Source organism: Meriones unguiculatus, chromosome 7, assembly GCF_030254825.1.
Source record: "Meriones unguiculatus strain TT.TT164.6M chromosome 7, Bangor_MerUng_6.1, whole genome shotgun sequence".
Lineage (NCBI taxonomy): Eukaryota > Metazoa > Chordata > Mammalia > Rodentia > Muridae > Meriones > Meriones unguiculatus.
The window spans coordinates 59,395,725-59,539,386 of record NC_083355.1 but is presented as its reverse complement, the minus strand read 5'-3'; the positions used below and the strand labels follow the sequence as shown (position 1 = coordinate 59,539,386).

At 45.5% G+C, this 143,662-nt stretch overlaps 1 protein-coding gene, 1 long non-coding RNA gene and 1 pseudogene across 2 annotated transcripts; 1 reads left to right on the top strand and 2 right to left on the bottom strand.

The window, feature by feature from the left end:
• Nucleotides 1–35,652: 35,652 nt before the first annotated feature.
• On the top strand, nucleotides 35,653–92,869 carry LOC132655419 (uncharacterized). Its single transcript, XR_009593225.1, has 3 exons — nucleotides 35,653–35,749; nucleotides 89,644–89,825; nucleotides 91,916–92,869. It is a non-coding gene; the product is annotated as an uncharacterized LOC132655419 (long non-coding RNA).
• On the bottom strand, nucleotides 37,057–37,322 carry LOC110552744 (DNA-directed RNA polymerases I, II, and III subunit RPABC4-like; annotated as a pseudogene).
• Nucleotides 92,870–121,437: 28,568 nt separating the features above from the next.
• Nucleotides 121,438–121,958, bottom strand: LOC110552746 (large ribosomal subunit protein uL15-like). Its single transcript, XM_060388437.1, has one exon. It carries the CDS (start codon nucleotides 121,942–121,944, stop codon nucleotides 121,468–121,470), a length of 477 nt encoding a protein of 158 aa, XP_060244420.1. The 5' UTR covers nucleotides 121,945–121,958; the 3' UTR covers nucleotides 121,438–121,467.
• Nucleotides 121,959–143,662: the final 21,704 nt, after the last annotated feature.

Genomic DNA, 143,662 nt, shown 5'->3' with positions numbered 1-143,662 from the left:
CTCAGGAAGCACAAATGGTCTTGTGCTCACCGTATTTGGGCGCTGGTTAGTTTCTGTCAATTTGCCACTAACTGGTAAGAAGTGGGACCCTTAGCTGAGAAATTGCCCCCAACAGACGGCCTGTAGGCATTTCCCTGATTAATGACTGATGTGGTCGTGTCACCCTAGGCATATGGTCCTCGCTGTATAAGAAAGCAAGCTGAACAGGATTCTTCTACGGCTACTTCTTCAACTTCCTTCCTGAGTTCCAGCCTTGGCACCCTCAGTGATGGACTGTACCCAGTAGTCTAAAATAGTCTTTCTAAGCCAGGTGTGGTAGCACACACCTTTAATCCCACCACTCAGGAAATGGAGGCAGGAGGATCTCTGAGTTCAAGGCCAGCCTAGCCTACAAGGTGTGTTCTGGGACATACAGAACTATAGAGAGAGACCCTGCCTCAAATAGAAAAGAAAATAAACCCTTTCTTCCCCAAGCTGCTTTTGTTTCTTGTTGTTATTGTTGCAACATTTTGCAGTCCTTGCTCACCTGGTCACTAGGTAGACCTGGCTGGATTAGAACTAGAGGTTAGGTTAGTCCTGCCTCTGCCTCCCGAGTGCTGGGATTAATGCCAGGCCATGCCAGGCCCCCAAGTCGCTTTTGGTCAGTGTTTTCTCACAGCAAACTAGAGCCCAACTTGAACAACCCATCTGCAGAGCTGCAGTAGTGCAGGATAGCCTCTGACTCAGGGGGCAGCCTACACTAATGTGATGCCTGAAAGCGAATAAATATCCCTACATGCTCCAAACTCATTCAGAGTTTCACACTGCAGAGAAACTGGAGATACCAGAGAAGCAATAGTCTCTTGGGCAGACTTATTACAAGAAATACGGTTTTCTCTGTTGTGCCTTCAAACATTCTTCACCAGAAGGTCGTGGCAATACTCTGGGGTTCCTTGCCACCAGAGACTGTTAGGGCCGTTGGCAGGGATTGGGGGTGAGTAGTGGGGCGGGGAAGAGGCTAGACAGTGCTGTCTATGCAGCCTCAAGAAAGGGCTCTTCTCCCATCCTGTGAGTATCTCAGGGGCAGAGCAGTTTCAAGCACGGAGCAGAAGCGAACACTTCCCTTGTTCCCTGTCATCTCTCCCCAGTGCAGCCTTCCCCTGAGAACAAGATAAGCCAGCCAAAAGAGTCAAAGAGCCAAAAAAAATATGTCCTAAACTTAATGTAAATATATATTTTTCTGCTTGTATCCAAATCATGTTCTCAATTATTTTAAAGATCTTGGATATGGCACTATTCTGAGATATCCCACAAGTCCATTTGTTATTTCTTGGAAAGGTCAGAACTGAGCAGCCATTTTTTCTTGGTCTCTACCTTTGGTTTTCCAAATGAATTGACTTAAACTCATTCTGAGGGGTTTTATGCTAACACATACCCTGTTGCTAAATACCTGACTGATTTCATTGTCTTCTCAGGCCATGAACCTCAACACCAAATTGACAGATGGGTGTCGGTTCTTTTTGAGTGCTCGTGGTCACATCCATCCCCTGGAGGAGTTTCTGAGTGTATGTCACCATTTCAAAGCCTCTGACTATTGATCCTGATATTACTCAATTTTCCAAAAGAGATCTTAATGATACCAGCATAAATTAGCAGGCACACTTAGCTGAAGATGCTGATTGCATTTTGACTGAAGATGCCTGTAGGCAATTCCACGTTATGTTGGAGGGAAGGAGGCTTCCAGTGGGGTAGGATGTTTCTTACATGTAACTACTTCTTTTTCTCAGTTATGAAATTATTCTCTTTCTCTCAGGACTGCCACCAAACGCATCTATCTCCTGATGGGATTTTTTCCTTCTTTTACCCTGTCTTTGGAGATAATCAGTACATAGCATGTAAACTTGCTTTGAAATCCAGCTCACTGGCTGCTGTCCTACTTCTTTTTCCTCACTGTAGAGACACCATGCTGCACACTCCAACACTCTTCTAGAAAGCATGGCTTATGGCAGAATTCCTTATATTTGTTTTTAAAATACTAACTATTTTTTTTTTTAAATAATAAGGGGTTCCTGTGAGTACAGGTGCCTGAGGAAGCCAGAGACGCCAGATCCCCCTGGATCTGGAATTCATGGCAGTGGTGATTCCCGGTGGGTGCTGAGAACCTAGCTCTGCAAAGGCAGTACTTGCTCTTCTGCCAAGCTCTCTCCTGCCCTGCACCTGCCATTTATAACAGTCTTCTATTTTGTACTTGCAGTGTGAGGGTTTTACAGTCAGGGACTTTCTCCAAAGTGACCCTTACAAACTCCTTTTGCCACCATCAAAATGGGTAGAAGTGAATCTGCTGCTTCTCCCCTCAGAGGGGGAAAATGAATGGTTCTGCTGGAGAAGTGTCACACACGTGGGCTGAGAGCTGGTGGAGGGCTATGTTGGATAGTTTATGTCAACTTGACACAGGCTGCAGTGCTCTGAAAGGAGAGAGCCTCCATTGAGGAAATGCCCTCATCTGCTCCAGCTATAGGGTGTTTTCTTAATTAGCGATTGCTGGGGAAAGGCCCAGGTTGTTGTGTGTGGTACCATCCCTGGGCTGGTGACCCTGGATTCTATAAGAAAGCAGACTGAGAAGCCATGAAGAGCAAGCCGGTTCAAGGCCAAGCACTCCTTCAAGGCCTCTGCATCAGCTCCTGCCCTGTGGGAGTTCTGCTCTGACGTCCTTTGATGATGAACAGAGATGTGGAAGTGTAAGCCAAATAAACCAAATAAACCCTTTGTTTCCCCAACTTGCCTTTTGGTCACGGTGTTTTGTTACAGCCATACAAACCCTGGCTAAGACAAGGGGGCAAGTCCACATTCCTAGGTAATTTAGAGTCTAGGTGTCAAAAGGAAACAAGGCAGATAGACAACTCTGTTCGCTGATGTTTCAGGAAAAGCCTCCAGTTCCCTCTTTTATTCCCTCAGGCGCTTAGCATAGCTTTATGCCCAGTGAATATGACAAAAGATGGTCACTTTGACCAGTGTCTTATCCATCTCCAATAATACTGACAATATTACACCTTTCAAAAAGTCAGAATGTGAAGCTCAATAATTCTTATGTTAAGTTATAAAATGTCCAACAAAGAAAATCAAAGGATTTTAACTCACTTTACTGTCATCTCAGTTTTATCCTACTCAACAACGTTATAGGACACCAAGTGGGAAGGATGGAGTCTTATGAGCATCTTCCAAAGTCCAACAATCATCTCTTCCCCCAGCCAGTGAATGTCCCTCCCCCTAAGGACCAACAAGAGCCATCGCCATTGCGCCACCACGTCTTTGCTTGCTTTCTTCAAAACATTTCTTAGTTAACTTATTTCAACTGATCATCTACCGTAAATTCATTCTCCTTCAATTTTTTTTCCTTTTCACCAGCTAAAAAGGCCTCTAGATTTAGAGGCATGAGGTGGGAGGTAGTTAATTTGTCTTACAAATGAGTCTTTGTCTGGAATTTCACCTGTCTCTGTGATTTAAAAAAAAAAAATGGTGAGACCTTAATCCTCATGGTATCAGATTTCCTACTGCTTCTGAGGTAAGGCAAGTTAAAGTGTATAAATGTAGGTTCATTGGAAGCAGCTCTTGGTTGCCATGCAAGGGGGTAAGAGAGAGAGAGAAAAAAAAAGTAATAGCAACAAAATGTCCAGGTTAAGTGGTCAAGAGGGGGAGGGGAAGCCCTTGCCCTGAAAAGTTCAGGATAGAGTGTGGAGTTTGTCAGGCATGTACTGCAGTAGATAGGGACTGAGGAATGCTGGGAGAACCTGGAGCTGCTTGTCCTGGGCCAGAAGCACGCCACAGAGAATGGCTATATTTCCAGCTTTGCTGAGGACAGCTGGGCGGGGGCTATCTGCAGCTCTGTTCATAGTCCAGGTTCACTCCTGCAACAGTTTCCTTTGCACAACGTGTATTTCAAGTGCTGATGTCACCACAAAGCTTTCATCCCATTGGCCTTGCAGCTAAGAGCACAAGGAAGAGGGAGAAGGGGAATTTGTCCGAGAGGACAAAGGACTGCCTCTGGATAGAGAGGAGACAGACACGGCACATGGGAAAATAGCAGTTTTTAAAGATAGGAAGGAAACCCTGTGTTAGGATGAGGCATTTAATTTTAATTGGGCATGTTAATTAGGTGAGTCAAAGGGGGCTTTTGATTGCTGGACTTTAATACTTTGCTAGCTGAGGTAGTCAGCCCCAGGAGGAGGAAGTGGCCAAATAGACCTTGCTGGCTAGCTTTAGGAATGTAATCCGATGGTTTTTAGCAAGGCAGAGGGGTTGGGAAAGAAGTGGGCTAGTGTCCAGTCAACTTTGTTCTTAAGAAGAAAATAGAAACAAGGCACTGGCAAAAAGGAAAGATTTCAAAATCTTCGTCTATTCCATCTCAAGATAGAAATCACGGGCGCGGAAACATCATCTAGGACATTCGTGAGCACAGACTCCTGAGCACTAGATGAAAATGGACGCTGTAAACCTCAAGATGCTAGACAAATCTCAAGCTCACCTGAGGCTTTTACCTCAGGCTGGAGAAACTTTAATCAGTTACGTCCAAGCCTAGAATTTCCAGCCCATCCTCCCACAGCCTTTCTGACATGTGCCTGATCCTACAAGTTAGGAGAGAGCAAAAGGTACCCAGGAAAGACAGGCCACGGAAAAAGCCAAAACAAACAAAATTAAAAACAAAACAAAATATCACCACTACCACCACCAAATAACAACAAAACAACAAAACCAAACCTAATAAACCAAACCAACCAAACGAAAACCCTTAAGATTTTCTTTGAGACAAAATCTTCTAGGTCTTCCGCCATCCTCAGAATTCTGATTCCCTGGGCACTCTCCAGATGCATGGTGTCTGGACTCTTTGGTAGTAGAGCACCTGATAAATAAACCATAACATGATGAATTAAATTGGTATCACAGCATCTATCACCGAGTAAGAAAGGATCTTCTAGTCTCGTGCTTAGAAGGTTTATATTTTAAGGCAAAATTTCAGCACAGTTTAGAATGTCTCTTTTTCCACAGAGTCAATATTCTGTTTTTGAAATATTGTACAAATAACACCCATGGACTGCTTAAGGTTGGTGAATAATTTGTCTTTTGGTGAAAAGTGTGCAAGTTCTCTTTAGAAGAACTCATTTATTTCTTAATATCCCCTAGGCAGAACCTCCCAAGATAAAGCTGGCTCTCTCCTGTCTCCGGTGTAGTTGACATCATATTTATAAAATAAATTATCTAAGCCAGAGGAACTGCACTGGGTGGTTTTAGAGGTTTGTGTCCTTCACATTCTAAAGACAAAAGCCGATTCAAGAATGTTTATTCCAGACTTCAGTCATTCATTCATGAGACATTCTTTGAAAGTGTGAGACTTTCAGGTCAATGTGTTAGGTCTTCACACAAAAGGATGCCAGTGGAGAAAGAGATGACTAGGAAATGACCCTTGCCACGAGGCTCTACAAGCCCATCAACCAGGCACTTACTAACTATACAGAGCAACCAGTAAGGACCGGACAGTTTCTAAACCTACTTTCACACAGAAATAATGTGAGAAATAGAGTGAAAATACAGACTCTTGGGTAGAAAATGTATCTCAGGGTCAGAACCTTTTTTTCTGGTACTCACAAGACCCTGAGCTTTGTCCTCAATATGATCAAAATAGCAGTAACAAAAGACCTCCATCTATTAGGACCCCATCCACTGAAATGAGAAGAACCGGAGAACGATTACTTTTATAAATAGCACAGGTAGTTCTGAGCTTCAGCAGGGTATGGGATTCACTGAGGCTTGAACCGTATTCTGGTAACCAGAAATCCCCTGTAGTCCTTCCCTTAACTGAGAAGAGCATTCTTCACACTCAGAGGCCAGATCTGGGTTGTTGAGAACCTTACTTCCACAACAGGAGAGCTGGCTGCAAAGAGAGGTCTGACTTGCACGAACTGAAGGGTGCAAGAAGGAAGTCAAAGGTTCTAGCTACTTGATACTATTAGCAAGTCAAAAATCGATGTCAGTGGTACACAAGCCTATTTCCAGAACTGACGGTGCCTGGGTTCAAAGCAGCAACCAGTCTTCTGCTTTTAGACTTTGGGCCTTTCAGAGGCACGAGGGCCCAGCTTCTGGGCTCTTACAGCAAAGCCTGGAAAGGTGATGTGTTCATGCTGATGCACAGCCACGGCTGCCTCAGCTGTTCTTGCATCCTGTGGTGTGATCTGGCATTGGGCTTCTGCCTCACTATCCCCCTTCTTCTTCTCAGCAGATAGAGTGTCTGTTGCCAGGCCTGATGACCTAGGTTCAAGCCCTGGGACCCAATTCCAGGAAAGTTGTCCTCTGACTTCCACGTGGGAATGGTGGCTCACATCCCTCCCCTACCCACAGACACTGTTACAGACATCTATTTAAAACTTTAAAGTAGATGTCTGCACTAGTTTTATTTGTTTACTCATTCAACAAATATTTTGTTTACTTCTTCTACGTGCAAAGCAGAGTGCTAAATATCGTGCTATTAAAGATGCCCCCGGCCCTGAGGATGCTTGTATTCATTTGAGGATTCAATTTTTCAAAAGCATATTGATTGAGCAGATTAAGGTTTCCTGTTTTCAAAATCACATTTTGTATATATACCTTTTAAATAAAGGGCTGTAGCGTTTTGTCTTCTTTTTTGAGACCAGCTGGGCTGTGATACAATACTCTCTTATCTTGGCCTCCCAGTACAGGGAGAACAGGTACGCACCATCGCTTAAATCATGGCTCTGCCATGAGCAGAAGCGTGACCTTGAGCCTCATTTTCCCAGCTCATAAATTAAGAGGAACGGCAAACACTGTAAGTAGGCGTGAGGGTAAATCAGAGCGGAAGTGAGGGGCTTGATGCGGTAGCTAGCCCAGCGTAAACACTCACCACATTCTCCCCTAACATCAGCCTCGGGCCACTGTGTGCATGGCCTGGATCTGTGAGAACCGAGCAGAAGAAATTAGAAGTCAATTTATGGGCACTGGTTTCCACGCCGCAAAGTGTCAACAGAGTCCTGTCACCAAGAAGGCATCATGTTTGCCTGGTCAGTCTCTGGAGACAGGGAGACTGGGTTTGCCTGCCAGTCAAAGCAAGATGATTAGGCCACAGGTAAAGTAGACCAGACCCTAAAAGAAGAAAGAGTCCTGTACACATATTTACTATCCCTGTAAAAAAAGATACGAACTACAAGACGGCAGAGGTGATCCGCTCGGGTGCCCGTGCATGGGGAGTTCCCTCACGTCTCCATCCCCCAAGACACACAGCTCTTACGGGTGCGTGCAGTCCGTCTGCATCAGGGCCCTCCACTTCCTACAAACCAACGTGTCAACTGCCTCAGTAATTGACACACTTACCAGAAAAAGGGCATAAAGTGTGGAGAATGTTTTATCAGTGTATCAACATGAAAACTAGATTCACCCCCAAAAGCTTTCTACTTTTTTTTTTTTGGGAGGGGAGGGTTAAAGTATTGAGAAGGAGAAGGGAGGGAAAGAGAGAGAATGAAGTGAGCCTCCTGGTGTAATTGTGTCTACCGGGGGAGGGAACAGGGAAGATGAAGAGCAGAATGTCTGCTTCTCTAGGCACAAAAGATTGCAAAACCAGGGTTTAAAAATAATACTAGAATTAAATTAGAAACATCAGACCCAAATTCTACAACGTAATGGTGTCAGCTGAGTCACAGCCAGAATTCATTTCCCGGTTCACCTCAGGTCTCACCATTCATCACTTAATGTTCCATCTACTGCTGAGTCATGCCCCGCCGCCATTCATCACCACACTTGCATTGTCTTATTCATGGGTAACACTGGGGAGAAAGGCTGTGGATGTAGCGCAGTTGACAGAGTGAGCGCCGAGATTGCAGACATGAGCCACCATGTGGGGTTTCCCATGATGCTGAGATGCAGCTCCTTTGGTAAAGTATCTGTCTGGGATCAGTCACTAGCATGGCATACACCAGATGTAATTGCACAGGCCTGTAATCCTGGCATGCAAGGAGTGGAGGCGAAAGGATCAAAGTATTGGGCTGGGAAGATGGCTCAGGAGGGAAAGCTTTACAAGTGTGAGGACCGGGGTTCAGATCCTGAGAATCCAGATAAAGCCAGGCAGACGTGAAGCCTGCCAATGGTCGCAGCACACAGGAGAGAGAAAGCAAGGTACACACACACACATACACACACGCGCGCGCTCCTGCATATGTACAAACATGCATATACATATTTGTATACACAAACAACTCAAGGTCATCCTTGACTACACATCGAGTTCAAGGCCAACCTGGGGACATGAGACCCTGTCTCAAGTGAAAAATAATAATCTCACTTGGTGAGTTTTAGTGGTAATGAGAACATATTCCCTGACGCTGGCTTTTCCATTTTCTTTTGTAATGAGGGCCCTGACTGCTTTCTGATTACACCAGTCAGAAAGAGACACACGGACATGGAATAAGAGCTGGTGGGACACGAAGCAAGTTCTCTCTTTGTTGAGGGCAAAGGCATCAGTTTTCTTACCCAAACCATGAATAGGAAGAGGAATCGCAGCCCACCTCCTGTCTTTGACTTGATAGACCAACCTCAAAGCACATGGCTTAACAAACTCTTTCTCTTCAACTCCCCCCTCCACAGATGCTTACAGATAAGAGTGCTGGCTAATATGGAGTCAGTAACCACAACATTGGTACAGAAGGGCTCTGGGCCACCAGCTCTGAAATCAAGTCCTGTCCCCATCACCCTCTGTCAGAGTAGTGTAGCTCTGCACAGGTGCCTTAGTCACACCAATCTTTGGTTGATGTGGTAGCAATAATTCTGATCCTGACTGATAGGCTCATGAGCCTTCAATAAGACAGTGAATCTAAAGATCGTGGCCAAGGGCTCACCCAATGCATATGGTGACAGTACAGTAAGGAACAATTATTCACTTTCTTTAAAACCTTAGGGTTATGACATTGACAATGCTGGTTATCTTTCAATACTCATTCTCTCTCTCTCTCTTTTTGATAATAGAAGCTATAATTTTAGCTGAGCATATGGCTACATGGGTTCAAGCTCCCTGGGACCTTCCCTGAAGCCATGTGTTTCTGTGTGATTAGGTTCTGAGCAATAGAAAAAAAGGAGAAGTGAAGATTGCCAGGTAGTGTACAGCGGGAAGGGGCATGGTCTAATTTGCAGACTGCTCATTCCAGGGCTGAAGCTTGAGCAGCCCCATTAAGCTATGTAGCAGAAGCCATGATGTGGCCAACATGTTGGCAACGTGCTCATGCTGACTTTGACTGACGACTTCCTGAGGACTTCTGGGTTATTTTACTTTGGATTCTTTTTCCCAACATGACACAAGCTAGAAACATCTTGGACAAAGGAAGGTAGGAAGAAATGCTGAGAAAAATGCTGAGCATTTCTCACCTGAGAAATGCTTCCAATCAGATTGGCTGTGAGGCAAGTCTGTGGGACACATTTTCTTGATTAATGATTAGAGAGAGAAGGCCCACCCCACCAGAAGCAGATGGTCCTGGGAGAGATAAGGAAAGTAGCTGGATGTGAGCCTGGAGAGTAACCCAGGAAGTGGCATTCCTTCATGCTCTCTTCTGCAGTTCCTGCCTCCAGGCTTCTGCTTGGGTTCTTTCCCCGACTTCCCTCAATGGTGGCCTGTGATCAGAAAGTGCAAGGCAAGGGCTAGAGAGATGGCTCAGTCGATAAAGGCTAGGCTCACAACCAAAAATATAAGAAAATGCAAGGCAATAAACCCTTACCTCCCCTGATGGCTTTGGGTCAGGGTACTTTGTCACAGCAACAGAAAGCAAACGAGGGCACAGGAAATAAACACTCACAGTTTCTAAGCCTATGCTATTTTTCATTTCCATCAGATAGAGCCAAAGCTAATCCTAACACACAGAAGAATAATTTTAGTCCACCATTCAGTACAGGGATCCCTTCTGTACAGACATCTTTCTTATTGTGTATCCAGCTTTTATTTAACTACCTCCCATTATGAAGCCTTCACTGCGTCATAGGAGGCCTAGTAGTATTTTTGAATTTTGTTTCTACATTATTTAGTTAAGGGTAACACATTGTTACGAAAAATAAAGAGTGAATAATAACACATTCTGAAGTAAGAAATCCCACAGTCCTTCCTACTCCACGGATGTCCTCGGAACTAAGCACGGTGTCTGTACAGTCCAGAGAATGATCTGCAGTAGCCATGTTCTCCAGTTTTGAGTGAGTGAGCTCATTTCAGTACATTGTAGGCAAAAGTTAAGAGTAAATAGCAAGCAGCCAATGTAGAGATGAGTCAGATACACAGGAAACCATCAAATCGGGCGCTCAGAACACCCAGCAGTGTTGGGAGAGGAAATAAAAGGCAACATCACCAAGTCAGGGGCTTATAAATGTGCAGCGGAAACAGCTGGAGAAACCTTCTGACATCATTGGACCAGACTGCGCACCTAGCAGAGCAGAGCACTTTGTCCAGGGACAAGCTTCCCGCTTCTCTTTACCACTGTAGGCATTGCTGTTAGGGGATAACCGATAGTAACCTGGCTTGGACATAGTTTAGCTTTTCTCAGGGACACAATGTTTTTACCCTGGCTCTCCTTCCCTCTCCCATCACAAAGCGAGAGGAGCCATCTCATCCCTGGATAAAAAGTCTGGGAGGATACTTGAGAAAAACATGCTGGCGTCTGAGACAGAACCCACCTCACATCCAGAGTCCATTCTCAATAAGCTTCAACAGCACATGACTGTATCCCACACAATGTACACTACATGTGGCCAACAGCATCATGTGTGCACGTCCAGCCCCTTTCACACATCCAAGGGGTGTGGCAGTGGTGGAGACACGAAGAGCAGATCAGATAAGGAGAAGCCACAGCACGGATTAGACGAAGGACACTCCAGAGTCAAAGGGATGACGTCAGCTCAGCAGGAGGATAAGGAGGAAAAAGAGGAAACCCAGTGTTAGGCAACTTTGTCTACAGCAGTTGGCTGAAGCTGCAGGCAGACGTTCAGAGTGTCTGGAAATCCTGGAGCTTCCAGGTGAGGAATACAGCCAGGAGGAACACCTGCCTTTAGAAGAAGTAAGAGAAAAACCAGCCAGAACGTGGGTCATGGGGAGACTCCCTTAAAATGAACTTGTTCAATTTACAGTAATAAAGTAAAAGCTCAAATGAGCAAGGGCAATTTCAAATGCAGGAAGCAGCTGAGAGATACTGAGGTGAATGATGATGGATCCATCTGTGCTCAGCTGCTCCCCCGAGTAGTGAGGGTGGGACATTGGGAGAGCTGAGGAGATCTGAGCAGCAAGGGAGCTGGGGGGAACAAATGTAAGCATGCCCACTTGGCTACTGATGCTAGGATCCCAGTGTAGATCCTCAGAGCTCAGGGCTTTACTTGTTATGTAAACATGACACAGGCCATACCATCACACAGCAGAGGAAGGAGAAGATTGAGAGGAAGGAGATCTGGACCTTTATTGCCTGGTCAGGGAAGTCATTTCTGCCCACCAAGCATCTGTTAGAGCGTGTCTGTTATAGTGTGAATCCGCAGCAGCCCCGAGAAGCCCAGCTGGAAAAGTGTGGTATTGGGAGATGGTAGGATTTTAAGCGGTGTGGCCTAGTGAGAGGTGGGAGGTGTTGGAAAAGCAGGCTGGCATCTTTTGTTCTTCCTTCACGTCCTGGCCATCAAGGGGAACAACACTCCCACCATATTGTTCTACCTCACCGCAGGCCCAAGACTGACTAACCAGGACTGGGAGGGGCATGAGAGGAGAAGAGGGAAGAAGAGTGGGGTTGGGAGGGGACAAGGGTGGAGGCTACAGCTGGGATACAAAGTGAATAAATTGCAAAAAAATAAAAAAAAGTTTTAGCAGCTAGAGGAGATGAAAAGATTTTTATAAACATTTATAAGACAGGGAAGACTTATGGAACTTTGGGCTGTAAGTATGTGTGTAATTGTCTTCTGTTGTCCTTCACCATGTCTGTGGAGATGGTTCTCTCCCTGAACTTGGAGCTTGCTGCTCCAAGGAGTCTACCTAGCCAACCCCAGAGATCCTCCGGACTCTACTATCCCACCTCCCGCCCCACACCCCAGTGCTGGGGTGATAGGCATGTTCCACCATGCCCAGCTGTTTTATGTTCCTGGGGGATCCAACCTCAGGCTCTCAACTAAGCCGTTCATCTCCCCTTTCCTCTTTAGCTTGCCTTCGTGGGGTGTTTGTTACCTTAACAACAGAGTAGCGCAGCTCTGCAGTCTGAAAGTAACAACAGAAGACATTAAGAATTAGAGAGGACTGTCTGCCTCCAGGTCAGGGTGGGAAAGCGGGAAGGGCAGAGAGGAGGAAGCCAGTAGAGATGTGGTGTGTTGGATTGTTGGATAGGGGCACAAAACCAGAAGGTTCTAGCTACCAAGGCCTAAACGAATCTTGAGTCTATCCCCTGAGTCAGTCCTTGGCCGCCTCAGCATTACCGTCTGACCTTGGGAAGCCTCCTGCCTCTCTGTCTCCAAACCTTAGCGACAAACATGCCTAGGGCCCTTCTCAACACATTTTCAAGCACACAGGTCAGCCTCAGGAATCGGCTGGGCAAACAAAGCTTTCCGAATGGGTCTGAGGCCTCCCTGCAAAGCACGACAACTGAGCTCAGACCTCAAAGTGGGCTCCCCAGCCTGTGGCCTCTGCTGATTTCCATGGCCACAGTGTGTGCTGTAACCAGTGTCAACAGCAGCACTTTTGTTTTACCGCTAAGGAAACTAACATGCAGAAAATACTCATGACTTATCCACAGCCATCTGCTGACACCTGATCGTGGGTCCACTGGCTCCTGGTGATGCTCATCCTTCTATACTGTGGGATGACATTTGATGCCATGTGTGCTTTTTAGGGAAGGTTTTAAGTGGATGATGCTTCCTGCAGACAGAGTGGACCATGAACTTGCCAGGGGAATGAGTATGCATGATGTGTATGTGTACATACATGTTTGTATGTTAGGGTGTGTGCTTATCACAGTGTACATGTGGAGGTCAGAGGACATCACTTGTGAGTCCTCTTCTCCCTTCTTTCATGCAGGGTCTCTTGTTTGCCACTTTGCCACACATTCCAGGCTCACCAGTTTGCGAGCTTCTGGAGACTCTCCTCCTCTGCCTCCCGTCTCACCATGAGAAGAATGGGGTCATAGGAAGCCATGGGGGTCACGTGTGTTACCAGGGATCCAAACTCAGGTCGTCCTGCCTGCACAACAAGGGCTTCACCCTCTAGGCCACCTCCCTGGCTCCACTTCACCAGCTACTCCAACTTCGGCTTCTATGAAGGTTTGCATTTTCAGTCCCAATTCTGTCTGTTAACGGCTTCAAAGTAATATCAAGAGTGAGAATGCCAAAGCCCAGCTCCCTCCCACGGGCGCTCTGCTTCTCTCTAGAGCAGAGATTTGACTTGTGACTCAAGAGCAAACTTATTGGGCACAGTGAGCTGGTGGTGTATGCCATGGCTAGGCCATTTCTTTCTCCATGCCTCTGCGACCCATGTGTTTCATTAGGAGTCTTGAAAGTACCATGGCATCAAGAAATGGTGGGATCACACCTTTTGTAGGGTCTAAACACACTATCGGTAGTTTGCTATACTCTCTCATTGAAACTTTACGGGAGTCTGGAAAACTAAGCATGCTTTGCAGCTTATTTTGAGGCTAATGAGTTTAGGCAAGGTTTTATAAATAGCATATCTGGGTTTCAACATTAAACCCATCTCTCTCTTAGGCCAGAGCACTCAGGACTGCTCCACGGAGTGTCCTGGCTGAGGAGCAGGATAGGAAAGTGGAAATAAATCAAGATAAATCCTCTATGAGCCCCATACACTGGCCTTTCTAGTAGATTCTTTTTTTAAAAAGAACAAATAGAGATGAGTGGGCAAATGGACAGGTGTTGGAAACCCTGTTTGGAATGCCCTACACATGACCAATAGTATTGGTGCATGTGAGAGCAGGCCTTAAACTTGGAAGCAATAGTCAGGAAGCAAGAGGAAAAGCCAGAGGCAGACACCACAGGCACCCAACAGCGAGGAGAGTCTGGTCCTTTTCCTGCCAACATCCAATTAACGTGTTACCTCCTTTTTTTTTTCCTACAGTTACTTAAATATTTTCAATATTTACTTCGGAGGTATGGAAGTAATGCAAAGGAAGGAATGCAAAGGTTTTGGTTTAAAACGAAAACACAATAAACTTGCTCTTTCATCTTCTTTTTGCCCCAAATCTTTTGGCTACTGAGGCTGGGGTAGTTCCCCTCCCCCACCGCCTGCAGGACTCCCAGGGCACACTTTCCTCTGCTTCTCCCTCACCAGGAGAGCACACTCCCAGGTCACTCCCAGCCCTGGGACCTGGAGGCACCTCTGAGCCACATTTGCATGCCATGTGTGTACGTGAGTCTCTGCTCATACTGTGATTTAAACACAAAGCGCCTACTATTTTCAGAGTGAGCAGCGGCCAGATCTTTCAGCCAAGTTGGTGGAGGCAGCTGTCCCTGCCCTAGCTGCCTGAAACATGAAGAAAGCGCTGAAGTCAAAACCTTCAAGCTCTCTGGAAACATGTGTTTCTGACACACCACTACAGTGACATCCCTCACAAATAGACTGCCTTTCTGATTGCCATAGTCTGTTGGAGGGGGCCATAGTGACAGGTCGTATCTTCCACAGCCAACGTTCCACTGTGATGGGGAGTGGGTTGGGATCTCGAGGGACCCAGAGCACATAGTGGATGCCAAGAGAATCAGCATGTGGATATGGCGGACACCATCTCAGGGGCCCAGCCTAGGCAACAACTGACTCCCAGACCAAGACCCAGGGGAGCCATGCTGTTCCCTCCCAACCCTGGCTGTAGAATGTGGACAAATTCATTGGGAAAGAAAATCTTCTGCTTTGCCCTAAAATTGTTTCAAAAGACAGAGAAAGTAGGGCTGTGGTAGATCATTGGCACAGCACGAAAAAGGGCCCGGGTTCAATCCCCAGGGACAGAAGAGAAATAAAAGAAGGAAGGAAGAAAGAAAGAAAAGTCATACAATCTCCTCAGAAATAGGTGTAGGCTGACTCATGAAATAATGGTCAGGGGAGTATCCTGACTGGTCCGTGCATAGGCTGACCTATTTTAGTGTTTTTCTCAGGTCTAGCTGACCTGTCCCACGTTTATCAGCAAGCCTGTATGCTTTCCCATAAGAGGGCGTGAAGCAGCACCTTAGTAAGTCCAAGGCAAGCTATGATGTGTCTGGAAAAACAAGCCGAGTTCCACCTCGAGCTACGTAAGTTTCTGCTACTCCATGGTGCTTTCTTTCTAACAGAAACCGGGGAGTTAATGTGACAAACAGAAACCCAGTCGGGGCCCGTGCCAACCAGCTGCCAGGAAAAGGGAAGGGAAGCCAAGGGTGGGGATGGGAGGCAGTACAGGGTTCATTTTAGGCTTCCACAAAGAGCTGGCCTTTCTGGGCCTTGCACACCCTCCGTGTCTCCCTTGGTGAACCCTGCAGCCCTGGCCTGGCACCACAGTTGTCTGATGACTGCCGGGCAGGTGGTCTCTCCCACTGACTGTCTCTTTAGTCCCAAAGAGCTGTGTTGACAAAAATACCCTCAAAATGCAGAAAGTTGTAAATGGGGATATGGGGAAATAATGGGAAGGCCTAACCGAAACCAAGAATATATGAAAAAGACATACGAAAACATACTATTTTGTAGCCTTTTTAGAACTGTAACGTAGGAAAAAGATTTTAAATGGAGTCACCCGGCGTTGGTAGATAATGCTCTTCCCATAAGCCATAGTTTTTAAGTGGGAATCCTAATAGCAGCTGTGGGGCACCTCCCTGTGAGTTGTTGGTCAGGGAGACCTCAAATACCCTCTAACTAATACAGGCGATTGCTAGTTCTTGACTGCCCGTTAGAATTCAACAGGAAGACCCCATCACCGAATGCACCATATTCTTTTACTATAAGACATAGAGAACTCAAGTAAAATTTAATTAGAAGGTCCTCTCTGCTTGTTAGCTTTCATGGCGCTAGAATGTTCTGTGAAGGCTGCAGAGAGAGAGAGAGAGAGAGAGAGAGAGAGAGGTGTCAACAATGTAGCTAACTGTGAAACCTTTGAACTACAATAAAGAGCTGCCAGGTAAAATGTGTGTCACTGCTGGTGCATCGGTGACCCAACCATCATGAGGGTAACCAACCACTCTATGCTTGGATTTAAGGCCTGCTTCACAGAAGGGAACTACTGTCTCAGACCATAAACTTAGTCAAGAACAGGCCAAGGGCACAAGAGGAGCTCCGGCTACTATTGTTTTTCTAGTGGACACGTTGCCAAACTACTTGCTACATATTACTTATACATCCATAGATTCCGGCTGCTCTCAGCCTTGGCTAGAGGAGTTTTTGGTGGGTGACATTTAAAGCAGGTTTTTATAAATGGTTAAAAGGGACCGAGAGTAAGTGACTGTTGAGTTTTCAACACTAGATGGCTCTGGGAAGTCATGAAGGAGAGAGTAGAAAGTATGGAAGAGCAGGGAGAGAGGCAGTGCGGTGAAAAGCTCCTTTAGACACGGCTCGGCCGTTGCACCCACGAGCAAGCCCGCATCTGTTACTACGTGCACACAACCTCCACCAGATTGGACTCCTCAGCATTTCACCATGCACACGAGGCCCCCCTCTCCCAGACCAACTCTTCGCAGTTAGAAGTTGTCGGTGGGGCTGATGCGGAGGGCGGAGGCGTAGAGCGGAATGTCACTTTCTTCAGTGGGAGAGCCGCTGTCAAGATGTCCGTGCCCCAGGGAACACCAGCCACCCGCGCTCAGGCCATAATTGAACTCATTGAGCCACGCATCCGAGAATAATGGGCATGGGAATAGTCAAAATACATCATACATAGGAAATCGGTAAAAAATTAAAAGAAAGTAAAGAATACTCCTAAGACGTCTGTGATTGCACTGTGTTTGCGATCTCTTCTTGAAGACAGGTCAGGTCCCACCTTCAAGGACACACGTGGAAATGAGCGTGAATGTCCGTGGAGAGTGTCCTTTGTGGTCCTCTTTGTCGCACAGGAGTGAAGTTCAGGGAGAGAAGAGCCGTCCCTATCTCCAGGGAAGGCAGAAGGAAGAGGCCTGAAGAGGAGCAGCAAGGTTCACACACCAGCAAGCGCTGCCGGTGGAAGAACTCGGACAGCTCCTGCCCTGCTCCCGGCAAGCCTCCTTCCTCGGCCTGCCACCCACGTATGCAGGCTCCACCATCCCTGATGCTGTGAACACCGCAGCCTAACCGCTCGTCTGCCTCTCAGAGAGGATTAAAATGTCCCCTCTGACCCGGCAGTGGGGCCAGCCGGATGATCCAATCAGTGGATTCTAAGAGGCGGTTTAGCATCTTGCCTCAGGTGATGCTGTGTGCCCTCGGAGTTTTAACCCAAGTAAATGTCAGCCCCCAAGCTTGGCAGATCTGGGGAAGCTGTGACCTGACTCTATAGAAGCAAGAATCGGCAGAAGCTGAGCCGGGGTGGGGGGCTTCGCGCGTGCGCTCAGGTCACCTTGGTGTGTTTCTGACCAGCCATGAGCACCCCGGCTCCTGAGGATGGTAGGTCACTGGAAGCCTCTTGAGATGCTAGGGGAAATCTGCTGCATGGCACGTTCACCCTGGCTGGCAGGCTGCTTTGCATGCCTATGGGGCAAGCAAGCTATTTTTGAACGGATTTCATAACTCTTTGTCGATGCTGCGGCTGCTGATTGCACACGTGTTTCCGGCTTGGCTCCCACGGTGAATGTTGACAGAAACAGCGTCTTCAGAGAATGTAGAAAAAGCGGGATCGAGAGATCAGGGACACAATTTCCATGTCTAGACTCCGTTCCCGCAGCGACATCTGCTCTAATCAGGGTCCCCGGGATTCAGCACCCAGTGCGGATCACCCTCTGAAGAGCAACGCCCTCTTGGAGAACTGGATTGTGAAACCCCGAGCAGCAGGGTGAGGGACTCTCCCCGCGCCGGTTTCAAGATTAAACCCCAGGTGGGGTTCTGAGTTTTGTGGTTGCAAAACAAAATAAGGGAAAAGTTTGTGAGCATCTTGCATCCATTTTTTTCTTTTGGGAAACCTTAAATTTCACACCCAATTCCAGCCCCTGGCCAGACTGCCTCTTGAACTCCCGGCTGGCAGGATGGACTTTAAAATCACAGTGCTGATTGCTCACTTACTGGTTCCAGTCTGCTTCCTTCACCTTTGCTTATCTGGCCCTCCTGTCAGCCTGGTGGCAAGTCCCACTCCACACCCCATTCATGCCTTTATTTGTTTATCATGACTCCTGCCTCAGGCTCTGTCAGAGCGCTGTTACTTGGATTAACTATTACTCAGTTCCCAGCCCCACCACCTTGGAACAGCTCTCCCCATCAATCTGCCTGAAACCTTTGATTATATCAGTCACACGTCCTTTCATCCAGATACAAAGATGTACGTAAGATCGTAAGATCGCTACAGTCCACCCTAGGGAACATTCCCCTTTCAAGCAAAAATCTGTCATTTTAACACCTGGAGCCCTCTACGGGTGGGTAGAAGCTGCCTTCACCAGCTTTCCTGTCGTCCAGGAGCACAAGGTTCCCTCTGTTTCCAGTTAGTCTCAGAGCTCCCTGTGGCCCACTTGCCCATTCTTTGAATGTATCTACCCTCCCTCCCTCACCTCACCGTGTGCCTTCCCCATCTTATTAATCTGGCTAAAAACATCTAGTCACAGCCTCACCACATCTGGGTGGTCCCCTGTGTTCAGATTTTCTCCACAAAACAAATTACCTTCGGGTTCATTCTCACTTAAAAATTTCAGAACACAGGCAGAAATAGCCAGGTTCTCTGTCAGAATGTAAACAAATGGCGTCTAGGCCAGTTCCTCAGAGTGCTGCTCCCGTCTGAATTCTTACGAGCATAACTTCTGTTCACATTCTGTTGGTGTTCTGGTCTTCTAAACTACCACCAGAATGTTCCACTACGTTCTGCTTAGCCTAGAGATTCCTTAGCCTGTCTGTTGAGAGCCGGAGAAAATGCATGCTTCCTCAGAGCCTGGATGAAAGGTGAAAGGACCCTAGTTCTGTGTCCTTGCCAAGAGCAGACTTGGCGAGGCCCAGTCTTGGGCTGGAGCCAGAGCCTCAGAAGGAGTTAAAGAGTTTGGCTTCCGAGAACTTGGCTTTTCCCCCAAAGAGACTGGAGTCATCAGTCCCAAGGCTGCTGTGTGATTGGTGTGAAATTCTCTTGAGATGTCCCTGTTCCCGTTGTGTAACGTTGCTTGATTAGCTTCCTGCCTACTTTATTCAGCTATATGATAGTTTCCACTGACTCTGTCCCAGTTCTCCCATGAAAATGGCATACAAGGTGCTGTATTCCTTAACAAGCTTGCTTGGCATAAGACAGCTTGTGCAAGACATGTTGAGCCCAAGTGTTTTATTTCCATTATCTCTGATAACTTAGACCTTCCTCCTCAGGACCCTGTCACTGAAGAATGACCTGCTGGTTTGGATCATGCATCTCCAAACTCTTCCATATTCCTTCCACACACTAGTTCCAAAGACCTAAAGCCACATGGCCAGGTTTATCACTGCAGCAACTCAACCGCTTGGTACCAGTTCTCTATGTTAGTTACTTATGTTATCCTTGTGTTCAATCCATGATGGAAACATGAAGGGAGAAAAGGTCTGCTTGGGCTCACAGTTTCAGAGAGTCTCATTCCATCAGGATGCAGAGGGCAGGAAAGCAGGAGATACTCTGTCTGCAGACAGAGAGGGCCATGGGAGGCCATGGCAGCAGCTTCTCACACTGTGACCAATCAGAAATCAGAGAGGTCAGACTGGAGCCAGAGGTATAACATGTCCTCACCCCTACTGACCCACTTCCACCAGGCAGGCCTCATGCTCCAATGGTTCTCCCCAAACAGTGCCCCCAACTGGAGAACAAATGTTTAGGCACTTGAGCCTATGGGGGACATTTCAAGGCATCTGAGTTTGTAAACACTTTCTTCTGTTGCATAGATAGTCTTTCAGTTGCATTGCTTCCTTGGCTGCATGGTAGCTTTTAAGTGTGGTATAATCCTATTTGTCAGAATTTATGAAAAAAAAAATCTTTGCTCAGACCAACATCATGAGAGAAGCATTCCTTTATGCTTGCTTTTAGTGCATTTATAGATTTGAGTCTTATATTTGACTTTTACCTTTTTTTTTTTTTTTTTTTTTTTTTTGAGGCAGAGTCTTATTGTAGCCCAGGGTGGCCTTGAAGTTATAATCCTTTCTTTTCACCACTCTTAGACTTATGGGTATACCTCACTCACACTTAAGTCTAAGCCACATTGGGTAGATTTATGTAACCACTAAGACAAAAAGGTCTCCTCTCCTCTCCTCTCCTCTCCTCTCCTCTCCTCTCCTCTCCTCTCCTCTCCTCTCCTCTCCTCTCCTCTCCTCTCCTCTCCTCTCCTCTCCTCTCTTCTCCTCTCCTCTTCTGTCTTTTTCCTCCTCTCTCTCTCCTTCCTCTCTCCCCCCTCTTTTTGCAGGACCCTCCCCTCCCCCTTTTAAAGACTGTCCTTTCTCCAGTGTATGCTCCTGGCACCTTGACTGGAAGCCAGTCAGCTGTAGGTGTGTGGGTCTGTGTCTGAGATCTTTATATTACCAGTTGATGGGTCTGCTTCACACAGTCCCATGCTGCTTGGGTTGCTTTTGCTTTGTATGCACAGACTAGGTTGAACTGAGAAACTCGTGTGCTCTTTGGATTTTCAATCTGGGGTACTCACTTCACTATCGGTGACACTCCTGTTCTACTTGTCTCTGACTGAAGTTCTCATTCCTCTCTGGATTCTCCCAGAACTTTTTGTCTACAGTACTCTTGACATTCATATTCAACCTTGTGGGTTGCTGCTGTTTTCCCTGCCTTTAATGCTTCCTGGACCCCCAGATAGAAGTTGAGGGTGGAGAGAATGGGTACTATTTAGAAGCATTATTAATGATGATAACCATTCAAGCAGACAGGAAAAAATGACTTGAGAGGAATATTAAGATAGTTTAAAGTGTGGGGTTGGCAGCTATTCAGTGTAAATGCCATGGGGGGGGGGGCTTTGAGCACTTCATGCTAATGATATTTGAGTGTTCTCTTAACGTGACTCTTTCTCGATGTGCTTTTCTTCTAAGGCTTGATTTATGATTTTTTTTTTTTAAATCATAATTTCTTTACAACAAAACCTACTCAAGGCTTACCCTTATCCGTTGACAGGAGAAGGGATGGAGCAGGAATTAACCAGACCAGGAAGTCAGGAAGGTTCTGGAAGGAGACACAGGGGAGAGCAGTGGCTGAACTTAACAGTGGTTGCTGTTTATCTGCTGTGCATCTGTAGGGTGGAGGCTCCTCTGCCCTTATCTGCATCATCCCCTCTATCTCCACCTCAGTATATGAGGGCTTTGCTTCTTGATGACTAAAGAATCCCAGAAGGGTTCCAACTCTCCATCTCCTGTTTGTAGAGTTCTTTGCCTTCTATCCTAGGAGGCCATGCCACTGAAGAGAGCCCAGATAAACACGACCTACCAGAAGCTCTTCTGTCTAAGCTATGGAACAGTGTTGAGGCAAGCGCTGGGGCCCTGGGTTGCTAATGACCTCAGCACAGGAAACTTCCATTTGATTCACTCTAAGACACTCTCAGTTGGGTTTTGGGGGTGAATTTGCACCTTTGGAGGTGCAAGTTATCTTGACGACTATGTGAGTGTGCTCATGGAGTGGGAGGTATGCACGCAAAGACATGCAGCAGAGGAGTGGATACTGGCCCTGTGGGTGCTGCCATCCCTCTGGGGCTGCTAGTCTTCACTCAGGCAATGCCCTGAAAGAGTCTGCTGTGTTTCCTCTGCTTTCTGTCACATGGCTCAGAGCTCCTATAGATAGGCCGATTTTACTAGCACGTGGAAGATTCCCTGAGGATAAAACGACTAGCGAGAAAAGAGTGATATTAAAAGTGAAGACAGAGGGGCAGGCTTATCTGAAGCACACTTTCCTTTCCTTAGACCGCTGCTCTGCACTCCATCTCTGCAGAAGCAATTGAGCTCTAGACCACAAGGGTGTTCTGAGAAGAGGCTGCACAACTTTATGTTCCCACGACTTCCTCCTGCATTTTCCTTCAGTGCTAGCAAACTCTTTCTGTGGCTCTGCACCCTAACACCTGTTTTGTCCACCTGGAAGGGCCCCTGGTCACCTGGTCAGCCTTGGATGATGGCTTGTCTCATCAGCATCATGACTTTCCGACTTTCCGACTTTCTGTTTCCTTCTCAGGAAAGCAGCCTGCTGCCTCCCAGGGCTGATGTGAAGATTAACCCTTTGTCAACATGAGCAGGGACTGGCAGGTCTGAGCCTCGGATGACACTCACTGAGTGTCTGTCGTTCCCTGGCTCCATCTTTCTGCCTACGCATTCCCATAACTACTATTTGTTTGTGATTCTCAGATTGACAAAACTGTCAGCTCTTGTTTGTGTCTGGCCATGAACTGCTGAGGATAGCATTTCGCTCTCTAACACTTGAGCTGGATCCAACACTTGAGCAGTACAAGGGAGATGATTTAAGGTTGGTGTCCAATGAGTGACTAAAGGCAGACAACACTGTGTGTGTGGACACAGAGTCTGGGTAAGTGGAGGGCTATTCCGGCAGTTGCCAAGGAAACTGATCTAAAATTAGAAATACAGTATCAATTAATTTGCAATTTTTACATATTGCTCCTGGTATCACTGGAAAAATGTCAGTAAATCTTTCATTTGGTAACTGTAATGTATTCTCTATGTAGAATTTGAGCACTCCATATAAAACAAAGGCCTTTTCTTTACTCCCTGACTCATCTCAGTTGAGACGTGGCACTCTTTTATTTACTGTGTTTATAACACAATAAGCACATCTCAGCCCTCTCAATTCTCAAGACCCAGAGCACTAGCAGGTCCAATGACCACGCCTTCTTCCCTTTCCTGTGTGCTCCTGCCCTGGAACCACTGCTTTTTTTCTTTTTGCTTTGAATTATTATTTTTTTATTTTTATCATTTATTACAATTTATTCCGTTTGTATCCCAGCTGTGGCCCCCTCCCTCATCTCCTCCTAATCCTACGCTCCTTCCCTCTTCTTACCCTATGCCCCTCCTCTAGTCCACTGATAGGGGAGGTCCTTCTCCCCTTCTGTTTGACCCTAGCCTATCAGGTCTCATCAGGACTGCTGCATTGTCTTCCTCTGTGGCCTGGCAAGGCTGTACTGCCCCCCCCCCCACACACACACCGTGTGTGTGTGGGGGGTGATCAGAGAGCCTGCCACTGAGTTCATGCCAGAGAAAGTTCCTGCTCTCCTAACTAGGGACCCCATTTGGAGACTGAGTCTATGGCCTACATCTAAGCTGGGGCTTTAGGTCTTCTCCATGCATGGTCCTTGGTTGGGGGCTCAGTTTTTATGGCTCTGTTGGTCTCCTTTAGGAGCTCCTGTCCCCTCCAGGTCTTTCTGTCTCCATCTTCTTCCACCTGTACTCTGCCCAAAGTTTGGCTGTGAGTCTCAGCATCTGCTTTGATACCTCGATAAGTAGAATCTTTCAGAGGTCATCTGTGGTAGGCTCCTATCCTGTTCCCTATCTTCTCCAGCTTCCGATGTCTATTGTGTTTATCCTTCTGAATGAGAATTGAGCATCTTTCCTAGGGTCTTCCTTGTTGTTTAGCTTATTTAGGAGTATAGATTTTAGTATGTTTATCCTATATTATATGGCTAATATCCACTTATGAGTGAGTGTATACCATGTGTGTCTTTCTGCTTCTGGGATATCTCACTTAAGATAAATAGTTCCCACCATTTGCCTGCAAATTTCATGATTTCGTTGTTTTTAATAGCCAAGTAGTATTCCATCGTAACCACTGCTTTTGAGTTTATCATTTCTTCAGCTCCTTTCCTTTGTAAACAGGTTTGGTCACATCTATATTATGCCTTTAAAATACACTGGCGAGCTTACTTACTTTGTTTTCTGTTAATAGAATCTCATGGGCCTGGAGAGATTGTTTAGCAGTGAAGAGCACCGGCTACTTTCGGAGGGTTGGGTTCAGCTCCCAGTGTCCATATGTGGCTCACAACCATCTATATCTCTGGTTCTGGAGGATCCAATATACTCTCCTGTCCTCTGTAGGCACTGCACACATTAGGTGCACATACATACATGCAGACAAAACACCTATGCACATAAAATATAGACAAAATAAATCTTAAAAGGGTAGACTATCATGCTGGGTATGATAGTCTTCTGGGGCTCCTTCGGTGACGGGAATTTCAACCGAGTCGTCATATGTTCGAAGCCTGTGCTGCCCCGCTGAGCCACACCCCGAGCCAAGGCTGGCTTCGCCGTTCTGCATTGTCCTACTACTGATTCATCCACTGACTAGCCGAAGTCATTCATTTTACCTACTGTGTTTTAGTTTCTATAGTGAATGTGCCCGAAGATGTATCCCATTCGTAGGCATTTCATTTGTGTCCAGTTCATGCTTTTATGAGAACCATTGATGTCATATTCTTACACGTGTCTGTTAATGATACCTGCAGAAGGAAACTCTTCATTGTCAGTGATAGGCCCTTTACAGAATTCAAGAAAATGCCCGAAAGTAAGCAAGTAAGCAAACAGCAGCAGCAGCAAAACCTTCCAGAAAAAGTAGGAATTAGAGCAATGAGTAGTTAGCAGAAAGTAAGCAAAAAGAAAACACAGAAAGGTCATCAGTGTCTTAGTTACTGTTCTATTGCTGTGAAGAGACACCATGACCGAGGAGACTTACATCTAATCAGGGGCCTGCTTGCAGTTTGACATGGTTAGACCCTGAGCATCATGGGAGGAGTGGATTGGCAGGCCGGGCTGTCGGGAACAGAAACTGAGGGCTTACATCTGATCAACAAGATGAAGTGGGTAGAGGGTGCAATGTGTGTGTGTGTGGCGGGGGGAGATGGACTGGGCTTTTGAAACTTCAAAACCCAAGCCCGCCTCCAGGGATACGCCTGTCCAACAGGCCACACCTTCTAATTCTTCATAAACTGTCCACCAGCTGGGAACCAGCCATGAGGACACAGGAGCCCATGGGGACCATTCTCTTCCAAACCACCGCCCTGAGGAAAGGTTCAGAACTGCTGGCCGGAGGAGGGACAAGTCTAGCGGGTAGTGAGTGCGCATGCAAACACTGCCAGTGGCCCTGCTCACCGGAGCTTGAGACAGGGAGAAGAGGATGGAGGCCGTGTAAATTAAAGCCAAAGAAAACTTCCTTTTCTGTTGCTATTATGTCCTCTCCCACCTCCACTAGACACGTGTTCAAGAAATAGGAAAGGAGAGGGGGCATGGCTGCATGGGTGGAGTGCCTGAGTCTGAGGAGCTAGGTGTGGTGTGTGCTCTATACCTGTAACTCAGCCCTGGGGATACCGAGACAGGCAAATGCCTGGGCCTTGCTGGCCAACTAGCCTAATCTACTTGATAAACTCCAGGCCAGCCAGACAGCATTTCAAAGACAGAGAAGTGGACACGTGCCCGTTGAGCAACACTCACGGTTGTCTTCTGACCTCCACGTGAGCATGCACTGCACATGCGTGTACACTTGCGTGCGCGCGCACACACACACACACACGCACACACACACACTCACACACACACACACTCACGGAGGCTTTCCTTTGTAACTTGCCTTGGTCATGGTGTTTCGTCACTGAGATGGAGCAGTAACTAAGGTACTGACTACCTCTCTCCTGTTCTTTTCTCCTCACTTCCTGCTAACTCCTTACCCATTGTATCGTTTCCACCCCTATTTGATGGCGATCGGTGGAATAAATTTTGAACCATTAGCCTACTCAGAGACAGGTTTTGACCTGACCCTGTGTATTGGTGAATGAATGAAGATCCTTGGAGCAAACACCACTGACATGAGCTCATTCGGCAGGGCCTTCTGAGGGGGTGCTATCTCCGACCTTTGCGTTAAAGAGATTCAAATGTGCAGTGCATATTCATATGTATGCCCGTGTGTGTAGATCATTGGCACGTAAAGACGTTGTGCTTCTCGTTGAAGAAACTCTAGAAACTACTTGATTTTGATTTGGTTTCATCCTTTGCATGTGCCTGGCCGGCCTCAGACAACATTTCGACTGTAAGAGTCATGATTTAAGTTAACAGAGTCAAATTTTCCATGAAGAGATTCTCCAATTCCATTTTCCTTTTTGGTAAACTAAGCGCTGTTTGAGGTGGTGTAAAGTGAGGAAGGTACCTCTTCACCCAGGCACCTGGTTCCGAGTCCTGTCAACGGAAGCCTGGTGTGTAGCAGCGGGGGGTGGGGTGGAGTGTGGACTGTTTCTACATATGCCACCTGACTGGATTGCAAACAATCTTCGCTCCTTTCTTCCTTCTGATGCTCTGTATTGCTGTGGAAATCTGAGCCAGACTGAGCACTTCAAAGCTCTGGGTTTGGCAACGACACAGGCAGGGTGGCCACCTTTTCTGTGTGACTTCTATGAAAGGGAACGAGATCACAGTGACATAAAGAGTGGCCAGTCCTAGTTAGCAGGTGCAAGTTAATGCTGGAATTTTATTATTCTCACGCAGTTATGAACCCAAAGGATCAACCTGATGTTTTTAGATTTCAAAGACAGATAAAAGTCTGAGCTCAAATTAAGAAAGGGTGTGTAATCACAAACATACCGCCCGGGGAAGCCACCTGCTGTCCCCTCTGCTGGGAGCAATTTCATTTTTACTTTTAAAACGTGACACCTGGCTGGGTGTTGTAGCACATGCCTATAATTCCAGTGCTTGAGAGGCTGAGGCAGGAGGATAGCAAGTGTGAGGCCAGCTTGTGCTACAATTTATCTGTTTTGAGGGCACAGTGGGATAGTTTGATAATGTATACAATGTGTAAGGATCAGACTAGAGTAACTAGCACCCTATAACCTTAGCTATTCATGTCTTTAGCTTGGGAACCCCAACTTTTTTCCCGTACTTCTTTATGAAATGCATAACAATTATACATAATGGAAGGTGAACCAGAGTCAGCTCACTGTGCTGTAGAACATAAAACTTCTCTCACGTAAGTTTTTGAAAGAATGCATTCACCAGGAAACTCCTATACTGCCTCACGTGAAAGAGCTTTGGCATCTCCATTTGTTGGCCTGGGGCTTGCTGAAGCGCTCAGGGCTCCTGGTGTGCAGCGTTGGATGAAGCTAACCCTGCTTAGGTAAAGAGGCTACAAGACGCAACACGAAGAACCTACCCACTGCCTCTTCTGTGCTGGCCCCCAAATCCTGTCCAGGACAGGGAGTTCACTGCAACCGAAAAACACAGGGTCCTTTGTTTACAGATTGATGGAGGCCAGAGAGATGTCCCCATGGGCAGAGGTGCTTACTGCTAAAGCCTGACCCACAACCCAGTCCTCAGCACCCACATAGTAGGAGAGAAGGGAAGGGATGCTCCACATGTAATTAAAAAACTAAAAATTCAGAATCTGGAGACAGCAGTGTGTTAAGGTTGGGCCTTTATTCTCGGATCCCCTGGGTGACTCACAGGTCATGTGCGTGCAGCTCTCTGGGCTCTGACCTCATAAAGAAGATTGGGCAAAAGGGGAAATCCCCTTGTTTTTCTCTGAGATGATGCAGCACGTACTCCGGCACCAGGCCGTTCCTTCTGAGAGGCCGGGGAACCCCCTCCATCAGGGGCTGGTGAGCTGGAGAGCCCTGGCCCCGGAGTAAACACGGGGGCCCTTCAATTCCTTTCATTTCCTTTGTCGCTCACAGCAGAACAATCTTTATCCGGAAGGGAGGGGTCTAATTCTAATTTTTCTCTTCATCCATCTTCCCCAGTTGAGAACTTACCTATTGTGACGCCACGCTGGTCGTTTGTCACCATAGTGCCTCTGTTTCTCGTTTGTAGACGGGCGTCTTTACTTCATGGGATTAAACAAATGATGCATGTTAAGTAGAATCCAGGCACGTTGTCAGCTCCCAGTGAACTGTGGCCATTATTGCTATTATTGTGGTAATCCCTTGCTTTCGGGAAAGTGTGTGTGAGAGAGAAAGGCCGTCTTTGTGTACCAACCCACTCAGGCCCAGGGTGACAACTCAGTGAAAGGACTGTGCTGCCCCAGTAGGCCTACCCTGACTCACTTTTCTCCAGCCTCCTCCAGCTTAACTCCTTTCAAATGTAGAACCTTTTGAATAATGATGAAAGTCTACACACTAAAAAAGCTACATGGCTGCCAGCAAGGTCACCCAAGGAGAGGCAGCCATGTCCTCTGGGCATGGAGAACTACACGCCTTGATTCAAACACGAGAGGCTTGTATTGCTGCCCTGAGCTGCGTCTGTGTGGCCACGGTCTGACAGCTCCTGTCCTAGCTAGGCCCTGGACATCTGTTTCACTCTTATCAGAGCCTTGCACAGATCATCACTGCGGTCGTGCTGTAGCTTGCTTCTTCCTGGAGAGTGTGGAGTCCCTGTCCATCCTTGTTTCCTTCTCTTTCCTCACAGAGGAAAGGGGGTGGGGTGGTCCCCTAGACAGAGCCCATGTAGAAACAGTGGTCATGGGTGATTTCTTTATTTGAAATTATTTCATTTTATTTTTTGAGGTAGGGTTACACTATGTAGCTCTGCAGACCAGGTTGGCCCCGAACTCATAGAGATCTGTCTGTTTCTCCTCTCAAGTGCTAGGATTAAAGTGAGTACTACCATTTCAGACTGGAACCGTTTAATGTCTGTACTTACTTTCTCAGAGCTGGAAGAGCGACTTAGACTGGGCAGGTTACCTTCTCTATGCCTCAAACTTTCACTGCATGTGACAGTGGAGCTCAGGCTCTACCCCTGGTACTCCACAGTTTGGGCATCCCTGCCTCCAAAGGCTTCAGGATTCAGTAGTCCTGTTCTCCAGGGAAGGATGCTCTGCTTCAGCCAGTGGAGTATGCTGCTGAAGTATCTGTACCACTGCTTGAGTTCTGGAGCAGACAACTCCAGAACTAGCTTCGGCACCAGGGTGAGACTAGCTTCCTGGCATTGCTGCTGTATTCTTTGTTTCACCACAACCACCATCACCACCATCATCATCATCTGTAGATAAGAAACTAAGGCTGTTTTAGCATGCTGTCCAAATGCATACAGCCGGCAAAGGGCAGAGGCAGCAATTTGGAAAATCAACTAATAAATACTGGACAATACCCAGAGATGGGAAAGGGAGCTCAGCAGGACCTACAACCCCTAGAGAGGCATAGGAGTGTAAAATCAAGTTCTTGAGAAGCCCCGTGAGGGAACAGCCGAGCCCCGTGCTCCACTGCTGTCTCCAGCAACCTTTGGGCATGATGGGGAACTCCCATCATCCCCCATGATGGCTAAAACTCCCCCAGCATGAGAGGGCTGCTTGACTCACGGGGTGGGAGGGCAGCCCAGGAGCTGATGGCGATGCCTAGGTGCTGCTGGCATGGCCACCACGAAATAAGGCGCATGGTGCTTTAAAAGCAGCCTGTGACATAATCCATTCCAACCCTACCCCACCCCACAGGTGGTGTCCCTGAGCTGCTGGTAGGTGGCGAGTGGGCTGGCCTAGTGCACTGACCGGGTCATCTCAGGTGGACGGCTCCTGTACTAAGGTGCCTGGGTGTACTTCCCCGATCGTTGTGATGAAATATCTGGCAGAAACAACAATGGCAAGAAAGGGTTTCTTTTGGCCCTCAGTCTGGAGGTAAAGTACCTCTAGCAGGAGCCTGGAGGCTGCAGGACCCAGAGGCTGTGTAGCACCTGCTGTCAAAGGGCAGAGGAAGAGATGGGGGGTGGTACTCAGACTGTTCCTTCAGCCACTCCAGCCCACGGCGCTGTGTGTTGCCTAGACTGAGGGTGGGTCCTGACCACTCAGTTATGCTTTTTTGGAATTACAGTCGTAGAAACACCCAAAGGAATGTTGCCATGGTGACTGTAAATCTCACCAAGTTGACAGCGAAGAGTAACCATCATAATTCCAAGGCCTTTCACCAACTCCTGTTCCATCATGGCTGGGGTGGAGCCTGGCATGGGACAGGACTATCAGGGGGGCCTTGTGACAGGTGTCTGTCCTTGGCAACCCTGATGATGGTGATGATCCTCTCTGTTAGACCCATTATAATATCAGGGAACTTGTTCACAGTTGGTAATTTATCGTTTCTTTGTGCAGTCTCTTGATTGGTGCCTAGGTCTGCTAATGTTGGTTTTGCTCACCATCTCCACTGTGCCTCTAACAGTACGCATGCAATAGATTTAAAAATCATTCAATGAGTCAGGTAGCAAACACAAGTCAGTGGAAGTTTAGGCGTCAAGAATGTGTATCAGAAGTCATTTGGGGCTGTCTTCTCTGGCTCTGCGGATGAAATGTGTGGCAGATTCCACGACTGTCAGCACTCCAGAGGAAAACCCAGAAAAATGCTGTCTTTTGCAAATACAACCTTTGATCCTCTTCACTTCCTAGAAGTGCAGTATTGGAGTAATAAATATGCCCTTTTGCTCTGGCCCTGAATTTTTCAATGACCATTTTCCCCATTTAAGGCCAAAGGTCATCAGGGAAAATCCAAAGTCAGGAAAACAGATCTTAAAGCTTGACAAGGAGATCTAAGGTCAAGGCAAAAATGTTTAGGACTTTGTGAGCAGAAAGGTCCGTAAGTCTGGGGGGATTTGGAAGTCCAGGTTGGTGAACAATACTCCGTGATAAACTGTCTTGACTCCTAGCCTCAAACATGTTTCCCTGGATTAAGACTGTGAGTCTTGAGAAAATCTGGAATAGAACCTTTCCCTCCCCCTCACACCAAACGTTATTTTAAAAGCACATAAAATGTGTGCATGTTAGTGGTTCACTGCGTGATGCTTCTCTATCCTTGTTTTCTTTCTGAAAGTGTGTTTGGACAGGGTCTCACGCATTCTAGGCTAGCCCCTAAGTCCTTATGCAGACAGCCCTGAAACTTCTGATCCTCTGTCTCCATGCCCTGAGTGTGGTGCCAGGAGGGAACGTAGGACCCCAGGCCTGCCAGGCAAGCACTCCTACTATGCCAACCCCAGCAATACATGGCATTTCAATATATGTAGACAGTGTGTTATGTCAACATGTCTGTTTCATTCAGCATCTCTGTAGATTTTAAAGACACAACAACACATAATTGTTATCTGCAGAGCTTCTCAGTTATCCATTGCAGCTTCCTCTCTGTCAGCCAACTTCTCTGCATGGTTCCTTCCTACTGCTTTCCCCACACTCTGGTAGGCAACCCCTTTCTACTCTCAACTTCTAGGTCCTGCAATGTGAATGATCAGGGCTTTCTGTATAAAGCTTGTTTATCTTAACATAATTATATCCAGTTCCATTCATGTTACACAAATAGCAGAATTTCTGGTTTTTTGTTTTTGGTTTTTTTTTCTGGCTTAATAATATTCCAGCGTGCTCGTGTGTGTGTGTGTGTGTGTGTGTGTGTGTGTGAATGCCACTGTGCACATGCCCTCAGAGGCCCAGGGAGGGCTTCGGATCCTTTGGAGCTGGAGTTACAGGTGGCTGTGGGCTGCCTCACACGTGTGCTGGGGTTTGAACTCTGGTTCTTTCTCACAGCAGCAAGTGCTCTCAGGTGCTGAAAACACTGGCCTTCCTCTGCCTCCCCCTCCCTAGCTGTGTGAGTCTGTTCACTTTCCCTGCGGCTCCCCTTGTCTTGTCTCTAGACGGGGATGCTCACAGCCTATGCCGTGTGCCGGCTTCTGTGAAGGGTGACCCAGCCCACCCACGTCTTTCAGGAACTAGCAGCTGTGCTTGAGACTCGCCTACCAGCCAGGGTCTCAGCGAATCCTCATTCCGCCACAGCCCCATGCAGGCCAGGTATTTCACTTCCACGGTTGGTGTCATTTTTATGGGGATCATTTGGCCATCATGAAAATGAGTAAGTTAATCTGTATGAAACATCCGGGGTGACACCTGCACTCAGGAAGTATTGGCTGCAATTAGCGTGATGGCTGAGACAACCCGGCTGGAGTGTGGCTCACAACAGCCATGAAATAATATTTTCATTCTACTGGAAGCACAGCCTGGAGACGGAAGGTTAAGGAGGGGTTCTGCCCGGTTCAGCTCAACAGATTTCACGGTGTCTCTGCGTGGCGAAGCGTCGTCTGCTCCCACAGGTGTGGCCATGGAGGAGTCTTTGCTCAGTCATCGTACCTCGGCTTCCGGAACACACACCAACAACATTGTTCCACTGTCACACACAGCTCTTGTAAATGCAGCCAGGCAGAGAAGCGGCCACAGCCCCCACCCCCTGAGTGAGGTGACTGACAGCTTGCTGGAACCGGGGCTTCCCTTTCGCCCTGGGCTCTGGCTGTGAGACAAAGCACATGAAAAATAATTTCCTTAAGGAAGCTGTCCTGGTAGACAAAGCCTCTTTGTCTGCAGGTAAAAGATGCTGCCGAGGCCCGAGATTGTGTGGTCTGGAATCTGAACAGCTGGGCTGTCTTTCTGGCTTCTAGGGCCTGCTGGGACATTGCTCCTTCTTCGCGTCTCCGGTGTGCCCTTCCCTGAAACCTTGTCCTGCTGGCTTTCACATCTGCTGTTGAACCTTGGCTTTCACTGGAGACAAAGTGCAGGATGGGAGGTGGGTGAGAAGCCAAGGCCACTGCAGGTGAGATTCCAGAGCACGGGGGCAGCAGAGCTGCCTCCTAGGGTCCCCGAAGTCACACTAATGTCTACCCCTGTGCGCCTCTTCTCACAAAACGAAGGTGACATTAACTGACTTTGGTGAATATCCCGAGACTAATTAAATCTTTGGGAAAGAGTTAAGGAAATTTAGGTGATGGCTTTGTTGACAAAGCTACTCTGCTTATCAGACCCCCAGAGCTTCAAGGCCCAAGGGCTGGGGAATCATGGAGAGAGCAGGTGGGAGGGCTGCATAATTCTTCTCCAATAGTTTACCCTTCCCCAGCTGCCCCAAGGCTTCTCCAAAGACCTGGGAGGTTTTCACAAGTGTCTGGTCCTTGAGCAGGTCTGAGAAAGTCACACTTTAGTCCCGAAAAATTTATCCTTCTCCTGGGAATTTTCCATTTACTCTTACCCTCTAACATCCCTTAAATCATCCCCTGGCTTGACTTAATTCTCCTTTGGTTTTAAACAAAAGGGAGCCGGCCATTGTACTGTTGGAACAGCTGTCACCCAGGGAGCCCGTCCCCACCCCTCTCTGTGTGTTTCCTCTGGAAACTAAGTCTCCTGAGAGCCCCCACCCCCATCCTGTGCACCCTGTGCGCCCAGGCTGGCCTGGTGACACTGCAACCCACAAGCCGTGCTCTTTCCTAGTTCTACCATTTCTACACAGTGCCATGTCTCCTCAGAGGGTTTCAAGTGACTGCTTCATTCTTATCTCTCATGCCTCACGTGATAAGCTAATTTAGCAGGAAAACTCACCACGCCCAACCCAAAGCCAAAGATCAGGACTGTGGGATAAAGCCATCTCAGCCAAACTCGGGTTTTTTGCAGGTAAAGATTCTAGTCAGCCACCAGAGGGTGCCCACAGAATTCTCTGAAAATGACCAAAACATGAAGAATTACAGGAGAAAAAATTGCCACTTTGTATGAGACCAGAACAAATAGAGTTTGCCTACCCCTGACTGGCAAATGCTGAAGAAGGTATGAGAAAGCAGTAGAGGACTGTGGGACTGGAGCGGGTGTGGTAGAAGTTATCTGAATTTGAGCTGAACAAGTTGCTTCTGGATTTTAAATTGGCAATTGAAATAGCATTTTGTGTACTGGCCCAGGAAGCGCTTTCATTTCTAAGCAAACTCTCTACCCTACCCACCCCCCATCTGTGTGTACAAAGGAAATGCAAATACATGTAAATATTAGTCTAAACCAAAGGCTTCCTGGAAGGTAAGGCAGCCAGTACTGCTGCATCATAAAAAAAGAAAAAAGTGAACTGTGAGGGTAATGATAGATTTTTTTTTCTTTTTCTTTTTTTTTTTTTTTTTTTTGAGCCACAGGTCTTGCCCTAGGGTGAGATTTCAGAAGTAAGAAATGCAGGGAGTGTGGATCTTCTAATAAGAGGTTTGGTTTCAGCTGAGTCAGGCATCAAAGCAGGGAGCAGCCCCTCCCCTCTTGAGCAGGGCCTGGTGGTAGGCTGAGCCTCACATCTCTAGCTCCCTAGCTCCAGGGTCTGGCATGATGATCTAAGTGCCTGCGAAGCTGAAGGAGTCCTGAGAGCTGGAGGAGGTGGGACTCCCTGGCCCTGCTGGGAGCATTTGCCAGGGTCAGATGACAGTGGGGCTGGAGTGGGCTGGGGTGGAAGGGTAGTTTTCTCATGGGAAGTTCTGTTTCTGGCTTCTGGGTGTCACAGTCTGTGCAAACAGCAAGCCAGGCTCTGCCACAATCCTCACTAAGTCAATTAAAAGAGCCAAATTAATAGTGAAAAGCAGCAAGAGGATACTTATTCAAAGAGGACGGATTGGGAAGAGAGACAGAGAGTCCTAGTGACTTCCCAAAGTTCACCTTTGGGGGTTCCGGTATGATTAAATAGAAAGCAAGAGCTCTGCATAACCAAACAGTCTCCAAGGGTGGCTCCTCCCCATTGCCTCAGCTGCGAGCCTCTTCTGGAGGTCAGTTTCTCAGACAGTCATCTGACATGCACATTTTTCTTCTGGAAACAAGGTCTTTCTCTGGGTGCCCTCGAATTCAGCCATTTCCTCTCCCAGTACAGGAGATTCCTGGAGACACTGGGGTTTCTTCGGGTCCATTCTTTCAACAGTCTGACAAAGAGGGAAGTAGAGGTATGTCTTTTAGTAAAAGTATTCATTCCTGCCGGACAGTCAGTGACACCATGTTGTGTTAAGTTTGTGTCACCACTACAAGACAACTGAGATAAACAACATCAGATCTTATTTATTTATTTATGCCTTTTGGCCCACGGTTTCGGAGATCTCACTTCCCGACCAGGAGGCTCTGTTGTCTCTGGGCTTGAGGGGACACTGGCATTAAGGTGAGTGGAGCAAAGCCACTCACCTCAGTGTGGTGTGACTTTTCTTGAGGAGATCTAGAGAAACACTATATTTGCCCCAGATAGGGTGCTGACAGACCAGAAAAGGAGCCCGTCCAAGCCTGGGCTGGCGAAGCAGTGCTTTTCTCCGGGTTACTTACAGGAGTGTGGGCCACTTAACTTGTAAATCTACCACCTGGAAATCCCAGGCACACAGGCAGCTGTGCCCCCAGTGAGACTTGTATCTCCTGCATATGCTAACTCCCGTCCCCAACATCCCGACTCTCAATAGCCCATTAAGTCATGGTCCTGTCAATGGATTAGCCCATTGATGAGGTCTGAACCTTCACAGTCCACTCACCTTCCAAGGGCTTCACCCCCGAACGCAAGAGCTTTGGGTAAACAGTTCAGATCCAGATTGTAACACATGCTCCTTTTGGGTTTCCTCTACCTGAAACCTTTGCTCTTAATGTCGGAGGCTACAGAACAGAAGTGTGAATGTATTTACTCTGTCCTCACGAGGCTCACTTGTCCTGTTTGAACATTCCGTTCATTCACATGTTTCTGCTCATTCAGAATTCTTGAGTACCAGGCTCTGGCTACTACTTTGGCATTCTCAGTCAACGTCCCCAGCCTCTCAGCCATTTTTTCCACAGTAAACTGAAGAAGCAAATGTTGGAGGAAGTGAGTCCTTACTAGTACCCATCAGCACCTTCAGTTCTCTGGGAATCCAGCCAGTATGGGGTGAGGCAGAGGAACTGGGTGCTGGACAACTCACTGGGCTGCCAATTTCTGAGTAAGTGAAGGCACTCTGTGTATATGTCTCTCTGTCTGTCAGCCTCTGCCTGTTTGTCTGTCTGACTGTGTCTCTGTGTCTGTTTCTGTCTGTCTCCTCTGTCTCTGCCTGTGTGGAAGGGGCCATGCAAGCTTAACAGTTGGCATCAGTAATGTCCTGCTCTGACATGGGCTCTGTCACTCACACAGTGCTTTGGCAGCTCCTATTGTCTCTGTAGGACTGTGGAACTGTAGTTTGGAGACACATTGTCTCCCTTAGGTTTCTGTACTTCCAGTCCACAGCAGAAGGAACTGTGATGTACATGATCACTGCGTGTTCTCCTTTTGATATTTCTCCCTTGAAGTCACTTTCATGAAAGAGGAGAGTTTTAGGAGTTGACTTGCTTCTCCCACTCATGTCCATGGCTACGTCTGTCCATCTGACTAGCCCTGTACTGATCACCTTTCCTCAGACAGATTGGGAATGGTTTCCTGGCCTGGAACCGCTTCATTAGCAAATCTCCCCCTGATGAAGTCCTGATGATTCTTAGGTCCTGTCTGAGCCCATCAGGATCCCCTATACTTTGAGAGTCATTTGAGAGTATAGAATGTGTGTACTTCAGTATGTCCACAGCACTGTCTAGTCAGAGGTCAGACTCAAAATTTTTTTGCTCTCAAGAGGTTGCAAGGCAGTGAGAGAAGCAGACGAGTGACCAGGCAGTAGCAGGGAGGCAAGCTTTGGGCCTCTGTTGGAATCCCCTAGCCCACTGCTGTGGAAGAAGGGAGAAGCAGGACTCACCTCCGAGTGCTGGCTCAGAGATGGGCATCTTGTGATTGGCAGAAGTCAGGTTCTCTTCTGGGGAAAAAACTTTCCCATGACTGAGTTGCTTAATAATGAGTAGGCAATGTGCACAAGGCTTAGAGACTTAGGGCTGAAGCTACCTTGGTGAGCCATGAGCAGCCACAAGTGTACTGAGCAAGAAAATCAGCCAGGAGAGAGATGAGAGGGCCGACGTGAGGGCACGTGGGTGGAGGGTGATTTCTTTTCTTTTCTATTTACTTATTTATTTATTCATTCATTCATTTATTTATTTTTGGTTTGGGAAAAAATTTTTAATCTTCATTGTGCATGAGAATACAAGAACAATAAATTAAAAGTCATGTGTTGAAACAAAATTTCCTTTATACAAAGCATTAAAATACAGTCACATTTCTAAAATGAAATCATAGGTATACCGTTGTATTCATTAAGCTAAATCAAAAGCTACACAATAAGGAGACACATCAAAGGGGCATATGTACAAACAAAGACACTCCTCAATTCCCGTTTCATCGCTCATCAAAACCCACCAATCTTTTAGTCCTTCTCTTGTACGTTATTCTGTATCCACATTCTCTGCATCTGATTGGATCCCTGCATTTTACTTCATTTTCAGTGTGACACTCTCCACAAATACCTATCACTGGCTGCTGTTTGGGGGTTGAATGTCTTTCTGGGTGTCCACTGTTAGTGCCTCCACAACTCGAAGATTCCCTCCTCCGGTCCTCGTGACTTCTAAAACTGTGTTCCACCTCACAACGCAGGAAACTTTCATTGTTTACCTATGTCCGGTGAGGCTGGAGTTCTTTAATATAAACTTCTCTCTAGGCTTCTTTCTTCTCTTTTTTAGTGTTTTTGTTTTGTTTAACAATAGGATGTTCCTGGATTATTCCTCCCCCCGCCCCCGCCCTGAGACAGGGTTTCTCTGTGTAGCCCTGGCTGTTCTAGAACTCACTCTGTAGCCCACGTTGTCCTCGAACGGGCAGGGATCCACCTGCCTCTGCCTCCTGAGTGCTGGGATTAAAGGTGTGAGCCACCATTGCCCTGCTGGATATTATCTGATTTTAATTTATATAAAATGATGTGTCAGTCTTGTAGGGCTGTCACAAGCAGTGACTTAATGCAGTGAAAGTGTATCCTCTCATAGTGCTAGAGGTTAGACATCTGTTTGGTGAGGGCTTCTGTTTTGTTTTGGTAAAGTTGATATAATCTAGAGTCATCGAGGGAGAGAACCTCAGCTGAGGAACTGTGTGCATCAGACTGGTCTGTGGGGCGTTTTCTTGATTGATGATCAGTGTGGAAGGGCCAGCCCTCCATGGGAAGTGCCGTGTCTGGGATGCCTAAGAGAGTAAACTGAGCAAGCCAGCAAAGCGAGCCAGCGAGCAGCCTTCCTCCGTGGCCTCTGCTTCAGTTTTTGTGTTCAGGTCCCACCTGGAGCTTGTGCCCAGGCTTCTCCTGGTGATAGACTACAAGTTGTATGATGAAATAAACCCTTTCCTCCCCAAGGTGGTTTTGATCAGTGTTTTACCACAGCAATAGAAAGCAAACTAATAGAGAAATTGGTACTAGGATTGTGGGACATTGCTATGACAGACCTGACTGTGTTGATTTGGGGGGAATTGTGGAAGTGTTTGGAACTTGGACTGGTAAGGCCATTGAGTGCTCAGAGATTAATTACATGTTCTGTGGGAGCTTGGAAGATAGGAAAGCTGAGAGAGCTGCAGACAGTGGGTGGAAATTTGAGAGTTTCTTAAAGACTAATGGGGCTAAATTTGAGTGATATTTTGAATCAACAATAGGTGCTTTCTGTTCCATCAAGGGCTGAAGAATGAGCTGTGATTAACAAGAGACCAGAACTACTGAGGTAAAACCTTGCCTCTAATGGGGGAGTTCCTAGCTATTGAGGGCTGAAAAATCAGCTGTGATTATGAAGAAATCAGTTTACCAGAAGCCAGAGGCCCCAAACCAGACCAATGACTCTTTGCAATGAACATTTACAGGTGAAGTTGTTTGGACAAAAGGGCATACTGTATTACACATGGCGACACACTGCAGCTTCCATGGTGAGGTTTTTGTTTTGTTTTGTTTTGTTTCATTTTGAGGGGGAGGTTGCAAGGACAGAGGGTGGAGGAGAAGAAGAAAAGGAGAAGAAGAAAAGGAAGAGGAAGATGAGAAGGAGAAAGAAGATAAGAAGGAGGAGGAAGATAAGAAAGAGGAAGAGGAGGAAGATAAAAAGGAGGAGAAGGAGGAGACCAGTATCTTTGAGTGAAATTGTCTAGAAATATTTCCTCAGGATCATTAAACAGAGCAGTGATCTAGAGGGAGCCAGGACTGCATCTCAAGCTGGTAGTTGAACTAGATAATGTGTAAGATTCTTCTACATCTTACTGACTTTTGTGGCAATCAAATTGAAGGGGTTATGAAGAGCAGCTGAGGCTTGGCGTTGTGAGAGGCAAGGAGAGGCCATTGAGAAGGTGCAGCCTCAGTTGCGGTGAGGACCCCAGTATATGGAGTTGCTAGGACTGTGGGAAGACTGCAAGGACAGGCAGGTGTGGAGGGGGCCTGGCCTGAAGCCTAGGAGACAGCCTATAGGTGCTGTGCTGGCAGAGCTGGAGAAGTCCAAATGCCCAAGCCCGGGGGAGGCCAGACATTGCGCACTGATTTATTGTACTGTTGAACTGTGGTCTTGCTTTGCTTTGATTGTGACTGTGCGTTGGTTCTTCTATTTTGTAGAAGCTCACAGTTAAGAGACTTTTAAAAAGTTTTTTTTTTTTTATTACTACTACAATTTATTCACTTTGTATCCTGGCAGTAGCCCCCTCCCTCATCTCCTCCCACTTCCACTCTTCCTCCTTCCCTCTTCCCCCACTATGTCCCTCCTTTAGTCCACTGATAGGGGAGGTCCTCCTCCCCTTCTATCTATTAGGTCTATTAGGTCTCATCAGGACTGTCTGGATCCTCCTTCTCTGAGGCCTAGTTAGGCACCTTGCCAGGGGGAGGTGATCAAAGAGCCAGCTACTGAGTCCATGTCAGAGATAGTCCCTGCTCCTCTTACTAGGACACCTACATGGAGACTGAACTGCCCATGGGCTACATCTGAGCAGGGGGTCTAGGTCCTCTCCATGCTTGGTTGATTCATCAGTCTCTGCAGGCTCCCTGAGCCCAGTCCCCTCTAGGCCTTTCTTTCTTTCTTTCTTTCTTTCTTTCTTTCTTTCTTTCTTTCTTTCTTTCTTTCTTTCTTTCTTTCTTCCTTCCTTCCTTTCTATCTTTCCTTCCTTCCTTCCTTCCTTCCTTCCTCCCTCCCTCCCTCCCTCCCTCCCTCCCTCCCTCCCTCCCTCCCTCCCTCCCTCCCTCCCTCTCTCTCTCTCTCTCTCTCTCTCTTTCTTTCTTTCTTTCTTTCTTTCTTTCTTTCTTTCTTTCTTTCTTTCTTTCTTTCTTTCCTGCTTTCTTTCTTACTTGCTTTCTTGCTTTCTTGCTTTCTTGCTTGCTTTCTATTTATTTATTATGTATACAGTGTTCAACTGCATGTACACCTGCATGCCAGAAGAGGGCACCAGACCTCACTATAGATGCTGTGAGCCTCCATGTGGGTGCTGGGACTCGAACTCAGGGCCCCTAGAAGAGCAGATGGTGATCTAACTTCTGAGCCATCTCTCCAGCCCCCTCCAGGTCTTTCTATCTCCCTCTTCTTCCATAAGATTCCTTGCACTCTGCCCAAAGTTTGGCTATGAATCTCAGTATCTCCTTTGATACTCTAGTGGGTAGAGTCTTTCAGAGGCCCCCTGTGGAAGGCCCTTGTCCTGTTCCCTGTCTTCTCCTACTGATGTCTACCTTGTTTGCCCTTTGATTTTTAGAGAGATGTTGGAGTTTTATAGAGACCTAACTTTCTAGAGTGTTGATAATTTTAAAGACTGGGGGACTTTTAAAGTTATACAAATATTAACAGGACATCTTGGAGACAAGAAAGGAAAAAAATATTTATGGTTTAATAGACATGTCTCTGCGTTAAGTTGACAGGGGTCAGCTGTGCTGGTTACATTTTGCCAAGTTTGACACGAGCTAGAGGCATCTAAGAAGGACTTCACCTTCACCTGAGAAAATGCCTCGCTCAGAGTTGCCTGGAGGCAAGCTCGCGGGATGTTTTCCTGAGCAGTGTGGAAGCGCCCAGCCCACATGAGTGGACCCTGGGCAGGCGTCCTGGGGTGGACAGGAGGGCAGACTGGAATGCCTGTCAGCAGTCCTCTCTCAGGCCTTTTACGCCTCAAGGTTCCTGCCTTGACTTCCCACCTCGACTTCCCCCGATGATGGACTGAGTTTGGGTGTCATAGGACGAAATAATTTAGTCAAAGTTTATCACAACAATAGAAAGCAAACTAGGACAGAAGTTTAATCTTTAGGTATCCGGAAAGTTGATGCCTTCTGAGGGAGAAATCATTCCAGGTGGATCACTGCGCATGGTATCCTTTGAATTCCGAACATGTTACTTCAATCTCTGCCTTCGTCTTCACCTGGCTTTGTCTCCAGGAGTCTCTGAATTATTTATTTATTTATGACTCTTGAAGATACTTTCAGTTGGGTGCAGAGCCAACTTAATCCTGGATAATCTTGTCAAGAAATCCTTACATGTAATTATGTAGGGTTGCATTTTGGTGTTTGAGGTTATTGTAGCTTTGGTGGGGAGCATAGCTGAGCCCATTACAAATGCTATGTGTTTCCTGATAGACTATTCAAATGGCAGTTTGATTGTGAGCTGCAAGAAACTTGCAGGCTTGGTGACATTGTGACATGGTGTTATCATCTTCCAGGTTCATGCTTAAGAGCCATGAATCAGGTTACAAAAAAACTCAGTTACACTTACATTCACACACACACACGACATATATACCATACACATACACACACACCATACACACACCACACACACGCACCATACAAACACACACCACACACATATCACACACACACCACACCACACCACACCATACACACACACACACACACACTCACACTCTCCTCATGTGGGCTGCTAGTTGGCCACACCTGGGGAGGAGTGTCTCTCAAGTGAGTCTTTGATTGCAGTAAGTTAATAAAACGGCTATTTGTTTAAATTCTAGAGTTGTTCCAGAGTCTCTCAAGCAGGGTGGTGGGTGACGTCGCTTAGAGGCCGCTGAGGTTCCTGAGCAGGTGCTCTAGCCTTCGCAGGGACTTTTATGCCCTTGTAGAAACAGCTCCGCACCACGTCACCCCCATCTTTAAGCTGATGTAAAGAAATCTCGTGATAACCCGCCAGTGGAGGAGGCCAATGCCCTCCTGGCTCGTTGCACAAGCCATTTTCTTTGCTTGGTGTGTTACTGTTTGCCTGCTCATTTTTCTAAGCTCAGGTTGAAGCTTCCCAGTTTCTTTTACCCTGACCCAAAAGATGTCCCCTTTTGCCAAATCCCACAGTACCTTTAAACAAAGAAGTTTATTTCTATGCAATGAGATTTCTTATTTTTCTGCCTCTTACCTTGAATTCTGGTTTTTCCTTTTTTCAATCCTCAGATCCTCACCCAGATTAAGAATATATTAAAAGTTCAATAAATATTTACTCATCAATAATCATCATGGGAATATCAAAACTTCCATGAGCTGTGAATAGCTTAGAATGTCTCTTATTAAAAATTAGTAACAAATACTAGTGAAAATGTGAATAAAGGCAGCTTTTATGCACTATGTTGGTTTTATGCATTGTTGGTGGGAATGCAAATTAGCACAACTACTATGAAAAATAAAAGAGAAGATGACAAAAAAAGAAGATGAAGACATACATGCGCAAGCTAAAAGGCTGTTCTTAGAGTAGAATAGTTAACCAGAGTCTAGGAGGGGGTTGAGGAAGACGAATTGTTGAGAGGATGCGGATACGTGCAGTTGCATAGAAGAAATAACTAATGTTCTCTAGCACAATAAGGTCACTGTGGTCAACAACAATTAAGTAAGTATCTCACAGGAGCTAGACTGAAAGGTTTTGGCTATTCCTAACATAGGGAGACAGTGTCAGAGACGATGGAGATGGTAATTGCCCAAGTCTAGTCTTCAGACCCTGTATCCATGCGGAAAAAGGTCACACTGTGACCTACAAGTATGAACAGTGAGTATCAGTTATAATAGAACATAATTAAAGGTGATTATGGAGCTGAATCTGTGGCCCAGTGGCTCAGCATGATGCCTTAGGGCCAATCTCCAGAAACTACACCCCAGCTGGACAATGGGGTTGCAGCAAATATTCTCAAATGCATGTGCATGGTTCCTCAAGGTGTCTAACAAAAGAAACCATTCAGGAGAGAGAATGGGAGCGGCAAACAGGTAGATCAGTCATTTTATCCATGTGTGGCGGTTTGATAAAAATGACCCCACAGGTCCATAAGGAGGCAAAGTTAAGAGGTATTGTCTTGTTGAAGTAGGTGTGCCTTTGTCGGAGGAAGTGTGTAACTGGTGGGTGGGCTTTGAGGTCCCAGAAGCTCAAGCCATCACAGGAAGACCTGCTGCCTGCAGCTCAAGATGTAGCACTCTCAGCTCCTCTCCACACCATGTCTGCCTGCACACCACTGTGCTTCTGCCAGGACGATAATGGACTACACCTCTGGAGCCCCAATTAAATATTTTTATTTGTAAGAGTTGCTGTGGTCATGGTGTCTCTTCACAGCAATAGAAACGTTAGCTAAGACATCACACATTGCTACTAGTACATAATACATTTTTTTCCCCTTCCCCTAAGGACCCTTTCTCTTCCAAAGAGTCATGTACCTTTGGAGCAACTCAGCCTTCTCAGCCTTGAGTAGCCTGATTGATCTAAGACAATCAGTGATTTCTTGCCAGTGATTGGTTCTTCAATGGACATGTCAATCAATTGTGGTCCATAAGACAGAAAAACCTCTGAGAAATGTCTTCTTGTTCTTAAGGAGAATGGGAAGAGACACTTTCTCTGCTTCTTCAGAGTCCCGTGAGGTCTGGAGAAAACACCTGAAAAAGTCTGTGCCATCTTGCCCTAGCTAGACACAGGATGATAATGGTAAGAGCCCGAATCTGCAGTGACTCAGCCTGTCTGCCTTCTGCTCCTGATAGAGGCTGTGGTTGGGCCAAACACTTCATTTCCTTGTTGCTGAAGGCTGTTCAGTATGGGCACTGGAACTTGAAACTGAAGGCAATCTAAGAGCAAGGCCTGAGACCAGCATCTTCTTGGCTTAACTGAAAGGTCACATCTCTTGTGAGTCTGGCCGTGCGTGCACTGGGATTTGGGAACATGAACCGTAGTCTGCTCCTTGTGTGCTTGAGCTGGCTTCATTGAGTTGGCTATACCCCCCTCAGACGGCAGAAAGCAGAGCTCTTTTTTCAGACAATTAGGTAAAGCCTGGTTGTGAACTGTCTAAAGGAAAAGATACAAAGCCACTAGGGCCTACCCAGAAAAACTCACTTCAGCAGAACCTCTGACCCAAAAGAAAATTTGGGAGACATAGAAGGCTTTGTTGTTGTTGTTGTTTTTACAAGACACAGTTTCTCTGTGTATCCTTGGCTTCCCTGGACTCACTTTGTAGATCAGGCTGGCCTCAAACTCACAGAGATCCACCTGCCTCTGCCCCCCCCAAGTGCTAGAATTACAGGTGTCCCCATGCATGGTGGAAGGTTTTTGTTTTTAATTGAATTAAGTGTTTGAGACTTGAAACGATGTGTGTCTGCTGCACGGATAAAGCAGCAGAGAGGGAAACTGAGAAGTGGGCCATCCATGCCCACATGTTCTATGAGTGGAAAAATCTGAATCCAAAAGAACTGCATCTCTTCTGACCATTTGCGGATTTGTCCCTTCCACCGTTCTCTATACAATGCAAACAGCTATTCTGCTATGCTCTTTATGTGTCTGTTATCTATGTGTAGGATGCCCACATGTACCTCGCCAAACATTCTAGATGGACAGGTGGATGCTTAGACAAATAAAAAGCATGAAACCATAAAGACATGAAAAGAGATTATGAATGCTTTTATTTTTTTAATTTAATTTTAGTTTTCAAAAGCTATTTTTCATTTCATTCATGTGCATGCTTGGGTGTCTGTGTGTCTGCCATGAATGTGTGGGTGCCCTTAGGGGACAGATGAGGGTATTGAGTCCCCTGGCATCAGAGTTACAGGCAATTGTGGAATTTTTGGTCCTCCGGGAAAGCAGTGAGTTCTCTTAACTGCCGAGCTGTCTCTGAAGCCCATGAAAGCTTTTTAAACTAATTTATGGCTGAAAAAGATTCAAAGCACAACACAAATCACAGCAGTCATTAAATAAGAGATTAAAAATTTAGCTACATTAAAAAAAAATCCCTCTCCTCATGCAAAAATGACCATAAGCCAAGTCAAGAGTCAATACTACAGAGAGAAGCAGCTGAGGCTCATTGTTACATAATCAGTGAGGAAAAGGCCCAAATCCAGGATATTATATCCTGATTGGCAATTTGGCAGTATAACTATCAGGACTACGAATAGCACACTCTGGTTCAGGAACCTGATTTGTAGGCATTATGGATAAGATCTATCTGATATGTTGATGTCAGTTCTACTAAATTATTTGTACACGTCTGTAGGTAGAAACCGCTTCGGTGTGAAGTGAATCGTTACGGCGTTGTTGGAACCACCATCAATAGGGAGAATGGCTGTGCAGAGGGTGTCTGCTGAAGTAATGGCTTACCGTCCATCGAAAAAGACTGTTTTCTCGTGTGGAATGATCTCTAAATTAGTGAGTGGTGACAGCCCAGAGACAAAGCCGAATGGCAAATGCCGTTTGTGTAAATAAAAGACTGTGGGTGGTACTTCTATACAAACTCACTTAAATATTTCTTCAAAGAAAAGTAAAACATTGGTGCTGATGCTCTGGGTGTGGATGAAGGGTCATGGCCGAAGCCGCAGCGAGCAGGAAGGTCCCGTGGATACAATTATGCGCCTGTTGAATTAGGATTATGGGAATGTGTTATCTGTCCAAATGCCTATATTACCCTTTAAAAATATTTTGAAAGAGAGTGCAAGAAATAAACCTGAGAAGTGAAATTCCATCAGGCACAGTGGTGCCTGCCAGAGATGCAGGACCCTGGGAATCCTGAGTTCCAGGCAAGCTGGCGACAGTGAGACTCCACCTTAAAACAAGACAGGAGCTAAGAGAAGAGAAAGAACTGTGAATTTGATTCTGTAAAGCCAGTGTGCCCATTCATCAAGACCAGGCTCAAACACCCCTACCTGCATCTACCAGTCTGTCCCCGCAGGGTGGGCTGAGGCCTGACTTGTCAGCAACCAGCCCCTGCAGCCATCCCTCCCGATCTAAGGTCAGGCCTGTCCACTAGAGATTTGCCTGTGTGCTTCCATCTTCCTTATGTTCTGGGAGATCTGGGGCAGGGCATAGAGGTGAGGCAGCCTAGATTCCCGGCTGGGCAAGCTCATGGGTGCACATGATTCCTTGAAGGGGGGGAGAGAAAGTGGTGGGGACACTTAATTTTGGAAAATATGGCAGCAACAGAAAGAAATTCCTCTGTTTGTGCAGGAGGTCTGCACCTATAAGATACCCTAACGGGCAGGACGAGCCGTTAACAAATCCTGGAAGGCAGGGCCGTCGCCCGCCTACCACATGTGCACTGAACTTGGCTCTCTCCAGAGCTTTGTGGTTGGTGCCCAGGACAGGAGGAGAGCTGGTGACTTGTCACATTCTGTCCCCATGTCTGACATGAAAAGGACAGGAAACGGAAAGCGTGGGACCGAAAAATCAATTGCGTTCTTCAGCTTTCACCATCCCTTCCGGGAGCTGTGGAAGTACATCGAGTGCTTTCATTGTCCAGGTTATTAATAACAAAGAGCCAACGCATTTCAACTCCTAAAGAGCCCTTCATCTCAAAGGAGCCGGTGTAATTCACTAATTCAGTTACCTGAGCTACATTTGGTAATTATTTGAGGATCGCTTCACCCAGAGGTGAATTTCGACGAGGGCTGTGACACAGCCCATAGTCACTTCATTCTCCAGTCAGTGCCAAAGCGGAATGCATAGCTAATCGGAATGTCCTCCTGGAGGATTTTCTCAGCGAAAACTTCAGGGAGATGGATACTGAAAGAATGTAATTAACTGCCTGAAATTAATATCTCCAACCTTACTCGAGGTCTCCTGACCTCTTTACTAGTGTCAGGGTAGAGAGGTAGCTTGTTTCAGAGAGGGCCTCTCTAGGGGCTCAGAGACTCGGGACCTGTGGGCACTTTACTGCTGTTTCATTTCCATCTGCATACCGTGTGCCATTCTTCTAATTGTGTGTGTGTGTGCGACTACAAATGGCACTGTATAATTATTTCCAGACATTCACTTCCAAAACCTGAAAACACAATTGAATTTGCAGGTTGTGCTTGTGGCCTTGCTGAACTCTCTCACTGGTTTGAGAAATATTTTTGAGAATTCCTAGAGATTTTCTCCTTAAACCATTACAGTGTCTACAGGTAGAGACAGTTTTGTTTCTCCCTAACTTATCTGGGTACCGTTTACTTCATTTTCTTGCTGTATTCACCTGGCCGGCTCACATTTTTCTCCCTAGGACCCTGCATTTAAAGGAATGAAGTTCTCAGCACGCTACCATCAGCAAAATGCTAGAATGTTGCTTGCAAAGATTCTTTTTTTTAATTTGGTTTTTGGCTTTGTTTTTCATTTTTTTTGGTAGATTTTTTTTTTTCATTTAAGTTTTCTCTTTAAACTGTATTTATATGTTTTTATATGCCTGTGTGAATTTGTGCACACCACATGCATTCAAGAGACTACGGAGACCAGTGGAGGCTGTTGTGTCCCCTTGAACTGGAGTTATATGTGGTCAGGAGCTGGGAACCAAAATAAGTTCCCTGTAAGAGCAGCAAGTGTTCCTTACCGCCAAGACTCCCTCCAGTGCCAGCTGTAGCCGTTCTTCATCTCAGGGAAAGTTGTTTCTATTCAATTTCTGAGTCTTTTTAGAAATCATGAATGACTGTTTAGTTGAATATCTGGAACTCGTACTAGTGCCCAGATCAGTACTCAGAAGCTCAGAGAGGGTAGGCAGGCCGGCCCACCGGACGAGTCATGGTTGGTAGAGCAGCTTTCTGGGCATTTTGAAAGGACCGGTCTTTATATGGGATGTAAGCGGGATGGTTCTTTGCCCTCTAGAGCAGCCCTGCCAGCAAAGAAGAGGAGAGTCAATAGTGGCAGGGAGCTGAGCGCCTGCCAAAACATGGTGCCCACACTCATAGTGAGCGCGTGTCTGGACTGCAAGTGGCCTCTCTGTTCTCCTAGCCACACAATGAACTGCTCAGTGCCTAAGTGTGTGTTTTCCTCAATAGTTTTTCCTACTCAGAGAGACTGAAAAGTCCTTCGTTAGACTCATGTCTTTAATTTTATTTTAGGAGACAGGTATACATAAGAAAAAACTTGTCTTGTTATCTGTTCAAGGTGCTTGAAATGGGTAGTGTTTTCTTCAGGCGTAGTTTGGAGTCTCTTGAGGTCATAGTCCTGCTCTGGAAGGGAGGCGGCAGGTGACAAGGTGTAGGTCAGCTATGTCTGGGGCTGTGACCAAAAGCATGGAGTTATGCTTTGGGGCATGTTGGTCCCTGCAGGATCCTTGCTTGTTTCTATAGGAGACATCACTGCCTGAGGTGTCCTTTCCTGTCTGATTGGCCATTGTGATTGGCCAATTAGACAGGTTCCCCATAGATTACTACTGCCTGGGATTCTTGGAAGAGGAAACTGGAAGTGGGTTAAAGTGATCCAGAAGCAGCTACACTTCTTCCAAGCTTTTTGTAAACACCGGCACCATCATCTTTTCCAGGCCTTGTTTGATTTTTCAGTACGGTGGGTTTAGACTCTATGTGCTCTGTGGACAATTGGTATTCTGAGATAGTGTTTTCTGCTCCTGTCACCTCACTGGGTCCTCACTTGGAATGTGGGTCACAAATGTTGCCTGTCATTTGATGAAGGCTTTATTGAAGTCACCCACCTGCATTCTCCTCCCAGGAAGAAAAGAAACTAACAGCCAGATTCTAGAAGGTTCTCCTCACGTAGGTCTTTAAGCTAAAGGCCTATAGGTGTGTCACCGTACCAGCTTGTTCTTGCCTGCTGAGCAAGATGGATGGTTGCTCATAGAAAAGGCTAAGACAAAACCAAAATAACAGTAAGAACAAAGAACATTTTCCAAAAAGCAGAAATCGCATCTGCATTGCTCATTGTCTTCTTATGGGTTCACTTACTAACTGATTCTGTCAACCAAGAACACTGGGTGCCTGCTATGCCCAAGTCACTACATGGAAAAAAACTGGATTTACATGCGTGTACATTCAGTAGTTTTTACCTAATAGTCACAAGGATGTTGGGCCACAGGAATGGCCAATAAATGGCTATTTATGGAGCCAGAATAGTCTAAGATCATTGGTAGTCTGAGCCTGAGAAGTTTCAACTCCACACTGTTATTAAAGTTCTAATCAGATGTGGCCTTGTGGCATGTTTAATGTGGGTGGGGCTCCCCCACCCTGGGAACTTCAGTTAGCAGACTATAGGTAAGCAAGACAGTCCAGGTTTATGTGACAGGATTGTCAACCTGTTGATCACAGTACCCTACCTGCTCGCCAGCACAGGATTCAGTCTGGCCTACCGTGAAACCTCACATGCTTTTTGACAGTGGTAGATAAAAGTCAAACTGCCCTTTGTGAGTCATGTGATCAGATTTCATTTGCTGGGAAGGGGTGGGCACGTCTTTATTCATCGGACCCCTGGATGTGCATATTAGCACCCCACAATCATACTTGTGGTTTCGTAAGGCAACAAGTCTCTACCTTTTGTTGTTACTGCTGCTTAAACTATTAGTGCAAATCATACAAAACTGCTGCTTTTGTAGACTGAAAGCCAGACATTCATGTATTCTAACCTATGTGTGACCTTTGGCTGCCTATAGTGGAAAGAAGCCTTACTGATACCATTGTATCATCATCTTCAGCTTGGATAACAAGATGAAGCAAGAAGACAGTGTAGGATTGTCCAAGTGTAAGGAGCAGGAGCTCAAACCTGGTGCCTTCAGGGCCCCTATCCTTTTATTTTCATGTTAATATTTTTTATTATCATTTATTACAATTTATTCACTTTGTATTCCAGCTGTAGCCCCCTCCCTCATCCCCTCCTAATCCTGCCCTCCCTCCCTCTTCTCCCCCTATGCTTTCCCTAGTCCACTGATAGCAGAGGTCCTCCTCCCCTTCTATTTGACCCTAGCTTATCAGGTCTCATCAGGACTGCTGCATTGTCCTCCTCTGTGGACTGGTAAGGCTGCATTCCCCCAGGGGGAGGTGATCAGAGAGCCTGTCACTGAATTCATGGTAGAAACAGCCCCTGTTCCCCTTACTAGGGAACCCACTTGGAGACTGAGTCTATGGGCTACATCTGAGCAGGGGTTTTAGTTCCTCTCCATGCATGGTCCTTGGTTGGGGTATCAGTCTCTGCAGGGTCCACAGGGTTCAGTCTTTTTTGGTTCTGTTGTTCTCCTTGTAGAGTTCCTGTCCCCACCCCCCAGGTATTTTTTATCTCCCCCTTATTTCATAGGATTCCCTGCACTTTGCCCAAATTTTGGCTTGAGTCTCAGCTTCTGCTTCAATATCTCGATCATTAGAGTCTTTCAGAGGCCTTCTGTGGTAGGCTTCTGTCCTGTTCCTTGTCTTCTCCTGCTTCCAATATCTATCATGTTTGTCCTTCTGAATGAGGACTGAGCATGTTCACTAGGGTCTTTCTTATTGTTTAGCTTATTCAAGAGTATAGATTTTACTATGTTTATCCTCTATTATATGGCTAATATCTACTTATGAGTGAGTATACACCATGTGTCTTTCTGCTTCTGGGTTACCTCACTCAAGATGATCTTTTCTAGTTCCATCCATTTGCCTGCAAATTTCATGATTTCCTTATTTTTAATTGCTGAGTAAGTATTCCATTGTATAAAATGTACCATAATTTCTGTATCCATTCCTACATTGAGGGACATCTAGGTTGTTTCCAGATTCTGGCTATTATGGAAAGAGCTGCTATGAACATGGTTGAGCAAATGTCCTTGTTATACAGTTGAACATATTTTAGATATTTGCCTAGGAGAGGTATAGCTGCATCCTGAGGAAGCACTATTCCTAATGTTCTGAGAAAGCTCCAGATTGATTTCCAAAGTGGTTGTACAAGTTTACATTTCCACCAGCAATGGAGAAGGGTTCCCCTTTCTCCACATCCTCTCCAGCATATTTTGTCACTTGAGTTTTTGATCTTAGCCATTCTGATGGGTGTAAGGTGAAATCTCAGGGTTGTTTTGATTTGCATCTTCCTGATGACTAAGGACGTTGAACATTTTTTTAAGTGTTTTTTTGCCATTTGATATTCCTTTATTGAGAATTCTCTGTTTAGCTCTGTACCTTGTTTTTAAATTGGATTACTTGGTTTGTTGGTATTTAACTTCTTACGTTCTTTATATATTCTAGATATTAGCCCTCTGTCAGACATAGGAGTGGTGAAGATTCTTTTCCAATCTGTAGGCTGTCGTTTTGTTCCGATGACAGCGTTCTTTGCTTTACAGAAGCTTTTCAGTTTCATGAGTTTCCACTTAGTGATTGTGCTGTTGGTGTTCTGTTCAAGAAGTTGTCTCCTGTGCCAATGAGTTCCAGGCTCTTCTCCACTTTTTCTTGTAACAGATGTAGTGTGTCTGGTTTTCTATTGAGGTCTTTGATCCACTTAGACTTTAGTTTTGTGCAGGGTGATAAATATGGATTTATTTGCATTTTTCTGCATGTAGCTATCCAGTTAGCTGAAGATGCTATCTTTTTTCCATTGTATTGTTTTGGTTTCTTTGTCAAAAATCAAGTATCCATAGGTGTGTGGGTTTATTTCTGGGTCTTCTATTCGAGTCCATTGATCCACCATTTTGTTTCTATGCCAGTACCATGCAGTTTTTATTACTGTTGCTCTAAAGTACAGCTTGAGATCAGGGATGGAGAAACCTCCAGAAGATCTGTTATTGTACAGGATTGTTTTAGCAATTCTGGGTTTTTTGTTTTTCTATATGAAGCTGAGAATTGTTCTTTTAAGTTCTGTAAAGAATTGTGTTGGTATTTTGATGGGAATTGCTTGAATCTGTAGATTGCTTTTGGTAGGATGGCCATTTTCACTATGTTAATCCTACCGATCCATGAGCATGGGAGATCTTTCCATCTTCTGATATCTTTTCAATTTCTTTCTTCAGAGACTTGAAGTTTTTTTTATACAGGTCTTTCACATGCTTGGTTAGAGTCACACTAAGGTGCTTTATGTTATTTGTGACTATTGTAAAAGGTGTTGTTTCCCTAATTTCTTTCTCAGCTAGTTTGTCTTTTGTATGCAGGAGAGCTACTGATTTTTTTGAATTAATTTTGTATCCAGCCACTTTGCTGAAGGTGTTTATCAGTTGAAGGAATTCTCTGGTAGAATTTTTGGGGTCACACATGTATACTATTGTATCATCTGTGAATACTTCTTCCTTTCCAATGTGAATTCCCTTGATCTCCTTTAGTTGTTTTACTGCTTTAGCAAGGACTTCAAGAACTATCTTGAAGAGATACAGAGAGAGTGGGCAGCCTTGCCCTGTCTCTGATTTTAGTGGGATTGATTTAAGTTTCTCTCCATTTAGTTTGATGTTGGCTATAGGTTGCTGTATATTGCCTTTACAATGTTTAGGTATGTGCCTTGTATCCCTGATCTCTCCAAGACTTTAAACATGAATGGGTGTTGGATTTTGTCAAATGCTTTTTTGGCATCTAAGAAGATGTTCATGTGGATTTTTTTTCCTTCTGTTTGTTTATATGGTGGATCACATTGTTGGATTTTCGTATATTTGAACCACCCCTGTGTGCCTGGGATGAAGCCTTCTTGGTCATAGTGGATGATATCTTTTATGTGTTCTTGGATTTGTTTTGTGAGTATTTTATTGAATTTTTTACATCAATGTTCATAAAAGAGATAGGTCTGAAATTCTCTTTTTTTGTTGGGTCTTTGTGTGGTTTAGGTATCAAGGTTACTGTGGCCTCACAGAATGAGTTTGGTAATGTTCTGTTTCTGTTTTGTGGAATAGTTTGAAAAGTATTGGCATCAGCTCTTCTTTGAAGGTCTGGTAGAATTCTGCACTGAAACCATCTGGCCCTGGGCATCTTTTGGCAGGGAGACTTTTGATGATTGCTTCTATTTCCTTGGGAATATAGGACGGTTTAGTCTATTTACCTGATCTTGGTTTAGCTTTGGTAAATGGCTATCAAGAAAATTGTCCATTTCATTTGGCTTTTCAAATTTTGTGGCATATAGGCTTTTGAAGTAAAACCTAATGATTCTTTTAATTTCTTCAGTATCTGTCGTTATGTTCCCCTTTTTGTTTCTGATTTTGTTGATTTGGTTAGTTTCTCTCTGTCTTTTAGTTAGTTTGGCTAAGGGTTTATATATCTTGTTGATTTTCTCAAAGAACCTGCTCTTGGTTTCATTGATTCTTTGAATTGTTTTATTTGTTTCTAATGTTTTGATTTCAGCCCCGTGTTTGATTATTTCCCACTGTCTACTCCTCTTGGGCATGAGGGCCCCTATTATTCATACCCAGGACTAGTCTCCCACACAGAGTTAGGCTAGCTGACCTTTTTTTTTTTTTTTTTAATGGTAAGACTGTCTTGATGAAGATAGCTGATTTAGACCCCTGTGTAAGATGCTTATTTCCTCCTGGTATGGCAGGTGTTTTATAGATTGGCACTTAGTAGGGTCCTGCTAGAGAAGATTCTTGGGCTTGCTGCTCAGTTGACAACTCTTCCCATTTGGGGGGATGTTAAAGGAAGTCACATGTGTACCATGTGATCTTGACCCCATTCTTCTATCAGTCATAGCCAGATGCTGCAGGTCACTTGCTTGAGCCAAGCTGATGTCTTTAAAGAAAAAACAAAACGAGAAAGAGAAATGAAAAACCTAGGAGATTCTGACAGTTGAGCATCAGTAGCCGCCGGCTGTAGCTGAAGGTGTGGCTCAGTGCTGGAGCCCTTACCCATGGTATGTACGACTCTGGGTTGCATCTCAGGCACCGTGTGTTGGGAGTTGGGTGTATCAACCCACAAACTCTTGCTTCCATGTTTTTAGAATTGCTGTTGTCCCTGTGCTTTTGAGGTGTACATGTTCAGCTCTGCCTCTATGAGATTACCAATATTTGTTGAGGCAATTTCCTCTTGTTATAAGCTAACTAGAGCTGGTTTCAAAAAAGTACTAGGTGATTAAAATTATGGGAAAGGCAGCATGTCTGTGACACAGGATTCTGTTTATAATCTCAACTACCTGCTAGCTTATAGAGAGCATTGCCTGCAATGTCCTGTCCCAATAAAATCTGGAAAGATTGCTGGCTCTGCTAGGGGAAGCCCCAATATAAAATGGAAATAATGAAGTGTAGAATGAGTCCCCTCTCACTGAAGACCTTATGCTGGAGGCAGCTAATGGGAGGTCCGAGGTGAACCTGAGCAGTGGCAAGTTGCAGCCTGGGGTGCCAACAGAGGGAAGGAAAACAGGAATGTACCCCCCCATCCTTGATTCAGGGGAGAGAAAACAACACAGCAAAACAGATCAGAGCAGTGGTGCGAGGAGCATTGGGCAAAGCCTTCCAGTCTTGATGCTTTAATCATTATTTCAAAAGCTGCATAATTATTACCTGCACATTTACCCTGGATCTCTATGGCTCTGAAGGGGTTAATCTTATTTTAAAGGCTATCCAAATGTTTCTAAGCTAATCCTCACACCCCTTTGTTCTTTCCATTTAAAAAGAAAAGTGCTGGCAGTAACAGCATCTGAGAGGTATAGCCAAGAGAATCACCCACAAGTGCTATCTGAGTAGAAAAAAAATTAAACCTGGCGTTCAGATGTCCATGCTCATAATCCTATATATTTCACACCTCTTCTTAGACAGACTCTTTAAAATCTAATGATTAAGGTACACAGTTCCTTTTTAAAATTGGATCGCTGGACATCCATCAAGCATCAACTGCAAGATTTCCAACATAATATCATATGGCCAGTATTTTTATTGTTCTGAGTTTCAGGGCTAATCGAAGTTTAAACTCTTTATTTTAGAAAACCATGAACAGTGGCTAATTAGCACATCTCATTCTGGGCGCATTTGCCAACCAATTTCAGAGACTCATTTGCCTGTTAAGAGATTTTATTGAACACCAGCACCACAGTCTCTTCTTTTTTTCTAGTAAACAGCTCATGCTTATTATCTTATTACAGGAATGCCACTGGTTAAATCAGACTTTGAATATAAATAGCCATATTACTGCCATCAGGCATCAATGTTTATTTAGTGGCTGTGAGTCATGCATACCTCTTTGATCGGGTTTGGAATGAGCCATTGCAGTTTTTGTTCAAAAAGGTTATTTGCAAAGGCTACAGAAGTATCAGTTAGATTAAACATGAAATTAATCAGCGTGGAATTTTATCAGCCATTTCTGCCACTGAACACCAGGTGTCAAGAGCAAATGGGGGCCAGGCATAATGAAGCTGGGGACAGCTTAGTAAGGGGTCAGAAAGGACTCCAAGAGCTCTGCTGTGGTTTGGCTGAGAGACAATGTCTCCGGTGGGCTCGTAGACTTGCACACTTGTCCTCCCAGTGAGTAGTGCTGTTTGGGGAGGTTATGGAGCCTTCGGGAGAAAGAGCCTTGTTGGAGGAGGTATATCACCGAGGGCAGGTTTGAGGATTTATAACCCTAGACCTCCTCCTATTCTGTGCGCTTCCTGTGTGTGAATGAAATGTGATCAGCCAGCTTCTAGTTCCATGTCATGCCTGCCCTGCCAGGATGGACTCTGTCCCTCTGGAACTATAAGCCCAAATAAACACATTTTCCCCTTTTGTCTGGGTATTCCATCACTAAAAACAGAAAAAGTAACTAAGGTAATGTCTGCCGTGCTGGTGGAAGAAAGATGGAGGGAAGGATAGAGGAAGGGAAGAAGGGATGGAAGAAGAAGGAACAAAGGAAGTTCTACTGAAAGCCTGGTGAGTCTTCCGAGTGCTTGGCTATTTCACCTACTGTGTCCCACGGTACATGTAGCAATCGCATGTCTCATTGTGATAAAAATAGCTGACAAAAGCAACTTAAGGAAGGAATAGTTTCTATCGCCTCATGATTTGAGGGACCATCATCCTCTCTGCATGGCGAGGAGCCTGGCCACATCATATCTGAAGTCAGGAGGCAGAGGAAGATCAGTGCTACTGCTCAGCTGGCTTTCCTCCCTCAGTGTTCAGTCTAAGATCCCAGTCCATGGCATGTCACCCACGTGGAGGGTGGCTTTCTCCCTCCTGAGTTAAGTCTCCCTGGAGAGATCTGCAAAGACACTCACAGAGGTAATTACTTATAGGTAGTTCTAAGCTCAGTCAAGCCAGCTTTGAGGATTAACCTTCAACAGTAGAGTACCTGAAGTGGGAGTTAGGGAACCTAAGAAGCTAAGCAAAGAGATCCTTAGAAAAAAACTTAGTGCCTCCTCGCATCGTGGAAGCAGATGTGTGTGACACACAATGGACCTGTAGGAAAACAGGGAGAGTGTACCTTCCCCCAACAGTGTGCGTGTGTGTGCGTGTGTGCGTGTGTGTGTGTGTGTGTGCGTGGTATGCACATGTGTTCTTCAGTTCTCCCCCTTCTTTTTGAGGCAGGGTCTCTCACTGAATCTGGAACTCACTGACTCAGCCAGGCAGGCTGGCCACTGGGCTCGAGGGATCCTCCATTACTCTGCCCCTGCCCCTAGCACTGGGGCAAAGCTGTGTCACCATGACTTACATGGCTGCTGGGGAAATGAATTCAAGTCCTTATGTTTGATCTATCAGCTCAGCTTCCTAACTAAGCTTTTTTCCCTTTTTTTTTTAAAAGATTAAAACTATCCTAGAGAGAGAGAGAGCCAGCTGAAGCTGTGGTAGTGGTAAGATGTGGATAAGATGTCACCCTTTATCTGGAGGGCTTGTTTAAACTGCGGCCATTCATTCATCCAGCAGCACAGGGCTGAGGCCGGTACCCTGTGTTTAGTGCTATGGTGATTATCATCATAAATTCCTGCTGACCTCGTTCTTAACCAAGCCTTCCTTACTGGTCAGCAGTCCTGACACATCTCACAGGGGTGTCCCTTGTCCTCAAAGCTTATGTCTGATATTCTGCTCTGTCTTCACACTTCTGTCTCCAATTCCTTTTACTCTGCATGGGTACCCTGACTTTCTCTGCCAGGAAAACGAATACATTCATCTTCTCCTGCTGCCAACTAGAGAGAGGAAATAGCTTTTCTCTTACATCTGGTATCTCCCACTTGTCGTGATCGGGACCCATTTCTTCCCGGAGTTCTTCCACCTGGTTCTTTCAGTTTGCTCTTGTCAACGAGCTTGCTCTTTCTGTATTTAGAATAAAAAACTTCCCTGCAGTTCTGTTCCTTGCCGGTGATGAGTTCTTGAATGAATTGTCTATTTGGCCCTCACCTCCCTTGGTTTCCTGAAGAATGGCATAGATATGCATGCAGGTGGATAATTTGGGAGTGATCAGGAGCAACTCCAGGGCGGGGTACCAGGCAGGACAGGTAGAGAAGGAAATAACAAGATGTAATGGTGGCATCCCCCAGTTCCCAGGGGCAGATGGCTGTGAGGGCTGTCCTGAGTTGAGGCAAAGAGGACAGGCATTTCTAGCTTTACACTAACCTGTCACTGGCTACACAAAGCTGGTGTACAAACATGGGGAAGGCAGGACCAGTACAGAGTAATTCCTATAGAGGGATCAACCGTGAGACACAGACAGACACTGACCAGGCAGATAAGGAATGAGAGCTGAGACCTTACCAGCTTAGCACACACTGCCGACGCGTCAACCTTTTGGATACAAAAGGTTGTCTTGTCTCTCTTCTGCTCAATTTGCACTCAGTGTGGAGTGGGGATTTCCATTAGGATATGGCACAAGAGTGAATGAAAAAGCATGCTGTGGTGGCAAACTCCAGAGCTCGAGAGAGCTGAGGCAGGAGGATTGTGAGCTTGAGACCAGCCTGGGTTACATATCATGACCATGTCTCAACAACACACACAAGTGTGAGTGGAAGCAATTCAAATGTACTGTTCTTCACCTTCCATTCCTCTACTCCATCCTTACGATTTTCTCGCTCTAAGGGAAGACTGGCCAGCCATGTCCTCCTCCCGTCTCTTTTGTGTTTCCTTCAGGGTGTTTGTCTTTGTACCTTTCTGGGGATGCTTGCGTGTAGGACAAATCCTGAGCGAAGCTCTGTCTTTGTGTGTCCTCAGGTGCTGAGCGGAGCCTGTCTGTGTCTTCAGGTGTGATGTGGTTGCTGTGCTGGCCACAGTCCTCTTTGCTCACCACCCTTCCTCTTCTGTCCCCTGGGCTTGTCCTTACCATTTAACTTCCTAGTTCTCCAACTCTGACCTTGGCTTTGCTTCCTAGAGGGCCCAGGGGAAAAGACCACCTTTCCTCAAATCCTCTGCTTCTGAGATATATCAATGCCAGTGTCTGGAGCAGTGGTTCTCAACCTATGGGTCACAGTCCCTTTGGGGTCCAACAACTCGTTCACAGGAGACACATATCAGACATGCTGCATATCAGATATTTACATTAAGGTTCACAACAGTAGCAAAATTAGTTATGTAGTAGCAACAAAAATAATTTTATGGTTGGGGTCTCCACAACGTGAGAAACTGTATTGAAGGGTCACAGCGTTAGGAAGAACCTCTAGTCTAGAGACTTCTAGGCACTGAAGAAGGAAGTGGATCCCCTGGAGGCAGAGGTACAGGTGGTTGTGAGCCACCTGTCAGAGGTGCCTGCCGGCGACCCGGTTCAGGTCCCAGAAGAGCAGCAGGCAGGCAGCCTCAACCACTGAGCAGTCCTTCAGCACCGTTTCTGTCAGTGATTGTAATGTCACCACCACCCATTTCCTCAGTGATCCCATCACTGCCAATGCCAGCCCCGTCGCTGCCATTGATCACGGCCTGCCCCACAAGCCTCCCTACACCCCTGCTTGCCCTCCTACCAACTGTTTTCCACTGGTAGCACGACACACAGTGACAGCTTAGTGAGTAGTACTGGGAGAGTAATGGATAAGTTTATCACACGGTTGTAACTGGACTGTGCTACAAAACATTGAAACGCTAAATAAAAAAAATTGTCCTGCTGTAGTGGTTACTCAATACCTTCTTTTCTTTTCTTTTCTTTTCTTTTCTTTTCTTTTCTTTTCTTTTCTTTTCTTTTCTTTTCTTTTCTTTTCTCTTTTCTTTTCTTTTCCTTTTCTCTTCTCTTCTCCTCTCTTTTCTTTTCTTTTCTCTTCTTTTGTTTCTCTATTTCTAAAATCTAACCAGGTTCTTAGGAGTTTTAAATGTGGAGGACAGGTACAACATGGGCAGTGCCCGGAGCACAGAGAGCATGAAGCCTTGTGTAGTTATCGAATGGGCTTTTCCTGGATGCTTTTCCCATTCCTTCCCCCAACCTCCTGAGAGATCCAATCATTCTAAAACATTCCACTCAAAACTGAGTAAATTCTAGGCAGGTGTGGTAGCACCCACCTGTGGTCTCAGCGCTCAGCAGAATTCTAAATTTGAGGACAGCATAAGCTATTTTCCAAAACCATGTTGATACTATACAGATATATTTCATATATATATATATATATATATATATATGCAGCATTTTAAATGGAATATGTATCTTTATATATTGTAGATAGAAAGATACATATTTGAGAGAGAAAGAGTGAACTTAAATTCTCTTTTCTACAGCTAACATTCCCAGCAATACAATATAACAGAAAGAATATAGCTCGGTGATAGAGTTCTAACATGCTTGAGAGGTTGAGGCAGGAGAATTGTGAGTCTGAGGCCAACCTAGGCTGCACAAACATCGAAGAATCAATCAACTAAGATCTCTGCCTCTGATCTGTGAGGGGAACTCGGTGGTAAATCCCCCTCCCCCAGTCTCTCCCTTGGGGTTTCATTTGTCATGTGTTTATTTTCAGCCTTTCTGGCAGTCTTATAGGCAAAGCCCTGGGTTTGATCCCCTAGTGCTGAAAAAACATGTAATAGAAATTCAAACTGCCATCAAATATCTGTCAGAGCTATTAATGTCTCTGCAACATATTTTTATGGATAAAAAAGAATAGCTTAAACCTCATGACTTAAAACTAATATCCAATTAGAAAAGTGAAGTACAAAAATAATTTCAAGTTTCTTTAAGCTTTTAATTACAAGTTACAAACTTATTTTATGAATAAATATTTGATTACAGTTTAATTGACCAGATGAACAGGCCAAGTCTCTTCAAACAGTTTTAACATTTATATCTTAATTTATAAAATTATTTCAGACATTTTAGATTGCATTTTAAAATTGAATATATATTATATTTTAATATTTATCAACATGTATTAATTGTACAGAACAGTGGCTTTTATTGTGACATTTTTTATTTTTATTTTTTTAAATTTAATCACTTTACAGCCTGATTCCAGCTCCCTCCCTCCTCTCCTCCCAGATTCACCTCACAAACTCCCTCCTCCCATCCCTCCCTCTCTTTCTCAGGGAAAGAGAGGCCCCCAAGGGCTATCACCCCACCCTGGTATCTCAAGTTGCAGCAGAACTAAGGGAACCCTCTCCCACACAAGGCAGCCCTGCTCGGGAGAGGATCCACAGGCTGCAGACTCAGAGACAGCCCCTGCTCCCATGTTCTGGGGCCCACGGAACATGCAGCTCTTTAGCAGGTGGTTCAGTCTCCATGAGCCCCATGAGCCCAGGTTAGTTGACTCTGAGTCTTCTTGTGTTGTCCTTGACCCCTCTGGCTCTCTTTATCCTTCCACCCACTTTTCCACAGAACTCTCTGAGCTTCACCTATTCTTTGTCTATGGGACTCTGCGTCTCTTCATCCATGGAGCCTCTCGACTTTCTATGTGAATGCTCAAGTCCTCACATGTGTGTGACAAGCACTTTAGCAACTCACTCATCTCCTGAGCCCCCAGATTCTTATTTTTATTCAATGAGCTACTCTGAACATGTCTCCGAGGGAGGTGCTAGGTTGGTTTATTTGATACAGGAAGACCCACCTTGATACCTTGGGCTGGTATCTTGAACTGAAAGAAGCAGAGAAAAGCCCAGTGGCTAGCCGCATTCCTCACTGCCTGCTTCCTGACTGTAGAGCCACTGGCCAGCCGCCTCCTTGCCCTCCCTGCCAATGAAGGTTTGTACCTTCTCACTGTGAGCCAAAATAAATTTGCTTTGTTAAGTGTATTTTCATAGCACTTCGAACAATTCTCTCAACTTAAAATCTAAATCTAAAATAACCATTGTGCACTTCCAATTAAAATCAAATGTCAAACCTATAAAATCCCCTAAGCTCTCTTAAATATTCCCCAAACATAAAGAATGAAATATATACTGATTATTCCTGAATGTGAAACGTCATGTCATGAGGAGCCTGGTTGGACTGGACTGGCTCTGTGTTTGGCTGTAGGCAGTTCAGAGGTGGCGGTCAGCTTTTGTTATCTCAGGTCAGCTGGGGTTCTGGCCAGGGGTTTTAGCAGAGCATTGTGGTAAGGTCTGGAATCTGGGTGACCTTTGCATGCACTGGAAAGCTGTGCACCCTGCCAGAACTCACGGTGGGGACAAGGGACATCTTGCTCATACCCTGTCATCGGGAATACTTCACTTGCATTTTTCTGATGACTAAGGAGGTTGAATATTTTTTTAGGTGCTTCTCAGCCATTCGATATTCCTCTGTTGAGAATTCCTTTGTTTAGCTCTGTACCCATTATTTGGTTTGTTGGTATTTGGTTTCTTGAGTTCTTTATATATATTCTGGATATTAGCCCTTTGGACAAAATGTAGGGTTGGTGAAGATCATTTCCCAGTCTGTAAACCGCTGTTTTGTTCTCTTTCTTTCTTTCTTTCCTTCTTCCTTCCTTCCTTCCTTCCTTCCTTCCTTCCTTCCTTCCTTCCTTTCTTTCTTTCTTTCTTTCTTTCTTTCGTCCTTTCTTACAATTTATTCACTTTGTATCCTGGCTGTAGCCCCCTCCCCCATCTCCCAGCTCCATCTCCCCTCCCTCTTCTCCCTCTATATCCCTCCCCCAGTCCACTGATAGGGGAGGTTCTCCTCCCCTACTATCAGACCTCATCAGGACTTCCTCTGTGGCCTGACAAGGCTGGCCCTCCAGGGGGAGGTGATCAAAGAGCCAGCCACTGTGTCAATGTCAGAGATAGCCCCTGCTACCCTTACTAGGAAATCTACTTGGAGACTGAGCTGCCTATGGGCTACATCTGAGCAGGGGGATCTAGGTCCTCTCCATGCCTGGTCCCTGGTTGGAGTATCATCAGTCTCTGCTGGCCCCTCTGGGCCCTTTTTTTTTTTTTTTTTTTTTGGCTCTGTTGGTTTCCTTGTAGAGCTCCTGTCCCCTCAGATCTTTCTATCTTTGTCTTCTTTCATAAGATTCTCTGCACTCTGCCTAAACTTTGGCTATGAGTCTCCACATCTGCTTCAATACCCAGCTGGGCAGAGTCTTTTAGTAGCTCTCTGTGGTAGGCTTCTGTCCTGATCCCTGTTTTCTTCTGCTTCTGATGTCTATCCCATTCGTCCTTCTAAATGAGGATTAAGCATCTTCCCTAGTTCCCTCCTTGTTGTTTAGCTTCTCTAGGACTATAGATTTTAGTATGTTTATCCCTAACCAGAGAATTCTCAATAGAGGAATATAGGATGGCAGAGAAACACTTAAAAAAAATACTCAATGTCTTTAGTCATCAAAACAACCCTGAGATTTCACCTTAAATCCATCAGAATGGCTAAGATTGAAAACTCAAGTGACAACATATACTGGAGAGGATGTGGAGAAAGGGGAACCCTCTCCATTGCTGATGGAATGTAAACTTATACAATGACTTTGGAAATCAATCTGGTGCTTTCTCAGACAATTAGGAATAGTGCTACCTCAAGATGCAGCTATACCACTCCTAGGCATATATCCAAAAGATGCTCAACTGTACAACAGGGACATTTGCTCAACCATGTTCATAGCAGCTCTTTCCGTAATAGCCAGAAGCTGGAAACAACTGAGATGTCCCTCAACGGAGGAATGGATACAGAAACTGTGGTACATTTACACAATGGAATACTACTCAGCAATTAAAAACAAGGAAATCATGAAATTTGCAGGCAAATGGATGGAACTAGAAAAGATTATCTTGGGTGAGGTAACCCAGAAGCAGAAAGACACACATGGTATGTACTCACTTATAAATGTTTTGTTCTATTAACAGTGTACTTTTTCTTAGATAAACTTTTCAATTTCATAAAATTGTTGATTTTAGAGCCTGAGCTGTTGGTGTTTTGTTCAGGAGGTTGTTTGTTGGGTCTTTGTGTGGTTTAAGTATCAGGATGACTGTGGGCTCATGGAAGGAGTTTGGAAATGTTCCTTCTGTTTCTGTTTGGTGGAATAGTTTGAGGAATATTGGGATTAGCTTTTCTTTGAAAGTCTGGTAGAATTCTGTGCTGAAACTATCTGGACCTGGTTTTTTTTTTTGTTTGTTTGTTTTGTTTTGTTTGGATGGGCAACTTTTAATAACTGCTTCTATTTCCTTAGGGGTTATAGGACTATTTAACTTGTTTACTTGATCTTGACTTAACCTTTGGTAAGTGGAATCTATCCAGAAAATTGTCATTTCATTTAGGTTATCCAATTTTGTGGAATACAGGCTTTTGAAGTAAGACCTAATGATTCTTTGGATTTCCTCAGTGTCTGTTATGACCCCTTTTCATTTCTGATTTTGTTGATTTGGTTACTGTTTCTCTGCCTTTTAATTAGTTTGGCTAAAAGTTTGTCTGTCTTGTTGATCTTCTCAAAGAAACTGCTTTTGGTTTTGTTAACTCTTTCAATTGTTCTCTTTGTTTCTAATATATTGATTTCAGCCCTGAGTTTGATTATTTCCTGTCATCTACTCCTCTGGGGTATGTTTGCTTCCTTTTTTCCCAGAGCCTTCAGGTGAGTTGTTATGTTGCTAGTATGAGCTCTCTCCAATTTCCTTATGAAGGCACTTAGTGCTATGAACTTTCCTCTTAGCATTGCTTTAATTGTGTCCCACAAGTTTGGGTATGTTGTGTCTTCATTTTCATTGAATTTTAGGTAGTCTTTAATTTCTTTCTTTATTTCATCCATGAACAACTAGTTATTGAGTAGGGAGTTATTCAATTTCCATGAGTGTGTGATTTTGTTGTTTCTATTGTTGTTAAAATCCAACTTTAATCCATGGTGATCTGCTAAGACAAAATAATTAATTCAATTTTCTTATCTTTGTTGAGCTTGCTTTGTGACTGACTATATGATTGATTTTGGAGATGGTTCCATGAGGTGCTTAAAAGGAGGTATATTCTTTTGTGTTTGGGTGAAAAGTTCTTTTGAGATCTATTAGGTCCATTTGGTTCATGACCTCTTAGGTTAATAAACAATAAACCTCGCAGGTTTATTATTTCTCAGTTTAGTTTCTATCTCGATGCTCTGTCCACTGGTGAGAGAGGGATGTTGAAGTATCCCAGTATTAATGTGTGGGGATTGATGTGTGTTTTAAGCTTTAATAATGTTTCTTTTACAAATGTGGGTATCCTTATATTTGGGGCATATATGTTCAGAATTGAACATTGAACATTCAGAATTGTCCTTTTGGTAGATTTTTTCCTTTGATGAGAATGAAGTGACCTTTTCCATCTTTTTTGATTAATTTTGGTTGAAAGTCTATTTTATAAATATTAGGATGACTACTCCAGCTTGTTTCTTGGGTTTGTTTGCTTGGGAAACCTTTTTCCAACCCTCTGTAAAGGGCTGGAAATCTATATTAGTTGCTGGGATGTGTTTCTTGTATGCAGCACACTGTTGGGTCCTGTTTATGTATATATTCTATTATTCTGTGTCTTTTAATTGGAGAGTTGAGTCCACTGATGTTGAGAGATCTTAATGACCAATTATTGTTAGTTTCTTTTATTTTGATGTTGGTGGTTGTTTTATTTTGGTTTTGTTGTAGTGCATTTATTTATTTCATGTGTTTTCTTGTGTGTAGTTAACCTTCTTGGGTTGGAGTTTCCGTCCTAGCATCTTCTAAGGGCTGTGTTTGTAAATAGATACTGTTTTTGTCATGGAACATCTTGTTTTCTCTATCTATGGTGATTGAAAGTTTTGCTGGGTAGAGTAGTCTGGGCTGGCATCTGTGTTCTCTTAGTGTCTGCATGACATCTGTTCAGGCCCTTCTGGCTTTCAGAGTCTCTCTGAATGAGAAGTCATGTGTGATTTTGATCTGTCTGCCTTTATATGTTACTTGTCCTTCTTTCTTTGCTGCTTTTCATATTTTTTCTTTGCTATACATTTAGTGTTTTGATTATTATGTGGAGGGAGGAATTTCTTTTTCTGGTTTAATCTATTTGTTGTATGTTCAAAGGCATTTCTTTCTTTAGGTTGGGAAACTTTCTTCTATTTTGTTGAAAATATTTTCTGTTTTTTAGAGCTGAGATTCTCCTTTTTCTTCTATTCTCATGTTTCATCTTTTCATCATGTTGTTGATGTTTTAAATGTTTTGTGTCAGGAATTTTTTGATTTAATATTTTCTTTGACAGATGTATTAATTTCTTCAATTGTATCTTTTGCACCCGAGATTCTCTCCTCCATCTCTTGTATTCTGCTGGTGATGATTACATCTGTAGCTCCTGTTCTCTTCCCCAAGTTTTCCATTGCCAAGTTTTTCTTGATTTGGGTTTTCTTTATTGAATCTATTTCCATTTTAAGGTCTTGAACAATTTTATTCATTTCCTTCACCAGTTTGATTGTATTTTCCTGTATGTCTTTGAAGGCTTCTATTTGTTTGATTGTATTTCCTGCATTTCTTTTTTTAAAAAACATTTTTATTTATTACTATTTATTCACTTTGTATCCCAGCTGTAGCCCCTTCCCTCATCCCCTCTCAATCCCACCCTCCCTCCTTCTTCTCTTCCCATCCTCTCCAAGTCCACTGATAGGGGAGGTCCTCTTCCCCTTTCATCTGATCCTAGCCTATCAGGTCTCATCAGGACTGGCTGCATTGTCTTCCTCTGTGGCCTGGTAAGGCTGTTCCCCCCCACACACCCCAGGGTGAGGTGATCAAAGAGCCAGCCACTGACTTCATGTCAGAGACAGCCCCTGTTCCCCTTACTAGGGAACCCATTTGGAGACTGGGCTGCCAAGAGTTACATCTGTTCAGGGGTTCTAGCTTATCTCCATGAATGGTCCCTGGTTGGAGTATCAGTCTCAGAAAAGGCCCCTGTGCGCCCTGCATTTCTTTGAGGGGTTAATTTGTTCCCATTTTAAAGTCCTCTAACATCTTCATAAGCACAAATTTAAGGTCATTTTCCTGTGTTTCAGCCGAATTAGGATATCCAGTGTTTGTTGTAGGTTCTGGTGGAGCCATATTGCCAGATTGTGTTCTTTTTTTTTTAATTTATAAGATTTTTTTATTTTTAATTTTTTTATTTATTGCAATTTATTCACTTTGTTACAAGGGAGGAGGGAAGACGTGGAAGGACTAGGATATGAGTGGAATTGAGGTGTAGGATGTAACTTCAAAAGAATCAATAAGAAATTAAACAACAACAAAAGCCCAGTAAGACAAGACAAAACAAAAGCTCAGAGCAAAGGAGAAAGTACACAAAAAGCATGGAGTTGGCTTTGTGTTGTGAGTCCTAAGTTTCTTTGTGCACATTGCCCAGTTGTGGGTTTCTGTAATAATTTTCATCTATGGTAAAAAGGAGCTTCATGATGAGTGTTGAGACAGGCACAGATCTAGTCATTTTATTGCTTTGTTCCTTTAGCAAAATACAGTAGTAGGATTTTCCCTAGGACCACGACCTATCTAGTTCTTGGCCACTTTAGCAATATTGGGTATGGGTTCCATCTAATCATTCCTGTTTTTTGTTTGTTTGTTTCGTTTTTAAAGCTCTGGTGTTTTAGTCATGTTAGGCAAAGGTTCTTAATAATCTAAAGATGTCTCTATGCATATTGTCCCTGATCCTGTTTCCTTTACAAAGGACACAGTGCCTTATGTCTTATTTTTCTGGCGTAATTTTAGTGTGATGATTAATGTTAGATTGTTATCAAGATCTAGAATCGCTTAGGACACAGAGTGTCTGCGATTAACCGCAAGCATGTTTCTAGATTGAGTCAAGTGATGTGGGAAGACGCGTCAGTTAAATGTGGGAGGCATCATTCCCCAGGCTGGCGTCCTGGGCTGAATAAAAAGGAAGCCCGCTGAGCCCTGGCATTCATTGCTGTCTGCTCCTCACTGCAGATACAATGTTATCAGGTGCTTATGTGCCATCTACAATGACTTCCCTATCTGATGGGCTGTATCTGTATCCCAGAACTGTGGCCAAAGGAAAACCTTCCTTCCTGTCCTGGATAGCTTTATGTCAACTTGACACAAGCTGAAGTCATCTGAGAGGAGGGAACCTCAATTAAGAAAGTGGCTCCCGAAGTTCAGGCTGTAGACAAGCCTATAGAGCATTTTCTTTTCTTTTTTTAAACTTTGAATTGATTCTTTGTGACTTTCTCATCCTGTACCCCAATTCCACTCATCTCCCTGTCCTTCCATAACCACCCTCCTCTCTCGCAACCTTCTCACCAAAAGAAAACAAACAAAAATCTGACCTTGGAAGCTGCAGTGTGTCGTGGTGTGTTACATGGGAGACCCTTTTGCCCAAACAGCTTTTCTTGCTAATGATCACTGCAGTGAGTCCTTGGTCTGGTTTGAGGCCTCAGTATTGGACTCTCACCTGGACTCCTCTAAGATACCCTGCTGTTGCCCGTGTCGTGGAGATCCTGTAGCTTTGGCTCTCGAGGACCAGCCCCTTCACTCACTCCAGCGGTTCAAAGATGGGGCCAACTCTCTTTGTGCTCACACTCTGGGGGCCAGTTCACCTTTGCCCCTGCCACTAGGACCAGCTCTATTGGGCTGCCCAGGCAAGGTGTGGGAGCAAGTGCTATAGCTGGTTCTGGGAAGGTCCAGCTATCCTGATCTCACATAGAGCATTTTCTTAATTGGTGATTGATGAGGGAGGGCCCAGCCCATTTGTGGGTGGTACCATCCCTGAGCAGGTGGTCCTGAGTTCTACAAGAAAGAAGACTGAGCAAACTTTGAGGAACAAGCCAGGGGCAGCACACATTCATGGTCTCTAAATCAGCTCCAGGTTCATACCTTGTTTGAGTTCCCATCTAGACTGCCTTTGATGACAAAGGAATTATAAGTCAAATAAATCCTTTCTGCCTCAACTTGCTTTTGGTCATGGTGTTTAGTTACAGCTATAGGAACCCTAAATAAGACACTTCCTTAAGTTGCTTTTGTGGGATAGCAGTAGTCAGAAAAGTAGCCAACACATTCAGTCACCCTGTTTTAGGGACTTACTGACAAATATCCTTGCCTGGCTAATTGTTAGTATAATATTCAGAAACCTAAAAGAATTGATAAAAAATCACATTCACCTTCAACCTTAGAGATGCTGCAAAATGACACATTCTTGTCTAGTGGACAATTAGGGGACCCTGCTCATCAGGAAGGAAGGGACCACTTAAAAGCAAAGCATTTCTGAGTGAGGATTGATCATCTTACCCAGGGTCCTCCTCCTAGCTTAGCTTCTTTAGGTGTACAGATTTTAGTATGTTTATCCTATATTATATGTCTAATATCCACTGATAAGTGAGTATATACCATGTGTCTTTCTGCTTCTGGGATACCTCACCCAGGATGATCTTTTCTAGTTCCATCCGTTTGCCTACAAATTTCATGATTTCCTTGTTTTTAGTTGCTGAGTAATATTCCATTGTGCAAATGTACCACAATCCTCACTCAGAAAGGCAAACAGGACGGAAATTGGAAGAGGGAGAAACAGTGAGCAGGACAGGAGCCTACCACAGAGGGCCTCTGAAAGATTCTACCCAGCAGAGTATCAAAACAGATGCTGAGACTCAGAGCCAAACTTTGGGCAGAGTGCAGGGAATTTAAGAAAGATGGGGGAGATAGAAATACTTGGAGGGGACAGGAGCTCCACAAGGAGAGCAACAGAACCAAAAAATTAGTCTTTTCTGAGACTGATACTCCGACCAAGGACCATTCATGGAGAGGACCTAAAACTCCTGCTCAGGTGTAGGGCATAGCAGCTCAGTCTCTAAGTGGGTTGCCTAGTAAGGGAAACAGGGGCTGTCTCTGACATGAACTCAGTGGCTGGCTCTTTGATCACCTCTCTCTGAGAGGGTGCAGCCTTACCAAGCCACAGAGGAAGACAATGCAGCCAGTCCTGATGAGACCTGATAGGCTAGGGTCAGATGGAAGGAGAGGAGGACCTCCGCTATCAGTGGACTTGGGAAGGGGCATGGGAGGAGATGAGGGAGGAAGGATGGGATTGGGAGGGGATGAGGGAAGGGGCTACAGCTGGGATACAACTTGAATAAACTGAAATTAATATTAAAAAGAAAAATTAAAATTAAAGACGAAAATCACAAGGTAAACAAATAAATAAATGGAAGTAGAGCATGCCGCTGGCACTGTCTGAGCTCTGCCCTGCTGTCTCTCTTCTGCTTGTGTTCTCTGGTGGCACACAGCGGTGTCCTAGGGCAGGAGCAGAAGGAAGGCTGTGACGTTCCAGGCCCATGGCAGCAGCTAGGCCTGTGTGCAGTGAGATGGGTGAGCTGCTCAATCAAAGGATTTGAGATTTCTGGGAGATCCGGCTTCTCCTGGATTCAGATTCGATCTCACCTACCCAGTGTCCAAGCGGGAAACAGAGGCCTCAAGGGGAGCAGCTGCCTCAGAGTCACAAATGCGGTTTCATCCACAATTCTTTAAGGCTGAAAACTAATAGTTGGCATGTATAGAATATGTAAAGCTAATAAGCTCTTTCAACACTAATCAATATCAGAAATCTACATTTAGATAAGGTTTATATTTTAAAGCTACTTTGTCAGCTATAGATTTAAGTTAAGTGCTGTGGTCAGAACCATCCCAGAATTCCCATGTTAAAGGGGTTAGCCTGTGTCTTCATTCCTTCCTTCCTTCATTTAAAGAATACTTTTCCTGATTTTTTTTTTTTGGCTGTTCTTTTATTAGACATCAGTCAGACACATATTCACCTATGAACACAGGGTTCATTGTGTCTGTTTCATAAAATAATAGATCCCACTATAAATAATTGTTGTTGTTGTTGTTGTTGTTTTAGTTACATTTTACTTTTCAAAACCTTCTCAATTAGCCTAATTGGACTCCTGTGTTTCTTAAGGCTTCTAGACAACCCATTTCTACCTAGATTAATCCAATCTATTATGTTCATGCTTCCCAAAGTGATAATAATCACCAGGGTGCTTGCTAGACACACGTATTCATGCCCTCCCCAGACCTCCCACACCACAGGCTCTTTAAGACCAGAAATACACAATTTTAACGCAGATGCAAATTTTAGGAAATGATTTTGTATTAGTTTGAGGAGTTTAACTCTCAGCTGGCAGCTTCCCCCTAAATCCTCTTACATGTGGATTATCCCCAGGCTCTGAGTAACACTCTTGGCCTATGGCAGAAACACGGGAGAAGGCTTCTGGGCTCAGGCAGTTCAAGCCCCAGTCTGCTGGTGCCTTGAAAGAGGGAGCGCTCCTCAGAACGGGTAGGTCTGTGTGTGTCAAATCATCACTGTGCTCTAGAGCGACCGCTGCTGTTCAGGATATGAGTGAAGCAAAGCTGGTTGGTCCACAAGTCTCCCACTCCAGAAAGAGATGACCAAGCTGCTGAGTCCTTTGGGCAGCGTGCTCCGGTGAGAGAGGAGCTGATGCGTCCTATAGCGGACACTAGCACCACAGGTAGGTGTGTCTTGATAATGACATCCCAGCTGGGCTGCTCTTTTTCTCGTTCCCTATCTTTTAAAAATATTTTCTTTTCTTTTGTTGTATTAAATTTTTTATTGATAATAAAATTTTAATATTATATATTTTGATTATGATTTCTCCTTCCCAACTCCTCCCAGATCCTTCCCACTTCCTCAACCCACTCAAATTTACACCCACACACTTTTTTCTCTCTCTTATTAAAATACAGACAGGCATCTAAAAATAATAGTATTAAAGTAAAATTAGATAAAATAAAAGCCAACAAACCAGATATAGGACAAAACAAATAGAAGAAAAGGAACCCCCTCCCAAAAGCTCAAGAAACATATACAGAGCCAGACACACACATTTACACACACAGATAGCCCCTAAAAACACAAAACTAAAAACCAAAATATATATGAAAAGAACCTTTACAGGAATAAATTTATGAGACAAAGATTCTCCAAAATGAGTTCACTTTGTGCTGGCCATCTGCTGCTGGGCATGGGGCCTGCCCTTAAGAGTGGATTGTTGCTCTTAGAGCCTGTGCTGTTGGTGTTCTGTTCAGAAAGTTGTCTCCTGTGCCAATGAGTTCAAGGCTCTTCCCAACTTTTTCTTCTAACAGGTTTAGTGTATCTGGTTTTATGTTGAGGTCTTTGATCCACTTGGACTTTAGTTTTGTGCAGGGTGATAAGTATGGATCTATTTTCATTTTTCTATGTGTGGACATACAGTTAGACCAGCACCATTTGTTGAAGATGCTATCTTTTTTCCATTGTATGGTTTTGGCATCTTTGTCAAAAATCAGGTGTCCATAAGTGTGTGGGTTTATTTCTGGGTCCTCTGTTCGGTTCCATTGATCCACCATTCTGTTTCTATGCCAGTACCATGCAGTTTTTATTACTGTTGCTCTATAGTACAGCTTAAGATCAGAGATGGAGATACCTCCAGAAGATCCTTCATTGTAGAGGATTGTTTTAGCGATTCTGGGTTTCTTGTTATTCCATATGAAGTTAAGAATTTTTCTTTCAAGGTCTGTAAAGAATTGTGTTGGTATTTTGATGGGAATTGCACCGAATCTGTAGATTGCTTTTGGTAAACAGGACAGGAGCCTACCACAGAGGGCCTCTGAAAGACTCTACCCAGCAGAGTATCAAAACAGATGCTGAGACTCATAGCCAAACTTTGGGCAGAGTACAGGGAATCTTATGAAAGAAGGGGGAGGGAGAAAGACCTGGAGTTAACAGGAGCTCCACAAGGAGAGCAACAGAACCAAAAAATCTGGGCCCAAGGGTCTTTTGTGAGACTGATACTCCAAACAAGGACCATGAATGGAGATAACCTAGAACTCCTGCACAGATGTAGCCCATGGCAGCTCAGTGCCCAAGAGGGTTTCCTAGTAATGGGAACAGGGACTGTCTCTGACATGAACTTAGTGGCCTGCTCTTTGATCACCTCTGCCTGTAGGGGAGCAGCCTTACCAGGCCACAGAGGAAGACAATGCAGCCAGTCCTGATGAGACCTGATAGACTAGGGTCAGCGGAAGGGGAGAAGGATCTCCCCTATCAGTGAACTGGAGGAGGGGCATAGGCATAGGATAGAAGAGGGAGGGAGGGTGGAATTAGGAGGGGTTGGGGAGGGGGCTATAGTTGGGATACAACTTGAATAAACAGTAATTAATAAAAATAAAAAATTAAAGGAGTGGATTGCGTACCCAGTGGGACTCCATTGGAGAAAGCTACTTTTTTCATTTGTGGGCAGCTATCAGCTGGAGGTAGCTTCAGGGTTAAGGATGTGGAGTTGTGTCCACTTCCTCTCTCAGCTTTGGACCCCTGTGCGTGCTGCCACAGCAGGTGTCAGTGAACTCATGTGTATATGGGGCCTGCTGTGTTTGTCAGGCCTTGTTTTCTTGGTGTCCTTCATCTCCTCTGACTCTTCCAGTCACTCCACTTCATCTTCCTCAGGGTCTCTTGAGCCCTGATGGAGAGTGCTGATGGAGACCTCCCACTTGGGACTGAGCATTCCACGTTGTCCAGCTGTGGGTCTCCACATCCCACCAACTGCAGGAGGAAGCGTCTCCAGTGATGGCTGAGCAAGGTGCTGATGTTTGAGTAGAGCAGAATGTCAGCAGAGTCATTTTCTGACTGTGTTCTTTCAGCAGAGAAATAGCAGCTGGCTTTCCCCGAGGTCCCTGGTTCTTGGACATCCACGCAGTGCTGGGGATGGGTGCCATCTCATGGAGTGGGTCTTAAGTCCAACCAGACACCAGCTGGTCATTCACACGGTGCTGTGGCACTATTGCACTAGCATATCTTGCGTGCCAGTCACCGTCATCCTGGTTTAACGAAAGGTTAAAGCAACAAGGCTTCAGTTTGGGCCTTGATTTATAGAACTCTGCTTGGGACTCTTTCAGCACTTAAACTTTAATAACTGTGATTATTTAGTGTAAGGCACCGCAGGGGAAGCAGGATAAAAAGCTACTAAGTAAAACAAACAAGTTGTTGAGGCTACGAAAATACTGAGGCAACAGTTCCTGCTTTGGAGAAACTTAGGTCCATTTGGGGGATAAAACAAACAAATAACCATTAAAACTTGGCAGTAAGAATAGCCAAGGAAAAGCAGGTCTAAAGAAAGCATATTCACGGCAACAGCCACACCAGTTTGGCACTGGTGGAAGGAATTATTGAAACAGAATAATAAACATAGGGACAGATTTAACTGTATAAACGTAATTAATATTTGACAAACATTCCTTTCAAACTGATGGAGAAAATGCAGATTATTCAATAAATTATTTAAAGACAATTGGCTAAACTTTTGTAAAATAAGTTAAACCGACTCCTTATTCCTTGTACCAAGTTAATTCCCAGTTTAGGGATCGGGAGAGAGAGCTCGGTCAATACAGTGCTTACTGTGTAAGGGTAAGGACCCGGGTCAGTCCCTAGCACCCCTGCCAGCACTGGGACATGGAGACAGGAAGACCCTGGAGCCTGGGCAACCAGTCTGGCTGAATTTCTAAGTTCCGGGTTCTGTGAGAGAGTATGTATTAAAAAAAATAATATTAAGAGGAAGACAGCCACGTCGACTTCTAGCCTCCATGCCTACTGCCTCCACAGATAAATCAATGTAAAAACAAAATCATAATACATGATAAAGAACATGGAGGCTTTGGAATCTCGGTTAGGTAGGCTTTGGTGGACCAAGTTTAGAAGTTTCTCTGAGTGAATGTTTCTGTTTTGTTTTGGTTTGTTTTTGGTGGAAGTGGGGCCAGCAGACTAGCATCTCAGGCTGTCCTGGGACTCACTCTTTAACTCAAGCTCTCTGTGTATGGATGATTGTCCTGTGTCAGCCTTTTGGATGCTGGAGCTACAGGTGAGTGCACAGGGCATTGACCCCAGGCAACTGGAGGAGCCCAGCCCTCAGCACAGGCCTTTGTCTCTGAAGCTGAGACCTGGTCTGTAAAAGCATTGCCACAGGCAGAGGAACCCCCCACGCTCCTTCACGAGGCTGCAGGAAGTGCTGCTCTGCAGTCTCTGGTCTGCCCTCCCTGTTTTGGTCCCACAGAAGAACAGACATCCGTGGCTCATAGAGAGAGCATCTAAAGGTGTAGGATGTTCTCAGGGCAAGTCTCGTGTAGGCACAAGATGGGGAAAACATTAAAATATTAACATTCCATCTACTCTGCAGCAAAATATGCCGGGAATCTACTGGGTCCTCATTCTGAAGATTTCATTTGATTTTCTTAGTATTTATTCAGAAAACAAGCTGCTTTATATACGTTTTTGTTGTTTGACTATTTTACACACACACACACACACACGCACGCACACACATACACACGCACGCACACACACACACACACACACATACACACGCACGCACACACACACACACACACACATACACACACACACACACACACACAGCAGTAGAGTGTTTGCCAAGCATATACAGGCACCACAATGAAGACAAATTAATTAATTAGGAAAAAAAATTAAGATTCTTAATGGTAGAGGAGGATCATTTTTCTATAAGAATTCACTTGTAGGTAAGCATATGTCCCTTATCTAGTTTTCTGCTTTCTGAGAAATAGATATGTAAATGTGCAAACATTTACAAGCAAAACTATAAGATTCTTGAGACATTTCTAGACCCCAGACTCTAGCGCTTTGTCCTTGGCTCAGTTCTGTTCTGTTCTTTCTCTCTTTCCCTCCCTCTCCCTCTCCCCCTCTCTCTTCTCCCTCCCCCTCTCCCCCTCTCTCTCTTCTCCCTCCTCCCCCTCTCTCCCTTTCTCCCTTTCTTTCTTTCTTTCTTTCTTTCTTTCTTTCTTTCTTTCTTTCTTTCTTTCTTTCTTTCTTTCTTTCTTTCTTTCGTTTTTCTTTGTAGCCCTGGTTGTCCTAGAACTCTCCCTGTAGGTCAGGCTGACCTTGAACTCAGATCCAACCTGAGTCCTGAGGACTGGGATTAAAGTTGTGCACTATCACGGCCTGGCTTCCTGGCCTAGTTCTTAACCTCTGGGTTTTTTGGCTGCAAGACAAGGCTTCACAAAGAATCCTTCTCTAAATGTACACAGCCAGTTTTCATTACTCAGCTATGAAAACTTACCCCATACCTCCAGCCTTTGCAAGTGGTGGCCTTGGAGAATCATCTTTCTGGCTCCTTAGAAGAAGAAGAAGGAGGGTGGAATTGGGAGTGGGTGGGGGAGGAGGCTACAGCTGGGATACAGGGTGAATAAACTGTAATTAATAAAAAAATTAAAAATTAAAAAAAGAAAAAAAGGAGTAAACATGAAGGAATGAAGTGGAGAGAAATATCAAATTGGCCCCCGAGCTGAACTTACTCTGGGCTAATTTCAAGTTTGAATTTCAAACTGGCCAACTTTTCAGACCAAAATCGTGGCATCTGCTAGTCCCTCTTGTTTTCAGGACACAGGAGGAACTGTGAAGACTGGCACCCTGCCAGGTAGTGGATTCTGCTCCAGCCCTTCTGTTGCCCGGTGTGGAAAGACTCCTGCTCTCTTGTAGACATGGCAATTTCTTCAAGAAGAGTATTCCAGGAGGCAGAGCACGCAGCACCTTGGGCCAGCCTCAGGAGGACTTCCTAAGGTGCCAGTCATCACTTGACAGCCCTGAGGAGACAAAAGGCTGGGTTGGTTTATGCAGTCCAGGAGGGAAGGTCCTTCAGTTGCTGGTTCTGAAGGGGCCTTTGAGCTGATGCATTTGGTAGATTAGACTGTCAGCTGAACCAGGGTCAAGGGTATTTACAATGAACCAATGGAACAGGTTCCTTTCACTCTGAGGAAGGCCATTTAAACCATGTTTCTGTGGGAAGACAAAAGTTGCCAAACCAGAGCGAGTCATTTCAGTGCACAGCCCTTTCAGCTGCCTTACTACAGCCCAATGGACAGGCTAGCAATCCACACGGAAGCTGCCCAGCAGTGGGGCTACCATCGCAGGGCTCACTGTCGGCTTCTTTCCTACTGGCCCTGATGTCTCCCCGTCTCTCAGTTCCACCCAGGCTGACTGCGGTCCACCTGCATGGACGGCATTCAGGTCTGTTACCCAACAGCTCTCTCTGACCTTTTGCTGCATGGCAGTGTCCACCAGCAGGTCCCAGATCTCCTTGGTGCTACTTTCCGACCTTGAGATGTCCTTTCGCATGAGTTTGCTCTCACAGAGACTCTCAGGGTGAGGACAGCAGGGTTGTCCCACCACAACATCTTCTCTTCTGTTGTCTTCATCAGTAACTTCAAGATCTCTGTGGTGGCTTAAATGCTAAGTGCTCCCCCTCCATAGTCGTGGGCATTTGAACACTTGGTCCCCAGTTGCCAGCACTGTTTGGGTAGGCTCAGGAGGTGGGTGTAGCCTCGCTGGAGGAAGTATATCATTGGGACCAGGCGTGAAGACTTAATTGTGAGGGTTTGAATAGGTATGAAGACCTCATTGTGGGGGTGTGAGTGGGTATGAAGACCTCATTGTGGGGGTGTGAGTGGGTATGAAGACCTCATTGTGGGGGTGTGAGTGGGTATGAAGACCTCATTGTGGGGGTGTGAGGAGGTATGAAGACCTCATTGTGAGGGTGTGAGTGGGTATGAAGAACTCATTGTGGGGGTGTGAGGAGGTATGAAGACCTCATTGTGAGGGTGTGAGTGGGTATGAAGACCTCATTGTGGGGTGTGAGTGGGTATGAAGAACTCATTGTGGGGGTTTGGGTGGGTATGAAGACCTCATTGTGGGGGTGTGAGTAGGTATGAAGACCTCATTGTGGGGGTTTGGGTAGGTATGAGGACCTCATTGTGGGGGTGTGAGGAGGTATGTCCTCCATAGACTCATATGTTTGAATGCTTGGCACTATTAGGAGGTGTGGCCTTGCTGGAGGAAGTATATGACCATGGGGCAGGCTCTAAGTTCTCCTACGCTCAAGCTATGCCCAGTGCGGCACGCAGTCTTCTGCTACCTGGGATGAAAAGGTAGAACTGTCAGCTCCTTCTCCAGCACCATGCCTGCCTGCCTGCTCCTCACCCTGTAAACCTCTGAACTGTAAGCCAGCCCCACTCAAATGTTTTCCTTTATAAGAGTTGCCAGGGTTATGGTGGCTCTCCACAGCAGTAAAAAAATGACAAGGACACTTATGCCCATTTCATTCTCTCTCATCTTCATGTTTGTGGTTCAAGATGTGAGTGCTCAGCTTTCTGCCTCAGCTCCGACACCTGCCTGCTTCTCCTCCCACTTTTCCCCATGATGCTGATAGATTCTTATCCCTCTGGAACCTAAGGCCAAATAAGTCCTTCCTCTGTAAGTCAGAGCAACAGAAAAGTCAGTAATACACTCCTTTAAAGTTGGCTTTTACTGCATGTGAGTCTCTTTGTATTTGGCCATCACCTCTACGTGCTTTTGAGGGAGGACAGAGTGCTGGGATGTCTAACCCTGGAGGTCTGCTGGATCTCATACCCAGCATGCCTCTCTGTGCTCCTCAGTGTGATGTTAGCCCCTTTCTTAATCTTACTTGTCAGCTTTTTAAGGTCATCCTGGGTTTTTGGCTCTGGAATTGATGCAGAAAAAAAATGACCTCGAAGTTTCTTAGTGTCCCCCATGTACTCTGAGAGCTTATCCAATTGATCCGCGTTTCTCCAGTTTCAAAGTGTACCTCATCTGTGAGAGCTGGTCTCAGCCTCATTACATTGTCATTCAGCACTGGCTGTTTGGGCTTCCGCTACGTTGGCTGGCTGGTCCTTAATCCTGACTCTCATGTGCCCAGAGACAAGCACTGCATCCCAGGTGAGCACATCTGCATATCCAGGTAATATACCTGCCACCAGTCCTGGCTGGAGTAAGGAACTCTCAAGTTCAGACAGAGATGGGTGGCACAGCTAGAGAGGGGCGTGGGGTCCAACCCCACCTATGTTCTCCATGACGCCCCCTTGAGCCAAAAATTCTACATATCAAATTAAAGGTTTATTCAAATAATTGTACAAAGATGACTGTGTAAGCTCATTTATTATTGCAGTGTTATTAGTTTTGTGAAAGACTGGCAGCAATCAGTAATGTTAAATTAAGTACTTAATAATATAGCCCTAATCATGGCGTACTTAAAGCCCTGTGATCCTATGAGAACTGCTTAAGAGAAATTTTTGCTAAATGAGAAATCATAAAATATAATGCACTTCAGGCAGAATATTTGACCTAAGCTATCTAAATGTAGAGGTTCATCAATCATCAATCTTTCCATGGTGAGGCATGCTCTTCTCTGAATCTGGGTTTGCTGATAGAGCTCTCCTTTCTTGCACTAAGCCATCCACTGGGTCTGTGCTTTTCTCCTCAGTCTTGCTCTCCCTCTCACCTTGCTTGCACTGACCTCTGTTGCTTCTGTCCACAGCAGTCTGCCTCACCCTGTGACCTGCTTGTTCTCGCTCGTTCCCTCTGTCTCTCTGCTCATCTGGAATCTGCTCATACTGTAAATGAGGCTTCAGAGCTACCTCACTACGTGTGAGGTGAGCCTGGAAGTGAGCGCTCCTCAGAACATGCTGCCTCCATGATCTTACACTTCCCAGCCTTACTTAAGAACTGTCAGAAAGCTGGCACCTGGATCATTCTCCTTCATTGTGGCAGCCTGAATGAACGAAGATACCGAACAGTTACAATATCTCTGGTTGACTTTCGCATTGTTCTGATGCAAAGGGGTGTGGGAGTTAGCTTTCTGTCACTATCGCTGTGTGGAATGGAGCGAGCCTTGAGTGACCTTGTAAAGAATAGATGAAGTCCTGAGTGAAGGACCCTCAAAGCCTCAGGCACAGGGACACTTGGTAAAGCCAAAATGTGTGACACTCAAAGGGATGGCAATGCCTTCCTCTGGTCCAAGAGCAAATATCAGCAGAACATATGAAAACTGGCAAGCACAGCTTCCTCCTGGGGCATCCATAGCCTGAGTCTGCTGGGCTCTGGGACCTCCTGCTGAGGCTGGCTAGCTCTTCTCCGCGTGCTGTAACCACAAGCTTGCTTGAGGCTCCAGGTCATCAGTACCTGGGTGCACAGACTCTCTCTGAGCAAGCGCAGCCCGCCCAATCCCAGCTTTTCTGTACATTCGTGTGCGTCTGTTCTTTCTTCATTCCCTTATGGCCCCTAGTCAGGATTTCAGGACCAGGCCATGCTACATATAGCATACAGCAAAAGACCTGGGATGATTAATGAATATTGTATAAGAAAGGAGTAGTTGGGCATGGTGGCATACGCCTTTAATCCCAGCTACTCGGAGACTGAGTTGAGAGGATCACTTGAATCCACAAGGTTGTTGTTGTTGTTATTATTATTATTTTAAATTATGTGTGTGCATGCTAGTGCACTGTCCAAAGAGGCCAGAAGAGGGCATTAGATCTCCTGAATCTGGAATTACAGGTGATTGTGAGCAATCAGATGTGGGTCCTTGGAGTCAAAGGGGAATGTTTTACAGAAGCAATTACTGTTTGTAACCACTGAACCATTTCTACTGAGCCCAGATATTTTTCTTAAGATTTATTTATTATGTATATAGTGTTCTGCCAGCATGTACACAAGCACACCAGAAGAAGGCACCAGATCTCATTACAGATGGTTGTGAGCCACCATGTGGTTGCTGGGAATTGAACTCAGGACCTCTGGAAGAACAGCCAGTGCTCTTAAGCTCTGAGCCATCTCTCCATCCCCCTGAGCACACAAATTTAAGGCAAGCCTTGGCAACATTGTGGAGACCTGTTTCAAAAATAAAAAGAAAACTAATTTTTAAAAATGTTTAAAAGAAGGAAAATTTTCTTTTGACTTAGCAGCCCATCACCTGTTTCTTTGCTGTTTGGGTCTGCAGTAAAGCAGTGTGGTACGAGCACTGTGTGAGCACAGTGTGAGCAGTGTGCTCACCATGGAGCACTCTTGCTTCATCATGAGCCATGGAAAGAAACAGGAAGAGGAAAGGCTCCTGTTCACAGTCTGTCTTGAGGGCACATCCTCAGTGACCTCAGGACCTTCAATTAAAGGCCTTAATTTTCTAAAGGTTACCAACTTCCAATGGCACAACCCTGAGGACTTAGGCCCTCCCTTAATGCATGGCTCAGTGGGGGACATTTGGTGTTGAAACTCTAACAGGTAGCATAGCCACCAAGCAGAGTTGTACCCCTTGAGGCCGTCTGTATCCTGAGGGCTTTATTTGGTGAGGTGGCTCCTGTCAGCAGGAGCCATTTTCAGGGGAAATGGAACAGGCAGAAGACCTTACTACCAATACTCATAGCAGCGAGGTAAATCTTCAGTAAGGACATCAGAGCTTTGTGTGTGTGTGTGTTTGAGAGAAGGTCCCACTATGTAACCCAGGTTGGCATTGAACCTGTGGTCTTTTGCCTCTGTCTCCTTGCACCTGGCTATTTAAAAGGCACAATACATCTAGCATGTTGCCAAAGGTAGGAGAATTTGCTGTCTAATCCTGCTTATATAAGACAGGGTTTACCTTTAGAGTTATTGGTTGCTACATGGTCTGAATTCAGTGCCTCATCAAAATACAATGTAGTAGTTTGGAGGGACCTTTCGAAGGTTGTGAGGGGGCCAGCCTGTAAGCCTTACAAAAGAGGCTCAAGGGAGCTTCCACTCCTTCTGCATTGGGAGGGTGTGGCAAGAAGGCGCCACCTATGAATCCCTCATGACACACTAGTGAGCTGATAACGGAGTTCTTAGCCGTCAGAACTGTTAGGCAGGGGGTTCTGATGTTTATAAGTACCGAGCATGCGGTGTTTGATCAAAGCCTTTCTGAACGAAGTAAGTCGGGTGGCTGCACCAACGTTGCTAAGAAATTCATGCTGCTATAACAATGGTGAACGGGTGATTTTGTGGTGAGAGTTTCCATAGCCTGCCCTTAGTTGCATTTATTTGTCCTTCTCTTTATCCCTCTCAGAGTACTTGCTGTAGTCTGTAATTCATTTGTTTATTATATTCTGATGACTGAAATGATAGTGCCATGAGAATGGGAGCCTTATTGCTTAAGTATTGCTAGGCTCATTGCTGAAACCTGTGAGTTTGATGCTATGTGACTATGACCCCAATAAATATTGATTACATTTCAGATGGGACTCTTAATGTAAAGAGACACACAGAGAAAAAGGAAAAATAAGTATTAAAGGGAATTCTACAGCAATGATTTTCAAAGTATGCTCCTGGACCACACCAGCAGCAGAAGCTGGGAGCTAGTTACAGATGCAAATTCTTGTGCCCTGCGCCAGGCCTCATGAATCAGGAAGCCTTGAGCTGAGGCTCAGCACATCTTCAGCAGCCTGCCACGAAGCTTTGATACACAGCGGAGTTCCATCATTACCACTGTAGACCGGATAGGGTTTATGCTGAGCCTGTAGTGGGAAAGAAAACATGTGGGGTTGGAGAGATGGCTCAGTGGTTAAGACTGCATGCTGCCCCTGCAGAGGACCTGTGTTTGGTTCCTAACATGTCAGGCTCCTCACAACTGCTTGTAACCCCAGCTTCAGGGGACCCTCTGGCCACCTTAGGTACCTGAATCACATGTATAAACACACATGCAAAATTAACAAATCTTTTTAAAAATCTAAACAAGCTGGGCGGTGGTGGCGCACACTCTCAATCCCAGCACTCGGGAGGCAGAGGCAGGTGGGTCTCTGTGAGAGCGAGGTCAGCCTGGTCTACAGAGTGAGGCCAGGACAGCCAGGGCTCCACAGAGTAACCCTGTCTTGAAACAAAACAAAACAAAACAAAACAAAACAAAACAAAACAAAACCACCACCACCAACAAAAATCCAAACAACTCAGAGCCACTTTTCTGTGATAGGGCAATGTTAACATTTAGGGCTGGAAAATAGTTCAATAGTAGAGTACTTAGGGTGTGGGAGGCCCAGGGTTCATGCCTGCACTCACACACAAGATTAATGTAACAATTGCTCTACACATTATGAGTTTATTTTTATATCTCTAGAACACAGGTGAAGGAAGAAAATGGAATTTGTCCTCCTCTGTTGCTGAAAAAGTGGCTAGTTCTTTGAATTCTAGTGGTTAGGAGCCACTAACCTAACCACTAGGTCACCCTACAGACATGGCCATGCCTAATTATGCCCCCCCATATGTATTTACCATCATATAGATTTTAAGAGCTTAACTCTTGATTTTAAGGTAGCTTTTTATTTACATAAATTGTCCATATGGTATGAGAATTTTCCTGTACCCTGCATGCAGTTTCTATTATTAAACCTTACACTAGTGAGGTACATTTTCATAACTAATAAGCTAATATTGGTACAGAATTATTAAAGTCTCAACTATATTTAGGTGTTCTTGGTGTCTTCAAGTGTTCTTTTTCTGTCTTGGGGTCATTTAAAGATGCTTTATTTTGTTAAATCATCATGTTGCTTTGGGCTTCTTTGGGCTGCAACTGTGTCACAAACAGACTTTGTTTTTGGTATTTTAAGGAATACTGGATGGGTAGTTTGTAGACTGTCCCTCCATGTGGACTTAACCTGGTGTTTTCCTTGTGAGCAAACTGGGATTGTGTTTTGGGAAGTTAGGCCTCAGAAGTAGGCTGCTCTCCTCATCGAATAGTGTCTGAGATCCAAATGACCAAGTGACACATCGCTGCTCATCTGGACCTTGACCTTGGAACTAAGACAGGATGGAAGATGGATCTGTGGAAATGTTACAAGGAAGAGTTTTAGGAACTTGGCGTTAGGCTCACAGGAAGAAAAAAACAGAAAGAAAGAGAAAAAGAAAGAGAAAGAAAGACAGAGAGAAAGAGAAAGAGAAAGAAAGAAAGAAAGAAAGAAAGAAAGAAAGAAAGAAAGAAAAAGAAAAAGAAGAGCCCAAACCTTTGCCAAGATTTCTAGCCTGGGTGGCTGGGCACTTGGCTGAGGTGCCAATGAACTGATCGGGTAAAAGATCTAGAAACAGCGTTCTCTTGGGAGCTGGGAGAAGCTTGGGAAAGGAGAGTTTCTGTTAAGTATTGCTAGCTGAGGTTCACAGAGCTTGAGAGGTTTGATCCGCACACAGCCCCCTGCTGGCTGTACCTGCTGCAGATCACATGGCAGAATTCCTCCCAAAAAGACCTCTACGTGTACCTGAAAGTGACCAAAAAGTCTTTCAGGAAGTTAGGCTCTGAGTTTGTAGATACAATGGGAGAAACTGTGGGCCTTTTAGCATTGGATGCCTCAGGTCAATCAAGAGAACTGTGGCTGAAATCTTCCCAGAGGAAGAGGCCTAGACATCCACTCCATGAAAAAGAACTGAAGGACAGCAGTGAGTACGCTAACAGCGCTTGGCTGTGTGTGTGTCAGATATCGAGGCTCTATTTGTTTCCTTGGACTGAGGTGTGTGCCACAAACCAAAAACCAGAAATTTGCTGCCTTGGAGCAGGTGTGGCAGGACACACTGTAATTGTAGCCTCTGAAGAAAAAGACACTGGTTGCCTCATGTCCCGAAGAGGCTTTCCATCTTTGTGCTGGCAGAGTCACGTTCTTCTTGAACACTGGAGGGACAGGTTCTTCCTGGCCCTGTCCAGCTTGGTGGTCTGCCCCAGATCTTGGTGTCACTTCAGCCATCCAGGCTTTGCCTCTGATACCACGCGATATCCTGCCTATATGTCTGTGTTGAAGTTTCCCACTTCTTGTAAGGCTGTTCATCAAACCACACTTAGGGCTCCTCCTCCTCTGCATGACCCCATGGTAAGCTGGTGACCTCCACAATAACTCTGCTTCCACTTAGTTTCCATTCCCAAGTTCTGGGCAGATGTGCCTTTTGCAGCAGATACGACTTCACTCAATCCTGTACAAGGGACCGGTATTTCTTTCTTTATTCGTGTTTTATCTTTTTTTTTTTTTTTCTTCTACTCAACACATTACTTCTAAGCTACTTGGTTTGTGACACTAAAGAGCCACACCTCCCAGTCTAAGGAAACCAATAGAGCCTTGACATCCGACGCACAGTGAGGAGCAAACAAAGATTGCAACTCCCTCCAAACCAATAAATACAACAGATTACACTTAGTGAACAGTCGCTGGTGCAAAGGTTACTGGTGCCAGTCAGAGTGCCCGGAGCTAGGACTCTCCCTACAGGCATTGCCAGATCATGCTGGAAATACAGGAGGGAGTGTTGGCTGCTGTATCTGAGCATTTCTTCCTAGGTCAGAGTGGAGGGAGGGGCGCTCTGTCTGCTTGGACCAGCTGCTAGCTTCCTGCCTTTGGGGTCCCCCCCCCAGCTGCTGCCAGGATGGCTTCCATGCTGCAGCAGTGTCCTGCCTTAAACAGACATGCTGGGAGCAGGGCAACTTGGAAACTGTGAATGCGGTGTCTGCAGCCACATCCCCCAGCTGCTGGAGAAACACTCCCCGGGAGTCAGCACTGTTTTCTCAGACTGTCAGGTACTGGGGGCCCGTAGGGGAGTGATTTCTTTCCTGACAGTCACACCCCAGGCTGGCCTTGATTAGTCACAGCACGTGCTTCGCTCTGCCTCGCTCTGTTCCCCTGATGTTCTGCACGTCCCTCCATCCAGCGGTGCGTGCTGGCCCCGCCCTGGAGCTGCCTGGGTGGAACAGGATCCCTGCAGCACATTCCAGTGGAGCAGCTGGGAGATGGCTTTAAAGCTCGGATTTTCAGCACAACTGAGTAGAAGGTGCCTTCAAAGTGTTTATGGGTGAATTTTAGCACACACACGCACACACGCACACACGAAAGCAGAAAGGGGACTTTTCTCCCTATACATAGCAGCATGGGGTGGGGCAGTTATGGAGGCAAATATGAGCAAAGTCCAAAGAAGTATGTATGTGAAAATGTGAAACACGTTATTTTGTACGCTTAAAAAATTAAGAAAAAATAACCCCCAACTGGCTCTTTAAGGGGGAGTGTAATGTTCTTTAAACAACCGTCTCTAGACATGGGGCTGATCTCCACACAGCTGTTTGAACCTTTAGCATAGTAAAGAGCAACCCAAGCGTAAGGTAAAAATCTCCCCAGGCAGGCTCCATTTTGATCCAAGGACACACCTTCCCGATCTGCACACAGTCACCGTTAGCTGAGGACATCCTCTGTCCACCTCTGGATGCTTTGCTTTGTCATCCCATTCTGTCCCCTCAAAGCCACTTTTATTCCCATTTCAGACAAAGGAACAGAAATTCATTTCATAACATGCCTGCAGCTTAGTCATTGGCATTTTACGTCTAGCTTTGAGTGACCCCAGAGCTGGAATTTTGTTCACATCCTTGACCCTCAGAGGGGACAACCCCTATAAAAGTGTTCTCAGCAGAGGCTGAGTGCCATGGGCATCTCAGCTCAGCCTGGGATGCTTTTCATTTCCATCATCATGTGCACAAACTTGCATCGTCCTCAACAGCTCACCTGACTTTCGGCACTGTGTGTGCCCTGCCTCTAGGACTAGCACAGTCTCCCATCTCAGCGGCTCTAGTCTCCCATCTCAGCGGCTCTACCGGTCACTTGGTGTTTTCCCAAAAAGAACACCATGTTTTAGAGATACCAAGGACTGAAAGATGCTACAACGTATAGGAATCAATCATCAACTCTCAAAACAGCAAAACCCCTGGCCAGTCTTCACCCCAAGGAGGAGTTAGAGGGCATGAGGGAACATTCTCTGTCTTCTGCTGTGACTGAAGGTTGAGGGTGTGAAAGTCTAGCTTTGCCCAAATGTGTGCTCCAGGCCCATCCCTTTATGCATTTGTCATAGTACTTACCCTTGGAAGTCTAATTATTTTTAACCTGAATATGCAGAAAAGTCCAAATGAAAAAATAATGATCACTCATATTCCTGCAATAAACAGTTAGCCAATGTTGACAAACTTGCTTCTAGGGTTGATCTGTGCCTTAAAACAAAATGAGCTCTCTAATGTTCAAGTACATTCAATGAAGTAATTGTCGCACCAAGGAAAACACTATGACATCATGACATTTCTCTATTCAGAAATAGCTCTAAATAAATGTACATTCTTTCAGTATTAAAACTATTTACATTCGCAAAATATATGACACCTTCCTGTGTGTATCTTTTTTCCTTAGATGGCACCATGTTACATATGCCATTTTGCATCTTGCTGTCTTATTAGATAAACTTTTGAGCTATATCTATTTTGATGGGCATTTACACAGGTTGCTTCTTGTAAAAACTGTAATGGTATGTTGCTCTGCTAATGCCCCCCGTACAAATTATAAAGAAATGCATTCGAATGTCTATTATTTTGCTCTTATGAACAGTACTAAAACAGCCACACTTGTCCTCAGAATTCCCACCCTGCGTTGTCCAGGGAAGCTCTATTCACATGTGATAGCCCCTTCTGGAGTTGTACACACAGCCTGCTCTTCTGTATCTGATGGCTTTTGCCTTCATCTCCTGTAACAGTGTTTATTGAGTGCCTGCTGACCATAGGGCATTGTTCTGGTGCTTTCCTTGTATTAATATACTTAGGTCTCTGAAAAGTCCTAAAACATAAGCACCAATTTCACTATTCTTGTTTTTTGAAGGAACAAAATGAAGAGAGATGGTAGCCTTCAGTTGGCTTAAGGTCACTTAGCTTGCAAGCTGCAGAAGCATCACAGAATCTGGACAGCCAGCCACTGTGAGGGCGCTGTCCCTCAGCCACTGAGCCGTTCTGTTCTATGAAGCCTCCCTTATGTTTTACTCTACGTGGTTAGTGGCTTCTCTCAGCTGTGAACTCTGAAGCAAGGACCTTGGAGGTACTACTTATTTTCCCATTGCCTGAGCCCAGACAGCCGTTTTCATTCTGGGCTCCATATTGCTCTGGTAATCACTTTGCTTTTTAGTCCATGTCCTTTCTCCTTCTCCCCTCCTCTACATAGTTCTTTCCCTTCAAAAAGCATCCTTCTGTCTTCGATATCTCAGCTCCTCCCACAAGTTTTGAAAAAGTAACATTTTGGGCTGGCGAGATAGCTCAGCAGCTGAAGGTGCTTACTGCCAAGACTGCTCATCTGAGTTCAATACCACGTATTGGAGGGTCACAATAGAATCTGAGAGCTGTCCTCTGACCTCCACAAGAGAGCTGAGCGCTCTCTCTCTGTGTCTCTGTCTCTCTCTGTCTCTCTGTCTCTGTCTCTCTCTCTCTCACACACACACAAATAGATACAGAAAAGAAAAAAATGCCATTAGGCCAGCCTGGTCTACATATTGAGTTCCAGGACAGCCAGGAGGCCCTGTCTTTAAAAACCAAACAAATTAAACAATACAAACACACACACACACACACACACACACACACAAAAGAAAAGAAAGAAAGAAAGAAAGAAAAAGAAGCAACATTTTGCACATCACAGTTGTATGTAGAAGAAAGCCTTTTTATAATGTGCCTTGACTTGGTGGAAAATACTTTACTGAAGAGTAAAGGAGGTTTGAAATTCTTTTGTGCCCTCGGGAGGCCCAGACTTACAACCCTGTAGGTCCAGACCTTAACAGGAGGTCCTGCTGCGTTCACACATTCAGCAGCGAAGAGTACTTCTAATTCTGTCTTTCAGCAGTCAGGCACGTAGGCAATTTCCTTTTATAAAGTCGGTAGTTAGAACTAAACAGGTGCAAGTTTCAGGAAACACAAACCATTCCCCACAGCGCGAGAGAGATGCGGTTGATAAGGGGCTGCCCGCCCTCTCCGCCTTTCAGAGGTTAGCCCGCTCAGCTCCCTGTCTGTCTGGGTCGTGACCCCTGCAGCTCCCCTCCCTCAGCCCTTCTCCGGGTCTGTGAGCCAGGCCGCCTGCGTGCTGTACGAAGGAAGCTTCAGGGGCGGGGCCGGGAGAAGGTCAAGGTCGGGCCGAGGAGGGACCCCCCTCGGGCTCGTCCTCCTCCCGCCCCTCTTCCTGGGAAGCCGGGCCCTCTGCCGTCCTGGGGCTGGGGACTCCTCTGGGCGCGGAGCCCGCGGGCGGGCGAGGCGGGGCGCCCCCTCCCGGGAGGCTGGCAGGCTTCGCCGCGGGACGGCGCTGACTCACGCTCTCGCTACGTGAGCCCTGGTGGCAGGCAGGGCCAGGCTGGGCCGGGCGGACCCCGGCGTCAGTCCTACCTGGTGCCTGGCTAGCGGCCCGCGGCGCACCCGGAGAGGCCTCGCCCACGCCCGGCTGCAGCCCCCGCCCTGCTGGCCCCGGGGACGAGGTGACCTTTGGTCTCAGGTGACAGCCAGGCTAGAGCAGTAACGGGTTTGTGTGGACGGCGCTTCCCTCGAGCCTCTCCGTGGCCTCCGGGGGAGCCGCAGAAGCCTCGGAGCTGGCCCCTGGCTCCTTTCCTTTATAGCTTCTTATCTAAGAGAAGACACTTCAGAATTACTGTAGGGTTTTGTTGCTTTTAAAAAACCTCTTGGTCTCTGAGCGACTCAGCGATGTAAGAAGAAGAGGCGCCCTTCATTCACCGACAGCGAGGCGCGCTCTGGACTGACGGATGTTGAATGTTTTATCAGTTGACAGCAAAGAGAACTTTCATGCGCAGGACGGAGCCCTTGACACTAACGTAACCTGTTTTGGCTTCGTGTCCCGTTCTCATGTTTCACTGGAAAGCCAAGTGACAGGGAAGGGGGGCGGGGGGTTGGTGCAAGCCTGAATCAGGAGGACCAGAAGCTCAAGGTCATTCTTAGCTACACAGACAGTTCAAGGCCAGCCCAGGCGTGCTTCCCCTGGGCTGATAGAGAGCGGGGATTCTAATTAATAGATGTGAAGTCACCCCAAGTCATCCCCCTCTTTCTGTAGTGCCAGCCTTTCTGGGGACTGGGTAGGTCTTTGGTGTGGTGGGGGAGACCGACTTTCGGCTCTGGGGCCTGCAGGCAATCCCTGGGCCAGCAATGCCAACAGGACAGCCTCGGGGGCTGAGCATCACACTATGGACGCTGGACTTGTCTTAGGGCTCATTGATGCGCTCTCTGCAGTGGCTTTTCCTTGTCTAGGACACCTGGATGGGGAAATGACAGCCACTGCCTACTTCAGAGAAGCCTGCTTTGCTCCTGTTTGCTCATCTTGGGGAAGCCATGGAGAGCGCAAAGCCAGTAGAAACAAGAAACGAAATGAACTTTGGGCAGTGGTGATACAGGCCCTTAATCCCAGCACTTGGTAGGCAGAGGCAGGTGGATCTCTGAGTTTGAGGCCTGCCAGCACTCTACAGAGTAAATTCCAGGACAGCCAGGGTGACCCAGAGAAACCCTGTCTCAAAAAACAAAAACCCAAACCAACCAACCAACCAAACAAACAAACAAACAAATAGCTCACAAATGAAGACAGTGGAAATTCTGCTTTAGGCAGAGTTCTGGGTACAGGATCCTGACCATGTACGCTGAACTAAACCATTTGTAGAGTGCCTCTCAGTTTTGCTTATTATGTAGGCTGGGTTTCTTCTGCTTTGTATTATTGTTTTGGGAAAGGCGATTTTTCCAAACACTTCCTAGAAGGAAGGTTAGTACATATCTTCTAAAAGAATAAAGTAAAATACACAGATCAGAAAGAAAAGAATTCATAAACTCCACACTAACACACAACATGACACTACTATTTCTGGAATATTCTATTCTGGGCATTTAATAAGCTAATTTACCGTAATTGAGGACACTATGCAGCACCCACACTGACAAACCTTTTGCTTCACTTTTTGTTATGTTTTCAATAGTTCTGCTATTGTTGTACATTGTAAATTTTGTCTAAATAATATTCCCTTAGTGTCTTTACAGGTGAATATTTGGCCACCTGGTTCATGGTTAGCTTAGCTGGAATTTCCAGATCAAACGACATAGAGTTCTGTGACAAGATCACAGGGCTAGGCTCGGTCTCCACGTCCCAGGGACTGCTGCTGACTTCCACCTCCGGCTCCTGGCACCCAGCACCTGCTTTTTACTAAATGGGTAAGAGGGTGAAGGATGGATGGGTTTGTTTTATTCCCTTAAAGGGGAAGTTACCTCAGAGATGTTAAAAGTAAAGGTGGTGGTCCACCATAACTGGTTCTAAACAGCTGAAATTGATGAAGGAGTATGAATTTCGGGAACCCCATATATCCTCTTTGAAGACTTTTTATTGACCAATTGTCGTAGGATTTGTTAAAAATAACTTCCTGTCTAGAATGCTAGCTCACAATGCCTAATATAAAATAACCACCAGACACCCCCCACCCCCTTTGTAAATTTTAAAAATTAAAAACCAGATACCAAACTCTGGACTTTAAACCTTCATTCTTCAAATTTTATGATTCTATAATTTGCCTAAATACATAAGGGCTAATACAAATTCTCCTATTGCTCTGTGAAATCAATAGACTCTTAAAGGAGTCTAATGACTAAGTGTGCTAATGCCAAAGATTTGCAGAAAAAGACCACCAACCCAAATCATCAAGGCTAAATTAATTAAAGCTTTTTTATTTGTGCTCATGGGCTGTCTTCCCCTAAGGTGGGGTTTCAAGAGGCCAGCGTTGGACCTGGGCAAGATAGGGGTTTTTATAGCTTGGGGTGGGGGGGTTCAAGTGGGGAATTTGTAGGCAAATGGATGAGGTTATAGAAGCAGAACAGGTGGTCATAACAAGGTAGTCAGAACAGCAGGTGGTTATGATAATAATTTAAAACAAAGGTAGGGTTGCAAGATGGTCGTAACAACTTTTTGAAATAAAAGCTAGGTTGCCATTCCTGGAACAGGCAGTACAGGTGGGGCGTAGCCCAACTCTTGAGATACAGATTTAATCACAAACAGGAACAAACCTAGTTTGTCCTTACTATAAGATGACTTTTAAGCCTGAGATAGAGGCAGAATAGTTCATCAGGGACACAAAATGATAATTCTCAGAAGCTGAAAAGTGAGAATGTGTTTTGCATGGCAACACCATCCTGGTCCTTTAGAATTTGTGGGAGGATTTTGAATTTCCGTGGGATCCTTTCGCAAAAAAACATGGATTTTGAAGCCTTTTTTTTTTAATCGTTTTTATCTGTGTAATCAACCTGTAAACTTATATTTTCCGTATTTCTTTTGCACATTTGTTGTGGATATTGCACATTTATGTACATATAACAACATACAGTTTTATGGCTATTTTTTTTTGAGTCAGGGTCTTACTCTGTACTCTAGGCTGGTCTTGAACTCTACTGCCTCAGCCTCCCATGTGCTAGTATCACAAGTACGTGCCACCACAGCTGGTTTGTAAGTAATTTTAAGGCGTGTTACTTGTTTGTCTTTCAAGACTGTTTCTTATGTATTGCTTCTTACGTACTTGGCTGACTCATGTCCAATTGCTAGGCCACCATAATTCTCATAATTTTCCTAGAGTTCTGAAATATTGGGATCCACAAAACAGAAGCAGTTCAAAAAGGGGAGACAGAACAGGCAATGACAACCAAAGAGAAGCAGTGTAGGCAGTGGCAGTTAGCCAAAGGGTAGCTTGAAATGCCTGTTTTTCAAGAGCTGAGACCAGGCCATTCCCCACTCCGAGTTGTGCCATTCTATGTGAAGCTGTCTTGGAGAGACTCCATTTCCAGTGCAAACAGCGTGGCAGTTGACTCTGACCTGTGTGCACACAAGACACCACCATCCACCCAGCACCACAAAGCACAGACTAATAAATAACTTATCCCTAAAATTAAAAGGGTGGTACCTTATAGGCTTATCAAGGTACACTGGGGTTTCAGAAGCACTGCCTTATAGGAAGACTGTCCTTTCAGGGATCAGGTCTAGTGTATTGCTGAAGAGGCTTCTCTGAACACATAGAGTGCCAAGACCACAGGAGGGGACATGAAGTCCTCTCTTCACATGGTGCTGGCTCTTGGCATTGCTTTCTTCAGTTTACCTTTTGCCACCCCATTGATCCAAGTGACGTGAAATTAAAAGAGGAGACAGGCCTCTGCAGAAGCAGATTGTTCTTTCATCAGAGCAGCGAAGGGCAGTGGCATCCTGTGTGCCCGGGTACAGGGCAGAGAGGGGAACGTCCCACTTTCATATCTTTTTTTCCTTGCAGCCTCTAAGTTGTAAACACCAAGAAAGTCGATCTTGCTATCAGGAGTTTTCTGTATTCTGGTGTCCTGAAGATGTTATCAGTGTGTCAGCGCTCCTGCTCAGGAATGCTCAGCTTCCCCCAAGTTTACTGGCCTGTTTACCCGCGTTCCCTCTTCTCGGAGTTAGGAGAGAGGGCAGTCTGAGGGGGAAGAAGACCAGGCCCAAGAACTTATCAAACACACCAGATCACACTGCCATGTCTACCACAGTGGATGTGCTGGCACAGACCTCTGTTCTAGTAATCAGGAGGCAGATGTAGACAGAGGCTGGGAGCTGAAGTCAGCCTGCCCTACAAGACAGCCAGGGCTACGTAGTGAGACTCCAGAGAGGGGGTGGAGGGAAAAGACGGAAGGTGACAGACATCTGCCTCTGAGATAGAGCGGCTCCACCCTGCCATCTGGCCTCCTGGCATATGCGTTAAGGGACTGACACTGAGAAGCTCATTTACTTGGCTTTTCCTCACTGATGGCTTGGTCGCCTGGAGTCTCCATTCATTGCTCTGCCCCTTTGGGTTAGGGTTCTGTACTCTACAACCCCCACAGTACTCCCCTGACTTCCAGAACTCAGTCCCTGGACTCGGCTCAAGCCCGTGGCCCCGAGGCAGCACACACAGAATGCTCTCTTTTCTTTTCAGCTGATTTTCAACAGTACCCATTATCTAACTCCCGCCAATCCTCTCTGCATCTCTGTTAGCTTTCTGCCTGCCTCTAGAAAGTTTTCTCTGAACTTTAGCTCTTCTGCAGCCTCACACACACACATACAGAGATATATTTACTGTGTGATATGCAATACATATTCTGAGAATTAAGATTAGTGATTAAGATTGGAATAAAATCATGTGTTTGCCAATAGCCAACTAAGGGAAACTTGGACTGTTTGGAGAACTGCTGCCAATAAAATTCATATGGTTTGTGAATATATTGTTATTTAATCTATTCAGATATCATGGGAAGACGCAGATGTGATCGCCTATGTTTCTGACATGGCGTGTTCATGATATGAAGACAACCACATAAATATTATATTTCAGGAACTGTGGGCACAGCTCAGTAGTGGAATATTTTCTTCACATGTACAAGGGCCCAGGTGGGATTTTATAAACCCCCAAGTTCCCCCGCTTGGGTGCTGGAGCTTTGTGAGTCCAGTGCTGTGATCTCAAGGTTACTAAAAGCCTGCCTTTGTGGGAGTCCTTCCCACGCATACTGTTGCTTGTTTTGTTGCTGTGATTGAACATCCTGACCAGAACAACCTACGGGAGAAAGGTTCCTTCTGTGTCAGAGTTCCAGGCTGTTGTCCGTCACGGCGGCAGGAGCTTGAGGTGGCTGGCCACAGGGCATCCATAGCTAGGAGGCAGAGAGAGGTGAACACTGTGTTCATCCTTTCCATGCAGCCCAGGGCCCCAGACCAGGGATGGTACTGCCCATAGTTTAGGATGGGTCCTTCCACCTTCACTAACCCAATCTAGATAACTGCTCCTCACAGGGATGTCCAGAAGCCTGAGTCCTAAATGAGCCTAGATTCCATCAAGCTGAAAACATTAACTCCACGAAACTATCATCTCCAGGAAACTACTTGGAGATACAGTAATTATTGTGGGATTGTCTTTGCTTGCAAGAAGCTTCTGGAAAGGAATCAGAATAAAAAGAGTTCCACTGTGGACAGGGCTTAGAGTAGCCATGGCTGAAGACCTGATCTCAGACAACACCTGACAAATTTGGCTACTTTGTAGCAGACAGTAACTATGTAATGAGAAGTATGACTGATATACCAAGACTAGCATATTCTAGGAATCTCAACTTTGCATACATTTTAATTACACATTTATATAAATATAAGTCTAATGTATGCCTTTGGACACCAGCCAGCTCTCTGGAAGCCTCAAATTTACTTCCAGATAAAAAAGAATTTCTGAATTTGATTTTGGAAATTTGTTAAAAGCACAAAGACTTTTAGCCTGTGAAATGAAGGTTACAGAGGCAACTGAAGGTTGCACCGTTTTAATGAGAACATTTTTAAGATTTAGACGTCACTTTCCATAAGTCAGAACTTATTAAAAGTAACACAAAGAACAAAGAGTTATCTTAAAAATCCTGAATCTTCCTTTCCTAGGTTGTTTACCTAAAAATGAAGAAAGAGAACAAAACAAAGAAAATAATTGTTTCTGCTTTCTAAGAGAAAATCAATACCCTAGATAACCTTATTTTAGCACGGAGGATTTATATTTTGGTTTTACATTAGTGTGACTTTGATATAAAAGTTTAATCTATAAAATTCCTTTCAATTTTAATCAACTTGATCAGGCATAAAATTGCTTTCCTAAGATTCTCCTTCTATGAACCTTTCCAGCCTTCTCAGGCCCTTTATGGTTTGCTTAAACCATTGATTTTTGTCCTATAGCTTTCTCTTTATCATTTTGAGCTCAATAAAAATTATTTCCTTATCATTTTCTCTTAAATAAAAATTATACTTTCTTCTTTACCAAAAGTACATTCTTTTAACTTTCCATCCTTATGTATGTTCCGTACTTATAACTTTCTTATGAACTATATTTCATTTTTCTCTTATTTCTCTCCATTTATTATTATCATTATTATTTGGTGTTGGAGATTAAATCCAGGGCATTCTGAATAAGAGGCAAGTACTCTGTCACTGAGTGATACCCTCGGCTAGGCTGTGTTCCTTTCAGTGTTTAGTTAATATGTATTAATACTCAGCCATTATGAATCAGCACTCTGTAGACCAGTAAAAAAAAAAAAAAAAAAAAAAAAAGTACATTTTTTTCACTAAAATTGTGGACACAGTCTTCATACTATCTTTTTAATCACATAAAACAAAATGTTACAGTCTACAATTTTTAAACTTACATTTAATTTATGACATTTTAGTACTTTAACTTATTTAGAGATGACATGGACATCTAATGACAATTATTTAGTTGGGAACTAGAGAGATGGCTGGCTGGTGAGAAGCACTTGCTCCCTTTTTCAGGGGACTAGGATTCCATTCCCAGCACCTACAAGGTGGCTTACAGTCATTCATAACTTCAGTTCCAGGGGATTAAACACCCTCTCCTGACCTCTATGAACACTGCACAACTGGCACACAGACATATATGGAGACAAAGCACTCATTCACATAAACTAAATAAATAAACATCTGTAAAAAGAAAATTACTTGGTTGATATAACATGACTTTGAGTCATATAAGCTTTGAAAACTGATTTTATTTAGAGTGATAATTTCTATTTATTTTTCTCTAAGCCAAATTGGTATTATTAGATAATGTACAAACACTTGTATTGACATAAACATACATGTAGAAATAACATACTATATATACATTTACATATACATAAAATATAAAGAATTTGTAGCTTTTCTTTAGATTTATTTATAAGCTCTTAGATAAGCTTTTGAAACCTTAGATTAATGACAATGTTGTAAATAATTTTGAATAGGCAACCCTAATTATGACTTTTTTGGTTAACCATGCTATAAAAACTTTATTATAAAAAAACAACTTATCCGTGCATAAAGTGTCATAATGAAACTAATTATTTGATAGAATGAACATGTGCAAATTTTAAAATAAAGTCATGTAATTTAGACCTATGCACTACTATTTACCAAGATGAAAGACCATATCAGAATTCAGAATGAGGGTTATTAGAAGAGAGCCTCGGGATCATTGCCGGCCATGACTGAACCTTAAAATGAGAGAGAGCATCGGAAGAGCTAGAGTGCCAAACCTTGGGCAGCATGATGGGGCCTCAAGGAGAAGAAACTTTCCCTTGGAAATCTGAGAGGAGCTGCATTAGGACAGAAAGCTTCCAAACGGGTAGAAATTTATGAGTCCAGAAAGGAGAGCAAGCCTCCCTTCACAGCCACAGAACACTTATGACTCTTCTGGGTTTCCAGAGGGGTAAGTTTCCTGGTGTGATTCAGTCTGATCTAGCATCTGTGCCAAGAGGCACAGAGGCAGGTAGAGCCGTAAACTTGCCTGGAAGCTGCTGCAGGTGCAAAGGCATGTGCTTTAAGACCACAGCATGGCTGTGTGCTCGCTCCTTCCTTCCTTCCTTCCTTCCTTCCTTCCTTCCTTCCTTCCTTCCTTCCTTTCTCTTTCTTTCTTTCTTTCTTTCTTTCTTTCTTTCTTTCTTTCTTTCTTTCTTTCTTTCTTTCTTTCTATCAACTGTGTGTCAAAAAAAAAAAAAAGAGGGCTACAGGGAAAGGGGAGAGCCTGGGCTTGCTTTCCTGCACTAATGCTGGAGTCCCAGCAGGTGCCGTTGGTTCTTTGCCCTAAGTGGTAGGCTGCAGGGGTGCAACCCTAATTCTGAGGGAGAAAGGCATGTAAAGGATCTTCATGGAATAGGTAGAACAGGAATTTTGATTTGGAGATAATTGCAATTACTTTTTAAATTACTGTTTTGAGGAAGACTACAGTGCTTTACATAAACCTAGCAGGATTTGTTTGTTTGTTTGTTTGTTTATTAGAAAACTGGTTCTTAAAAGAAAGACCAGGTTTTGATGAGCAATTTTCTATAACTCTGAGCCTTTGGGGACATGACTAAGAGTGGGCTGAGAGTCAGATCAAGTAAGCCTGGGACTTTTACTCCTCAAACTTGCTTGGCTTGCATTTGCTCTTTTTCTTGTCTCACAAACCCAGCTACAGAGAGTGAGGTGCCTGAGGTTCTAAGTGACCATCTTCTGTGTGTACCTACTAGGGAGCCAAAATTTCCCCCGAAATGTTATACCCTTTCTTTCTTTCTTTCTTTCTTTCTTTCTTTCTTTCTTTCTTTCTTTCTTCCTTCCTTCCTTCCTTCCTTCTTTCTTTCTTTCTTTCCTTCTTTCTTTTTCAGAGTGAGATGTGCTGTCATTTGTTTTCATTGGAGTCAGAGTACTGGCCACAGCCAACACAGTCTCCATGGTAGACCCAAACCACGAAGCAAAGAATTGAGTTCATTCAGGAATGCTTATGCTACACTGGTTAAACCAAAACCCTTGGGATCTTATCAGAAAGCATCCCTGTCCTCATATGACATATAAATGGTCTGCAAAAGAAGACAGATTCAGATACCCATTGCTACAGACACAGAATTCTGCTACTTAGTCTTAAGGAGAAAATGGGAAACTGCTCAGATAAATCTCAGGTCAACCAAAGATCTGGAGATTTGGAAGAGCTGGTGCTGGAGAGTTGTTTGTTTGTTTGTTTGTCACCTTGATATAAGTCAGGGTCATCAGGAAGAGGCCGTTATTTCAGTGGGGGAAATATCCAGCAGACTGTTTGTAGAGAAACCTCTGGGAGCATTTTCTTGATTAATGATTGGCTAATGGCACCACTCGTTGTTGGGGGGGGCACCCCTGGGTGGTGGTCCTGGGTTAGATAAGATTGAGGAAGACAGAGAAAACCTTTCCCGGTTTACCTAGGTGAGGACGTGACTGCTTGAGTTTAAGTGAGTGTTCTTGTTGCATCTTTGCTTTCCACAAGCTTTCTGCCTCGCTGTGCTCTCCAATTCAGCCCCCCTCACTGTCTCCAGCACCTTCAGGAGTCGGCTCCTGCTCTGCACGCCCCACTCTGAAATCTCCCTGCTATGCAGACGAGTGTTCCACTTGAGGCTCATGTGGTGTTTTCCTCTTGGTGCTGTAGAGGAAAGCCCTTTACCATCCCCAGCTCTAACCTAAGAAACCCCTTTGGAAAACAAACAAAATAATCTCCCAGCTCTCTTTCAAATATGGATATTGGTTAGAGGAATTTCAAGCTTTTTTTTTTTCTTTTTTTCTTTTTGTCTTCTCAAATAAAATCTCAAGCAAACCTCCATTTCCTGCCAGTCAGGGCAGTCAGGTCTGAGGGTCGGAAACAAAGGTTAGACTTGATGGCTATGCCTTTAATCTCAGCACACCGAAGGCCGGTGGATCTCATAAACGCTAAGCTAATCTGGTCTACGTAGAGAGTTCTTGGCCAGTCAGCAAGTGTACCCGTGTGAGGGCCTGTCCACCCCAGACGCTGAGGTGATCTGAGGTAAAGATGGAGGCGAGGTGAGGGAGAAAGAACAAGAGAAAAGGGGAAAAAGCTTTTAACAGAGGTTTGGGAGTGGGGTGAAACAAACAAAAAGTTAGGCTATCCAGTGAGCTATTCCTAAACCTATTAAATGGAGACAGAGCTTAGATGGCAGCAGTGGGGAGTGATGGGAATGGGTGTCATGCCAGATCAGCAGGATCTGCCCCAGCCTGTGCCCAGAGCAACAGGGGTGTCACTGGGCAGGGGTCCTATAAGCCTTTTGTACACTGCAGGCCCATCTCCCTGTGAGCACAGGAGGGTTTGCAAGAGACTGCCAAGAGACATTGGAGGGAAAAGTTCCAGGCTCAGAGTGTGAACCAAAGGAAGGGAGGAGATGAGGTTTTCCTGCTGGGTGGATTCCATCCCATAGGAAATGCAAATAAGGGCCTCCAAGAGTCAGCAGGAGGTAGTAGGAAAGAGCCTGGGTGTGACTGGGAATCCCAAAGCCAGGACTAGTCCTGAACTGAGTGGGTGTGTATTCCCGGGAAGAGTCTCATCATTACAAACTATGAACTTTTAAAATATTTATAAAAAAAGCAAACAAAGAGAGAAAGAGAGAGAGTTCTGGGAAAACCTTTTTATTTTTGTACGTGACAAAAAGCAGGCAGCCTGGCTTAGCGGAGTCTGTGTTGATCAAGTGTCCTTGTGTTTTGTGTGGCAGCTTTTCTGAACAGTGTCACTTTTAAAGTAGTCCATTCACCACTGCCCTGTCTGCCATGGTCAAGTCCAATTTCCTTGCCGACCCCTTTCTTTCCCCACACGGCTGTCCACGGAATTGTCTTGACTCTAAAACTAGAACAGGAACAGCAGGGGGGTGTGAAGTTTGGCTTGTTTACTGCTGTGTTCTCACTTCACAGAACTAGGCTTGGCTTACCAAAGGTGTTATTACGAGTTAATTGAATGAATGAACACTGTAACCTCCTCCAGGCAGTTGAGTGGCCAAGCCTTGTTCCTGAGCACCGCCAACCTCCAGGCTCTGCCCACAGAACGCTCTAATGGCCAGGCCATAATGGCTGGACCAGCTCCTCGAGACACGGGCAAACACACTCCGCCCTACAGAGTGAAAAATCTCAGCTCGGGACTTGAAATCCCATCAGTCCCCGAGCTTGAACTCCTACTAATCCCTGAGCTCATCCCAGGCTCGAGACTGGAAATCCCACCAATGGCCGCCCTGGAAAGCCCCGCCCTGGAAAATGCTACCCCCAGAAACCCTGTATAAAGCCTTCCTCCCGCTCAGTTCTTGGCTGCTTCTCTCCCAAGAAGAGGCAGCCAAACACCTGTGTTTCTCCCAGGAAATGTCTTGTGTGAGGTTTGTTGTAGGTGTGACTCTGTGGTGTTCCTTCACTGCTGGGATACCTTTCCCTTCTGAGCTGAAACAGTTACATACACCCCTCCCCCCTTAAGTTCCAAGCACTGTGCTCGGCTCTGAGTATTTAGCCATGGGAAAATCCAGAAGCGGCCCCCACATTCGTGAAGACTGGAGTTCTGAGACATCCAGTGAAGGTGAGCCATCTGCACAAGTAAAGCTGATACGGGATAATAAACAGGTGGACAGAGGCCAGGGGGAGGCACTGATGCCTTGAGAACGTGCCATGCCAGGTGGAATCTGGGACCCAGAGCTGGAGGAGATGATTGTTTTGGTGGGAGATGGAGGCAGATGCTCCCCAGAAGACCGAACAGCACATACCAAAGCCTGTAGCAGAGAGGAGCAGCCCCACTTGGAAAACACAAGCAGGCCATAGCGTGCAGAGTGAGATGGCACATGGGATACCGCGGGGCCAGGGTGGAGAGGCAGGTACAGCCAGGGCACTTGTGACATTGAACATTGGAAACTTGGTAGAGAGTTTGGCTACTTTTCTTAAGAATGATAAGAATTCATGGAAAGAATTAAAGTGTGTGTGTGTGTTGTGTCCTGTGACTTTGAAGGAGGAGGGTACTGGGAATTGGACCTAGGGCATGTTAATTTTTCTACTGCTGAGCTACATTTCACATTTCTCATGTGTTTCAAAGTGAACACTGTGTAAATTACCAGGGTTCCTCCATCCTAGAGCCTAAATGGTTAAAATTGATCAGAGAAGGGGCAACTGAAATATGAAAGGTAGTTATTAAATTATGAGAGGTAGTTTGTATAGCTTTATTTTTCTCCCCACCGATGGATTATCTTTGACATTAGACAGAAGAGTGGAAAGTGAAATTTATGGCCAAGTGGCTTTTTAGGAATCTTTCTAGATGTGGTCAGCTATGAAGTGACCACACCTGAAGCACTCTTCAAGGTTTGTGGGATCTTCTGCCCCTCAGATAGCTTAGATTTTTAATGAATCTACCCGTCCATGAGAATTTATTCTAAGTGAGTGCTTTATACACAGTGACTCTTATAATCTTCACAACACCCTTATGAAGCAAATACTCTGATGATCCCCATCTTTAGTAGGTGACAATGAACAGCATTTCCTCGTAATGGGAAAGATAAAGACTAGAGGATTTTGAGGAGAGAAATAATAGGTGCGGACCCATCTTTTGACACGGTCACTGCATTCGCTCTGTTGAAATCCAGCCGAGGGCAGCTGGAAGCATTCCACTTAGGAAACACAGCAGGAAATAGGTTGATTGTCCCCTGCCCACGCTTGTTTGGTGTTTGATGCTGCAAAGCAATGGGACTCAGGATCTCTCTGGAAGACAACTCAAAAAATGGAAGAGTGGATAGACGGGAGGTGTGAGAGACGTGAGCATGAATGACCCAATCCTCGGATCCAGACTACTGGGAAAATGGAGTTGTGTGTAGCTAAATGCAGAAAGACCAGACAGAGCTGGCTTTGAGTATACAGATTAAGGGACCAATCTGTCCTTAAGCTGAGATAATGTGCAGGCAGGTAAAGTTCAGAGTTCAGAGGAAAGTTCTGAGCTGAGCATATGGATGTGAGAATCATTGGGGTGCACGAATAACATTAACATGTGAACAAATAGAGACAGACATCCAAAGTCCACCCTTGTGTGAAGTGTTCAGAGAGTATGGAGCAAAGAGGCTGCAAAGAACCTAAAATGGACCAGGCAGGAGGAAAACGAGGTGTGTGTCCAAGGCCCAGGGCCCTCTAAAGACAAGACATTGTTTCATGTGTCTTTAAACTTAACCATGGACATGGCCTTGCCGTCTGGTCCCATGTCCATGTCACTGATGTCACAGACGAGAGAACTGATGTTTACTTTGTGGCAGAAATTTGAACAGGTGTACCTGTCGGCTCACGGATATTTCCTTGCTTGACAACTGCTTTCCGCTGGAGAAGGAAGGCTTTTCCATTTTGTTAAATTATTTGTCTCACTCCCAAACCATATACCTGTGAGATAGAGTGAGCAAAGCCATTCTCGGTGCAGTGAACTGCCCCCTGACATGCCTGGACCCTGGTGAGCCCTGTGGAGTTTACAACCCTGGGGTCCCTGAGCTGGGAGTAGAGGGGTCACAGTACAATCTCTGCTTCATCTTGTGATGCCCTAAAGGAGAGTTGTTCTAAGAAAGCTTTTAACTTCTAGTCTTTTTTTTTTTTTTTTTTTAATCCACCAAGTGATGCAGCATGAATTTGGAAAAGTACAAACAAAAACAAGTTCGACACAGCAGGGAAGAATTCCAGGGCAGCATTAAAGCATCAGTAAGACTTGCCATGCTAATTAGATGAATGAAAAAAACAAACCCACAACTGCTCCCTTCCGAGCAGAAATAACATCACATTTATGAGAACTGAACAAGTGTTAAGATGGGGGAAAATGAATAAATCTGGCAAGGAGCCTGATGAATCTATGGACTGTGGCCAGTCACCTCAGAAACATGCCTCCTGGTGGCCAGGGGGCTGAGGAAGGCTAATAGACGAGCCTCCTCTGAAGCGGGCATGGCCTGACAGTGGACAGAGGTAAGGGCTGCCATTGTGAAACCCTGTCTAACTGCGATAGAGCTCAAAGTCGCCAGGAAAGGTGACCCAAAAACGCACTATAAGATGATACGACTATTCCCTCAGGGAGGATGCAGCCTGTCACCAGGCAAAGATTTCAGAGTAAACAGAAACATCTGAGACAGCCAAACCCATATTTTTGTTAATTTGTATACATTTAGTGTTTCAAGTATTTGTAATATTTAAGGAAAATTGGCCCATTAGAGTAATGTGATCATCCTTTTGACACCAATTTCAAATATGTAATTAAGACATTGATTTAGTTTTCTACTTTTAAATTAAAAGACATTCTAAAATTATAATCAGTACTGGAATACTTGAGAGAATTTAAAATTTCCATATTTTAAAGTTCAATTTGCTAGAGATTTAAGATTTTAGACAATTGACGTAAGAGAAATAAAATGTGTTAAATATGTAAACACGATTTAATAAGGTACCTGAATGAATTTTATAAGGCTAATTTGTAAATGAGATAATACGTTAATTCAATTTGTAATGTAAAATTAAAAGAAAAGTCAAAGTAGGTCTGAATAGTTATCTGTGCCAAAAGCAATCTTTGAGACTGACGACACTAAGAACCCGGTGGACGCCTCGGGGCGATTCCCTGTGCCCCCGCGTGTTGGGCGGATGAAGTAAAACTCCTTGTGGGAAGAGGTGCAGGGAAACTCCATTCTCTGGCTCAGGGATGCGCTTAGACGGCGCCCTAGAAATTGCACAGAAGACTGGACAGTACTGGAAACAAAAAGCAAGAAGAGCTGACAAGCGTGAGAAACACCCTAGAAAACAGAAGAACAAATGCGTGCGCTGTGTAGTGCGCAGGAGAGAGCTATTACAGGCTGAAACCCGCAATTAGGAAACTGTGACTCAGGTCATCCTGTCAGTCAGGCACTTGCGGCCTCCAGCGACACAGGGTTCAGGAACTCCTTTCAGGGCACTGTTTTTCAGATGGGAGGGCAGGCAATGGCTTTGAGCCTGCCAATGATGCCCAGATGGCTTACCGTTTGGATAGAGGGGCACTGCCTGATTTCCAGAGTTCAGTAAGTTTTAAACACTTAACTCCCCTCACCACCTCGTAGCTTGAAGTCTCTCCTGTATTCTAAGCCCGATTCCTGGACCTTTCAGAGCAACCTAGCCGTAAGGGCCGGGTCCTCCTCAGGGACAGGGTCTCTTATCCTTGTGATTAAGGAGGCCCACTCTCCCCTGGGAAGCCTGTGTGAAGCGTCCCTGTGTGTCCCGGTGAGGCAGCATCCCATGGGAAGGCGGGGTTGGTCCCTGAGTAAAAGGGGTAAGGGTTCTCTGAATGTGAAGACACAAACACTACAAGCCCTTAGGTGGTCCTTTCAGAGGGATGGCTTAGAAGTTAAGGGCGCTTGTTTCTTTTGCAGAGGAGCCAGGTTTGGTCCCCAGCATCCCCAGTTGTTTCAGAACCATCTGTAAAACCAGTTCCAGGATATCCAATGCCCTCTTTTCACTTTCATGGGCCCCAGGTAGGCATGGGGGAAATGCGAGAATGAGCAGAAGGTTGTAGGGCCCAATTCTGGGCTCAAGCCTGCTGTTGATTATTTTCTTCATTTCTTCACCTCTCTTACTTTCCCTTTTTAATTGAAAAGACTTCTGTTGCTGGGCCTGGTGGCACACACCTTTAATCCAAACCCTCTGAAGGCAGAGGCAGGTGGATCTCTGAATTCGAGACCAACCTGGGCTTCAGAGTGAGTTCCAGGACAGCCAGGGCCACAGAGACCCTGTCTTGAAAACCAACACACAACCATGGTTTGTTAACTTTACTTTTGCTTTTCATAGTCTTGTTAAACATTTGCTAAGAATAAAATAAAATGTATTAGTTCATTTTCGGTTACTGTAGTAAAATTTCTGGGGTGGGCGGGATAGGCTTAGGAAGGCTTGAGGTTTACTCTGGCTTAGAGTTTTGAAGAGCCGGGGTCTCCTTCTGCTCAGCTCTGGAGAGGCTCTGGCCCTGGCTGGTATTGCAGTGGTGTGAATGTGTGAGGGAGAGAGAGAACACATCTCGATACAGGAGAGCTGGGAGTGAGATGAGAGTCCCGCTAGCACTTACAGCAGTCTGCTTCCCTAAGCCCTGTCTCCTAGGGACAGGGTCCCCATTAGCCCAGGGAGTTCCCACCAGTCTCCTTCTGTTTCAGTCTCAAGAGCAGGACGACTCTGGGCGCACACCACTGTGGAGGCTTAAATCCGGGACCCTTCTCAACACAGTCCTGCTGTTAGCTTGAATTTGCAGGTCTGGACGGAGCAGCTCCCACGTTCTCATTCTTTCTCTTTATCCTTTCTCCAAATGGTTCACAGCGCTGCTTCATAGTGAATGTGTAACTAGAGTTCAGCATGAGCACGATGCACAGAGGCTGAAGGGTTCTGAGAGGACCACCGCCTTTGCAGTGCAGAGACCAGCGCCAACACTGCTTTTGGTAAGAACCAGCTCCCGTGAGCCCTAGCATCCTTGGAGATAATGATAGAATTGGTTTTGTTCTCACCAAGTAGTCAGCACAGCACCCCCCCCCCTACAGCCCTGTGACGAGTCCTGGCCCATATGAAGACAGTCCTTCCTTCTTTTCTGAGACAGCTCTGCTGGAGGCCCTTGCCTGGCCGTCCTGTGAGAACTGGTGGCTTCCGTGACTGCTACGTGCTTTCCTGTCATCACCCCAGAATCTTGCTGTGCTTCCGTCCTGGGGGTGTGTGTGCTTTCCTCTCTCCTGGGTTCTTTCTCCCTTCTGTGCTTTCTCCAGCTGATTGCACACACCCCTCGCAGCGGTGAAGGAGTACGCACCGGTCTGTTCCTGGGTCAATACATGCCATCAGCACCACCCTCATCTTGTGGAGGGGCAACTTTTGCTCTGTTGACTCAGAACTGTAGCCAGGTTTCCTACCTCCCACGCCTACCCCTGATTCCGTAGCATCTTATTAATGAAACTGTAATCCGAGAACCCAAGCTCTGGCTATCACGGAGAACAATGGCATAAACAAAGAAAAAGAGAATTTGAAGTCAGAGTCTTTAGTCTACCCTGAAGGAGGCCTGAGGACTTTGTCTAGCAGGTGAGGTGCAAACTGCCGTGTGGGTCCGCTTCTTCAGGCTTGCTCAGGCCTCTCTGTCTGGCGCGTTGTCCGCAGATCGTCAGTTGTGACTTCGGACTCACTGGCTACATTTCTGTCAGGACAGAGTCTGAGCCCATGAGAGGTGCTGGACTTTGCGGTAGCTTTGAAATGGTTACAGTGACTCATCTCAGGACATGCTTTGTGGTTGCCCTTCTGCTCTTCCTCCGGCTTCCTGCCCACCCGGCTGTGTGTGTGAGTTTTCTCATTTCCTACCGAGAGGCTGACATCTAGCTTTGTGAACAAACAGTGGTACCCGAGATGGGGTGGGGTAAGATGGGAACTCCCCTCTCAACAGTGATCCCACGAGCATCAGTCCTTTCTCAGCACCCGCACAGCTCCTGTCTGAGGTATGGGTCCATTTCCTTTGCGTTACTACCCCTGCAGAATCCCTTTCTCTGCAGTGCCACTAGCTGGGTGCTGAAAGAGGCAAGCTTGCTCTCTTCACTCTTGCTCACATGCTAGGACCACTTCTGCACATTTCCTTTCCGGAAAGCATGCATCGCTCGACATTTAGTAACAGCTATTCAATTGTTTTGATTGATGGGAGCTTCGCCAGAGAGGATGTTTAGAACTGCTGACCCACAGTGCGCCAGACAGAGCCAAGGTCCTCCAAGGACGCGTGTTGAAATGAATTATGCATTCAGATCCACCAGTGCCGGGGCGAGAAGTCACCTCAGAGATCACCTCCTGGGGGCCTCCTCTTCACAGACAAGGATCCCAAGGCCCAAACAAACTGCTTTCTCATGGCTGCCCAGCCAAGTCGGGCTTGCCTAAACATGCCTCACACCTGCCTTTTGGTGGCAGCCTGTTAGCCCCTGGCCCCTGCTTCATCTTCACCTGATCTTCATTCTCTTTCCTCTCAGTGTAGCTCTCAGGTTGGCAAAACTCCTTCTGTAAGGACTCAGCCTTCCATCATTTCTAGTTCCTTCTGTGGCTGTGGTTCTCAAGCTTCGGGTCTCAATCCCTTTGGGGGGGGTCACATATCAGATTATCTACATCACAATCCACAGCAGTAGCAAAATTACAGTTATGAAGTAGCAAGAAAATAATTTTATGTTTGGGGATCGCCACAATCTGAGAAAGTGTATTAAAGGGTTCCAGCATCAGGAAGACTGAGAACCACTGGTCTCTGGTTCCGGCTTCCTTCTAGACTGCAAGCAGGCTCCAGCTGCTACCTTCTGCTGAGATTCCATGACCTCCCAGGAAAGCTGTGTCTACAGGTGTTCTCCATGATCGTCATGTAAGATATACACTAATGGAAACCTAAGATGACGAAACAAGGGGTTTGAGCTTCCCAGTCACATTTTTTTTGGAAATTGCCACACTAGATCCCTTTCTTTCTAAGGAAGTGGGTTTTTTTTTTCCTAATTAGAACCCACATTTTAGTCATTCAATTTTGTAACCTGCTATTTTCTACTTGTACCTCGTTCTGACAAATTGGTTTGCTTTTTCATCGGAACCTTCTTTTGCCAGACCACGCTCATCAACTTAGAACAGGCGGTTGGGACAAAGCCAGCAGCACTGTGAACATCCGGGGCACACGGTTCATCTGCCCTTTACGCGGTTCATTCTTTCCCACTGCTCTGTGCAGGGGTGCTGCCGACGAGCGCGGTGCTTCGCCATGGTCTGTCTGACAGACCCCTCCTCTACCACCGTGACACATCATTACTGTGTTCTGGCTGCCACCGCAGTAACAGCCCAGCCCAGAACACCATCTCCATCTGTTTGCTGCCTCTTTGATGTCTCATTTATCCTGAAGAAACCTGATATGAAACTCTGCAGCCATGGCACCTGTCTGTGCCGTAGGATGTGTAGTATAGTTGTCCCTTGATATTCTTGGGGAATCCAAATACTCAGATCTATGCCTGATCAAGGCGGCTGTTTAAAGGAACTAGTATCCCCATATAAACCCGTGTATTTGCAGGATACTTTAAATGGCCGCTAGATACTTAGAACACCTAAGACTGTGGATGCGGAAATAGGAGGTACGCTGGGCCACCTGTTAGGGAGACTGTGGATGCGGAAATAGGAGGTACGCTGGGCCACCTGTTAGGGAGACTGTGGATGCGGAAATAGGAGGTACGCTGGGCCACCTGTTAGGGAATGACCACACGACAATGTCTGTACACACTAAATGCAGATGCTGTTGTTTCCGAATCTTTTCAACCTGTGGTTGGATGAACCTTGGACACAAAGGGCTGACAGTACACGGTAAATATGCAGCTTGATGTGTCATCTGTCCTCTGTACAAGGCATGAATTGATAAAGCGGCCCTAAAACCCTCTTCCAAGAAATGGCGCCTGCCTCAGTCAGCTTAGACTTCTGTAACCAACTACTGGGGACGGGGTGACTTAAACAACAGTGATCCTAGCGATTCCTGACAAGGTGCCAGCAAACATGCTGGCTACTGAGGATGCTCTTTCGGATGAAGGAGCAACACCTTCTGGCTGCATCCTCACCTGATAGGAAGGACAGAGATAATTTCTCTTTTTTGTTTGTTTTTCTTTTGACACATTGTAGCCCAGTCAACCCTGGAACTCATTTATGTACCTCAGACTCGCCTTAAATTTACATCAACCCTGCTACTTCAACCTTCTCAGTGTTGGAATTGTAAGGTGGTAATCACTTCTCCTCCTCACTATATACTATGCAGGCAGGGACCATAGTGGCTATTTATTGAAGAAGCAGGGAGGGAAGGCTGTACTGGACAAGCAAATGCTAACTACATGGGATCGGAATGGAGCTGAACATAGCATGGCAAGATGACCCCAGTTTCTAGCTTAGAAAAAGAGATTCAAGCAACTGAGGGGCAGAAGAAAGCCTTTGCCACCTGTCTCCAGCTGGGAGTAAATCATGCACTGGAGGATGCATGGACTCCTGGGGGCTACAGAGAATCATATTGCTCCATTTGCCTTTGCAGCAGCCCGTCGACAGCCCCCTGGCTGTCTAGCATTCTAGAGAGGTAGCACAAGAGATGCTATCACTCCTTGTTGGCTTTCACATATGACTCACTATGCACAGTGCTCATGTTGGTGTCAGTGTGCTGGGAACTTGGCATCAGAGAGGAGCGAATCAGGTTGGGTGGGTTCAGACTCTCATGACAACTCTGTTCTTGCTTTGGGGATGACAGGGAACACCCTGCTTCTTGCTTCCTTGTCAAGTTAGAGGGTGCGTTTCTCACCACAAACTCACCTAAAATAGATCTTACTTCAGCTTGGGTGGTGAATATTGAGGCAGATTGTGCGGCATGTGTGGCCTTTTTTCTATTCTGAGGAATTTAGGTTTCAGTTGGGGTTGAGATTAGACCTCAGGCCCCATGTTGGTTGGCACTTTACAGGGGGGAAGGCCTGTGGGTGTCAGGCTGATAGAAACTGAAGCAGTCTGCTTTTCCCCTAGCTCATCCTGAGGCAGTGAAAGTGTAGTCAGAATGCCTTGCTTTAGGACTGGGGAGAGGATTTGGGGTGAAGGTGCTTGCGGCCAAGCCGTTAAGTTCAATGCCTGGGCTTCACACAGTGGATCGAGGGAAGTACTTCCTGGTCATCCTCTCACCTCTGCTCATATGCTTTAGCACAACACACACACACACACACACACACACACACACACACACAATGCACATACAGGCATGCACAGACACACACGCATGCCCACACACTATAGATTTTTTTTTTAATAACCTTAATTTAGTTATTAAGCAAGCAATTATAAGAGACTGGCAAAGAAGGGCAAAGTCACACATGAATCACCTTCCCCCCCCTTGACTGTCTTAGGAACCTACAGTATTATGCTGGCACTTTCTAGACATGAAGTGCCTGACCCATCCCCATAGGGAGTTCAAGCAGTGGCTAAAGACCTTAGATCTCTCGGTTTTTGGTTTTTGTTTTTTTACCTGCCCACACACTCAGAAAATAAAATTCAACTAATTGTCACTGCTCCCCCAAATTAATAATCTAATAAGCAAAGCAGTGAGTTGTTGTGAAACAATGGCCATCACTGTCCTCACCTACAAGATGAGAGGGGCAACTATGTGCCAGGCTTCTGGGAGCACTGAATGCTAAAATGTCCAGCTGAAAGAACAGTCAGGAATGTCGGATCCCCTCCCTGCCCGTTTCCATGGCTGCAAGGAATTGCCCCCTTCAGGGAACGGCTTTCCGAAGTGGACACAGCTCTTAGATTTAGGTTTACATGTCTGTTAATTCTCCTTGCAGCAAGGCACAGCTGTGAATGAAGCACAAACCGCTAGCTGCATTTCCTGGGTACTGGCTCCCAGAACAGAGGAGCTACTTCACCTCCCCCCAAGGATGGCCTTGAACTTACAGTCCTCTTAACCTCTAGTGCTGGGATCACAGGCCTACACAAGGATGTTGCCTCTCTTCGACCAGGAACCTCACTGTGCCAGTAACTTGGTGCACAGCTTAGACAGCTCACATCAGGTAGGGGCTTTTGCCCAAGCACTGCTAAAAAGGCCAGCTCCTCATTTGTAAGCAGAGACATTCTTGATTGGTTTCGCTTCCCTTGCAAGCATCTCCTAATTTGAAAACATTTCTCATTTTGACTGCACACAAAACAGAAAGCTACAAAATCTCTTGCTGCCTTTGGGTGCTGGTCACTCTGCCAAAGCAGGCCTGAGAACCCAAGGGCTTTTCAGATGGTGATTCATGAGGACGTGATTACAAAGAGGAAGGAAGTGGGAGTATGGATCTTGGAGGTAGGCAGCCTGGACTTGCTTCCTTGCTCTACTACTTCACTGTCTACGTGACTTGGACAGAGTGATTTATTCTTGCCATGCCTTGGCTTACTCATGGACTAGACGAAGATAATTGTATGCATCCTATAAGGCTGCTGTAATGAGTGAAGCAGGTTGGGGCTGTAAGTCCCATGGCACGCACAGCAAATGTAAGCCAGCTGTAATTATGATCATCATGTCCTGGGGAACCTGGGGAAGGGGAGATGTGGGGCCTTGAGGGAAGCTGGAACCCAAAACAAGAGGGCACAGCCAGCAACAGCCAGGCCCGTGACAGTGGGAGGCACAGGACAGAGCACTTGAAGGGAGGTATATGACCAGCTGCCAACTCCTGATGGGACAGGAGAGGTTGGCTCATTGACAGGAATCTGCCACCCCAAAGCCCCTTTAGAATGTGACAGTCTCCATGGTGCTCTGTGGAATTCCTAGACACAGTCTTCCTGCCAGCTGGCCCGAGATTTGTTCCAACGAGGATGACACGCTAGTACAGGGCCGAATCAGTGACAGACCCTTTGTTCTGTCTCCCGGACTCCTGGGTGCCAGTGTACAGACGTGTTCAAATTGTGAGCCACCGACATCTGAAGGGTCACGTTATCAGAGGGACACTCACTAACAGTGTCCCTCCCGGCTCTGCAGTGTGGCAGCCACGCACGTAGGTGCACATACCTCCCATCTCTGCCCAGGCGATTACATGCCGGCCACCCTGCCCATTCTGGGGCAGCTGGAGCCAGCTGGGGCACAGCGTGTGGGGCAGGAGCCAGGCAGGTTTTCTCTCCCCACCTTTTTGATCCCACAAACATTTTCTTCTAAGCATAGGCTGGAGCAGCAGTGGCCAGTGTGGGGAAACAAACCTTCAAGAACAGGAGGCCAAGCTGGGCCTTCTCTGAATGGGAGCCAACGGGCACAGCCTTCGCCCTTGGGGACACAAGAGCAGGAGGCAGCTCCCTTCCCCTCCAGGCCACAGCCTGCCCTGAGAACTCAGACCTGGATTTAAACAGTGCTGTGGGACTCAGAGTCTGAATAGGAAAAGTGTATGGCATGGGTCCTTGGCCAGGATCGAGGTTTGCAGCCCACCTGTGCTGGATAGCTTTATGTCAGCTCCACACAGGCTAAAGTCTTCCGAGAAAGCCTCACTTAAGAAAAGCCTCCTTAAGATTGGGCTGTACGCAAGCCTGTAGGGCATTTTCTTAATTAGTGATGGAGGGGGAGGACACAGCCCATCTTAGGTGGTGCCATCCCTGGGCTGGTGGTCTGGGGTTCTAAAGAAAGGCTGAGCAACCCACGGAAAGCAAGCCAGTAGGTGGCACCTCTCCATGGCCTCTGCGTCAGTGGCTGCCTCCAGGTTTCTTCCCTGACTGGAGTTCCTGATCTGACTTCCTTTGATGATAAACTGTGATGCAGAAGCATAAGCTGAATAAATCTTTTCCTTCCAAAGTTGCTTTGGTGACGGTGTTTCTTCAAAAACAAAACAAAACAAAACAAAACAAAAAACAGTAACAGTTTCTAGGATAGCACCTAACTAGGATAGCACCAAACTGGTCCTCAAAGCTGGTCTTCGGCATCAGAAACAAGACTAGGCCGTTTGGACAGCTTGTGGACTCTCCTTGTGCGTGTTTTCTCACACACCATGTTGGGAGACTAATGTCAAGACCATTTACTGACAACTGGCTCCGCACCAGCCAGTGGTAAGGGTGCTTTGAATAGCCATCTCTTGCAGTGTCCACACCAGTGCGCAATGATCCTTTGTAGTGCTGCCCGGCAGGCGAGGACCCTGAGTGCTGTGATGCAGTGTTAGCTGGCCAGGCCACACCCAACAGAAATGTGTAAGGCTAGCATTCGAATGAGGGGGTGTGACTCAGAGCAAACTCCAGACTGCTCCCACGTCTCTGTCGTCGTCTCTCTCGACATCTTGTCAAGGGTCAGGCGAATGCCTGAGAATTCCTAGTCTTCACCCAGCAGGAGCTGGAACCTTCACATGATTGATGCTCCATCCTTGATGTTAGTTAAAAAAGAAAAGTCACAAAATGGACTCATTTCCTCATTGATGTCTAGCTTATTGGTTTTGTGTGGTGCTAAGGAGCAAAGAACCCATCAAGCAGTGATAGCAAGGAGAGCTGCAGCAACATGAAGAAGCTGCAACAAAAGAAAAAGAACCCTGCCAAACACTGGAAATGACCTACCCTGCCCTCTAAATAGGCCTGGCCTTCCTCCTTGTTCACACTTCCAATTCTGTATCAAGGTGTTTTATTTGAGAAGCTACCCTCCACTCCAGGCCTTTGCATCTTCTGAGACTCGCCATATCTCCTGGAGTTGATGTTTCACCCTTTGGGTCTCAGCTTAACCTTTCTTCTTTAAGAGCTTCTCTCTCACCAGGCAGTGGTAGCATACAGCTTTAATCCCAGAGCAGAGGCAGGAAGATCTCTGAGTTCAAAGCCAGAGCCGTCTACAGAGTTATTAAAGGTTACATAGAGAAACCCTGTCTCAAAATCAAAACCAAAACCAAAAAGGAAAGAACAACAAAAAAGAGATTCTCTCTGGCCCCCACTGGGTAGGGCAGTTTTCCTCAGCTAATCTCACTTCTGCCTCTGTGAACACACAGCTATGTGCGTGTTTACGTTATATATATGTTTGTGTTGGGTGTGTGTTCGCTCGTTCGTTTGTGGTCTCGCTCTGTGGCCTGGCTGGCCTGGCTGGCTGGAACTCGCTGAGGTAGACGAGGCTTGCCTGGGACTCACAGAGATCTGCCGGCCTCTACTTCTTGAATGTTGGTGCTGAGGGTTTGCGTCAGCCTGCTTCTGGATTCCGTTCACCCCTTGAGGGCAGCGGTAGAGGTTTCATTACTCTCCACTCTAGTCCTGAGAGGTCTAAAAACTCCAGAACTCCCGAGGGACACCCCCTCCCCCCAGGAGACCTCAATCTGTTTGGCTAATCTGACACCATTTTAACTTTGCCTAACTAGACCCGAGTTTCTGGTTTTTGGAACATAGAACAAAAGTTTCTTGAAAAACTGCACCTCGCTGGCAGGCAATCAGCTTAAAGGTTAACACACGGGTTTGAGTATAAGGATTCAACAAACCTGAGGAAAAGCCCTTAGCAACTCCGGAAAGTTCTTAAATGTTTAACCAATCCTAAAGCCGCTCCCTCCCTCCGGAGTCACCACTAACCAATCAAATGAAAGGTTTACCTCTCTCCTTTGGAAATCCCTGTAATTGCCTTTAAATCGAGCCTTCTTCTGTGGCTCCGTTCTAAGAAATGGTGGCCCCGGCACGTGGAAAATTTCTCCTTGCTTTTGCATACTACTTGAGTCTTTCAGTGATTCTCGGACCCTAACAGTCCCGGCACATAAAGAGGTGTTTGCTGTATGGAGTTGTGCAAAGATAATTACAAAGATAATTGCAAAGATAATTACCCCAAAACTGAGGCGCATTGATCCTACTGAGAAGCAGGGTCAGGGCCGGAACCATACAAACCAGGTTTGTATTGTTTTGTTACAGAGGATGTATAACAAAGAACCTCGAGGGGGAGGCCACGAGGGGCCTGATCTGATCCTGGAGTAAGGGAAGGAAAGAAGGCTGCGTGGAAAGTCCAAAGCGCCCAGTACCCTGCGGAGCTCACTCATTCGCTGGGAGCAGCCTGCAGGGGCGTGGCTTGGTCCTCAGGGCGTAGTTGGCCCTGAGCAGCAGTGGACCCTGCTCCTGGGCTCCTGGGGCTGGGCGTCCATCTTCTGCTTCCGGGGTTCCGAGGTCAGAGGCAGTGACTTCTGGCCTTTGCAGAGGAGAAAAGTTACCAAAGCTGTGTCCTGCATGAAAGGGCAGCAAATGGTTAGTTGGAATCTGCCCAAGGGTTTGTTGAGCAGCGAACAGAATTCTAGTTTTTAGAAATGGTCCTCAGATTCTGCGACTTCCCTTTCCAGCCTTTACTGTCTCTTCAGCGGGGCCGACTGCATCCTAGGTTTTCGAAGAAACTTTTGGCTTAGGAAGCACTAGCCTTGTAATTATGCTTGTCAACAGTCCCCTGGGGCTTTTTCTTAAGCTCATATCAAGTGAAACAACCGCGCTTTTCAACACGTGGTCAGCGCCGAGGGAAGATTTAGAACGGGGCTACCTCGCTGGGTAGCAGGGATTTCGGAGTGTGAGCTCAGGCTGCCCTGAGGGCTGGCGCTGCGGGTCACCCCAGGCGCTCTTCAGTTTGGCCTGTCACAGCTTAGTCACTAGCCCAGGGCTTAGTCGTGCTCCTCAGTGCGTGATGCCACCGGGAGCTTGAGATGTGGAGTGTGATGGCTCCCTCCTTCTTTTCCTCAGGACCGGAATCTGCTGAGTTTCTGGCCTTCCCCTCCCCGCGCCCCCTGTTTCCTACCTGTGTGTCCACTTCAGTGCTGTTGAAGGTAACCTCTTACTGCCCACTGTTTACTTGGTTGGCCCTTGCTGGGACTTGAGTTTCGCTGGGCTGTTTTCCCAGCATTCGGTGGAGGCAGATCAGTGCCTGAGTTTTCAGTACATAGAATGAAGGGCAGGACTGACCAAGACACCAAATGTGTGCATGAAACGTTCGCTGCTCTGAAGGATGAAGTCTGTTGAAACCTACGGATGGCTCGGGGGCTGGAGTGATGCCTGGATAGGAAAGACTTCTTGCTCTGCAAACATGAGGATCTGAGTTCAAATCCCCTAGCACCCAAGTTTAAAGGTGGGGAGGGAAGCGGCATGGCCACGTATGCCTACAAACCTAGCACTGGGGGTGAAGACTAGCAGATTCCAAAAGCTTGTTGGTTGGCCAGACCAGTCCAAACAGTAAGCTCATGGGTGATCTAGCAGAGACGCTGTCTCAAGTCAGAAAAGCAGAGAGTTACAGAGGAAGACACCCACCTCCTGTGCTGGCTGTGGCCTCACCTGTATGCAGCACACCATATACAAGAATATGGTCAGGGCTGAAGATGAAAATTTAGGAGTGGTCAGCACAGGGGCTCCAGCCAGATGGTAAGTAAGTTGGCTTCCTTGGTCATCGGAAGCTAGGCTTTTCTGGTTGGGTGGGTGGGTGGATATTTTCTGGTATCTGGGTGGAGTCCTGATTCCCCCAGGACTGTTAGCTCTTGGATCCTTCACATTCCAAGAAAGAGATTCATTCTCTCTGTCCTCCCCCTCAGTTGTCCAGCTTCTAATTCTGCAGACAACAGCTGGAGAGAGCCAGTGAGGTTTAACTCAGCAGCCGTGAGGTGGGACGGAGGAAGGCATCCAAGCTCGGGGCTGGGTGGGGGGTCGAAGCCTGTGGAGTAGGTAAACACTGCTTGCTAGCTTTGCAAAGGCATGGCAAATTTGAATATTCTTTTACAGGAGTTTGAACTGTGCCCCAAAGATTATTTCATTTTACAGTTATTCCCAATCCTGGGGATTAGGACATCAGAACTCTAGATTGCAGCGACCCTATTCGAGGGATCACGTGAACATCAGGCCTGAGCCACGCCCACAGTGGAGAGTGCGCAAAGTGCAAAGGTGAGAAGAGCGGCTGCCGTCCACAGTCCCCACTGACCATGAGCCTCATCCTAGAGAGTGACCAGGGGGCTGTGTGCATGGTTTTTATTCCTGGCCAGCCAGGCTTGTCTGTCTCCAATCATGACTTGCTTCACTCTCTCACTAACCAAATGTCTGTGTGTGGGGACCCCTGCCTAGCAGGAGGGAGGCAGGAAGGTGTCCCTGAGGGACCTGAGCATCCCTGCAGGCCATGGCCGCTGGCTCCTTGGGCGGCTCTGCCCCAAATGCAGCCTCCTCTGCTGGAGGGGGCCGCCCCACAGTGTCTCCCAGCTCCAGGACATTCGGGCCTGTGGGGAGACTTGGTTGTCAGCCCTGGGCAGGGAGAGTGCTAGGTAGCTAGGACCAGGGTTTGGATCCTGGCAGCCACACCCAGAAGCGCAAGCACGCCCATACCTCCAGCCCCAAGGGGTACTGGGAGTCTTCCGGCCTCTGTGAGTGTGTGAGCGTGTGTGTACACACAAATAAAATAAAGCCTTTTGAAAAATTTCTGTGGGGTCATTTTAATGCTTTCCGAGGACTGTTATTTATCTGTAGAAAGTTTAAACTTGTCATTTAGTAGCTGTGTGTTGGATCCAGAAGCCCTGGGCCCTGGTCGCCATGAAGGGTCCCAGGGTTGGCTGACAGCCTGCCTCTTGAAATCTCTTCAGACTTTTCCCAGCTCAAATGGAAGTGCCAATCTAGATGTGTCTCTGCAGCAAAGACCAGATGACAGCTGCTTCTCTGCTCAGGACTCCTTGAGGCCTGGAGGGCAGTTCTGAGACGCACCCTTGGCTGTGACCCACACCCCCGGGGCCTCCGGCTCCGGACAGATGGTATGACAAATGCTCCAGCACCAGTGTCCTCCATTAGACCTGCCGGTTTGCTCCCCAAGCTACTTTACCTGATGGTTACCAACATCTGCCCCCTGGGGCCTACATCGTTTTGTTAATTACTGTGTCTCCAACACAAAGGCTGGCACACGCTTGGTACGTACTTGTTAGGAGGATGGGGAACTGTAAGAAAAACAGTGACACAGAGGGAGTGACCACAAGTAAAGGAGCACCTAGAAGTCCGCAGCAAGGCTGAGCGGTGGCTCAAATCCCCGGGGCCCCTTTCCTGGAAAAGTTGACAGCGAGCATTCTAATAATGTGCCGAAGGCTGGGTGAGAGAGACATTGAATCGTGCCTTCCCTGGAAAGACGACACACAGGTTAGATGGCATCTTATATCCTGCAGCTGATGGAGTCAGCTTCTGCTTCCCAGAATGTTCTGTTCACTGTGCAGGTCAAGAAGCTAGATGCAATGGCTTCCTGAGCTGCTGAGCTGCCGGACACAGGGTGATACACAGTCCTGGACGCCAAGGGGCTCTGTGACCCTCGCAGGCTTCCCAGGAATGAAAACTAATTTCTTCCCTCAGGGAAAGCCTTGAAAGTCTCAGGGAGGGCCCTGTGGCCAGGAGTGGCCTTGGGAGCCCAGAAGAGGCTATTGCAGCATCATTGAGGAAACAGTGGCACCCAGGCTCTTTTCAGTCTTGTCGTAACTCAATACTTCAAGTGGGAAAGAAATGGAAAAGAGGCAGTACATACTGAGCCAAAAAGTTTAAAATCGTGGCCACTTATATTGGTTGTCCTCAGTGAAAAGAGTCCACACTAGCCGGCCATGCTTGCTTCACTCATTTTGAAAATTAACTTTAAAGAACCAATTTGCCTAATTCTGAAATGCATAGTTCTCACAGGGGAAATGTGGCATTTGGAAGACCCATATTGAACTACGAAATAAAGGGTGGGTCGGCTGAAGGGCAGATGTTGGCTTAACCAGGAGTCACAAGGAGTTGGTCAGCCACCACCAGGGAGGTGTTTGTGTGTGCCGTGATGCATCCACTGCCCCACTCCCCAGCTGTGGACCCAGGGAAGGACGGGAAGGCATCTTTTACTTGGTACCTGTGGCAGTGTGAGAAGGAATGCCCCCCACCCCCAGGCTCATATATTTGAATGTGTGGTCAATAGTGAGAGGAATTGGGTGTGACCTTTTTGGAGAGGGCGTGGCCTTGTTGGAGACTATCTCCGAGATGGGCTTTGAGGTTTCAAGGGCTCAAACCAGGCCCGGTGGCTCTCTCTTCCTGTTGCCCGCTGATCTGGATGCAGAACTCCCAGCTACCATGCCTGCCTGAATGCTGCCATGCTTCCTGCCATGAAGCATGTAAACCTTTGAAACTGTAAGCCTTGGTTGTGGAACTCTGCTGGATAAGGTTGAAGCCTGGCATATCCGGATAGCCAACCGAGTTCGGTCTATTATGATGGACACCCTTTTCTCAGCTGGGTTTTGCCATCCTCGCCCCCAATCTGGGGAACCCCAATTTTGTAAGGAGCATCACATAGCCCTCAGGGAAGATTACAGGCCAGACCCTTTCCTGATAAGAAAACTGGTTCAACCTTTGGATTCCTGGAGGTACCCACCCTGTGCTAACAAGATGCCTTGTTGTCTTTACTTTCCAAATGACCTTTGACTTTACCGGAAGATTTTCCCCCACTCATAGGGTAATTAAGTACTATGTTCTCCTTCTTGTGAAGGGGCAGCGCTACCGCTGTAAATGAGGCACTGTACCACTATATGTAAATCAAGCATCCCTGACCCCCTGACCCCAGTGAATCAAACACTTTCACCCTCTAAACCCCTCCCACTTCCCAGGGTTTACAAATCCCTGACTTCAAATAAATGTGCCATATGTGAACTGTGTGTGGTACCATCGGCTTCTCACCAAGGCCAACTGAGACTCATCGCTGAACTTCCGGGTGCTGCCAGCGAGGCTGGCTGGAGCCTGCCTGACCGCTCTTCTGGATAGCCTGGAGCTTCTGGGCCACCTGGGGCTTGAGCGCCCGTCAGTCTGCCATTCGGCTGTTCCCTGGGTGTGTCAGCGTCAGGCAGCCACTAGATGGGTGCTGACCTCTGGTAAAGCACCGGCCAGTCCTGCAGGGCCTACGGCTCACCAGACCTGCCTCTGGCCCGCTGGGCCTGGGCCTCGCCAGGCCGGTGTCTCGGCTGCAAGCCCACCAGGCATGGGCTTTGCCTGCACCTCTGCAGTGCCCAGCACAGCAGCTTAACCAGGGACTGTAGCACTTTGCTATCCCCACAGGCTTTGTGAGCCTGAGCTTCAAATGCCACTGGCAATCCCATTCTAAAAGAGCTGCCTAATTGTAACACTGAGTAAAAAACTCCACAGCTGACCTAGCACACGGGTCTAAGGTGCTCTAGCCTTTCCTAAAAGATATAGAATCCTGATTCTGGGGTTGTCCTCCGTTCTCCATCCAGAAGCTGAGTTCCAGGCCCCTGCTGGAGAATGACACTCAACTAGATGTTTTCTTTTATTGGAGTTGCACAGCCGTGGCGTCTCTTCACAGCAATAGAACACTGACTGAGATAACACCACTCACTGTATATGTTCATGCACACACACACACGTGTGTGTGTGTGTGTGTGTGTGTGTGTGTGTGTGTGCGTGTGTGCGCGCGCACGCGTGGAATGTGTTGAAAGGAGGGTTTGGCTTAGAGAGTTTAGTGGAAATGCTGGTTTTCCTTTAGGGGAGAAGAAAAAAAACCCATCATATGATCATTGCATTTTTATTTCCTGCTCTTAGGACAAAATTTCCTAAGAAGACATAATTAATTAGGAAGTCTTCTAATGAGGGGTAATTGAGAGTGTTGGACACGGTTCCTGGCTGTGATTACAGTGTGGTCCTGGACTCTTTAAGTTACCCATCTCTTATATCTGGAGCAGAAAGTATATGCTTGGGAGATAAAAGAGGGAGAAGGAAGGAAGGAGATGTTGGAGGAATGAGTGAAGTAGATAACCCTCCATAGCCATGGAGTGAGGCTCAACCAGCTATTAATCAAAACTTTGATCTAAAAATTATGTCTTGGTGCTAGAGAGATGGCTCACCAGGTAAGAACACTGACTGCTTTTCCAGAGGACCCAGGTCGAATTCTCAGCGCCCACATGCTACCTAAAACCTGGATGTAATTCCAACCTCAGGCACCTTCGTGTGGGCTCTGCTAGCACTGTGTGAGTGCAGACTAAACATCCATACACATAAAGAACACATCTAAATAGAAAGCTCTCTGCTGGGCAGGTATAGACATTTCTCTTGTCACTGCTGTGTATAGTATTTCTATTCTCTCAGGCATTATAAGCAGCTAAAGATGACTTGTAAAGGACGAGAGGACTGTGTAGGCTAGATGAAGACTTTTGTTGTTTCCCTGTATCATCCAGGCTTTAGGCCACAGATTCTCCTGCCTCAGCTTCCTGAGTAATCTGGACTATTGTGTACACCACCCTAAAGTCTAGCATAAGGAAGTTATGACTCCCCATAGATTTTAGATTTCTTGGGTGCTACAAAATGACATCCCTTGGGGTTTGCACAGGTTGACCATAGAGCAAAACCTTCCCCTGGTGCTGCATTTTGTTTGCTCCACTGTGAGGATTCCCCACTTCCGTCTATTTGGGGTGGTTTGTTTATTCAAGCTTTGCCAATGTTGTTAACACATTGTATTAAGTACTTTTCTATTGCTGTGATCCAACACTGTGGCCAAGAGCACTTAGAGAAGAGAGCATTTATTTGAGCTTATGCTTCTGGAAGGACGGGGCCCGTGATGGTGGAGTGAAGTCACGGCGGTGGGAACACCATGCTGAGGGCTTACCCCTGAACTACAAACAGGAGGCAGAGGAGGAACTGGACATGGGCCCTAACTTCAAAGCCTCAAAGTGGCATATGCCCTAAGCCCCCAAAACAGCACCACCAGCCAAGAACCAATCGTTCACATGTCTCAGCTCCCGTGTGTGTTTATTATTCTCTGTGTTTTGGGGGTAGCTCTTTTGAGAAAGCCTTATTCCTCCTCCAGTAGCCTCTCATCTCTGGAGGTGCTAGATCTCCTATCTTCTGGCAGCTTCTCCTGCCCCAGATGTTGTCATAGGAATGTGCTGTGAGCCCAACCCCACCTCCAGCTGGAGCTCTGGATCTGCTCCCCAGTCATAAGGTTCGGGGCGCGTTATTCACATTGCTCAGTCGTAACTTCCTCATCTCTGAAACGGGATAGACCCAGCACCTGACGGCCGGTGAGGGGGGAGGATTATAGGGCTGATCACAGGGAACGTTTGTACAGGCTGATGGATGTGGGAAGTGGCAGGGAAGTGCTCCCTGCTGTGCTTGCTGTTTCCATTGTCCCCTCCCAAGAAGCTACAAGCTGACTCAAGGTAAATAGCTATGATTACAATTTCCACATTTTTCATGAAGTTGCCAAAAAAATTTGGCATAGATTTAAAGCAAAATGTTCAAGTAGATAAAATGATGATTAATTCTCTACTTCTATTTTTAGTTTCTATTATTTAGACTTTCCCAAATCCTGACCTTTTACTAGGATTCAGGGCTCTAGGTGATCAGAACATGACTCTTATGAGTATGAGGTCCAGATGACTACAGGGCCCCATTCACACCTCCCTAGACGTACAAACTCATCATCTGTGTTGGCTTGTTCCTTTGTCATCTTGTCACAAGACCTCAAGCACATGCGGTTGGCCTATAGCCAAGACTATAGGAACACTTTCCTGATTGATGATGATTTAAGAGGGTCCAGCCAGTGTGAGTGGAGCCGTCACGGAGCAGGCAGTCCTCAATGGCACAGGAAAGCATCTGAGAAAGCCAGGGCGAGCAATCCAGGAAGCAGCACCCCTCCACGGCCTCTGCTTCAGTTCCTGCCTCCAGGTTCCCGCCTTGAATTCCTTTCTCAGCTTCTCCCAGTGAACTGTGATTCAGGATAAATAAAGAGTCAAATAAACCCTTTCCTCTCCAGGTCGCTTTTGGTTATGGTTTTACCACAGCAATAGGAACCCCAGGACAGCATCCTATAGCGCTGTAGAGCTTTTAGGCTACACTTCAGGGACCACCCAGTTCAACTCCAGAAATGATTCATCCTTAAAGACAGACAGAGCTTACAGAGGGCACGGGAGTTTTTGGCTTAAGTTAGATAATGAAGTGCTAATCAGTTCTATGTGCCGGAAATAATAGTTATTTCCCAAACATTTGGTTTGTTTGCTTTTAAATTTTTATTTACATATTTAAATTTTATTAACATTTTTTTTTTTTTTTTTTTTGTGGAAAATGTTAGCATTTAATTAACCTCCCTGGCCGGCTTTTTGCCACCAGGACACAGGCACCTCCCACACCCTTAATCTTCTCTTCAGCTCCTCTGCTGAAGAATTTGGCCTTCACGATGACAGGCTGCTTAGGGAGCTTGCCCTTCCCCAAAACTTTGTAGTAGCCCGATGGCACAACACCAATGATGGGAGCAGCCCCAGTCTTGTTTTTTGCAGCATTGAGCCATGTCTGCTCACTGACCAGTGTCCACAATTTATCCAGGTTGACGGTTGGGCAGAAGCTCTGGTTCCTCTTTAAGTGGTAATGCCTCATACCAACTTTCCCAAAGTAACCTGGATGATATTTGTCGAAGCTGATCCTTTGGTGATGCATGCCTCCAGCATTCCCGAGGCCTCCTGGGTGTTTGCGGTGCTTACCGATGCGGCCATGACTGTGGCTAACGTGGCCCCGGAGTTTCCACGTCTTCCTCAGTCTGGATGGCATGGCGGTGGCAGAAAGGAAAGAGCTTTATTAACATTTTTAATTGACACATATACATATCTAATTTGTTTTCATTGGATAGACATCATAAACTTTTTAATAAAATTATTTCTTTTTCTTTGCACTGGCTATGAGAAAACACAAGAACAAATTTAAATGTTTATGTCTTTGACTAAAAGCCAATAGCTACCACAATTTACAACTTCAAATTAGAGTTGAAATTATAGCCAGTTTGTCTAAACTTTCTAGTAGAAAAAAGGGGGCAGGGGTCTTTTTCAGACCACTCCTTACCTACCTCATGGATAGTCATGATGTGCTCATTAGCATCTTAAAGCTTTCAAAAGGTTGATAATTTAAAGTCAAAATAACAACAAAAACCCTTAAAATATTTTAAACTATATATTATATATATAACAATATGTTTTATATATAATATATATTGTATTGTGGATATATATACTATATGTGTGTGTGTGTGTGTGTGTGTGTGTGTGTGTGTGTGTATAGAGTCTAAGGGTACTTCCTGGAGTCAGCTCTCCCTAACTCCATTATGTAGATCTCGGGGATCAAACTCAGGTTTAGAGGCAAGTGCCTTTACTAGACCAAGGAATCTTCTGAACTTTATTTATCAGCGTGATATGATTACAGAGTTTTAAAATTTCTTTTTAATTACATTTAGTTATCTATGTGGGAGGCACAAGTGCCACTGAGAACAATGGAAGTCAGAGGACAACTTGAGAATTGGCTCTCTCCTTCACTCATGTGGACAGGGATCAAATTCAGGTCACTGGACTTGGTAGCAGCTGCTTGTGTCTGCTGAGCCATTTTGCTGGCACCAAGAATCTTTAAAAATAATTAACTCAGGAGCACAAGAGAGAGCAATGGGAGGGTATATGAATATAATCAAGTATATTATAAGCAAGTATGAAAATACCATAATGGAACTCATTACTTTGTGCAATTGATATATGCTGATAAAATATTTAAAAGCAAAACAAAAATATCTCTTTGATATCTAGTTCTATATAAAATGTATATAGAGAAATACCTTCTTTCAATAATTTATTATTTGTTTTAATAATGATTTTCAGCTGGGCCTGGTGGTGCTCACCTTTAATCACAGCACTTGAGAGGCAGAGGCAGGAGAATCTCTGTGGTTTCCAGGTTGGCCTGGTCTACTTAGTGAGTTCCAGGAGAGGGCCACATAGACAGACCATGTCTCAAAACAAACATGCAGAGAAAAAAAAATCATATTTCCAGAAATAGCCTAGGAGAATTCACAAAAGATACAGGTTTCCTTTGAAAAGCATCAAAGTAAAACAGATGTAAGACTTTCTTGAGGTTCGAGTTTGGTACAGACTCTTCAGCCTTTCTTCTTCCCTCAGTAAAGGCTTGCACAGCAAAGTTGATACAAATTCACGCTGCCTTGTCAGGGATTCGCAGTGACCAGACCTGCTGAGGAGGTAGCCCATTATCAGCGCACTGTTGATTTGAGGCATCTCTGTGTGTATGAGCCATGACATTCCCGTCTCCGTTAAAACCAAAGAAAGCCGGGACAGCAGCAGAGCCCTGGTGTGCCGCCTGTTTCGAGTGGGGTAACCCACATCTACTGGGGCGTGGATGTGTTGAGCCTGTGCTGAGCCTGTGCTGAGCCTGGGACTGTTACAGACTGGACAGCACATCCGGCCTCCGGAGTTGTTTGGAACCAGACAAGCCATCTTCCAGGAAGTGACAGGCTTCAGGGAAATCCCTGGCTATGCGCCAGGTCCTGTGGTGGTACCCAGTCTCTCCATCAGTCTCTTGGATATGTTGCTATGAGTGGTGGTTTTTGTTGCCTTTCTCTGTGTACACCCTTGTGAGGGATGGAATCAGTTATTTCTGTGTGGCACCTGTGTGCCTCGGGCTGTATTTATGAGTATTTTATCTCCCCTCTTCCACCCTCCTCCCTCTCCTCTCCCCCCTCCCCTCCCTTCCTTTCCTCTTCTGTACTCTCTTCTCTCCTCTCTTCTTAAGTTCAGTGTCTTATCACCCAGCCTTGACTAGCCTTGAACTCATGGAGCTCAGACCAGCCTTGAACTCAGAGTCCTTTTACCTCTGCCTCCTAAGTGCTAGGATCATAGGCATATACCAGCACAACTCACACTTCCGGGATATCATCATTATCATTATCATTATCTTGAGACAGGGACTCACCTGTGTCTCTGGCTGGCCTAGAACTCTCCATGTAGACCAGGCTGTCCTCTAACTGTCTCCTGAGTGCTGGGATTAAAGGAACCCACCACCACATATGGCTCATCATCAATATCACTGCCATCATCATCGTCATCATCATTGCCATTGTCATCATCATCATTATATCTGATCATTGTTTAATTAAGATGGGGAAAAAAGATGGGATGGCTATTACACATCAGCCATCATGGTTTCAGGCATTTTCCCATCTATGCCCTGACTGCTCATGAGACACAAGAACACACGGGAATGGAAACCAACCCAGTCAGTGTGCGAAGGACCCCAAGGAGAGGTGCAGGGAAGGCAGTAATGGAGGTGACTGGGAATGTATTTGACACCTTTTTCCCATTAATAGAATTGTTTTTCAGCTTAGTAGCAGCCAGCCACAGAGTAGGGAAAGAATGAGCCAGTGATTCACTTGGGATTAACTGGAAGCCAACTGACAGGTGCTCGAAGGTCAAGGCTAGACCCCGTCAAGCACTTCCTCAGACTCCAGGCCTGGCTCATTTCAGGCATGGAAGCAGCGCCATCTGGAAGCTGGACCCCTGAGACACCCTCGAGGTTCCCTGAAGGACAATGTCCGGGGATGGCTTTCAACCTTGGAAACGTCCAGAATTAGCTCCGGCTTTACATCCAGTGTGGCCAGTTTGGAAACTCACGGCAACCACTTGGAAAATAGGAGCACATTTAAGTAGCTGTAAAGAACAAAGCCATGGTGGTTCCTAAAGAAGGGTTGATTTCAATTTCAGAAGAATCTTTGGAAAGAACAGGCGGGACAAGCTAGCTCCCGGCACACGCTGTTTCCCAGAGAGCTGGCTCTGAAGCTGTGTTGCAGTCCGTGTGCGGGGCAGCAACTTACAGGTTGTAAGAATTGCTTTGATGAGACAGAGCTGTGGAATGTCAACCACGTTGCACAATCTCTCTCTCTCTCTCTCTCTCTCTCTCTCTCTCTCTCTCTCTCTCTCTCCTGGGTGTACAAATAGCTCTCTAATTTGGAGTGAACAACAGAGCGTCCTTCTCATTAGCAAATGCTTTTTCACTTTAGATTTAGCACTTAAAGTACTTCTCTCCCTCCCCCAGGACTAAGCTGCATGTAGTTTACTCACGAGTGATGGCAGGATTTATATGTTCAGACCTTGATGGGAGTATGTCTTCAGCCATGGCGCTGAGACCATATCCATGCAGCTGTGTTCCCCGGGAACTGACTGACTCGGGACCCTTCACCACCAAAGGATGATGCCTGGATGTACTGGCACACACTGGCACACACTGGCACACACTGGCAATCCCAGTATTTCAGGAGGCTGAGGAAGGAGGCCTCTGAGTGAGAAGCCATCCTGGGCCACATAGTGAAGCAAATGAGAACGCAGGCACTGCGCAGCTTCGTGGACCTGCTCTCGCAGTACTGAACACAGCAACTAATGCAGTCGGTACAGAGCTCAAAACGACATTATCTCAAAGTCCCACTGAGCTGGGGTCTTCCTAGCCGTAGCCGCCATCTCTTCGCCAGTGATGCTTTTTACCGGCGTGTGCCTGTTTGTGTGTGGGAGGGTGGTGCGGCGGGTTAGTGGGTACACTCGCACATGTGCTTACATACATGTAGAGGCCAGGAGTCAGTCTGAGGACAGACCACCTTGTTATCTGGCAATGCTCTCAAACCCCGGGTTTGTCACTAAGGCCCTGGGCCTTGCTGTTTAACAAACCTCAGGGGTCCTCCTGACTGTGCCTTCCCAGGTCTATGATCACCAATGTGCACTACCATGCCTGGCTTTTTACATGAGTGCCAGGGCACGAGTTCAGGTCCTCATAGTTGCATGGCAGTCACTTTACCCACTGAGCCATCTCTCTAGCCCTCCCCCTTCACAGCATTTTAATACTTGTCTGGCAGCTGACGGTGGTGGCTCCCAACTGTAATGCCAGCATGGAGAAGGCTGTGAATTCAAGGGCAGCCTGGGATAAGTGGTGAGTTCTATGCCTTTCTGGGATACCAAGGGAGATCCTGTCTTAAAATCAATCAAGCAATCAAGCAATCAAAACAAACAAACAAACAAACAAACAAACAAAAAACCACAAACAAACAAACAAAACCAACCAACAACATACAGCCTGACACTCCTATTAGACATTAAACTCCTTATTAATAAGGACTGCATCTCACTTATCTTTATAGCCCATAGCTAACATAAAGGAAGTGCTTAAGAAATATGTCTTCTGTTGATTCTGAGAGTTTATTTGCTAGATCATCAAATGACTGTTTTCTGTGCTAAGAAGTAAAAAGCAGCAAGTACCATGTACATTCCTCTTACATGTGGAGATTCAACACCAAGAGAGCCAGCGCAAAGACCTGTCCATAGAAATGTGGTCCAGCTCACTCTGTGGTTGCGTGGGCATTCTACTTCTGGACTGAGTGTTAGTGCCCTGATGCTGTCTGCAGGAAGGTAACATCTTGGAGCATGGCCCCCGAGTAATGGAGGACCATAGGGACACCTGCCTCCCGCGTGGGTCATGCTGGGAACTGTGTGCAGACTCACAGTTCGTCATAAAAGGGACATGAAATAAGATCACAGAAGAAGGGCCTTTCCATTGCCTTAGTCACAGTGGAACTCCCTTTAACAGGGAGCCAAGATCTCAACAAGACCTAATTATGAGCACTGCAATTAAAGCTATAGGTCATTAGCTGTTCATCTTAATGAGGTGCACTTGGTTCGAAGCACCTCGTGTAGAGTAAACACGCACTGGGAAATGCAAAGAGCTTCACAAAGGCTGGGCATGAACACAAGGATAAAATGATTGAAACAAAATACTGTTTGTTTAAGAGGAGTTTACTCCCATCAGAAAGAATCACTTTATTGCTTTTTCTTAATTACAAAAGTAATAGCACAACTGTAAGAAACATTTGTTCTTTTAATGTAACTACACGAACGTTGCAGAGGAGAGGCAGACAGAATAAAACAGATTACCAACAGTTTCCACTTCTCGGTTAGCTGCTGGCGGCTTGATTTCCTTTTTTGATACGAGGATATTAAACTGAAGGAAGTCACCGAGTGCTGCCAGAACTTGCCCTTTGCCCAGTGTGTTGCGGCTGCTAACAGCACCGCTTCTGCACAGCACACTGTGTAGCTGACTACTGAGTGTTCAAACAACCTCCGTCGCTGGGAAAGCAGAATCGGCCCAAGTCTCTGACCATACACTGTGTTCTCTAACGCTTAGCTTTGATTATGGACTCTGAGTCCATATGTAATGGTTTCTCAGGTACATTTTGAGACATATGGTTAAGTGAAAGAATGTGTGTGTCCACATGTAGGATCATGCATTTCGGAGTCAGAGGTCCACCTCAGGTATCATTCCTCAGGCAACGACCATCTCATTTTTCAGACAGGGCCTGCCACTGGCGGGGTACTTTACAAGGAAGTAAAGCCCCAGGGACCATGAGTCTCTGTTTCACCAACACCCGATTACTAAAGTATGCTGCCACACAGGTCCTCCCGTTTGCACAAGCTCTTTATTAGCTGAATTAACCTCCCCAGTCTGTAACATCTATTATTAAAGACTCGAAACACATACATGTATGCATCCTGCTTCCTATCACAATCTACACATGTACCTTTCTGAAATGTGCGTGTGTGTGTGTATATATATATATATATATATATATATATATATATATATATATAATGTGTGTGTGTAAAATAAATTTGAATCAATACCTTCCTCTCTTTAAAATTTATTTTAAGTGTGCACGTGTGTTAGAGCAGATGCCCTCAGAGGCCAAAAGAGGGCCTCAGAACCCTCCAGGCTGGAGCTGTAGAGAGCTGGGAGCAGCCCGGTGCAGGAGCTCAAGACTGTTCTCTAGGAAAGGGCACTAAGCGCTCTTGCTGCTGAGCCATTTCTCTTGCTCCTCAATACTTTTTTGTGTTCATATTTTTATCTACTTAACTGAATTGATGCTAGTGTTGGATGCCATTATACTTACTTTTATATGGCAATGTTAGTTATTATTTTTTATTTTTTTTCCAATTTGAAAGGGGAAAAAATGCTATCCCATGCTTATAATTTGCACACTTTTAGTTCTTAATTAACACAAAACCCTCTTTCAAAAGATTATTGGCCATTTAACAATGACCGCATCCTTTGACCAATTTTCTGGTCTGTTTTTCTTTTAATTTGTAGGACTTTTTGATCTAAATATTGATTCTTTGCTATTACTTTTGAACTGAAAAACTACTAAAATGAAAGCTGTGCATAACATTCCTTAAGAAGAAGAGCAGTTCACAACCAGGCATGGTGGCACATGCCTAGGATCCCAGGGCTTGGAGGTCAGGAGTGGGAGGCCAGTTTAAGTTACATCTAGAGTTCAAAGCCGACCTGGGCTACTTGAGACGTTGTCTCAACAAAACAAAATAAAACAAAACAAGAAAGAAGAGGAGGAGTAGAAATTAAGAGAATGGTGGAGGAAGAGGAGAAAAAGAAAGAGGGGAACAGTTTCCCTAAAGTCCCTTGTCCCTAACCACGAATATCCAGTGTCTCTCTGTTTGCCACTGGTTATATTTTCTTTACCTCTTTTGTTTCCTGGCAAGTGTTTCCAAACAAAAGTCAACTAACATCATCTTCACAAATGATGGCAGCTTCATCTTAAGATAAATTGTCATTTTAAAATTTAAAATATTATGGGTTTTGAGCATTAGCCAATCTGATATTTTTAGTCTTCATTTCCAAAGAATTTCAATTCAAATATTTCTGAAGGTCAGTTTGTGTTTTCTTTTAGTGTAATTGCTTCATAGTGGGGGTCATTCATTCTTCCTTCTCTTCTCCCCCTCTGGTTCTCTCAGCAATGATAAAAACTGGTACAAATACAGACCAAAATTACATACAGCGTTAGTGAAAAGGAACTCTGGAGATGGGGTGTTGGTCAGGGCTGGGGAGCTGGACGGGATTTGCCACTTGGAAATGAAGTATCCCTTTACTTTCTCTTCCCCTTCCCCCACCCTGCCCCAAACTGGTGTCCTGATTCTAAATATAGCTCTGCTTCCACTGGGAGGGAGTAATCATAGCGCCTGTGGCGGCCTGAAGCAAGGGTGGGGCCATTATTAGACCACCACTGAGACTTTGTAAGAAGTAGAATGATCCAAAAGAAGATGACTAATCATTCGAAGCATCTCTCCCTCCTTAAAGACAAAACTGTGCTTGGGTATGTGGGCGAGTGTGTGTGTGTTCATTTGCATACACATTTTGTTGTCTACTTTAAATCACACAAGTATGCTTTTCAGTTTGCCTTTTAGAACTGTAAAATGATTTTTACAGAATCCCAAGAATCCCTCTATTTTGGATAGCCTGGCAGGCCCTCTCACGAATGAATGAGGATGGTGATGGCTACGTCTTACCTTGGAGAGTCAGCTGTCAGTGTCGTCTCCTCTAGGAAAGGCTGAGTGGGAGCACAGGGCTACTTGTTTCCAGATTGTAGGGTGGGAGTGAGGCTAAGGCTTTTAGGGACGGAGCTGACATGTCCCATCTGCTACAGCTTAGGCAAAGCCTCCCTCCCCTCTACCAATCACAAGTATAAAATCTCTGCTGCTAGTGCGACCATCTGGCTCTCCCGTTGTCTTCTGTGTTCACACCTGGAGAGTCAGAGCAAGTCCTTGATGGATGTGTTTCAAGATTGCCTCATAAAATCAAAGGACAGATGAACAATATTTTTGGAAGACTGTAAGTGATAGAAAACATTCATAGCTTTCATTACTGCTTTGAGAATAATAATCCCAGCCTCTGGGGTTTGGTATGAATGCTTTTGTTTTCTTACGTGTGACACTACTATAGCTAAGATTAAAGTGCTGGTGAGAGAAGGTTTCCTGAGTCTCAAGAGAAAGCAGGGTCATCCCTGCATTCAGTCACTTGTCTTTCAGAGAGCAAATGGTACCTGGGTTTTGTGGCTGGCAAGCCCTTCTGTTCTGAATAGGCATTTAGAACAATGCCTTGGAAGGGTCCCACCGTGTTTGGAGTTGTCGTGACACTAGCCATGTCCATACACACGCTTTCCGTGTGCCTAGCCAGAGCTCCTTCCCAAAGCAGCACTCTGCCTGCTTCTGCTCCTGTTCGAGAGGAAAGATGAGGCTTCAGACTGCGGTTGCTTTCGGAATCCTGTCAGCTTCTCCAAACACAGTAAAATCTGTCTGCCCTGGTGTGCTGCTGGGGGTTCCAGGGCCCCACTGCCCAGCTGTTGCCGCTCCACTTTGGAGCTATTTGCTTTTTAGGGAGCAGGGAACTAATTCCTCCAAGTGCCACACACTTGGAGACCCTTCGACATGAATAACAACAGGGCAGACACAGGAGCGTTTGCTGCTTTCCTGGCATCAGACAAAAGGCCGGCCACTTAATATCATGTTTTCCTTCCTTTTTAGTTCAGATGAGGGAGCAGGTGCAATTTCAGAGAAGAATGAGGCTGATCCTTGCTAGCACTGTATTGTCTGCTAGCTCTACCCCAGCTAGGTTAGGCCTCTTAAATAATAAAGAATTTGAAAGGTCCGGGGCACAGGGAAACAATGCAGCCCAGGATTTAGACGGTGCACCCTGACCCACAGAGCATGTGTCCGTGTAACGAAGGAAGCTTTCAACCGGTGAGGAATGTGGTGCTGGACCCAGGCTGCTGCCTGGGCTGGCACACTGCTTCCTCCTTTCTTTGTAAGGCGGCACAGCAAGTAGCCGGGTGTGAAATGGGAACTTGGTGTGGGCAGAGGCTGGGCGGAGGGACAGTCATGTTATCGAGTTATTCAAGCGATCTGACTGGCAAGTTCACACGTACACATCCCTCGTTACAGGAAGCTCTCACGTCTCAGGCGAGTGGTCTGTTGTCCTCTCACCATTCAATTTTCCGTTGCTTACCTCTGAAATCGCAGCCTCCAAAAGGCTGCCTAACTCTAGATATCAGTCGCTTTTCCAGGGCGAAGTAGGAGTATGGCCACTTGCATTTCAGAAACAATAATCTATACAAATCAGGCAAATCTGAAGGACAAAAGATTCCAGTCTCTTTCAGATGACGGTGTCTGCACTACAATGCTTCCTTTGAGCCGGTTTTGGTTTGGGGGTGTGCGCACATCCGTGTGCGTGCGTGTGTGTGTGTGTAAGCAAAATAGTCTCATCAGTTAGATCATGGAAAATTTTACCAGCCCCCTTTGTTCATAGTTTACCATTTTTTTCTTTTTTATATAAAAATGTCTTTACTTACCCTTCTAGTACGAAAAGTTATCTATAAATAAAAGCTTATGGCATTTCAAATTGATTACGCCTTGATGACCATCCTGAGTCCCTCCACCTTCCTCTAACCTCTACCAACCTCAAGCCACATTCACTTTCACATGTTGGTATCGCCAGAGATGATGGATGAGAAGTTCTGTGAACACAGGAAAGAAACACAGGCAAGGAGTGCCAGAAAACAGTGTGTTTCCCTCAAAAAATGGATGAAAGGGAAGGAGGGGCAAAGGTCAGGCTGGTCCAGAGGAAGAGAAGACACTGAGCTGCTTCCTCTCTTGGGGGTCAGCTCCTTGAGGGGAGGGCTCTTGTCTCAGCCATCTTTATAAACCCATGAAGCCAGAAAAAGACCCAGTAAGTAGGTGGTGTGAGTGAATGGAGAATAAAGAGCTTGAACTGGCCGGCTGAGGCCAGGCAGCATTCAGAAAAACAACTTCCAGATTTTTCCAATAATAAGTGCCTTTGCATGCCTGCGTTTTCTGTTTAACTTGGGTTTTTAATCCTCTGCAGACAGCAAGTGCTTCTCCGAGGTGTGATCGCTGTTAAACTGACCTAATATAAAAATAAAAAACCCTTCTGGAAGGATCCATACACAGAAGAGGATGCGTTGAACCATTTCTCTCGGTTGCTCTCTGGGGAAATTGTACTAGAAAAGTCACTAAAACTCAAAGTAGTTTCTGGGCATGCCTGCTCCCGTGGGGCAAAATGGGGCCACAGGAAATTCTCTGGGCTTAGTTGCTCAGCCTCTGAGCACACACAGCGTGTAACCCTTAGTCACGTCTGGTTAGACTAAGAACCAACAGCTGACCCAGAGGCAGGCTGCTTTCATGCACTCCGTCTCCTACAGGAAGCCTGGAGGGGCCTTGGAAAGTGATTGCTGGACCAATGAAAGCTCTCTTCTTGAGGAGTCTGGGCTTGAGGTAGAGAAGGATAGAGGCAACAGCACAGAAACCGTGGGGCAGGTGGTGACTTCGGTAGACTAGAGGCTGGCTGGAAAAGGAGGCTTACGAGGCCATCTGTTAGCAAGAGACGAACAAGAAGGAAGAAAGGAAAGGGTACCAGGGAAGCACCTGGAATGGGAAGCTGCTGGAGAAGTTACTGTTCCATTCTGAACTCGGTTCTAAGGAGGCCTGGTGTGTAGCTCTGGCAAAGGTCTGCTTCCCCAGCCCTCCTGAGGAGCCCTTACCCCGTGGCAGAAAACGAGGTCAGCAGACTCTACAGCTTAAGCATCCCCATTGTCAAAAGAACAGGTGGTCTGGTTATGGTCATGAACACCTCTTCCTCTGTAGCTTGTGCACAAAGTAAAAGACACACAAATGGCTGGCAGCTTTGCATGTTGGACCATATTTTGTGGGGTCACCACAGCCCACATGGTCAGTGCTTTATGGGGTCTACCATAGTCAAAGAGCTTGTTATTTTGCCCTGAAGTTTTTTGATCTGCTATTTGGACTTTTGGTCTCTTAAAACTATGAACTAAAGAAACCTCATTTTCTTTATAATGTTATCTTGTCTCTGGCATTTTATTATAGCAACAACAAAAGCAGGCTAATACAATGTTTTCTTTGTGGTCTTTACCCCCCCTTTTTTTCTAAGTTATTCTTTCTCTTTTTGGGGGAAGGTGGCTATAATGTATATGACCTTTGTTTGCTTTTTACCTTTTTTGTTTTGTTTTGTTTTTGATGTTTGCTCTTTGTGATAATGCTCTCTCCTGCAAAGATTCTCCTCACCACGCCAATACTCCTATTCATCTCCATATCCTTCTGGGACACTACCTGAAATTCTACCAGAGCTTTGAATCCATTGAATTAAAAATGAAAGATTTTTTTTTTCTTTAAATTTCTCCCTCCTATGTGCCTATTCCTTATATGAATGGAGTGGAGGTGAGTAAGGCCCAGACCTCAGTAGATGATGGGATTAGGATGTTTTAGAAGTTCTGGCTGTGTGGTATTGACTTTCTATGTCTCCTTCTGTGTTGATTGCCATATTGTAAATTATGCAAAAGCCTAGCATTTTGAACAACATATTTATTCTCTCATATGGTTTCTGAAGGTTAGGAATTCCAGGTGTGGTGTAGCTGGGCTCTCTTGAGGCTGGAGAGAAGCAGCTTTCTGGGGTTGTAGCCACCTAGAAGTGTGGTCAGGCCCATCTCCGCCGCCCCCGAGATCATCCACACCTGTTGTCTCAGTCCCTTGGCCTTTATCTCCTGCCATGTGGTCCTTCCCATGGAACTGCTCACATCATAGCTTACCGGAGAGAGGGGAGGGGTGGGTCGGAGGGTGGCAGGGAGGAACTTGTGCTCAAGATGGAAGCCACAGTGCTTTTGTAACCTAATCTTGAGAGTCATGTGACATCACTTTGCTCTTTTCTGCTTGCTAGAAGCAAGCTGTTAAGTCCAGCTCACACTTAAGAGGGGTGTTGCCACCCATGTCTGTCCCCCCTTTAAGGGTACTGGGGCTTGTTGCACACTAAGCTGGACTAGAGGTAGGGAAGCTTATTTGAGTGCAGGTGAGTGCAGGATCTTGGCAGTGAGTGTTCGAGAAACAGACTTCTTGGGAAAATAGCTTCAGTGGGACAGCTGTTTAATTGGTGGCAACAAAGGCTTTTTAAACCTTTAGGGAGTAGGTAGAGGCTTTTGGGGTGAGTGTACATCATTGCCCAGGGTCAGGGTGCTGGAAATACCTTATTTGCATGAAAAGGAATTCCTGGTTCTTGTTGGACATGACCTTAAAGGAGAGAGGAAGTTTAACCTGGCTGCCAGGCTACATAACCTCCTCAAGTGGCCAAGAGCAAGGGCACAGAGTTATTGTGAGTCATGGCATGCAGGTCCTGAGGCACAGAGGGAATGGTCCTACACCTGCTAATCTCAGGATGAGGTTTTTGGGGTTTAGACACATCATGACCCCACTCTTGCTGGCTGGCCCCACAGGGTATTACTGTGGACCTGTTTGTGAGACCAAAACCCTCTTCCTCATTTCTGCTTCTGTGATCCCCACTCAGCAACACCCTCTTTTCCCACCCATATTTGTTTTTAATGAAAGACTCAGATCTCTAGTCTGCTCTGTATGATCTGGTACTCATGCACTGTTACCCAACTCTTTCTCTCTCTCTCTCTCTCTCTCTCTCTCTCTCTCTCCTATTCTCCCTCCCCTCCCAGATCCCTCCCTCTCCTCTCAAGAGAGAGTCTTTGATTTCTTTAGGCAGTAGATCTCACTCTGCATATTTTAGTGGGGATAAAAAGCTCAATAGAGCCCATTCTTTGGTCCATGGAGCCCAGGTGCTGGCTGATTTAGCCTGCCCAATACTTCCTTACCTCAGCTGCAGGCTCCTGTCACTCTCCTACCCCCATACCCTGGACTTCCATTAACCTTTTCACAGAAGGTCTAAAGAGCTGTTCTCCCTTTTGACCCAGAGCCTGTGCTTGTCCATGTTCTAGGGTCAATTCTTACCTGCATTGATCCGTCCTGCTTATCTCTATACCCAGCCAGGTGTCACGTCTTCCTTATGTGTTGGCATAAAGAAGGAACCTTGTGTGTATTGTATGGATGCAACACCTGCCAATTTAAAAGCACTATGGCCTATGGATGAGGCAGGAAACAGGCAGACACATGGTTCGTGAGCTCAGGTAACCAGCCACATAGCAAAATGTAGATTAGTAAAATGGGTTATTTTAAGTTATGAGCTAGTTAGAGAAGAGCCTAGAAATATGGCCTGGGTGTTTCTAAGCAATTATCTGGGGTCTCATGAGTCATTATTCCAGGAGCTAAAGGACAGGAGGAAAAAAACACTCACAACTAAGGGCTTCCTACTACACCTATAAGTTCTCGAAACTTCATGGATTTTCTCCTCTATAACTTATGTGGTTATTTGACATCTTTCTTTTCCAGAGTTTAGCCTTCATGAGCTAGTGTTGGCTCATGATGTCTATCATGAGCTATGAACACAGTGGTTGTTTATTGTATAACTCTGTTGTCACAGACACAGTGTGTGTGTGTGTTGGGGGGGAGTTCTAGTGTTCAAACACTGTGATCCTTTGGTGCCTACAGGCACAGCCACCTCTCTTCAGTCTAGCGATCTGGGATCCGGGCTCGCCTCTCCTTCCCCATTCTGCTGCATAAACACCAGGCTTCTAACCACAATGACACTTGCTGTTGACAGTATGTTCTGTAGGCTCTACTCTGCTTTCTCGTATTGTTTCCTGCATCCTCACTGTTAGATAGAAATCTCTTCCTAGAAGAACCTTTACTGTGTGTTTTATACGTTACTCATTTTGTGTGTGCTTAATAAGTGCAAGACACTCATCTGAGAACTTTTCGTACATTAGTTCATTGAAAAGTTATGGCAGTGATATCAGACATACATGCTCTCTCTTTTCATAGAGCCACAGAAAGCTTAAGTAATTGACACACACACACACACACACACACACACACAATATCTGTTGTTGGGCCTGAATTCAGAAGCCTTGTTGTCATTCTCCATTAAGTGGGGTCTCTGGATCTTGTCTGGTGTGCTAAGCATGGCAGAGGTGCAGGAAGAAGCCCATGCCTGGTCAGCTTGCAGCCAAGACATAAGCCTGATGAGGCCCAGGCCCAGCAAGGCCCATGTCCAGCAGGCCAGAGGGCAGACCTGGAGAGATGTGGCTAGCGGCGGGGGGGGGGGGGGGGGGGGAGGGATGAATGACAAATCTCAGAAGGTCTTAAAGTCAGAAAGTGTGAAATCAAGGGCATTATAAACCCTAGACAGAGGAAGGAATTTCGAGAGTGAATGTATTTTATTCTCTGGGATCAGGGAGTCAGGGATACTTAAATGGTCCTACCACAAGAAGGAAAATAGAGTACTTAATCATCCTATGGGGATCTCCAAGTACAATTGAAGGTCACTGCTGGACTAAGATCCTTAGCAGGGTGGGGCATTTCTAGGAATTGCTAGATGCTTGCTAGAGCAGTTTCCTTATCAAGGAAGCATCTGGCCTGTGATGACTATGTGATGCTCCTTATAAGACCTGGGGTCACCCAGATCAGGGAGACTCTTAGAACCTTGCTGAAAAAAGGGAGGATCATCATGAACACAAATATTTGACCATCTGGAGATGACCAACTTCAGTCTTATCCAAAAGAACCGCACACCTTATATTCTGGCTCTGGGGTTAGCACAGCTCTAGAGTCCAGTCTCTGCTACTATATATACTGCCTGTTGAAGGGCAACGGGGGTTTCTTATCTCCCTATTCTGATCACTCAGGAGCTGCTGCTTACTGCTTAATAAACTATCATGAGATTACTGATGCTATAGAAAGTAAAGTGGTAATGGTGGCAGTGAGAGTGGAGGATTCTTCGCTGGAGGTGGGGGACTCAGCAAGCTCCTTATGCATGATAGGTGTTTGATGAATGTCAGTGCTGTGCGGGAATCGTCATTAAGAATTAGAAGATAAGTTCTAAGGTGGCAGCAACCAGTAAGTACCATATCTAAGGAGCAGATGATTAGAGGCTGCGAAACCAGTGAGTAAACAGGTGGATGGATCCAAAACACAGACTGGAGGGGACACTCCAGGAGTTGGGGGTGATCAGATCCAGGCCCCCATGGCTGTCTCTCAGGTCCAGGACTCACAAACTGTGATCCCCCTGCCCTTTCTGCATACCCCCAGGTTCAGGGACCCTCCACTTGAGCAGCTAGACATTGAATCCTTCCAGTGCCACCAGGGGCAGCGTCTGGATTCCTGGGACAGCAACCCAACCTCCAAACCACAATTCTATTGGTAGCCCTGTGGAGACCAGGCAGACAATTAAATCATATGGAATCTTGGATCCAAGATGGCAGAGCACAGATGAATCTGACCCCCAGAAGTGCACTGTTTAGTAGGCTTGTAAGCCACAGCTCAGCTGCCTTCTGAGGCACCGGATCCCCTGTGGTTGCTCCCTGATACATCCCCCCACCCCCCAGAGCTGCCACCTGAGATGCCTGCTCTCTGCTCTTTTGAAACGCACACCCCAGCATGGCTGCATCTGAAATGCCAGCGCCCATGCATGTTCCACTGGACCTCTCTAGTCATTCTGAAGACTACGCTAAACTCCAGACTCCAGACTTCAGAGATGGGCAGATCCAGTCTTCCGTGCAGGTTCCAGGAACAATCAACCAAGGATATGGACAACCAGATGGCTAACGGCCAGCATAATAATACAATCAACTAAAAACCCAGGCCATCATGGCTCCACTAGAAACCCCCCAAAACAATGGCTATTCTGATGCACCTGAAACACAGGAAAATGACCTTAAATCTATGTGTATGCAGTCATTAGAGGCATATAAAAGGGAGAAAAAACATCTCTCAAAGAAATACAACTAAATAGAGGCCATCAAGGACAGACAGGAAACCACAATCAAACAGGTAAAAGAAATGAATAAAACTGTTCAAGAGCTGAAAACAGAATTAGAATCAACAAAGAAAACACGAACTAAGAAAACCTTGAGATGGAAAACTTAGCAGATCAGGAACCACAGAGTTAAGCATCACCAACAGGATACAAGAGTTGGAGGAGAGGATCTCAGCGTTGAAGATACAATGGAAGAATTCAATACATCTCTCAAAGAAAATATTAAAACAGAAAAATTCCTGACACAAAACATCCAAGAAATCAAGGACACCATGAAAAGATGAAACCTAAGAATAATTAGGAATAGATGAAAAGAAAATTCTAGGTTCGAAGGTCCAGTGTTAGCATTTTGGAACACAACCTGCTCCTGGGTTACCCAGCAACTTATGATGTCATCATGTGTCGCCAGCCAGGTGGCCACACCTGGAAGGCCTGGTTACCTTGCCCCTTAAAGGGCCAACCCCGACACGTGGTCTCTCTCTTACACTCTTACACTCTCCTCTTACTCTCCTCTCTTTCTCTCTCTCTCTCTCTCTCCATGTCCTGCTCCCCCCTCCCTCCATACCCTCCTAATAAACCTCTTGCAGAGAATATCGGTTGACCAGCCTCACACTTTTTTAGTAATAACATTGGTGCTTTGGCTAGGACAGGGCTCTCCTAGCAAAGCTAGGAACCCTTTCGGACTTCAGACAGGATGGTTACAACCGAATTTCTCTGCTCTATGCCCAAAAACCGAGCCCAAGCGTAAAGCATCAGCTTGCTCTGGTGCACGGACCCCCTGGGGCCATGGTTGCACAGCCTGCGCCACTGGGTCCTCCCTTATTTCCCGGGCTGCTTCTGCTCTCCCCAGGCTTGGGTCCCTGTCCTGCGGCTGGTGCCCGAGCTCCAATCCGGCACCGTGGCTGGGGCTCTCTGAGAGTCACAGCCATGCAGTCCAGCTCCAGCCACAGTGGATCCGCCCCGGCTTGGATCTCTGCGCTGTCTACAGTGGCAGCGTTTGGTAAAAGGGTAGGCGCTCTACCTGGGTCCCCTGGGGGGAGGCGAGCCAAAAAGGGACCATGTGTGTTTGCTATTCCAGCCTGGGAGATTCACACTGCGCTAAAATCAACTTTAAAGGCTTGGCACAGCACAGTCGTGAAACTTTTAAATTTCCCGCGGGATCCCGGGCAGCCGCCATGTTTATCAAGGGAGGAAATGGGCTTAACTATAGCTTAACCATTCACTTAACGTGGAGCAGCGCCATCTTAGGTTTGGGCAAACATGCCCCGCCTCCCGCGTGCCCTGCCTCCCGCTTGCCCTGCCTCCAGCTTGCCCTGCCAGCAACCACCAAGCTGCTTTTCCTTTTGTTGCCTGCTTCTAAGAGGCTTTTCCCAAGCTTTAGGGAAAAAAAAAAAATTGGGTTTGCATTTATAAGTCTTAATCATAATTAACTGTTTATCTTATCTTTTAGACCAGGCCACAACAACGAGCCTCATTTCAAATTGGTATAGATTTTTATAAAAATTTAAAATTACATTTTACTATCTTATGATACAACCCTGCTTCAAAATAACTTTTATATAATAATAAAATTTTAAAGTTATAAATATCTATTCAAATTAAGTTGGTTTAAAATATAAGACTGTTACTGTCTCCTACTATCTGTTGCTCAAATATAATTTTAAAATTACTTTATAATGTTTTGCTCAGGGGTTCATTATTACATACAAGTTGTTTACCAATATTCTAAATTAGGCTCTATTAATTTTAGAGGTATTTATTTATGTTAAGACTGGGTCAATTTGCTGCATCTCTACTATCAAAAGGTTAAAATATGCTTGGTTAATTTTAAATTTGGTTTATACTGTTCTGCTAAATTGTTAGTTTTAAACTTAGAGCTCAAGGGTTCGTTATTACGTACAAGTTGTTTACCAATATTCTAAATTAAGATCTATTAATTTAAAAAAATATATTTATATTAAAACTAGGTCAATTTGCTGTGCCTCTACTATCAAAAGGTTAAAATAAGCTTGGTGTTGTTCTCTAAAAAAATGATGTTATTAATCTGTAGTATAGCCTTAGACTATTATAAGCTATAAACTTTTATATACTAAATCACACAAAAATCTTATGCTCTCACTTTAATAAATTATATTCATGACTTTTAAGATTCTAACTTATCAAGGACAAAACCTAAAGTCCTAATATTTAATGGTTAACAAATGCAAGTTAATAGTCACCTCATAGATACATATTTATAGTCCTACAGATGCAAACATGGTCTCACTGCAGTTTTTAATAAACAGCTGAGGATGGCCCTTGAGTCACCATATAGGAGTTGGTAAAAATAGTGAGCTGTCCCACCTGGCTATCCGAGTCACGGCACCAATGTAATGTTATTAAAAAAGCATGAGGCTGGTCAACTGATATTCTCTGCAAGAGGTTTATTAGGAGGGTATGGAGGGAGGGGGGAGCAGGATGTGAAGAGAGAGAGAGAGAAAAGGGAAGGGGTGCCCTGAGAGAGAGAGAGAAAGTAAGAGAGGAGAGTAAGAGAGTAAGGGTAGAGTGTAAGAGTGTAAGAGAGAGACCACGTGTTGGGGTTGGCCCTTTAAGGGGCAAGGTAACCAGGCCTTCCAGGTGTGGCCACCTGGCTGGCGACACATGATGACATCATAAGTTGCTGGGTAATCCAGGAGCAGGTTGTGTTCCAAAATACTAACATTCATGAAATATTTTCAAGAAATTCATGGAAGAAAACTTCCCCAACCTAAAGAAAAAGATGATTTTAAACATACAAGAGGCTTACAGAACATCAAATCGATTAGACAAAAAAAGAAATTCTTCTTGCCACATAATAGTCAAAACACTAAATCTATAGAACAAAGAAACAATATTAAAAGCAGCAAGGAAAAAAGTCCAAGTAGCATAAAGGTAGACTTTAAGAATAACATCTGACTTCTCAACAGTGACTACAAAAACCAGAAGGGCCTGGGAAGATGTCATGCAGACACTAAGAGACCACAGATTCCAGACTACTATACCCAGAAAAATTTTAAATCACCATAGACAAAGAAAACAAGACATTCCATGACAAAACCAAATTTAAACAATATCTATGCACCAATGCAGCCCTATGGAAGATACTAGAAGGAAAACTCAAACTCAACTACACCTAAGAAAACACATGATATAGATAACATCACAACAGCAAAACCAAAAGAAAACAAGCACACAAATACACTATCACCACCAACTCCACAATAAAAGAAACTACATTCATTGGTCACTAATATCTATCAACATCAATTGAAATCAACTCTCCAATAAAAAGGCTAACAGATGTTGGCAGAAACAGGACCCAACATTCTGCTGCATTCAAGAAATATATCTCAGCAACAAAGATAGACACTACCTCAGAGTAAAGGGCTGGGAAAAGGTTTTCCAAGCAAACAGACCCAAGAAGCAAGCTGGAATAGCCCTCCTAATATTAATAAAATGGATTTTCCATCAAAATTAATCAAATAGATGGGGAAAGTCACTTCATTCTCATCAAAGGAAAAAATCAACCATGAAGACATCAGAATTCTGAACATCTATGCCCCCAAAACAAGGGCACCTCCATTCATAAAAGAAACATTATTAAACCTTAAATCACACAGAGATCCCAACACATTAATAGTGGGAGACTTCTATACCCCACTCTTACAATGGACAGATCATTGAGACAGAAGCTAAACAGACAAATAATGAAGGTAACAGAGGTCATCAATCAAATGGACCTAATAGAGGTCTACAGAACTTTTCACTGAAACACAAAAGAATTCACTTTTTTTCTCAGCACCACACAGAATTTTCTCCAAAATTGACCATATAATCAGCACAAAGCAAACCTCAACTGACACATGACAGATGAATTAACTCAATGTTCTATATCAGATCAACAGGGATTAAAGCTAGACCTCAGCAACAACAGAAACAACAAAAAGCATATACACTTAAAACTGAACAACTCCCTGCTTAATGATCACTAGGCCAAGGAAGAAATAAAAACAAACAAACAAACAAACAAAAAACCCAAAAACAAATTAAAGACTTTCTAGAATTCAATGAAAATGAGGGCACAACTTACCCAAACTTATGGGACACATGAAAGCAGTGCTAAGAGGAAAGTTCATAGCACTAAGTTCCTTCATAAAGAAATTAGAGAGAGCTCATACTAAAAACTTAATAAATCACCTGAAAGCATTAGTACAAAAAAAAAAACAAAAACAAAAAACAAAAAACAAAAACAAAACAAACACACCCAAGAGGAGTAGATGGCAGGAAATAATCAAACTCAGGGCTGAAATCAATAAATTAGAAACAAAGAGAGCAATACAAAGAATCAATGAAACCAAGTGTTGGTTCTTTGAGAAAACCAACAAGATAGACAAACTCCTAGCCAAACTAACTAAAAGACAGACAGTACCCAAATTAACAAAATCAGAAATGAAAAAGGGGGGCATAACAACAAACACTGAGGAAATCCAAAGAATCATTAGGTCTTACTTCAAAAGCCTATATGCCACAAAATTGAAAAATCTAAAGGAAATAGATTATTTTCTTGATAGATTTCACCTACCAAATCAAGAGCATACAGTTTAAACAGCCCTATAACCCCTAAGGAAATAGAAGCAGCCAATGAAAGTCTTCCAACTGAAGAAAGCCCAGGGTCAGATGGTTTTAGCACAGAATTCTACCAGACTTTCAAAGAAGAGCTAACACCAAAACTCCTCAAACTATTCCACAAAATAGAAACAGAAGAAACATGAAGCCACAGTCATCCTGATACCTAAATGACACAAAGATTCAACAAAGAAAGAAAATTTCAGACCAATCTCCCTTATGAACATTGACGCAAAAATACTCAATAAGAGACTTGCAAACCGAATTCTAGAATACATTAAACACATCAACCATTATGACCAAGGAGGCTTCATCTCAGGGATGCAGGGATGGCTCAACATATGAAAATTCATCAATGTAATCCACTATATAAACAAACTGAAAGAAAAAACAAATCACATGATCATTTAATTAGATGCAGAAAAAGTATCTGACAAAATCCAACACTATTTCATGATAAAAGTCTTGGAGAGATCAGGGACACAAGGTCCAGATCTAAACATAATAAAGGCTATATACAGCAAGCTGATAGCCAACATCAAACTAAATGGAGAGAAACTCAAAGCACTCCCACTAAAATCAGGGACAAGACAAGGTTGCCCAATCTCTATATCTCTTCAATATAGTACTAGAAATTCTAGCTACAGCAATAAGACAACTAAAGGAGATCAAAGGGATACAAATTGGAAAGGAAGAAGTTAAAGTGTCACTCTTTGCAGATGATATGGCAGTATACATAAGAGACCCCAAAAATTCCACTAGAGAATTCCTGCACTTTGCTTCAGCAAAGTGGCTGGATACAAGAGTAACTAAAAAAAAAAAAAAAAAAAAAAAAAAAAAAAATCAGTAGCCCTTCTGTATACAAATGACAAATGGGCTGAGAAAGAAATTCAGGAAACCACACCCTTCACAATAGCCATAAATAATATAAATTATCTAGGGGTAACTGTAACCAAGGAAGTCAAAGACCTGTATAACAAGAACTTCAAGTTTCATAGAAAGAAACTGAAGGAGATATCAGAGATGAAAAGGTTTCCCATGCTCATGGATTAGTAGGATTAACATAGTAAAAATGGCCATCTTACCAAAGGCAATCTATAGATTCAATGCAATCCCCATCAAAATATCAACACAATGTTTTACAGACCTTGAAAGAAAAACACTAAACTTTGTATGGAAAGAAAACAAAACAGAACAGAACAGAATAGCTAAAACAGTCCTATACAACAATAGA

Bases quoted from the DNA above. Each gene is read 5' to 3' on its own strand.
- LOC110552746 (XM_060388437.1), bottom strand. From the start codon at position 121,944: ATGCCATCCAGACTGAGGAAGACGTGGAAACTCCGGGGCCACGTTAGC.